At 45.4% G+C, this 143,780-nt stretch overlaps 2 protein-coding genes, 1 non-coding gene and 2 pseudogenes across 7 annotated transcripts; 4 read left to right on the top strand and 1 right to left on the bottom strand.

Moving 5' to 3' along the window:
* Positions 1–1,911: 1,911 nt before the first annotated feature.
* On the top strand, positions 1,912–5,256 carry Rabggtb-ps2 (Rab geranylgeranyltransferase subunit beta, pseudogene 2; annotated as a pseudogene).
* Positions 5,257–32,819: 27,563 nt separating this feature from the next.
* Srd5a1 (steroid 5 alpha-reductase 1) lies at positions 32,820–66,804 on the bottom strand. Of its 2 annotated transcripts, NM_017070.3 has the most exons (5): positions 66,368–66,804; positions 57,459–57,625; positions 50,795–50,896; positions 43,896–44,046; positions 32,822–34,578 (listed from the first exon to the last, which is right to left on the bottom strand). In NM_017070.3, the coding sequence occupies exons 1-5, from the start codon at positions 66,646–66,648 to the stop codon at positions 34,512–34,514; spliced, it is 768 nt and encodes a 255-aa protein (NP_058766.2). In that variant the 5' UTR covers positions 66,649–66,804; the 3' UTR covers positions 32,822–34,511. The 2 variants fall into 2 exon arrangements, with proteins under 2 accessions (XP_038957088.1, NP_058766.2); XM_039101160.2 differs by lacking the exon at positions 43,896–44,046 and having other exon boundaries at positions 32,820–34,578; positions 66,368–66,648.
* On the top strand, positions 36,443–36,572 carry LOC120100362 (small nucleolar RNA SNORA24). Its single transcript, XR_005500128.1, has one exon. It is a non-coding gene; the product is annotated as a small nucleolar RNA SNORA24 (small nucleolar RNA).
* Positions 66,805–66,878: 74 nt separating the features above from the next.
* Positions 66,879–91,135, top strand: Nsun2 (NOP2/Sun RNA methyltransferase 2). 4 transcript variants are annotated; one of them, XM_063265950.1, is made up of 20 exons: positions 66,879–67,228; positions 67,335–67,584; positions 67,692–67,849; positions 68,379–68,483; positions 71,674–71,779; positions 73,632–73,703; positions 74,357–74,441; positions 75,519–75,711; positions 77,548–77,622; positions 78,966–79,096; positions 81,897–81,970; positions 82,453–82,583; positions 83,001–83,097; positions 84,843–85,024; positions 85,291–85,383; positions 85,917–86,052; positions 86,504–86,584; positions 86,820–86,958; positions 88,242–88,281; positions 88,543–89,375. In XM_063265950.1, the coding sequence occupies exons 2-20, from the start codon at positions 67,414–67,416 to the stop codon at positions 88,820–88,822; spliced, it is 2,349 nt and encodes a 782-aa protein (XP_063122020.1). In that variant the 5' UTR covers positions 66,879–67,228; positions 67,335–67,413; the 3' UTR covers positions 88,823–89,375. The 4 variants fall into 4 exon arrangements, with proteins under 4 accessions (XP_063122020.1, XP_063122019.1, XP_006227854.1 ...); XM_063265949.1 differs by having other exon boundaries at positions 67,154–67,171; NM_001108403.1 differs by lacking the exon at positions 66,879–67,228 and having other exon boundaries at positions 67,412–67,584; positions 88,543–91,135.
* A 19,780-nt stretch (positions 91,136–110,915) lies between these two features.
* Positions 110,916–111,404, top strand: LOC108349442 (40S ribosomal protein S15a pseudogene; annotated as a pseudogene).
* Positions 111,405–143,780: the final 32,376 nt, after the last annotated feature.

Here is a 143,780-nt window from a genome sequence, read left to right as displayed (position 1 = left end):
CCCTTGCAGCAGGACTGGCATTCAGCAACATTGTACTTGTTGGTTAGCTGCTGTTTTCACCAACAAGTTACAGAATAACTTTGCCTGTGTTTTTCAAAGAGAGCTATTTCTTTTCAGGAAATGCTCTTAGCACATTTCAGAGATGCCAGTCCTGGCACACATCTTACTGAAGTCACCGGCTGTGGAAGAGAGTAGAGACCCATCCTCACCGCCTGTACCTAATTTCTAAAGAGGAGCTTATGCGCCTGGAGTGCCGGAGGGAATGTACGGACAGATGTTGTGACAAGCTAGTAGTTAATGAAGGCTTGGTGAGTGACAGTCTAAACAATGAGGGAGAAATCCTGGGGTAGCTCTCAATTTATTTCAGGAAAGAGAGAAAGCCCACTCCAAATGCATCACATCCATCGGCAAAGCTCCCAGAAGACGTACCACGCTGCCCTGGGAGAGACAGGTTCAGAATGCAAGCTTTGAAAAATACTTCCAGCAATTGTTGCCAATGCTAACACATTGTTTATATTCCACTAGCTAATGTTTTTAAAAACTGGACAGGATTAAATTTGAGCCACAAGAGCTCTTAACTCTTTTGATGTCTAAAATCCAGTATAATTCCCAGAGAGAAAAAATATTATAATCAACTTGAACCTATTTCTGGGGGAAATTATGGTTCTATCTATCTATCTATCTATCTATCTATCTATCTATCTATCTATCTATCTATTTAATGTATGTGAGTACATTGTAGCTGTTCTCAGACACACCAGAAGAGGACATCAGATTCCATTACAGATGGTTGTGAGCCACCATGTGGTTGCTGGGAATTGAACTCAGGACCTCTGGAAGAGCAGCCAGTGCTCTTAACCACTGAGCCATCTCTCCAGCTCTGTTTTTTTGTTTTATGTTTTATAATTTTGTTTGGTTTTGTCAGGGACTTGAGGATAAATGTGCATACGGTTCTCAGCCTGTGGGTCAGAAACGTAAAAGTACCCTGGGTTAGGATTGCCAGCTAAGAGAGAGTAAAGACTCATGTTCCCAAGGCGAGCTCAGTTTATTGATGAGGTCTGTTGCAATGTGACTGTGATGAGGCTTCCTGTGCGACCTGTGTGTTCAGAGGTCAAGGCAAGAGGAAGCTTTTCAAGGAAAAATGACACTTTGAAACAATCATCCTAGATCGCAAGGATCAACCACAAAGGTGATGAGGCTTCAAGCCAAAATGCAACACCCCTCTGTGGGCCAGCATCTTTGATCAAGTGTTTTCTGGGTAAGGCGTGAGGGTCTGTCTGCAATTGCCCAAAAGCCTTTTCACAAGCACCCAGCTTTATTTATTTTCTTGTTGGATTGACACAAGGGATCTATTTTGATGCTGACAGCTCTAACTTATTTTAAGAATGAGGACTGACTGAAGCAGGAGGGGGTGGGGGCAACCTGTGGAACAAACACCCTTTCGATTCTGAGTCATATTTAGTGACTCCTCACCTGTGGAGTACACAGTTCATTTCCAGTGTCAGCTTTTATGTCTTACATTTAAAACTTCAATGCTTTGGAGTTTTATTGGATGGAAAACATGTATATCTTATTTTTCTCAATATTCAGCAATTTGTCTCAACATTTTTCTTATGATTGATGGAGGCTGTGATATAACGAATCGACGAACATGGCAGTGACTCTCTAAGGTTTCTGTTCTGTGCCAGTGACTTGCTTATTCAGTTCTTGATCGAAAAAATACGTTTTAAATAAGTATCTCAGTCTGTTAATTAACTGGAAAAACCTCAAAGTTGAACATTATCTTTTAAATTATACTTCCCAGCTGATGCGTTATTTCAGATAAAGCACATAAGAATTTTATAATAATCAACATAAACATAAATATATTTATCTACATTAATATTAACTCAATTTAAATCAATATATTAATATAAATCCAAAACAAAATTCCAGTAGTTTCACAAATTAAAATATATTGAATTACATGACCTTTTAGCATCTATAACAATTTTACTTAACTGTAAGTGAATATCTAAGAATTAATGTAAGTCTACAACACAAATGAACATTATCTTCATGTATTTAAAAAATTCTGTCTTGAATTATGGTGATTGCTTCACAGTGACTGTGCACACTCTCCTTAAGTAGATTGCTAATTTTTATTATTGAAAATGTATAGGCTGTTGGCAGTCAGACATGAGCACCATGCATAAGGTTGTTACTGGAGAAATATGCCCATTTTTTTTTCTCCTATGGAGGTGAGGGGTGGGAAGATGGTCACAAATACTGCATGCTTGAGTATTTGAAAATTAATGACTTTTTTAAGTCCTGACAGTGGTGGAGCTCATGGACAGCTTCATGGCATGGACAGAGGAGAAGTACTGGGGTTAATCACACGGGTGCTGGGGAGGGAATAGTAGCATTGGATGGACCCACATCTCCTGTACACTCTCAGTGCTGCCCAGATTCTTACCCTGTGTCAAAGCATTAATGTTGATGAAGTAAAGGAGGGCCTGGCCTACATTTAAAGCACAGAAGCATTGGGAAAAATTGATACAAGATTTTTCACTTTCTATAGTCCCAACTTTGGCTCTCTTAGGTAAGCTTGATGCTAGGTGGGACAGGTGGCTGAATTTGTTTTGTCCCGTGTGAACTTTGATGATGAATTTTGGTGTAGACTGAGCTCTGAATCTCCTGCTGGGCAGATCTATTATTACACAAGATTCCTGGCAATAAGAACTAGTCAGTTGCATCAAGGGAATTCTGACTTACATGGTTGGTGGCTTTGCAAATAACGATTCCTCAGGTAGACTAATGGAAAACACGAGAAGTTACCAGCTATGTGCTATTTGTGGTAGGGCTTGGCCTGACTGTAGGTAATCGGGAGGCTTCCTCAGATTGATAGAGAAAAGCCCTGTGGCCTCGTGTCCAGATGAAGAGGTTGGGGGGTTGGCAAGAAGGCAGGAGATATGGTCCTTTTCATACTTTATTTGGCATTGCTGGATTGACACTGCTGAGAGAAGAGCAGATGAGTCTGTTAGTCCTGCCTTTTGCAGACCCGAAGAAGCACTTCAGAGGGTCAATGTCCAGCCTGCTCTAGTGAGCTAAAGTCAGAGATAGGAAAGATGCTTAGTATATAGTGTGCGATCTGAACATGGCTGCTTTTAATGCACATATCAGCATTAAAGTAGAAATGACTGCTGTTATGATCTATCCTGTTAATGGTAAGTTACATAATTACACATAGTATAAAGTAAATACCTGTGTTGTATTTAGAGCTTCAAGAAAAAAAGGGAAACAAGTGGATGGTTTTCAGCTTTATTCATTGTTGCTGGAGTTTATCACTGGCAATATAATTCGTTAGAAAGTTACTAGCTTCCCAGCATCTGGAGTCCATTACTAAGCAGATTTCCTTGTGCTTTTCTGGTGAGTAATAGACCACTCTCCCTCTTCTTCTCATCTAATGCCATCACATACAATTCTCAAGTCAGTGTTGGTAGAGTAGACATCTCCTCTCCATTTTCGTGGGAGTACTCCATTTTTTCACTGTCAAATATACTGTATTCTGATTTCTAATAATCTATTTGATTATTAAGAAAATGACATTCGGGGTTGGGGATTTAGCTCAGCGGTAGAGCGCTTGCCTACCAAGCGCAAGGCCCTGGGTTCGGTCCCCAACTCCGGAAAAAAAAAAAAAGAAAGAAAGAAAAGAAAATGACATTCTCAGCCCTGTTTTAGAAGCCTTTTTAAAATATAGTCATGAATATCAGACTGTATTTTTGTGTCTATTGACATATCCTACATCATTTAATCCTTGACCTGTTTATTGATTCAAGAATTATAGAGCAGGTCCAGCACCATGGGTGGAGTCAGCTGTTGATGTCCTCATTGTATATCTGCTTTAGAGTGACTACTAGCAACTACATGGCCAGGTCAACATTAGGCTCTTTAAATCTCCTCTCCAAATGAAACGAGTCCAACACTCTTCAATTTAGCCTCAGCCAGATTCTTAAGGTGAAGGCAAAAAGCAGCCACATTCTTTACCAAAACAACAACACATTGGTCTCCAGCCTTGCTGTGAAACCTCTTGCTTATGTCTCCATTGTACACCTTGCTCTCAGCACTGTTTCTGCCAAGCTCCTACTAGGATCGCCTATTGAGACCCACTTAGAGTATTCAACCACTTTCCAGTCCAAAGTTCCAAGATCTTCTATGTTCTTCCAGAAAACAGCATGTCCAGGCCTGTCATAGCAATGCCCTACTCCTGGTGCCAATTTCTGTCTCATTTACTTTTCTATTGCTGTGACAAAACACCATGACCAAGGCAACTTGTCAAAGAAAACATTTAAATTGGAGCTTGCAGTTGCAGAGGGATAGAGTTCATGGCTAGCATGGTGGGGAGCCTGGCAGATCCACAAACAGAAGGCAGAGAGCTAGCTGGGAGTGTCTTAAGTTTTGAACCTCAAATCACATCCCCAGAAAAACACCTCCTCCAACAAGGCCACACCTCCTAATCCTTCCCAAACAATTCTACCAACTGTGGCCCAAGCATTCGAATATATCATCCTGTGGAGGAGAGAGCATTCTCATGCAGACCACAGTTTCTGTGTACCGACAATAAAGATGGAGAAGGTGAAGTTTAAAAAGTCTAACACTAAATGGGTCATGCAGCAATACTAAAGTCATTAAAAGGGACTGGTGTGTGTGTGTGTATAAGAGGGCTGTTATAGACGTGTGGGAAATGAGATAGATGTATGGGTAAAGAGTAACCAGATGCATTATATACATATATAAAATTGTAAAAGTATGACCTTAGGAGCTGGAGAGATGGCTCAGCGGTTAAGAGCATTGACTGCGGGGCTGGGGATTTAGCTCAGTGGTAGAGTGCTTACCTAGGAAGCGCAAGGCCCTGGATTCGGTCCCCAGCTCTGAAAAAAAGAACCAAAAAAAAAAAAAAAAACAAAAAACAAACAAACAAAAAAAAAACCCATTGACTGCTCTTCCAGAGGTCCTGACATGGCGGCTCATAACCATCCATAGTGGGATCAGATACCCTCTTCTGGTGTGTCTGGTGTACACAAACACACACACACACACACACACACACACACACACACACACAATCTAGAAGTAGATTTATCAAAATGCATACCTTGAGCTAGATATATGCTCGGAGGTTGGAAGTGCATATTGCTCTTACAGAAGACCAGTGTTTGAGCCAGTGCCCATGTCAGGGCTGATGGCTGCCTGTGTTCAGGAAGATCTGACTCCTCTGGTCTCCCTGGACACTTGCACCCACTTTCACATATACATAACTAAAAACAAACCTTTAATAAATGTGTACAAGGGGCTGGAGAAATGGCTCAGTGGTTAAGAGCTCTGACTGCTCTTCCAGAGGTCCTGAGTTCAATTCCCAGCAACCACATGGTGTCTCACAACCATCTGTAATGGGATCCGATGCCCTCTTCTGGTGTGTCTGAAGACAGCTACAGTGTACTTACATATAATAAATGAATAAATAAATAAATAAATCTATCTTTTTAAAAAAATGTGTACAAGGTCTCAGTCCTACACAAAGCACTACAGGTAGCTAAGGAATACTGACATCAGAAGAAATAAGCTCCCCCAGGGAAGAGCACGCCAATTGTTACCCAATACCAGGCAGTCATCTCTGAAAACATACATACAGGTAACATTATACAGACGAAGCAGGTTGTACTCACACATTTACGATGTATATACATATATGCATATAATAACAGTGAAAAAGAGGCCATGAATCTAAAAGCAACTGTCTTAATTAGGGTTTTACTGCTGTGAATAGACACCATGTCCAAGGCAAGTCTTATAATGACAACATTTAGTTGGGGCTGGCTTACAGGCTCAGAGGTTCAGTCCATTTTCATCAGGGCAGGAGCATGGTAGTAGTGTCCAGGCAGGCATGGTGCAGAAGGAGCTGAGAGTTCTACATCTCCATCTGCTACTAGCAGAATACTGGCTTCCAGGCAGCTAGGACAAGGGTACTAGCCAATACCCACAGTGACACACCTACTCCAACAAGGCCACACCGAATTGTGCCACTCCCTGGGCCAAGCATGTACAAACCACCACAGGGAGCAAGGAGGGGTGTGTGGGAGATTCTGGAGGGAGGAAGGGAAGGGGAAATGACAGACTTCTATTAATCTCAAAGCACAAATGACAAGTAAAAGAACTAGAAGCGAGTATCTGAGTATCTTTTCTGTTACTGTCACATAACACTCGGACAAAACCAGCAGAAGAGAGAGAGTACTTACATTATCTCAAAGTCGTCTCCAGGGGAGGAACTTAAAGAAGGCAGCACATCAATCTATAGCGCAGAAACAAAAGTGATAAATTAATGAATACTAGAGCTACTTTTGCTCTCTCCCCTTTTAAAAATTCCAGGATCTCCTGCCCAAGAAGGCCTCTCTAAGCAGTCAAGATACTCCCCTATAGACATGCCCACAGGCCACCTTATCTAAACATGAAACCTTTTTGCCAGGGTGATTTTAGTTTGTGTCCAGTTGGGAGTTAAAGCTGGCCACAGCAATGTGTATGCAAAGGGCAAACCAGGAGAGGCATATCATCATCATGGATTAGAAGAAGCCACATTCTATCCAAGGGATTTGAGGGTTCAAACCATTCCTAAGTAAAAGTCCACCATGATTATTCTTGCAGAAATTGACAAACTGATTCTAAAACATACATGGAAATACAGAACCACTACATTGACAAAGACAAGCTTAGGTCACAAGAACAAGGTTGGGAAGCTTTGTTCCCTCACACCGTCAGCCTTTTAGAGGTATGTACCTTGTAGGTAGCACACATGGATTTTGCGTGCCATGGGGTGTCACACCATTTTTAAAACTCTCATTGATAAACTTCTGCTTATGTCCTAAATTCATGTTCTTTCCTCTTCCTTCCCTATATTTGGCATAGCAGGAACATTTAATATTCTCTGTCCTTTAGTCCTCAGTTAGTAGCTCGGATTTTTAATTCTAGAAACGATTTTATTGGTATTTTAATTCATTGTGAATACATGCATGCCATTCCTGGTGAGGCCAGAAGAGGGCAGAAGATCCCTGCCATAGGTGCTGGGAATGGCGTTCCAGTCCTCTGTGAGACCAAGATGCCCTCTTAACCACTAGAATTGTCTCTGCAGCCCCTATATTGATGTTTTACTGTGAACTTAAGAGCTAGTCTTGTCAAACGTGCTGGTTTCTTTTGATGCTACCGATGGCCCATCTCACCCAAGCGTGCCAAACACCTGCACACACAGCACAGATTTCGGTCCTGTCCTGTTCACGGCTAACTTGGCATCTCTTACACACCAACCTTGTTTTACTGGATCTTAATCACAGGGCTGAGAATCAAGTATATATTCTTTGTAAATTACAGATTTTTTTGCTACTAAATTCTTTGTATTTTTGTGAATATGTGAATACGTGGTGTGTGTACATGTGTGGGTGTGATGCATAACATCGCACACATAACAGAAGCTAGAGAAGGCCAGAGTGTTCTCTCACGCCCTGTGCCTTATTCCCGTGGGTCAAGGTCTCTCACTGAAGCTTGCTCTAGGTTGGTGGTCAGTGAGTACCCACGATCCTCCCGCAGTGCTGGCATCACAGACATATGCACAGCCGTCTCTGGCCTTTTAAATGGGTTCTGGGAGTTGGGTCTTCATGCTTGCTCAGTGAGTGATTTAACCCTTTGCATTTTAACATTTTTCTGCTCACTAGTCCTGTGCGTCACCTTAGTCATTTCCAAGCACCGGCTCTTGATTTACGCCTGTGCTAGTCAGAGCCATCCATACCAGTGATACAGGTTTAAAAAGAAGCCTGTGTATTTACTACTCAGGGACAAAGTGGGTGTGGGCAACGATTGCTTGGGCACTTCCAGTGAGTGAACATTGAGTACATTTAAGATGCTGCGACAACAGATGTGTGTGACAGAGCAAGTAGCCAAATAAGTGAGACAGAGAGCACCCAGGTATCTTTTAGAATAAAGCCTAAATAAAATATAAAATAAATAAATAAATAAATAAATAAATAAATAAATAAAACATAAAGAAGATGTTGAATCAATATGCAACAGGATGGAAAGGATGACCTTTTCCAACAGGGAAGAGATAGGGAACAAGGCCTCTGAATTTAGTAAGCATGAGGGAGGGAAGAATGAGGGGATGAGCTCCCCACTTTCAATAAGCATGGCGAAGGGCTCGCATTTGCTGGAATGAGAGCAGATGGCAGCTGTCAGCCGCAGAGTCCACCCTGCAGAAATGGCACAGCACTGGCATCATAGAACTGTGGCCATCTTATATGGCACCATGTCTGCCAGTGAAATGAGCAAGTGTGAAGGTGTTGAGAACTAGAAGACATGACACATTCGTCCATGCAAAGGAATTCCACAGACTCCCTCTAAGAAGGAGGTGCTGTCAAAATCGAGTCAAGCCAAATGCCAGCATAGACAGGAGAGAGGATGCTCAGGGCCCATCACCAGCTATGGGGCTCTGGGCAGTTGACAGATGCTGGGGTGATGGCTCTTTGGCCTCTGCTAAATTGCTCGTGTCCCAGTAGAAGACCTCATACCCGTTTACATATAGGCAATACAACTGAACGCAGTGTGTTATTATAAATAAAAAATAGCATGGAGCTGGGGGGGGGAGGTGTTCGGAGGGTTTGGTTACAATGGAGAATGAGAGATGGCTATAATTAAAGTGCATTATAGATATGTACAAAGTCTGCAAATAACAAGTGAAAATGCTCTCTAACGTGTTGCTAGTCTAGGGATCGATTACAACGATTTCCAAACAACACAAAACAAACAGTTTTCCATGATTCCTCTTGTCCAGAAAAAGAAATATGTGCGCAGGCATGCAAACCAAGCTATAAAAACCACTGACATTTTCATTCCTTGTGGCGGTCACAAGAAGCTGCCACGAGTTTACTGCTTTGACGTCATGGAGATTTGTCACCTGGCAGTTCTAGAGGATGGGAGCTCAAACTTGGTTTTGTTGGCTAGCGGTCGGGTGCAGGTGGGGGACGGGCTCTGGAGAGAATCCCATTCCTTGTTTCTCAGCTTCTAGTGGGTGGACATCCCAGGTGAGCGTCCCTGGCTTGCAGTCCCTCCTCTTTCCTCAGAGGGCACCATCATCTGCTGCCTCATGTCCCAGATGTGACCCTGATGCCTCCCTCTTGAAAGGACCCTGTAGGATGATGTCGTCATGCAGTGAAGGCAGGTACAGGATAGAACGAGGCCTGTCATTGGATGAGAAGGAAGGATGGGTGGGAGAAAAGTTTTAGATGAGGAGGAGACTGGAGCGAGAGGAGAGAGCAGCCGAGAGAACATGGCAGTGGATGTTAAGATTTCTCTCTGCACATTTACAGATTGTTAATGACTATTCTTTTTTTCTTTTTTTTTCTCTTTTTTTTTTTTCCGGAGCTGGGGACCGAACCCAGGGCCTTGCGCTCGCTAGGCAAGCGCTCTATCGCTGAGCTAAATCCCCAACCCCCTTAATGACTATTCTTAAGGGATGGATGTATACAGGGTTTTGTGTTGCCTAGATGGGCAAATTACATCTTATCTAGACGGGCGGTTTGTATCCTTATCAATTGGTTGTAAGTTAACTATGTGGATGTACTGTACATGGAGCATGTAACACATGAATCTGGTTGTGAGTTAACTATGTGGATGTACTGTACATGGAGCATGTAACACATAAATCTGGTTGTTGGGTTCCAGTTTGCTGAGTCATGATTTCACTGGGTAGTTCGGAGTGTGAGCAGGGCCTGTGACAGGAAGCCATGCCAGGCTATAGAATGCTTGGGGCTGGCATGGCCCACGGAATGCAAGTCTCAGGCATGGTAACAACCCACCGAGGGGACAGTGTGTGAAAGCGGTAACAGAGAAACAGCTAGAGCAGGCAGTTCCCACGCCGAGTGGGAACTCGAGGGAACCAGGACATGCGCCCTTTTTAATTTTACTGCAACAGGACCCCTGTGGTATCATTGGATCATCTGAGCACATGGGTATATTATGCCCTGCCAAGAGCCTTACTCACAGCGGCTAAGTCCCTCTGGCCATGTTTCCAGGTATCCTTGTTTTAGGACAAAAGCATCATTTACTTGACAACAGCTGGGGAGGAAAATAGGGACTAAAAGAGAAATACTACTGTGGCTGCAGTACCCTGGTGTGCCCCGCCCACACCAATACAGATAGCTTATGAGAAGCAGGAAATTGAGAAGCTAACCTCACTGTGTCTGTGCTGTGTGTGAGTGAGCATGTGAGCTTGTGAGCCTGCAAGAAGGTGTGGGCAAACGAGAGAATGTTTTAATATGAGTATACGACTGTGTTGTCACAGGTATGAGTGTGCATGTGTGTGTGTTTGTGTCCATTGGAGTTGTGGATGAAGAGAAGGAAATCGTACTCTTTAAGAAACATCTGGGGCTGGAGAGATGGCTCAGAGGTTAAAGCACTGACTGTTCTTCCAGAGGTCCTGAGTTCAATTCCCAGAAACCACATGGTGGCTCACAACCATCTGTAATGAGATCCCATGCCCTCTTCTGGTGTGTCTGAAGACAGCTACAATGTACTCACATACATAAAATAAATAAAATAATAAATAATAATAAATAAAAATAATAAAGCTTTAAGAATCATCAGAGCTTTTAAAACACTGAACCAGAAATGATGAGTGAAGTCTTTAGACTGGGTTGTGGTCATGTGACTAAGTGGGTGGTCCTACGAGTAAGCAGCTCTCCACTTACCTTCCCAGTCCATGTCCCTCATCCTTCACAGCTCACAGGATCAGCATTAAGGAGTCTTCCCACAGCGTCAGCTTTTGACAGTCTGAACCCAAAGCCAGTCTCTTGTTCCTTTGCAGCCCTGGCCCCACGTAGGCTGTTTCTCAGCTCTGGGCTTCAGCCTTGCCCTGCCACAAAAGCCTCTCCAGGGGGCGCTGGAGAGCTGGACAGGCTTACAGGAACTTCTCTGCGATGATGGGTATTTAAATTTTAACAGACACATGCTAACTCCTTCTCTAGTTTCAGGTATTAGACTATATTGTCTATTTTAAAACAAATTCACATACAGTAATAATTCTTATGGGGTTGAATGCTTCTGAACCTAGCTTGCTGAAATCCTTGGTAGAACCAAGAGTCCTGTTGCATTTGTTCTTTTACATTTGTTATTTTTATTTTTGAGACTATAATAAAATTACATTTCTCCCTCCCATTTCCTCCCACCAAGCCCTCCCATCCACCCCTCCCTGATTGCCTTCAAATTCATGGTCTCTTTTTTCCACTAATTGTTACTGCATGCATGTTTGCCTCTGTGTGTATACAATATATGTATATCCCTAAGTGCAACCTGTTTGCGTCATGTTTGTATATTTTCAGAAAGGCTTTCCTAGAGTCCTTTCTTTGACCTAGAACTGGCAAAGGCCTGGCGCTGTCCATGGTGGTAAACCCTTCCGGCAGATGGAAAAACCCTGCTTTTATGAATGATTCTGGGCAACCAAGTGCATGCAGTAATTTATAGCTTTTAATTTGGATTCTACAAAAGGATGAGGAGGAAGATGAGGAGGAAGAAGAGTAGGAGAAGGAGGAGGAGGAGGAGAAAGGAAATAAAGTAGGAAGAGGAAGAAGAGGAGGAAGGGAAGAGGGAAAGGAAGAGAAAGAGGAAGAAGAGGAGGAGGAAGAAGAAGAGGAAGAGAAAGAGAGAAGAGGAAGAGAGAGGAAGAAGAGGAAGAAGAGGAGGAAGAGGGGAGGAAGAATAAATGGCAGCTACTTCCTAGAAGAACTATGCCTCTGAGCTGGCACACATGTTGGCTGACCTTGAGTCATCTTTTTGGATACCCAAGGGACTGAGCAGGGCTGTCGGGCCCAGGACACCCTGGGGAGGTTTGGATAGCCCTGGCCCTATGCAAAAGCATTTCAGTGTCTATGTAGAGTTCGGCTGCTTGTATCAAATTATAATCACTATCTTCTTGCACACTCACATCTGAGCTGCCCTATTGTGCTGCACACTAAAGGTACTTAATTATCATCAACCCCAAATGAGCACAAGAAAGGGAAGAGAAGGAGACAACTGGGGTTTCACCTTGGTGATCTCGGCCTGTGCTCTTCCTGCTTGGGCACAACACAGCACTCTGTTTCCCAGCATGCTCCTGTGTGTCAGGAGCCACCTGACCTCTGCAGCACCCACTCAGCAATGAAGTGCTCGGTGTATGGTGTGAAAAGCACCATGCCCACTAATAGAAACTTGGGGCATCTGTGACTCTAAATAGCACACTCAGGTGCTAAGTGTTGCCTCTGAAGTCCTGGGATACCCTCAGGGTAGAGCATCACTCCAGTTGTAGGTGTAATGACACTCAGTAACTCTTCCTTTCCTTAGGAAACATTATCACACTGTGCTTCAGACTGCTCAGTACCAAAGACATAATCTTCCATACTAAGAGGGTGAGTCTGTGAGAGTGAGCTTGCAGTATTCCCTTCCACCACCTCTGCCTGTCATGAACTTGAGATGCCTGTTGTAGATGAAGCTGTATTCTCCTCTAGCCAACGTGTTAAAGCCTTAATTCTCATTTAAGACTGGAATTGGAGGTAGAAGCTTTTAGGGGTAAATAGGTTAAATGGGGTCACGGAGTCAGGGCTCATATGACGGGACAGGTGTACCTTATAACAAGAGACAGCAGAGGTCACTGTGTGTGAGTATGGAAAGGCTTCCTGTAAGCACGGCGGGAAGAAGCCTTTTTTGTTAGGCAGAGAGGCAGAGCAACAGACAGAAGAGTCCCCCTTCCATAACACAGCCCTGCTGGTGCCTAACTCATAAGATGCCATTGTTTAAGCTGCCCGGAGTGTGATATTTCATCACCGCCTCTGAGCAGCGCAGCACCGGTCTCTTCCTGATCATCAAATCCAGCCTGCAGGATTCAGGCAGAGGGAAGAGTATGCTGTTTCACAGGACATCAAAACACCGAAACATCTGCACGTTCTCACAGGCAGATTAAGGCAGAGGGAAGAAAAGGGAGCATCATTCTAAGGGAAGACTGTAGAGGGACACTGCTGGGCCTGAGAGGTCAGAGGAAACCTCTGGCATTTGCAAATTAGAAGGAAGACAACGGCATTTGTCAGAGTTTTGTGCATAGCAAATACCAGGCACTGGGCTGATGCCCAGTAATGATGCCAAATGAGGACAAATGGCTTTCTACTGGGACCACACGTACCCCATGGCTTCTGAGAAGACCCTATGAGTAAGTTAAATGTGAACGTAGATCTGTTCAAATTACAGAAAGAGAATGAGCCGGTCAAAGACCTGAGATGCTGCTGGCACCTTTCGAATCCCTGCAGACCACTCTGGACTGCACTGTTGCTTCTGCTTTCTTAATTTAGATGCAAGTAAATGTTCAAAGACACCCACTTGCCCTCTTCTGTTGAACCAGCACATGTAGCAGCGCCAGGAGCGATAGGCATGGTCTTCCAGTTGCTGCCTGTGTGTATCCCAGTTGCTATTGTTAAGGCTCTGGGCAAGAATCGCACAGCAAGCCCATGGCCAGCAGGACCCACTGTGGGATTTAGGCCAATCCTCTTTTTCCATTTGCACAACACAAGCCTCACTATGAGCACTCAAACAGTGGCACTATTATTCCCAAAGATCAGCCTCGCTTTGAAGCCATTGTCTGGTTCTCAGAAGGCTGAGCATTCTTGTCCCCTGTCCCCTGTCCATCTATCTGCCCTGCTAAATACATGCTGGCCCTGTATGAGAAAAGCCTCACAAAACGCATGTGTGGCCACTTTGCAAGACCCTTATCTGTGTAAACACTCTCCTCCGGGGCTCTGGACACACAGGCCATGTCCGCCTAGCTCCCTCTTACACTCTCTGTTTCTAGTGGTATCCCTGGCAGTGAGGAACTTTCTGAGTAAACGAGCCAGTTCAGGCAGGGTGGGTGGGAGGAAAGAAATACAGTCAGCCCTAAGCCTCATGTGGAGACCGGCAATCTATTTGGCCATACACAGTGTTCAATGCCCAAGTTTTTGCTTTCTGCCTTGGGTTCCTCGGTGGGTGGCAGTGTGGTAGGACCAGCTGCCAACCTTGGCCTCTCATAGCCTTTGCTTATCATTTCTCCTCCCCTTGCTGATCACCACCTTAAACCCAAGGGGTACCTCAGCTCTAGTGAGGAGCCTGAATCAAACACTGAAATGCTCTGCAAAGGGCCCGCACCACAGACCAGCACACTTGACATTTGCTGCACGCACAAGAGGCAGTGGAGGTGGAGGCCAGCCCTGTCTACCCAGAGAGCTCCAGTCTAGGCAGTGGCTGGCAAGACCCAATCTTTCCAAAATAAAATTTAAATTTAAAACATGTTTCTCTGGGCTCAGAGGGTGAAGGCGCTTGCCACACAAATCTGACGGTGTGAATTCAACCCCCAGATGCTCGGTGGAAGGGGAGAAATGTCATCTGACTTTGACAATTGAGATGTCCTGAAACATACATACCACACCACACAGGCATATGTATATAGTAACAACATTTAAGCAGTTTTCCCAGCTGCTTTGGAGGCTGAGATAGAAAAATTGTAAATTCTTGACCAGTCTGGACTACAGAGAAAGACTCAAGTCTCAATAAATAAATAAATAAATAAATAAATAAATAAATAAATAAATAAATAAATGAAATGCTAAGTTTTCCTTATTCTCCTTCCTGCTTTCTCTCAGTTATTTATTTATTTATTTATTTATTTATTTATTTATTTATTTATTTATTTATCATTTACTGCATCCACTATTGACTGTGAATGGGTTCTGGCTAGGCACTTGTTTGGCACTGCCTACATATGGAGATCAGAGGAAAGCTTGTAGGAATCAGTCTCTCCTTCTGTCATGTGAGGTCCTGGGGTTGGGACTCAGGTTGTCAGGCTGGTGTCAATCAAGCGCCTCTGCCTGTTGAGCCATCTCACTGGCTCCAGTGGCTGATTTTCAGTAAAGTTTCTTTAGAAATTTATGCACTGGTTGTTCTGTAAATATAAGTTCCGAAGTCCCCCTGGGTAAGTAGGAACCCAAATCTGATTCAAACTTATGCTTTTAAATATTTGTTTTCATTTTTATATTTTGTGTGTGGTGTCTTGGCTGCATGTTGTATGTGTGACAGTGTAGCATATGCATGCAGTACCTAGGGAGGCCAGAAGAGGGCGAAACACACACACACACACACACACACACACACACACACACACACACACACACACACACTCCTGGAGTTATAGATGGTTGTTAACTACCGTGTGGGTGTAGGGAGCTGAATCCCAGGTCCTCTGCAAGAGCAGCCAATGTTCGTAACTGCCGAGTCATTTCTCCATGTCCTTAGTGGAGCTTAGTGTATGTTTAGCTTCCTTGGAAATTGCCAGGTTGTCTTCCAAAGCGGTCGTACCATTTTGACTTCCTCGAAAGGTCTTTCAGCCCTGCATTCTGGCAGCATTTGGTTTGTTAATATTGTGGATTTAGTCATTTAAAAGATCATGTGTCATTATATCTCATTGCTCTGGTTTACAGTTAGTTCCCTGATGACATAGCAGATAGAGCTTTTCATGGGTGCGTGCTCAATTCTGTATGTTTATCCCATTGGGTTTATTGGAGATATTTCTGATTCAAAGCAAAAAGGATCACTTCTTATCACAGGAGAAATAGTTCTGGACCATTTAAGCCATTCTTCTAACTCATCTTTCAAAGCTGATAGGGAGGGACTCATGCCAAATATTTCCTTTTTAGATGCTTTCAAATTAGGCAGCACAGTCTGCACTAAGAACAGTCAGGAGGAATTGATGGTCTCCCAGCGTAGCTGACTGGGGAAGACTCTCCTAGCCACACGCAGCCTTTGAGAATAGAGTGTGGTTTTTTTCAATGGGGAAGCAACCAGCCACACTCTGCACTGTGAGAAACTAATTAATTCGAGTTGGTTTTTTTCAGTCCTTCCCACGTGTATATTTTAGACTGGATTGTCTGGATTTTAGGAAAGAAAATGAGGCATTCTCTCACTGATATAGTAGCTGATGTTCCATCCTGTGAAACACCGTATTTACTGAGCCAGAAGGATGCACGCACATCTTCAGGCTCCTTCCTTCAGCAAGAGTGGAAAAAAAGCCAGGCCCAGAACTCTGCTCTGCGCACGTCAGAGTCTCCATGGCAAGGCAGGACTGACATGACACCTTCAGCAGGGATGGCCACAGATGCAAGCAGCATGCATGGGCCGACACCTGCAGTGTCCAGCTTGGCCATCCAGTTCAAGATGTCCCAGTCCCTGGAGGGGCATGGGCGATTGGCATTGTCTACTTGAAGAAGCACATTGAGAAGAAGGAAGCAATCTTAGGAAGCCATTGGAACAGAGTCTGGTGGGGCAGGGGTCAGTACAAGATCTTGACTAGGAGTCTGCAATGCTCAGCCCCGAGCCCAGCTATAGACTGTTTCTCTGTGTGCCCATTCTGGCTAACCTGTGATGTATATTGTATAGGCAACAATGTGGAAGTGAGATATCTATTGTTTCTAGGTTTGTCTTTGTCCAAAGGCCACTCATCTACCCTGGTGGCTTTCCCTCCATCCCAAGCAGTACTGAAAACTTTCCCAATCGTTCCCCTGCAGTACAGGTATAACGATGTCAGCCACTCTTTCTTAAGCAGTCCACAGATACTGAAGAACCCATTCTTCCCCAAAATCTATAAAGTAAGATGATTTCAAGAAGGAACAGAACACAGAGACCCAGTTGTAGCTGTAGCTGTAGCTGTAGAGACCCAGCAAGAGACCCAGCCTCCAAGAGACAAGAGACACAAACCTGGCACCCAAGAGAGGCAGAATACAGCCCAGCTCTGCTCTGTTTTCTATTTGGAGCAAAAACAATGCCTTCCCAAGGATCCAGCTGCACGAAAGGTTCAAACACCAGGTTCTCCACTGAGCACAGCCTCCTCCTCCTTTCCTCTCACCCCATCTGGATCTGCTTGTGGAAACTTCTTCCAGAATTCAGGAGACTGGCATTGCACTCAAACCTGGCTCTGCAGACAGATACTGGTCCAGTTGCCAGGACATATGCCAGGCACCCAGACAGACTGCTAAATGCCAAAGGGTATTTATATTTCTCCGGTGACTGTGAGGTTGTTTTGTGCAACACTTTTAGGAGGAGCAGGCACTGAAGCTGTAGCAAGATTACAGTGTGTCTTGCATTCTATTCCTCAGATACCAAGCTCTTTTGAATGAACTATTGTTCTCAAATTCCACCACCAGCAGTGGTGACATTTCAGCTCTGTTTTCCTCAGAGAAAGTACAGAATGACATGAAAAAGATAGAACAGGACAGGTGGACTGCCTTCCCATTTTTAAACTGGTTTGAGGTGGGTGGATAGTGTTTTGATCAGATTGCACCACTGTAGAGAAGGGTCTAGAAGTTCAGAAAACATTTTGCTGACAATTCAATTCTTTTTTTTTCCCTTCATACAAATCAGGCTTTGAAGTTACTTCAAGCAGCTAGGACAACACTCTGGCTAGTTCCGACAAGTGCTGGGGTTAGAACAGACAAGATGTGGTCTTAGATGTATTATGACTCCTTGTGTGGCTAGCTGCACTTGACATAAGCTAGAGTCACTGGAGAAGAGGGAGCTGTAACTGGGGAAATGGGTAAGTGGGTCTCAAACCCCAAATGCTGCTGCTACCCTTTAATACAGTTTCTCACACTGTGGTGACCCCAACTATAAAATTATTTTCATTGCTACTTAATAACTCTATGAATTGCTACCGTTATGAATCCTAATGTAAATCTGTTTTCCAAAGACATTAAGGTGACCCCTGTAAAATAGCCATTCAACCCCCAAAGGGTCATGACCCACATGAGAAACACTGGGCTAGAGGCAGGCTTGCAGGACATTTTCTTTAAAGTTAGCGACTTATGAGGGAGGGCCCAGCCCATTGCAGTTGGTACCATCCCTGGAGACTGGAGGTCCTGAGTTCTATCAGAAAGCAGGTTGAGCGAGCCAGTAAGCAGCCCCCTCTATGACCTCTGCATCACCTCCTGCTTCCAGGTTCCGGCCCTTTCGGAGTTCCTGTCCGGACAGTGCAGTGGAAACATAAACTGAATAGACACTTTCCTCCCTGAGTTGTTCTGTTCAAGGTGTTTCATTTCATCAGTAGTGACTAGTCAGCACTCTAGCCTGATCAGGGATGTTTTATTGCTGAAATGTTCTCTTTGTTCAAAGATTTGCAAGCAAGATAAGACACTTACCATAGGCGTTATGAAACCTCAGTGTTGGGAAAGCCATCGTCCTGAGCACAGTTCACCTAAATCCTCTGCACAGCGTCTTTCCAGAATTCAGTCCTAGAAATCTGGACTGAGGTTTCAGTTGGTTAGTGAAAGTGCGCAGCTCCTTGATCACAGCTGTGAGGGTCTCATTCTTTTCTAGATGTCTACGGGGAACTCTAAGCTCCTCCCAGACCCTTTCCCTAGGGAAACACAGGGATCATCTTCTGGCAAGGTGACAGTAGTATAATCCTGTTCCCCTGTCACCTTCCATGAAGGCATCATATAGGCTGTACAAACAGGGTGTGGGGCTTTGGGGGCCACTGAAGGATCACCCACTTTTCACATATATGCAAATATTATCCCAAGAAGATCATCAGTCTTACACTCTGAAATACTGTCTGTGGGCTTACAACAAGGAATCAGTGACCCAGGACCACCTAGCAGGGACCACATTTGTTTTGAGTGGGTGAAATACAAAGTGTCTGAGTATTCAGAATGATGTGTGATACATTGTATAACAGTGCTAACATCCCAACCATGGGGCGTCTGCTGTTGCTGGACCTGTGAGCACATCTGAAATGACTGTTTACAACCAACGGGGGAACTGCTGCCCTCACCACCAACACTGCACAGGCATGAGGTGGCAGAGATAGGATTTGGAGCAGAGTTTATATGCATGCCCTGTCCCTCTCAGGATACATTCGGGCAGTAATTGAGCAGATGCAGGGTGGTGCCTCAGCCTCAGATGAGCACAGAGTGGATGCCTTAACATGTAATACCCATGAGTTGTGAATGAAAATTCCTGGAAGGAGGCAGTGTCTGCAAAGACTGAGTGATTACAGCTCAGAGCTGTGGGGATTTTGCAGTGCTGAAGGTCCAGAGGTTAATTACTTTATCTCGGGCTAGCTTGAGCCCCTAGAACAGCCATTCCTTCACCAACTCTGTGTCATTCAGTGCCTAATAGATAAAACTTTTTAACTTAGTAGACCACTAGCTTCCATTAACTCGAAAGCTAGGACTGTTATCAGATAGCATGTTCGGTTTATAGAAAAGCTTCCCCCATCTTGCTGAAACCACCTCTGTGATGTATTTTTAAACTTGCCTTGATTTATTGCTCTCTCTGTTATGTAAAACTATAAAACTTCATGAAACTGTTTCCACATTGGAACCACAGAATTTGGGGTAATTTGATAGCTACCTTTTTTTGTCTGCTTTCAAAGTGTTTGGTTTAAGGTATCTAGTTTGAAAGCATAGATGGCTCACTTGCTCACTCGCTCGCTTACTTGTTTGCTTGCTTACTTTCAGATCTCTAAGGGCATTTTGGTTCCTGCTTGTTCTCGAAACTTCTGAATGCTCCTTGGGTTCTCTTTTGTTTGTCTTTGAAATGCTATATTACCCCACAGCCTTTGTTTCCTCGGTACTCCTTAAACATAAAATCCTGTCCTTCCTGCTGCCTCTGCAGTGAGGTTGCCCAGCCTTAGAAGTTTTATGAGCACAGAGTGATAAGATTCTGAAGACAAAGTGCACTGTCCCCTCCCACCCAAGGGAGAGCACCCCACAAAGTGCAGTGGGTTCATAGGGAACACAGCTGTCTTGGCTCACCTGGAAAGACACATACGAGGAATTGGTCACCCAGTGATGTGAGTCCTCTGAAATTCCATTATGTGCAGGATAACCTTGAGATTCAGAGGGAGATAATCTCCAGGGTAAAAGCTGAGAAAGTGGGTCCCAAAGACACACAGAAAACAAGTTACCCCCACACATATTCCCTAGCTAGCCAGACAGGCAAGTATTCAGAAAGAGGAAGGAGGGGGCAGAATGGGGGTGGGGAGCAACAAAGTTTCCAAAAAGTGTTTGGGGATGAAAAGCCATCTGGCACACCAACCAACTTTACATATTGAAAAGGACTTTTAAGTATAGTAGTTAAAATTCTAAATTAGCTACAGAGTCTTCTCAAAGGATAACCAGATCATATCTTCGATTAAAAGGAAAAAAAGCCGGCTCCCAAACCCCGTGGGAGAGAAAGCTCACCGCCGAGACAGGTGGGCACTCCTGAGGCTGCAGAGCGGAAGAGACCACCAACACTGCCCACCCCTGCCCACATCCCTGGCCCAAAAGGAAACTGTATATGGCCTCTGGGTGCCCTTGGATAAGGGCACAGGAGCAGGAAATCTGCTGCGTCTGAGACACCATCAACGTAACCCATTATATAAACAAACTGAAAGAACAAAACCACATGATCATTTCATTAGATGCTGAGAAAGCATTTGACAAAATTCAACACCCCTTCATGATAAAAGTCCTGGAAAGAATAGGAATTCAAGGCCCATACCTAAACATAGTAAAAGCCATTTACAGCAAACCAGTTGCTAACATTAAACTAAATGGAGAGAAACTTGAAGCAATCCCACTAAAATCAGGGACTAGACAAGGCTGCCCACTCTCTCCCTACTTATTCAATATAGTCCTTGAAGTTCTAGCCAGAGCAATCAGACAACAAAAGGAAATCAAGGGGATACAGATTGGTAAAGAAGAAGTCAAAATATCACTATTTGCACATGATATGATAGTATATTTAAGTGATCCCAAAAGTTCCACCAGAGAACAACCAAGCCTGATAAACAACTTCAGCAAAGTGACTGGGTATAAATTACCTCAAACAAATCAGTAGCCTTCCTCTACTCAAAGGATAAACAGGCTGAAAAAGAAATTAGGGAAACAACACCCTTCATAATAGTCCCAAGTTATATAAAACACCTCAGTGTGACTTTAACCAAGCAAGTGAAAGATTTGTATGATAAGAACTTCAAACCTCTGAAGAAAGAAATTGAAGAAGATCTCAGAAGATGGAAAGATCTCCCATGCTCATGGATTGGCAGGATTAATATCGTAAAAATGGCCATTTTACCAAAAGCGATCTACAGATTCAATGCAATCCCCATCAAAATACCAATCCAATTCTTCATAGAATTAGAAAGAACAATTTGCAAATTCATCTGGAAAAACAAAAAACCCAGGATAGTTAAAACTATCCTCAACAATAAAAGGACTTCAGGGGGAATCACTATCCCTGAACTCAAGCAGTATTACAGAGCAATAGTGATAAAAACTGCATGGTATTGGTACAGAGACAGACAGATAGACCAATGGAACAGAATTGAAGACCCAGAAATGAACCCACACACCTATGGGCACCTGATTTTTGACAAAGGAGCCAAAACCATCCAATGGAAAAAAGATAGCATTTTCAGCAAATGGTGCTGGTTCAACTGGAGGTCAACATGTCGAATGCAAATCGATCCATGCTTATCACCCTGTACAAAGCTTAAGTCCATGTGGATCAAGGACCTCCACATCAAACCAGATACACTCAAACTAATAGAAGAAAAACTAGGGCAGCATCTGGAACACATGGGCACTGGAAAAAATTTCCTTAACAAAACACCAATGGCTTATGCTCTAAGATCAAGAATCGACAAATGGGATCTCATAAAACTGCAAAGCTTCTGTAAGGCAAAGGACACTGTGGTTAGGACAAAACGGCAACCAACAGATTGGGAAAAGATCTTTACCAATCCTACAACAGATAGAGGCCTTATATCCAAAATATACAAAGAACTCAAGAAGTTAGACCATGGGGAGACAAATAACCCTATTAAAAATGGGGTTCAGAAGTAAACAAAGAATTCACAGCTGAGGAATGCCGAATGGCTGAGAAACACCCAAAGAAATGTTCAACATCTTTAGTCATAAGGGAAATGCAAATCAAAACAACCCTGAGATTTCACCTCACACCAGTGAGAATGGCTAAGATCAAAAACTCAGGTGACAGCAGATGCTGGCGAGGATGCGGAGAAAGAGGAACACTCCTCCATTGTTGGTGGGATTGCAGACTGGTACAACCATTCTGGAAATCAGTCTGGAGGTTCCTCAGAAAATTGGACATTGAACTGCCTGAGGATCCAGCTATACCTCTCTTGGGCATATATCCACAAGATGCCCCAACATATAAAAAAGACACGTGCTCCACTATGTTCATAGCAGCCTTATTTATAATAGCCAGAAGCTAGAAAGAACCCAGATGCCCTTCAACAGAGGAATGGATACAGAAAATGTGGTACATCTACACAATGGAATATTACTCAGCTATCAAAAACAATGACTTTATGAAATTCATAGACAAATGGTTGGAACTGGAAAATATCATCCTGAGTAAGGTAGCCCAATCACAGAAAAACACACATGGTATGCACTCATTGATAAGTGGCTATTAGCCCAAATGCTTGAATTACCCTAGATGCATAGAACACATGAAACTCAAGACAGATGATCAAAATGTGAATGCTTCACTCCTTCTTTAAAAGGGGGAACAAGAATACCCTTGGCAGGGAATAGAGAGGCAAAGATTAAAACAGAGACAGAAGGAACACCCATTCAGAGCCTGCCCCACATGTGGCCCATACATATACAGCCACCCAATTAGACAAGATGGATGAAGCAAAGAAGTGCAGGCCGACAGGAGCCAGATGTAGATCTCTCCTGAGAGACACAGCCAGAATACAGCAAATACAGAGGCGAATGCCAGCAGCAAACTACTGAACTGAGAATAGGACCCCCGTTGAAGGAATCAGAGAAAGAACTGGAAGAGCTTGAAGGGGCTCGAGACCCCTTATGAACAACAATGCCAAGCAACTAGAGCTTCCAGGGACTAAGCCACTACCTAAAGACTATACATGGACTGACCCTGGACTCTGACCTCATAGGTAGCAATGAATGTCCTAGTAAGAGCACCAGTGGAAGGGGAAGCCCTGGGTCCTGCTAAGACTGAACCCCCAGTGAACGTGATTGTTGGAGGGAGGGCGGCAATGGGGGGGAAGGTGGGGAGGCGAACACCCATAAAGAAGGGGATGGGGAGGGATTAGGGGGATGTTTGCCCGGAAACTGGGAAAGGGAATAACTTTCGAAATGTAAATAAGAAATACTGAAGTTAATAAAAAAAAAATGAAATTCTGCTCCTTGTTTGAACAAGTGAAAGCCAAAAAAAAAAAAAAAAGGAAAAAAAGCCATCATATCAAAGACTGCATTCAGCCAGGGGAACTCAGGTCATCTGAGAGTCCGTTCACAAGGACTTCTAAAATGGTGGGTGGTGCCCATCTTTATCAGCACTGATAAGAGAGCATGGGATCGATTAAACCTTTCTCTCACTTTTTCTGTTTCTCTCTGTTTGCTTTTGAGATAGGGTTTCTCTGAGCAGCCCTGCCTGTCCTAGAACTTGCCCTGTAGTCCAGGGTGGCCTCAAATTCACAGAGATCCACCTACCCTTGCCTCCCAAATGCTGGAATTAAAGGAATGTGCCACCACATCTGGCACTTTATGTTTTTAAAATACTTTTATGATTAGATTTATAAAAATTGTTTGTGACATTTAATATCCCAAGAGATAAAATAAGGCTAGTCTTGGTTTTAATAAGTTTATAATTGAAGATAATATGTTCTTTATTTTTATTTTTATGTTTTTTATAACTGTTGCTTACGCTAAACCTCCATACTATATTAGTTTCATGTTTAAAGGATCCAAGAGGTTTTCTCTAGTGTATGTGTGTGTGTGTGTGTGTGTAAATATATATGTGTGTGTGTAAATATATGTGTGTGTGTATATATATACACATATATATGTATATATGGCTTATTTGTTCAGCATAATTTGGATAAAACAAAAAAAATCTCATCTTGAAATTCCACTTTAACTCCATTTACTCTAGTTAGAGATAATCAAAGATTTAATTCTTATCCAAATTATACAAAAGACTAATCTCTAATAACATTCTTGATGCTATATATTAAGTACTGATTGTTCTTGATAAACTTGAGTCTGTGATGTCCTATAATGCCTTTGGATGGGAATAAAACATTAAACAATATTTTTGTTTTGCTTGTAGACAAAAGGACAAAACTGGGGTGACTCCTTTCAGAGTCCCACTTTAACCCTTTAGGTGTCACAGGGTACATGGCATCATGGAGTACAAATGAGTGTAAATAATGCAGGGCAAGTAAACATAGAGACAATCTAGGCTCCTAAGTGTAACATAGGCTGTTTAAAATATATTTTTTCTCCATCTGTTACTTTTACTCCATTAGACTAAACTGTGTTCTTGATTATTTAATTTAAGGTCTAATAGTTCTATTGTCTCTTACATGAAATCTTATATGTCAGAAACAGAGGGCAAAAGAAAACCAGTCTGATAGTAGTCGCATTGGCTGACAGCCGCAGTTTTTCTTATGTCCTTCTTTCCTGTTTTGTTTTTGTTTTTGTTTTTGTTTTTGTTTTTGTTTTTGTTTTTGTTTTTTTGAGACAGGGTCTCTCAATGTTGGCTGTCCTGTGGTCCACTATGTAGAGTAGGCTGGCCTCAGACTCATAGAGATCCTCCTGTCTCTACTTCCTGAGTTTCTTTCCTAAAGCCTGTATCAGCTGTTCCTCTTTCCTGAGATGGCAAATCTCTCAGCCTCATCTACATCAGATCTTAGAAGTGAGCTTCCAGGATATGAAGGACCTTACAATGTTTAATCAATAATATATGACCTCTGTATACAGAAAACACTATGCTTGGACAACAGGGAAACAAGTTATAAATGAGAGAGAGGTTAACTAAATCTACAATAATGTGCAAAGGCACAATGTTGCAGGTCCAGAGGGGCTGATTATATCTGGCTAGCCTTAGCCCCCCCACCCCCAAGAACAGCCATTCCTTGTACACCTAAGTGTCAGAACTAACATCCCATAACTAATAGATAAAACCCTTTGAAATCTATTAACATTGCAGACCACTAGCTCCCACCAATTCAAAAGCTTAAGAATATCATCAGAGAGCATCTTAGGCTTAGAGAACCGCTTCCTCCATCTTGCTGGAATCACTTCTCTGATGTACCCACCAATGAAATTTAAACTTGCCTTTGTATAACTTCCCTTGTTCTGGAAGACTATAAAACTTCCCCAAGCGATTTCCACTTTTGGACCTGGAATTTGGGGTAAACTAAATCTGTGTTCCCGAGCCATAGTCACTCAAAATGGCTCCAGAATAAACTATGTCTTATAGGATAAGAGCTGTTTGGTGTTTGTTTGCTTGTTTGTGTTGACAGTCTGTGAGAGGCAGTGGCCAGTCATCAGAGACGTGGCTGAATTGGGTTCTTATATTTTTCACACTTCCACCCTTATTCCACTCTGATCCTTTTCCAACTCCCAACATTAGGTAGGAAAGAAAAACGGTGAGAGGGGAAAGGGGCACAAACCTCTTCCAGCCAATACTAGACGACTTCCCACTGACTAGGGGTGCTGAGCTTCTTGGATGTCAAGATTGGACTGCGATGTTTGGAAGTTGACAGGGTATCCAACTTCTTACCAAACTGCAACCCTAACCCTAACCCTAACCCTAACCCTAACCCTAACCCTAACCCTAACCCTAACCCTAACCCTAACCCTAACCCTAACCCTAACCCTAAGCCTAACCCTAACCCTAACCCTAAGCCTAACCCTAACCCTAAGCCTAAGCCTAACCCTAACCCTAACCCTAACCCTAACCCTAACCCTAAGCCTAACCCTAAGCCTAACCCTAACCCTAACCCTAACCCTAAGCCTAACCCTAAGCCTAACCCTAACCCTAACCCTAACCCTAACCCTAACCCTAACCCTAACCCTAACCCTAACCCTAAGCCTAACCCTAAGCCTAACCCTAACCCTAACCCTAACCCTAACCCTAACCCTAACCCTAAGCCTAACCCTAAGCCTAACCCTAAGCCTAACCCTAACCCTAACCCTAAGCCTAACCCTAACCCTAACCCTAAGCCTAACCCTAAGCCTAACCCTAAGCCTAACCCTAAGCCTAAGCCTAACCCTAACCCTAACCCTAACCCTAACCCTAAGCCTAACCCTAAGCCTAACCCTAAGCCTAACCCTAAGCCTAACCCTAACCCTAACCCTAAGCCTAAGCCTAACCCTAAGCCTAACCCTAAGCCTAACCCTAAGCCTAACCCTAACCCTAACCCTAAGCCTAAGCCTAACCCTAACCCTAACCCTAACCCTAACCCTAAGCCTAACCCTAACCCTAAGCCTAACCCTAACCCTAACCCTAACCCTAAGCCTAACCCTAACCCTAACCCTAACCCTAACCCTAAGCCTAACCCTAACCCTAACCCTAACCCTAACCCTAACCCTAACCCTAACCCTAACCCTAACCCTAACCCTAACAGCAACCAGGAACAGCAGCAGCCCCCTCCTTCTTTGGAGCATCCCCCAAACTCCCGGGAGCTCTGTCATTTAGTCCCTCCCTGGAGTCCCCTGAATTAAACTCTCTGCAACTGGCAAATATTATGCCCCTAGTGCAGGAGACAATCATAGTGAACAGCTGTGGACAAAGGAGAGCAGCCTCATACCTCACACCTGGGATTAAAACAAAGAAACATCCACCTAACATAACTGGGTGTTTTTAAGAGACCAGAATTCTCAGTGCACAATTTTTGTGTGATAAATTTCTGGGGGGACACTGAGGCTCTTCAGAATAGCACCAGACATCTCCAGGACAGTAAGTGAGTTTATCTTGTAAACTTGCAGCTGTCCCAGTTGTGTCTATGTCAGCCCCACCCCCAACCCCCTGCACTGGTCCTAGTTAGTTTGTATTACTGAAATCTTTGCTGGGTCTGATACTGTTTTAGAATTTCACTCTGTAGCACAGGATGGCCAGGAGTTTAATGGGTAGCCCAAGATAGCTTAAACTTCAGACCCCTTCTGCCTTGGGTTCCTATCTAGTGGGATTACAGGTATGAGTCACCATACCTGAGAAAGTTTTTTTCCCTCCAAGATCTTTCTTTTCCAGGGCTGAGAGTTGAGCCCAGGGCCTTGTGCTGTGCATGCCAGGGACTCTTCCTACCACTCATCTATGCCCAGACCCTTGGACTTTTGACCTATTGTGTCCCATCACTGTAGGAACAAGGGTGTTGGGAAGGTTCAATCCAGCTGAGTCTTTTAGAGACACTAGTCCTTTCTCAGACCTTTGAGCACAGTTTGCAACCAGGTGCTGGGTGGATGTGGCCAGCAGAAGAATCCTATGCCAGGCTGACCAGGGCTAAGAGGTGCCTGCTGATGACAATTTCCCCAGATGAGGTACCTATCCCACCCCCAGTCCCTGTGCCAGTTCTTTGGTCTGCTGTGTCATGCCAAAAGAGTCCTTCTAGCAGGGAAGGTCTAGAGATGAAGCTGGAGGGGTAGAGAGACCTGCTAGATGGGAAGTGTCTCCAGAAGACCCTGTACCTAGCTTGGAGACTGCTGACATTATCTTGGCTTCTTTGTGTCTTGCTTGGCATCTCATTTGGCCAGTGTCTGTCTGTAAGCACATGTGCTTGGTACATGGTGAGTGTTTACTCACTGTGAGGTGAGCAGATGCTCACACTGTGGGACAGACACATGCATGGTGAGTGCTCACACTGTGGGACAAGCAGACACATGCATGGTGAGTGCTCACACTGTGGGACAAGCAGACACATGCATGGTGAGGGCTCACACTGTAGGACAAGCAGATAGATACATGAAGGTTGTCACATTGGCTTTGACTGTTGAGCAGGGTACCTGATGACTATGGTATTCCTGCACAGGGTGGCAGATGCAGTCTTCGTGGTAGAGAGAGATGGGCAGCTCTTTATGAGCTTTTCAGGGAAGGGGTTGAGGTCTGTACTGACTCTCTGAGGACTGGCCTGGATAGGAGGTAGTTTCAGTGAGCTGTAGGAAGTTAGCATCTGATGTATCTGTCAGGAAGCTGGTCAGCCACAACCAGGTCAAGTTTCGGGGCCTTAGCACTGGTCCCTGGTATCATAGGCAAGGCAAGAAATGAAAGTATTCTAAAGAGACATTTTGGATCTGTCAATCTGACGATTCAACTATTCAAACAAAGAAGAACCCCAAAGGGAAGAGGAATTTCTCCAAGAAATCGCATTCTGGGGGAAGAAAAAGGTGTCAACCAGTGGAAGGACTTGTCTTCTGAAAAAGAATTTTGTAGGATTGGAAAAAGTACATTTATTTATCATGGTAGATGTTTTGGTGAAGTTGTCCATGTGTGCCACATGCATGTGGCGCCAACAGGGGGAGCTGGATCTCCTGGAATGGGAGCTACAGAGTGTTGTAGGTGCAGTGCGGGAGCCAGGAACTGAACCCAGGTCCCCTGGAAGCAACATAGTCACCTCTTCAGCTCCTCACGGTTCTTGAGGGTGTAATAGCTTGTCACAGTGCCTTACAAGATGAGTGAAAACTCAGACAGTGGTGGGTCAGTGGAGGGCAGGGCCAGCCCTCGACGGGACTGCCTACATGTGCAGAAACCTAACTCCTTGGTTTTACCTCAGGACTCCTAAGATGAACTTGACAGGGTTGGTTAACTGGACCTTTGTCTCTCTTCCCAATGTGGTCATATTAAATGAATCCTTTTCCGATTTTCACTTTTTATTTGACCTTTGATTGGCTTATTGAAGACTGGTGGATGGGCCAGACCTGGGGCACCAGAAGCTTTGGACCAAGCTGGGAAAAGCAACAAAGAGACCCAGTTTCAAGCCATGAAGTGAGGACTGGCTCCTGCCGTTGTCCTGATCCCTGTATGTATAGCGAAGCATGTGTGTGCCAGCATCCCCCCATCTCCCATAGGTGCTCACAACTGACAACATAGAAACACAATGAAAATAAACAATTTCTATTATTACTGAAATTTGGTTAATTTTTTGCACAAGATCTTTCTTAGTCAGCTCATTTGAAACATCTGCTCATTGTCTGTTCTGTTACAAGTGTCTCATAGTACCTGTCCCACACAGATGACCAATGGCTGGTGCTCACTCAGTCTCTGCAGCCACATCTGTAAAGTAACATTCCTCCAGGAGCCTCCTCTTTCATGGTGACTGTGTCATGGCTCACTTAAGAAAGAATGCAAAACAGAGCAGGAGTGGATTTCGGGGACCCTCATCCAGGCCGTCCTGCAGTGAGGTAGAAGGTACCTAACTATTATAGAATGACCACTAAAAAAACCAGTATGTCAATTTTTTTCCAGACAGGGCTTCATGCTGTAGGCCAGGCCAGTATAAAACACACCATGTAGCTCAGGATAGCTTTGAATTCAAAATCCTTCTTCCTCAGCTCTCCTCACACCAGCCTGAGAGGTTGTGCCTCTCTTGGGTGGGTGCCTAGTTGCTCTCTCTGCTTTTTCCCTGAGAACTAATGTACAGTTGATTTCTGGGCTTCGAGTTTCTTTGCCAGAGGCAGGAATGCACGTGACATGATGATGTTCTATATGTAAATCCTTTTACAGGATTTTAACACGGCAAGGCATGGCAAGTGCGTCTGCCGGGCTGATCTCTGTGTGTGGATAGTCTGAGGCATTTCTCAAAAGGAAAAGCCAGTGTCAATTGTTTAAAGACTCTTCAAAATTATAGATAGTAAGAGAAAGAATTTGTAAAACATAATAAAGGGAGGGCTGGAGAGAAGCTCAGCAGTTAAGAACACTGGCTGTTTTTCCAGAGGATCCTGGGTTGTTTTGCGGCATCAACATGGCAGCTCACAACCATCGGTAACTCCAAGTCCAGGGACTGAAGCCATTTCCAGCCTCCCTGGGCACTGCTCACACATGGTACACAGACACACATTTTGACAATACACTCATACACACAAAATACAAAGAAATCTTTTTTTTTAAAGTAAAAAGAAACATTTAATATTTCAGTGTGGTGATTAGTAAAAAAAATATGAACTGCTTATTGTCTGTGAAATCCATTTATTTGTTTTTTTTTTTTAAGATTTATTTATTATGTATACAGTGTTGCACCTGCATGTACACGTGCAGGCCAGAGGAAGGCACCAGATCTCATTATAGATGGTTGTGAGCCATCATGTGGTTGCTGGGAATTGAACTCATGACCTCTGGATGAGCAGACAGTGCTCTTAACCTCTGAGCCATCTCTCCAGCCCGAAATCCATTTATTTGTTAAAGACGACTAAAATGAGTGCCATTTAAAAGTTCAAAGGCAAGTATAAAAATGATTCGTTAATTTCAGATGTGTGTCTATCAAAAAAAAAAAAAAAAAAAAACAACAACCCACCATAGAATGTTCTTACCAAAGCAGAAGTCATGAAGTGGCCAACTGGAGGTATGGACTCATAAGAGGAGGGGTTTACAAAGCACAGCCTGAAGGGTTGTAGGGCTATCATCAAAAATACAGGAGCGTTAGACACAGGAGATACATCAAGTTAGAAAGGAAAATTAAAATATATTTGAAGTAACGACAACAGAACCAACCACGACGAACTTTAAGATGTGGCCCTGTCACTTTTATAAACTGTGAACTTTCTTCAGGTTAGCAAGAAAACAAAAATACACACACACACACACACACACACACACACACACACACACACACACCATTCATTGTGAGCACTACGCTGGACTCGGCTTCTCACCGTGTGGTCTCACAAGACTTTCAGAATCAAGCAATTCCTGGCCAAGAAATTGTCCTACTGCTCAGTGGATTCGTATAAACACTGGTAACAAAATCAGGTACAGCTTTAAGAGAAGGCATTTGAGGAAAACGAATCTGGGTCTGTAATGATTCACACAATGGCAAGACTGAACTGTGGTAATCAATTAGTCCAAAAGCTAGATTTCAACACTTTTAACCTGGAGACTTGCTCATGTCTAAACTAGGGTGTTTGTCCAGTAATAAACTTTAGAAACTTTCAAGCTGAAAAAAAATCTACAAAGAAAATTTGCAGAAAATAATCTATATCCACACGTGATAAAGGACAAAAGAAAAAACCTTTCATATAAAAACCTAAATGAGCTGAGTATGGTGGCACATGCCTGTAATTTCAACACTTAAGGCGCTGAGGCAGGAGGATGGAGTTTAAGGGCAGCTTGGGATACTTGTCTCAATTCAAAATAAAAACTCCAAATCGATGAGAGGTAAAAAGTATCCTCAGTATATTATCCTAAATAACTAATCTAAAAGCTAAAATTGGAGGGTATTTAACATAAATATATAAATGTTTGTAAATACTAAGTTTGTGTTATTGTTTGTGTGTGTACACGGACAGTTGTCTGTGGAGACTGGAATACAGCATTGGACCCCTGCAGGCAGTTATAGGTGGTCATGAGGTGGGAACTGAACTGGAGTCCTTTCCTGCCCCATAGGAACAGTGTTATGATGAGGAAAAGAGGGTCTCATTTATAGGAAACACACATCCCCAAACCTTAAACCATTCTACTTAAGTAAACCCATACAGAGCAGTGCAGTCCTCCGGCAGTTGCGAGTGTAACAAAATACCCACCCAAAGTCAAAAAACCAAGGTAAAGTTAAACTCAACAGTAGCTTAGGTTAAAATATAAAAAGGTAAACATTGGACCTGGAGGAATGGCTCAGTGGGTGAAAGAGCTGACTGCTCTTCCGGAGCACTGGCTTCCGGAGCACTGGCTGCTCTTCCTGAGAACCAGTATTTGATTCCCAGCATCCACATGATAGCTCAGATCATCTGTGACTCCAGTACCAGGGATCTGATGGTCTCCCGTCCTCTATAGGTACTACATGTATGTGGTATACAGATATACATGTAGGCAAAACTCACATGTTCACATTTTTTTTAAAAAGGTAATTTAGTGTCAATGAAGGTGTATTCTAACCACCCATATTCTCCCACCCACTGTAGAATCCTTTCTTGTTTCCTTTCTGTATTAAGTAGATCTGAAAAAAATCTCAAATTAAGTAAGTGGTACTTGACTCATTACTGTAGGGGTAGCACACACATGCCATGGCGTGCATGGTGAGTTAGGCTAAGAGGACAGCTTTGGAGTTGATGCTCCCCTTACATCTCTGTATGGTATTGAACTCAGGCGGCCGAGTCTGTGCAGCAAATGCATTTACTGGTTGAGCCATCTTGCTTGCCCACGAAGTAAATGATTTTTACCCATGAAGTAAATAATTTTTAAAAAGGGGAAATAAAATATCCAAAGGGCTAAGGTAGAAAAGACATCAGTAACCAGGCAAGGAAAGACATCAGTAACCAGGCAAGGAAATAAAAGAATACTCATATTGCCATATGCCCAAATCACATGGGAATCCAGAGAATCCCCAATGTTTTTCCGCCACATTCTTGCTGACATAAGCAGCAAATGGCAACAATGTAACCACTTTGACAGACATGGAACAGTTTTGAAAGCTGCTCGGCTAGAAATCCGAGGGTGGTGTCAGGAAAAGCTGGCCTGCATGAGATAATTTAGCAGTGTAGTTTGACAAGGTGAAGCCAGAAACATTCATAGCTTCATTTCGTTCCACTTAAAAACCTGTTGAGACAGATTTTCATTTGAATATCTAACAACCTTAATTAAAACCATGAAAGGGTCTCTAACTATGCACCCTCACCTAGGGTATTAAAGGGGGTTGGACCACCCACCACTGGGAAAGAAGTGAGCTTCCAGGGCTGAATACTAAAAAGGTGATGGTGCCAACCAGTCATGAAGACAAATAATACATCTGTACTTATAAATGTAGTTTATTAATTTCCTTAACAATCATGGTTCATACAAGTAAGTTGAGTTGTAGGGAATGAAGTATACAGTGTTAGGACAGGGTTCCTCTTAAATTAATCTCACTTAGTATGTGGGCAGCTTGGTCCTTCATAAAGAAAGAGGCATCACAGAGCTAATGTGTGATGTGGCTTAGTGTCAGGGCATCTGCCTAGCAACCTGGAGTCCTAGGTTCCAAGTTTATCTAGCACCATGCCCTCCAAGGGAGGTCAAGTTCACAGCAAACATTCCCAGGGTCTCAGCTGAATATCTCCTTCCACACAAACGTTTCAGAACACACCAGACAGGCCTGAGGTTTTGAGAGGAGACCTACAATGTTTAGTGCTTTAGGTTTTCAAGCAGTTACTTGGCCAGAAAAGGGGAGGGTAAAGGATTGAAGGGTAGTTCCCCATTAAACACTGCTCTTTGTTAAAATGAAGTAGCTGTGTCATGAAGTTTTCTGGGTCAAATCTAGACATTCTGCGAACCAGAGGAACAGAGAATAGTTTCTGTCTGAGAGCAGAAGAGCTGAGGAAGCCCTGATGGGAAAGCCAGCTGGAAAGGGCACACAGAGGTGGCAACGGGCACACAGAGATGGTCCGAGTCAGGCGAGTGGTGGGCACCGTGCACGCCATCAGGTGTGCCTGCAGGTCTTCATGCGGCATCTTCACTGGGTTCAGAGCACACAGTTCTATCCGTTCTGTTCTTTAGCTGTGGTGGCAGCGGGTGAGAGGTGAGTGCAGACGCTGCCCCGAGGCAGTGTGCATGGGTCGGGTGGGAATGGCTCTTCACCAGTGGGCCTCAGCCTGCCCAGAGCAACAGTGGGTTTACAATCCCAGGCGCACATCTTTCTCCCAAGCTGGTGCCTGTGTGGGCGGCGTCTTTTATTACTGCGGTCACTTCTTTGGACAGTTAGCTGGTTGTTATCTTCATTTTTTTTTTCCCAAACAGGGTCTCCCTACACAGCCCAGGCTAGCCCTGAGCTTTCTTTGTGTGACATGATTGGTCCTTGGGTGCATTCAAAATAACAAATTTTGTTTTGATATTTTGTTTTGTACTATTAAGAAAAAGTTTTGTTTTGTTTTTAAGGACCTTAATGAATTCTAGCCCAAAGGAAGAGCAAAAATGGGGTCATCGAGTGAATGGAAGCACTCTGCTGTCTCACCTCCTGAGGACAGGACATGTTGCAGGAAGGCTTCTCTTACCAGTGTCTGGAGGGAGTGGGGGTGGGTCCAAGAGGTCTGCGGTCAAGGATGGCAGACTGTGCTTAGGCCACACTCCCACACCTCCAGGCCTCTGTGGCAGGGGCTGAGCAGGCAGAACACACATCAGTGAAGGAGGCCCGTGACTGCTGCTGACTTGGGTGGAATCCTTGCAGGATTGTAAGGGCTGCTGATTGCTGAAGTCAGAGAGCGCCATAATGACTCAGGGCTACCTGCTTCGGATCCAGCAGGCAGTGTAGCCCCTAACTGCATGTGGTGGATTAGTTTATCATTGGCTTTGTCCTTTACCAGGGGACGACACCCCCCCACCCCCAGCCTTTCCTGAGAAAGGGGCTGCAGGAGAATTAAGGAAAACAATTCATTCGTAAGTGCTCAGAGCAAAGTCACCAGGGAGACAGACAGACTCAGCTCATGGGAGGCAACAGCGCTAACAGAGCACTAAAGCACAAATGGAATCAGTATTTTTCTTGACTTGGGGTAATCTTCAAACTTCTCATGGTACCACCTGAAACGAGAGAGAAAAGATTTCGGAGCCGATTCATTTCAAGGCTTAAGCATTTGTGAAGAAGTTGACAAAGGTGACTGCAAGACATACCACGGGCTTCTTTTTTTTACATTTTAGAAGTGTGTGTGTGTGTCTGTGTGTCTGTGTGTACATGCACACACTGTGGTGAGTGTGTAGAGGTCAGAAGACAACTTTCTGAGAACTGACTCTTTTTCCACTGCATACACACCAGGCACTGAACTCAGATTCTCAGGCTTGGCAGGAAATGCCTTAGGCTACGGAGACAGCTTGTCAGCCCTAAGTTTCTTGTTTTGTTTTCTTAACAACAGGGATGTTTAAAGTGTAGTTTTGTCCCTATTTGAACAATTTCAAGTATCTGGAGTGTGCCTCAGAAGCGGCCTGGGTAAATTCACCTTTCCTTTTGGAAGGAACGTTGTTGATGTATACTAAAGACTGAAGTATGTTGGTCTGGTGCTGCTTGTATTGTAATGCTAAACACTGGATTCCGAGGACAAGGTTGCTCCTTCCAAACCCTCAGATCCTCACGTACACCAAGGGATGCTCTGAACCTTGCTCCCCAATGTAACTGGTCAATAAAAGGCTACAGCCTGAAAAGGTGAAAGGTGAGACTTGAGGGTCGAGGGAGGGGGTCGCAGGTAGAAGAAGAAGAGGGAGAAAGAAGATGGAGGTGGAGGTGGAGGAGGCCGCCATGACCAGGAGGAACCGCAAATAACAAGGGATTTCATAGCTGGGGAATAGGTTAGTATGGTTCCAAACACGCCCAAGCTAGGCTTACGGTGTGTAAATAGAAGACCTGGGTTGCACGTGCTTTATATCGGCTAGCTAGGATTATACATTCACTCAAAAACAACAATAACAAAAAAAAAATACAGTTGGTAATAGCCAAAATTCAGCTTTCCACTCCAAACAAATGATATCTTTAGTTTTGATATAATTACATCAACATGGGCTGCCAGCTCGGGAGGTTGATAGCCAAACAGGCAGAGAGAAAGGGTGGGAACGAAGGAGCCGTAGCCACTTGAGAGGCTTGGTTGGAGGCCTGAGTCTGGGAGCTGGAAGACAGACTGAGCAAAGGCGCATGAAGCCTCATCTACGGAAATTCACTTTTTCCTTTATAAGATTTAGAAATGGTATATAAAAAGAAGCTTCCATAGGCACGGAAGATGCTAAGCAGAGTGAAGATGATAAAGGAATGATTATTTGCTAGTGTAGCAGAAATATGAGACAAGGACTGGGAAGAGAAGCAGAGGCGTTATTTGCTGTCTTTGGGTCGATCTAACTGTGGTCCACAAACACAGAAATGATAACCTATGGGTTCGGCCACCACAGTCGCTGTCACATGCTATCTAGACAATAGGAAAAAACGACAAAAAGATGGCCAGGGCCTCTGCATCTCCTGTCACCTCCTTGGCATGAAACTCGGGGATGGGACCCTTTTCCAGAGGTTATGAATGGCTGCCAGTGCAGTCAAGGGACCCATTTCCCAGTGTGACTGTGGACACTCACAGGTGCTGAAGGCCTGCCAGGGGCTCGGCTGCCTCACACAGCTCCTTCTTACGATGCCCTGGGGAGCTCTTTTGCTGCTCTTTGGACAGCTGTATGTAGTTGTATTGTGCGAATGATTTGGGGGCCCTATTTGCCAGCGACCAAGATGCGGGAGCCATAGGGCGGTTATGGCGCTGGCCGCAGGCCGTCAACTCTGCAGAAATGTAGTAAAGGCTAGCTGCCGGCCACCATGTAAAACCGATATGATGTGAGGCTGCGCCACGCCTAGTTGGCCACCGCTGGGTCAAATGGTGAGTGACACCTCTGGGATTTAACTTGGATTTTGGGTTGTGAAACTATCCATGTATCTTTGGGACCTGCCTCCTGTGGCAGTCTCCCTTCCTAGCCATGGAAGAGCATGTTCTTGTTATTGGCAAAGCTGTCACCATTTCATTGGTTCCAGGTTCTGACTTGAGCAAGTAACATTCTAAAAAAAAAAAAGATGCCCTGGGGATATCTGAACAGGGTGCCCGTGTGGATGAAGGACATTGGTTCTTCTAGAAGCTGCCTACTGAAAATGACCCAGAGGGGCAAGGGCAAAATAACCAGGAGAGCACAAGCCAGCAAAGATGACGGTGAACGCTGGTAGGGTGACCTGGCACACGTCTGAGGGATGCTGTACACCTCTGGCTACTATGTGGTCGAAGGTCATTAGCCTAAAGGTGGTGTAAAACTTGTTGAAAAATCATTAGCTAGTCAGGAATGAGATGCGTTGATTGCACAATTAAAGCCTTTCCACTTAAATTACTGAAATCACAGTCCGCCTCAAAATGCCGTCTCTTATGACTTCCACGTCTGCCTCCCTCCATCTTGTATGGTTCATGCCAATCAGTCCTGAAATTGTGTTGCAGTGAGCTAGTGTGTGTATGACTTCCGAATATCCCTGTGCTCCTAGCCCCTCCACAGCAGGCCCTACTCAGGGACTTATTATCTTTCTGTCTCGAGGGCTGGAGTAACGCTGGACTTCACAGACTACGCTTCTGAGTCTTGGGCTGGAGAGGTGGTGGGAACGGCCAGCGATCCACAACACACTCTGTTGTCTTCCTTTTTCTAAATCCCTATTGCAAAAAAAATCCCATCACTGTATCCCGAGGACACGCTGAGGTGGTTTCTTTTTTTTTTTTTTTTTTTTTTCTTTTTCTATTTTTTTCAGAGCTGGGGACCGAACCCAGGGCCTTGTGCTTGTTAGGCAAGCACTCTACCACTGAGCTAAATCCCCAACCCCACTGAGGTGGTTTCTAAAGGGCCATTAAACTGGTAAGTAGGCAGCATTACGGTAGTTAAATCTCGCTCTCAGATTTCAGTGTTTTGTCTACGGCTGACCTTTAGGTGCAAGCATTTACTATGAACAAACAAGAGTGTGTCTGTATCTGCTCTGCCACGTTCTGGAGAACTGCGACCTATCAGTGTGACCTGTCAAACACTCAATGCTGTGCTAATTAAGTATGGCTGCTTGGCCTCCTGAAAAAGGCAGCCTCCCCTTACACTTCTTTAAGTTTTATTCTCACCAGAGTACATGTATTAGCAAGCTACAACAGCTAATGTCCTAGGAGTCGGCTGTCCGTGCAAGCATTTATATGATGTATGTTTTTTAAAGATTTTATTCATTTATTATATGTAAGTACACTGTAGCTGTCTTCAGACACACCAGAGGAGGGCATCAGATCTCATTACAGATGGTTGTGAGCCACCATGTGGTTGCTGGGAATTGAACTCAGGACCTCTGGAAGAGCAGTCGGTGCTCTTAACCACTGAGCCATCTCTCCAGCCCCGTGCAAGCATTTATAAACTGGAATTGCACTGTTTCTACAGTTTCACTGCCAGGCAACAGCATTCTGCCACACTGCAATGAGTAAGTACACAGCTGGGACTGTCTCTTTCAGGTGTTTTCTTCTCAGTAACTTATCAGATGGTTTGACTGTTGGGTTTATTGAGCGCTCTCTCTCTACATATATGTCAGCCTAGAATTTGTTCAAAAGTATTGGCCTTGAAAGCTAAGGACAAAGTAATTATTCCTTTGGGGGTGGGGTGTAGGATGTTGTTATGTTACCTTGGCAGGTCTGGAATTAGAAATCCCTCTGCTGAGTCTCTCAAGGAGCCCGTCTCCTAAGTGATTTTAAGGCTCCTTATTCTTATGGGGGAAATGTGACCATAGCTTTAGAGTCCACTGTGAGGTATCAGGGTTCTGTCCAGGTCCATTAAGAAAGTGATTTGCTCCTAGTCAAAGGAATGTAATCTACCTCTAGCCTTGGGTGGGGACCTTACATTCTGATCTACTCCAGTGAGTACACCATTCATTAAAAGTTCATCCAGTTGGGACTGTTAGTCACCTGGCCAAGGGACCCTCGGGAAGTCACATTCATTTAAAGACACGGTAAAGAGACAGGAGGAACAACTGCCCCTTGACGAGATAGCACACTATCCCTTTGAGAACCCTGCCCTCAGTGCAGTTGCTTATGCCACTAACAGGCAGTCTGCTGAGCCTGCTCACTTTATTGAGTTTAAAAGTCTTTCTTTTCCTTCTTTTCTTTCTTTTAGACATCAGGTCAAAGCATAAGCCCATTTTCCTGGGCATTGCCTTAGTTTGGGTTTTACTGTTGTGAACAGACACCATGACCACAGCAACCCTTACAAAGGAAAATTGTGCCAGCTGGCTTACAGTTCAGAGGTTTAGCCCATTATTGTCAGGGCCACACCTCCTGATCTATGGGCGCCATTTTTATTCAAAGCCCCCTTTTTAGAATCACAGCCACTTAGGGATCAGGATCCCTGGCTTGGCAGGAGTTTCTGGCTCCTTTCTCCTTTTACAAACTCTTCCATCTGTACGAAGAAATAAATTTTGATTCTTAGAGCCAGCCCTGTTAATAATTGTTCTGAAGAGTTAAATCCACTGATTTAAGCAGTTTGACGACAGTGTATTAAGCTGTGACCGTGTGCATATCCCATTGCCTTAGGGTCACTATTGCTGTTATGAAACAACCATGGCCAACTTGGTAAGGAAAGGATTTGTCTTCCACATCATTGTTCATCACCCAGTCCAGCTGGAACCTGCAGGCAGGAGCTGATGCAGAGGTCATGGAGGGTGCTGCTCACTGACTTGCTTCTCATGGTTAGCTCAGCTTGCTTTCTTATAGAATCCAGGACCACCAGCCCGGGGATGGTACCACCCACAATGGGCTGGGCCCTCCCTTCTTGATCACTAATTAAGAAAATGCCTTACAGGCTTGCCAATGGAAGTCTTTTCTCAACTAAGGTTCTCTCTTCTCAGATGACTTTAGCTTATATCTAGTCAGCATAAAAGCTTTTAGCAGGCTGGACAGGTGGCTCAACGGTTAAGAGCACTGACTGCTCTTCCAGAGGTCCTGAGTTCAAATCCCAGCAACCACACGTTGGCTCTTAGCCATCTGTAATGAGATCTGATGCCCTCTTCTGGTGTGTCTGAAGACAGCAACAGTATTCTTATATATAATAGATACATCTTTTTAAAAAAAAGTTTTTTTTGCATAGTCATAAAACTCTCTCAGACCCGTGTAACATGATTAACTTTCCAGATTTCTTTTTTCACTCTGGAAAGGCATCCAGCCATGTTGCGATATATAAACCAAGAGCACAGGATAGTCAGTCAGCCTAGCCGTATGCTCTTCTGTGAAGTTTTCACGGCTCAGACCATGCCGTTGTTTGGCATGGAAGACAGTGGTAGGTAACACCACTGCACAGTAAGATGATACCACCTATGTACAGTTACTCCGTGTGGCTTCATAAACTGCTAAATAAACCTTACGGAAAATACAAGGCGGTCTTAGTGATCTCTACAGTTGTGGCCTTCGCTTTGAATGAGTGGGAGTGGCAGATACATGAAAGCCAGTGATTTACACTGAACAGAATCCTGCTGAATCCCGCACAACTCGCTGCGCCTGGAGCACCGGTCCGTCCTCCTTGTAAGGGATATGAATTTGTCCAGGTTACTCCATCTTTGGGCCATTCTTTGGGAATAGGAATTGACAGGTCTTTAAATTTCATGTGTCATAGGTGAGTTGCAGCAAATGGCCTTGCTCAAGGAGAAGCAGACAAATGTACCCCCACCTTCACCACTGTCCAACCCAGAATTCCTGTTAGATTTGGGGTCATCGACCGTTTGCAAGTCTAGAATACCTTCTGCTGTCTTTAGACTCCACTAAGGAGAAGGCTGTGTGAATATAGGCTAATCCAAATTTTCCCACTAATCCAAATTCTCCTGCAAGGGAATCATCCCAGGGGACACTTGGGTTTTTTCGTTTGTCTAACTTGGCCCAGTGTTTGAGAAAGCAGCCAAGTAGTGACCCTGGAGGATTCTTAGAAGTTTTCCCATCTAATGTGAAACAGAACAGCAGAGATAGGGAAAATCTCAGGTCAGAGTTGCCTTTTGCCGACTTGAATTCCCTAGTCTATCTGAACAGGGATGGCTAGTCTGTCAGCAGGGAACAGCCACTAGTCTAGTCTGTCCCCAGGAGAGGTCAGAATAAACAATGGGATCTCCATATCTTACTCATGGCTCAGTGTCTCATCACCCCCCAGTTTTCTCCTTTAGTAAACCACACCAACTCTGAGATAAGCCAGGAGCCACATCTGCTGAGTCTATCTGGGGCAGTTTCTATTCAATCCAGCCTCATTCACCTATGTTCACCTATGTTCACAGAGCTAGACAGAGCCAGCATCAGGGAGGAGGCAGGGAGGCTCCTACTCATTAGCCTATTGGTGCACTAGGGGAGCCAAGGAACCAAGATTTAGCTCCATTTTCAGCCACTGCTTATCGTGCACAGGGACCATGGCCTCTAGCGGCTGCTGTCTTGTCCAGGCAAGCTGCTGTTCTTTATATCTGCAGCACTTGAGAGGAAATACGAAATGGTGGCTCATCCCTGATTGGACGAATGAGCTGTCAATCATACTTCTGAAACTGGATGGGAGGGCAGGACTGAACATGAGGTGGCCAACTCCATTGTGAAGCAGTTTTCTTTAACAAAACAGGACCAAGAAGTTCCCTCTTGGCATTTGGATATGAAGCATCCAGAAATGGGAAATAAATAATTCAGTTTTCCACAGGAAATCTCTACTAGCAAAAACTCACAAGGCATTCTTGGCATTGCCAGGGAAATCAGGGTCTCTAGATTCTCAATCTTACCAAGAGAGAGTTAAACAGTGCATCAGGCGGAGGCTGGAAGACAGTAGACAGTTTCATTGGAGTTTGAGAGAAAAAACAAGGAAGACAAGCTGCAAGCTGTCTTTGGCAGCTGTTTTTGGGGCTGGGGAGGACACGAAGGAGACAGAGACGGCATGCTCGGCAGTAGACGCCGTCAAGTAGCTGCACAGCAGCAGGAAGTTACAAGATAGAAGGAGGGAGAAAGGGTGGCCGAAAGCAAGGTGCCTATGGTGGTTTGAAAGAAAATGGCCCCCAGAGGCCCATAGGGAGCGGCATTATCAGGAGATGTGGCCTTGTTGGAAGTGTGTCACTGGGGATGAGGTCTTCTAAGCTCCAGCTATGCCCAGTGTGACACAGTTTCCTTCTACTGTCTGCGGATCAAGATGTAGAACTATTAGTTCCTTCTCCAGCACCATGCCTGCCTGCACACTGCCATGCTTCCTGCCACAATAACAGACTGAACCTCTGAAACTGTAAGCCAGCCCCAATTAAATATTTTCTTTCTTATGAGTTGCTATGGTCATGGTGTCTTTTCGTAGCAGTAAAACCCAATATAAGTTACTAAAAGATAAATGATTGATCCTAGCCCCGTTTAAACCTAAACACCCAGCAGGAAAGGTTAGTGCAGGGGTGTAATGAGTAGCATACTTTTCTAAGAGGTTAAAGGGATCATATTCTTTGGACACTGGGTTCAATTCAACAGCAGCACCTACGTGAAGCCAAGAGACCGGTCCACTGTTTTAACCTAATAGTCAAGTGGTGGTTAAAACTTTTTCTCCTCTCCTCTCCCCTCCCCCTCCCTCTCTCTCTCTCTCTCTGGAAGGTCCCTCTCACTGTGAAACTAGCCACTCTAACAGCCATAAAATGCCAGTGTTCATCACTCTCTGGGATACACTAAAATGGCCACTAGCATTCTTGTCTCCAGTCCTTCTACCCCTTGGCTTCTACAGATGGTCCTGCAGAGAGAGCTCAAGATGCACTGCCTGACCAATCTCTACCGAAGCCACCTGGAGCAGCCCCAGAAGGCCACCTAAGAGTTCTTTCTTTTTTTAAGACCCATGTCCCTGTCAGCACCAAATGTTGTGTTTTATAAAAAGATAAGGAGAAAGGGAATATGTTTGATGGAGGTGTAGTTAGGTGTGGGGGAAGGGAGTGCCTCCGCAGGCCCATGCTGAGGCATCCCCTACCCCTGAGGGACCAGCCACAAGATGGAATAGTATAGAATAGAGTTTATTCAGGGCATGGGGAGGGGAGCTGAGGGGGTAGTAGAGACAGAGAAAGGCAGAGAGAGAGAGAGAGAGAGAGAGAGAGAGAGAGAGAGAGAGAGAGAGAGAGAAGAGAAGAGAAGAGAAGAGAAGAGAAGAGAAGAGAAGAGAAGAGAAGAGAAGAGAAGAGAAGTAGAGGCAGGCCATAAGCAGGTAGAGAGGGGGGAAGGGAGTTGGCAGAGAAGGGAGAGGGGTGAGAGGATGACAGCAAGAAGAGGGGGCAAGCAGCCCCTTTTGTAGTGTCAGGCACACCTGGCTGTTGCCAGGCAACTGTGGGGCAGAGCTTAGATATACCGCTAACACCTGTAGACTCCGCCCCTTCTTAGCATGAAGCAGCTACAGCAGTCACTGCCCTATTCCCTGACAGGAGTCAGTGTTCTTATCTAAGAAGGGGCTGCAGGGGAACCAGAGTAGCAGTTTTAGTGGACCAGGAGAGCAAATGCATTCTTCCTGTGATGACTGTTTGCTTCCTTCAAGGTCAGGCAGCCGCAAGGCACGGGGTGAGGGTGGGGCTCTGAACTATCACTAGGAGAAAGGGAAAGCCCTATAAAATAGCCAAGCTGGAATGCACACAACAGATTCCCAGCCCAGGCTCTTCCCATCCTGATGGACAAAGCTGCTACTTTTTCCCTCTCTACAGTTAGGTCAATGCCACAGACAAGCAGCAGTTCTCTGCACTGCACTTCTAGGACATTGCATCTGATAGTGCACGTTCCTTTTCATGACCTTCCTTGCAGGTGTGCGCAGTGTTTTTTTACACCTGTCTTTCTCTGGAGGTTGCTCAGGAGGTCTTGAGTTCTTAATCACCAGGAAGTGGAGCTATCAAAGGATTAGGGGCTGTGGCCTTGTTAGAGGAAGTGTGAAAAGCCCTTGCCTAGTCCGGTGTCTGTTTGTCTATCTGTCTCTCTCTTTCTCTCTGCCTACAGATGGAGATGTAGCTCTCAATTACTTCTCCAGCATCATGCCTGCTGCCATGCTCCCCACAGTGATGATAATGGATGGACCTCATCTTTGAAACTGTGCACAAGTTACCAGTTAAATGCTTGCATTCATAAGTGCCACCTTGGTCATGGTGTCCCAGCAACTGAATAGTGACTAAGGCCCCCCTCCCTGGCTCTTGTGATTGATGTCTGACCTTCCCTCTTCACCTGAGGATCCTCAAAGCTGCAAGTCCTGCTTCTGGGTTCTCGGTTTTTATGCAGTGGGATTAGCAATTCGAGTTAATGTTAGCATTCCCAAAGTGTAGCCCAGAAATTGTTATGCTGACGTCTAATAATGAACTTAGAGTGCAGAGATGTGTTAAAACTTACTGATGGTGCTGCTTCGCTCTGGTGAGCAGTGTGCTGAGTGTGAACAGTGCAAACACTACACCCTGGAGGGACCAGCTGGCCAGTGCAAAGCCACACCACTCCACGAGCTCCCCAAAATAGTTGGCTGCAGATACGTATTCAAACAGGCCTCCTAGATGAAAGGAGAGAAAAGGGAAACATCACTATAAATGGTACCTAGCAGGATTCTGGGAATTGTGTGCAGAACATAAATTCCAGTGGGAAAAAAAGTTCCTGGCAGGATATGGACTGGAAGGTTTTATGAGGTGGAATGACAGGACTTAGGACAGTAGCCCTTATGGGGGGAGGGAGGCTCTGCAAAATGTTACCTCCTACACAAGGCTACAGGAGAGGAGTGGTTGGTTTTCCGTGAATACCCCTGGTTCTGAGCCAGACAACTCAGGTGTTAGGTTGGCCAGGGAGGAGGGGAGAGGTGACTCAGGTGTTAAATTGTGGTTGGGATCTGGGGTGGGAGGGTTTGGCACAGAGGCTGTCAGAGGAGACATGGGCAGCGGCCACAAGCTGTTCTGTGTGTCTGAGGAGAAGGAGGCAGAGGTCAGGTAAAGATTGCAGGATTAGATCATTGCTGGGAGTCAGGTTGAGAAACGAGCTTTGCTAAGACAGATGGATAGCCAGTCAAGGTAGCTGCTGTCCTCTGTCTGCAGGATTTGGAAACAGCTCTTTTCTGTAGTAAATTTTAGTGGCAGATTTTGGAAAGCGGTGTACAGGAAGGAGAAGTGGCAGTTTCTAGAGAAGGGGGTCAGGTCTGGGAGACTGACAGGAGGGTTTATTTGGAGGAGGACCAGAGAGAGAGAGAGAGAGAGAGAGAGAGAGAGAGAGAGAGAGAGAGACAGAGAGAGAGACAGAGAGAGACAGAGAGAGAGACAGAGAGAGAGACAGAGAGATACAGAGAGAGAGAGAGAGAGAGCACTGAAGAAGGACACCTCAGATGTGAGGACTGCTTCCATGTGCGAGTTAAGCATAGTACCCTCTGGCAAACAGCAGCCATGCACTGCCTCAGCCAGCCTATGCCTTAGTAGAAAGGTTAGGACACATGTCAAAAAATGTCTAGACAGTTAGACGGTTGCTGGGCCATGCCTGAAAGGAGGGATGAGAGTCTTCCTAACAGAAAAGGAGGACAGGTCCCCCAACCAACAGCTCTGTTTAGCCAGAGGACAGAGGCCGCTTTACTGCCCCACAGTTCTGTTTGGGGAGCTGTGCACCATGGTTTTTGAGGTGTCCACGTGTAGGATGATTAGAAAAGAAGCTTCTGGAGAAAGGAAGGAAATTCAAAGCTCAGCCAGAGCTAAGTCCGATGGTGGGGATGCCAGGAGTTCAAAGGGAAGAGGCAGGCAGAGAGCGCTCAAGAGAATGGAGTCTGGGGGTTGGGAACAGGAACCAGAGAGGAAGAAGGTGAGAAGAGAGACAGACACGGCAGGAAAACTTACAGTATGGTACTAACGACTTATTTGGGAGGAAAACCTAGAGAAGAGTCAGTAGGGATCAGAGCTCATTTGCACACTGAGGTTTGTAATACAGGGCACTCGAGAGTTGAGAGCTTCCCTGTTTGGCCTGGGGTTGGCCACTGCTAGGTGTAACCCAGGAGTAGAGAGTAGTGATCAATAAACAGTGAACAACAAACAACCCTCTGTCAATTGGCCATTACTGCATCCTGGGAAGTTCATGGGGCAGGGCAGCCAAAGTCGAAAGACACAGGTTAATCAACTTCTAGGAACCAAAGTATTGTAGTTACTGGAATTGTCTCAGCTCAAACAAAACGGAGAAGTTTACAGAATTAGGAGCCCTTTGTTAACTGTCATCCATTGAGACAGACACCTTGCTACAGTCGGACTCCTTCAACCACAACTTTGGAAGGGTCAGTATCCCTGTATCCATGCCTGTCTGCTTCTCCGACAAGTCTACAATTATAGAGATGACATACGCGGCCACAGGGAGTGCAGAATAATAGCCAAGCAGTAGCTGGCTTAGTGGTGGGCTGATATGGACCTCCAACAGTGAGGACAAAGCTCAGTCTCATGTACAGACCCACTCCTTTGAAACACATAGAGCCCTGTCCCAGGCCTGGCTCTGCTACAAACACAGTGGGAATCTGTGGCTCTTACAGAGTTTCAGGGGTGGTGAGGAAGTTCCATATCGTCTGGGTGAGGCAAGTCTAGACGCAAGGTCCTGGGTAGGACTATACACATGTATACATATATACATGGCTGCTGGTTGCCAGAGGGTACTAAGCACAGTACAGTAGGGCTTCTTAACTCTGTGTCCAAGGCGTACAGAGCCTAGGAAGCCCGGAGTCTTGAGTGAATGTGTTGTCACGGGCATGGTCAAGTCAATGGGTCTTGGTCTTATGGGAGTGGCAACGCCTTCCCTGGCTGAGGCTCAGAGGATTGGGAAGGCCATTCTCTGGTCCCTGTGTGGTCATTGACAGTGTGTGTAGAAAATGTCTACCATAGCTTTCTCCCCACAGATATTTACAGCCTAGACTGCTCCCTTACAGAGCCTTCTGTCAAGGCCAGCTAAACCTCCCTCCTGGGTCTGGTTGTACTTCATACAGTCCACCTCTGAACCAGCTCTGTGCGATGACCTCAGCTCTCCATTCAATGTCATGAGCTTCTGGAGGCTGTGCTTTCACCGTCAGGTAGTCCTGTCTCGATCCTAGATCTTCTGTGTGACTATCTATGCCTGTGTTTCCTCCATTCCCTCACTGCCTCAGTCAGGTCCAAGTCCCAAAGAGGGTCTGTGACCTAACGTACAATTAAAGGGCATGATTTCAAATTCTAGGGGTTAAATTGTAGCGCGTGTGCGTGTGCACATCTCAAGTTCTGCACTTTTAGAATTCCTGTCCTCGTGCATCTGTGGTCAGAGCCCAGCAGGTTGTGGGGATCATGTGTTGCTTTAGATGCTTCTTGGGATGACACTGTCTCACTTGCCACCACAGAAAATAAGCCAGGCATGGTGGCACGGGACTGTTACCTCAGCACCAGATATGTAAGATCCTGCAGGAAAACCAAAGTGTCTTAGGGATATGACTCAGGACTTAGGGTATAGGCAGTGCTGCGGGAGGGGCTAGTATGCAAAGGAGGACTAGAGTCTGGGCGTGTGGTCAAAGGCAGCTGAGGGTTCTTGTCACCAAGTTTGATGACCTAAGTCCAACCCTCTGACCCCACAGGTTGGCAGGAAGAACTGAATCCATGAGTTGTCCTCTGACCTCCACACTTGTGAGGTGACATGTGTCTGCCCTGCACACATACGAATACACATACCCACATGATGATGATGATGATGATGATGATGATGATGATGAAAAATGGAAAAACAAAACAAAACAAAACCCTGACTCCTCGAACTAGGCACCTCTGCAGTCTCCCTTCAAATGCCACCCCAACATGGAGTGAGGCTGCAACAGGACACTAAGTGATCTTTCTCTTTGGTGTCCAGTGTGGAGAAGTGACTTTCTGGGGGAAACATGTGGGGGTGGGAACGGGGGTGGGTGAGCGCACAGCTGACTAACATCCCAGACACTCTGCTAGGTACTGCCCCTTTAAGACACAGGATGCATGTGACAAGAGTGCGTGACAAGTGTGTATAACATGCCACAAATGAATGCACTGCCAAGACATTAATATATGCTAATTTTATAAAGCTTACGATCAGGTCAGATGGCTCAGTCACCTGCCTTGTAAGCACAAGGGCTTGATTTTGATCCCCATCCCACAATCTCCGATCTCGGGAGATGGAGGCAGGCAGATCCCAGGGCCTTCTGACCAGCCAATCAAGCTTTTATGTGCTCTTTACAACGTTTTGAACAAAACAAACCCAGTGAATTGTTGCTGTCACCTATAACCTACAGTGCTTGCCCTTTGTCCAAGTTGCATGCTGCGAGTGTGGACTCGCTGGGATCCTATCTCCATATCTCCTCCAGATTCTGCCACCAACCTGCCAAACCACCTCGTTTGGCCTTGGCCGGTGGCACAGTTCACAGTAACTGCTGGCTCTGGTAAATGACTCCGCAGGGCGTGGCTCAGTCACTGAGCACAGACCTAGCATAGGAGAAAATGTGGTTGTGCTGAAGGTAGCGGCCAAAGAGTCTCTTGAAATCCATAGCGTTTGGCGAGGGGGTGAGTTCAAGACTCAGCTGTCACACCTCGTCCCGCGTGTCCTGGGTCTTCAAAACCACCAACAGAGTGCATGCAAGGGATGCTAGGGCAAAAAGCCTTTGTTTCCTCCTGGGTGGGGGTTGGGGGTGGGGGCACTCAAGGATCTGAACAGCCACCAAGCAGAGGAATGTCCGGGTGTAGCCAATGGTTTTCTGTCTGTTTCCTGCAATGTGTGCGGAGCTCCTCTGAATGGCAGGCGTGAGGCTCGGGCTTCCTCACCAATGCTCTCTTGACTTCAGTTTTGAGGGCATCCAGGGGCTTCCCCCTGCTTGTGGGGGTATCATGGAACTGAGTCTCAGACTTCATTTGATTCTGTTTTCCTTTCCATCTTTGACGTCGTCCTTCGGCGGGACCTGCTGGTTGTTCGGCTGTTGTTCTTGGTGTCCCTCCCCAAAAAGATTAGAAATGACGATCTGTATACGAGATGGCCTGACCTTTCCTGCGTGGCCGTGGCATCTCTTGTTGTCTGGGAGACATTAGCCTTTGCATCTCTGCTGAGCTTGTTCTAAGGGCTGTGTTGGCCTCTGGGGATGGTGCTGCTGCAGACAAGGGGGCGGTTAGTCCTCACTGTGGGGTGAAAGCAGATCCGCAGGCAGCACTCTGCTCCAGTCAATAGGCACCGAGGCTGCAGCCTCTTCATTCTGACCCCCAAGACAAACCGCACTGGGTGGGGTGTCAGCTGCAGCTTCCTCTCCTCCCTGAGAGGCATTCCTGTTCAGACAGGTTTCACTGCTGTTTCCTCAACAGTATGTCAGTGAGGGTCTCTTTACTTTCTCTTTCTTGATCTTCAGGTTTTTTGTTAATATGTTGGGACAGGTTTAGGACATAAATCTGCAACTGACATCAAGAAATGAGAGAGTCTTGGCATGATGGCACATGCCTTTGATACTAATCCTTGGGAAACGGAAGCAGGGATCCTGCCATCTCTGGACTCTATGAGTATCAGTGACTATGAAGTGTCCCCCATAGACTCATGTGTTTGAGCACTTTGTCCCCAGTTCCTGGCACCATCCAGGCAGCTCACAGAATTTTTAGGAGAAAATGGCTGTCAAGGTGGGTAGACTTTCAGAGTATTTCTAGCCCACTCCCGATTTTACCCTAGATCTTTCGGCTTCCAGATTCCTACTGTGAAGTATTCTGGCCATTTCTGCTGCCATGCTTCTCGGCACCCTCTCAACTGCAAGCCAAAACAAATCCTTCCCCAAGTTACTTTCTGTTCAGTAACTAGCTCTAGAGATGAGAGAGGTGTGCTGAGTCTCTTAGATGTGGTGTTTCTTGAACCTGTCACTTCTGTGATGGCTTGGGCACTTTGTGCATCCTTCTATTTGTTCCCTGTATCTGGCTCCCATGGCTGGAATCAGGTGCTTATCATGCAGATGTTGGTGGGAGCCAGGAGATAGGGACAGGGGCAGTCCCTGTCACTCTCCTTTAGAAAGTCACACTGGACTCTCCTGTGGAGTTCACAAGCACTCACAACTTCAACGGCCCTCTCCCATCCCTCACCTCTTGCCCCTCTTCCCATTACACCCGGGTTGTGCTGCTGTCTCCTTCACAGTGAAACCTTCGCACACAGAGGAGGGCATGTGACTGAGAAATCACTCTATACGCTTACACAGCTCAGGAAACTCCTGAAAGCAACAGGGTTGACAGGGTGTACCTCTCACGCTAGAAAGGCAATAGTTACCACTGGGGAGGAGAGACTCTCTGGCCCGTCAAGCTGCCAGTGGGCAAGTCAGGCAGGGTAAGTCCAGCAATGTGGCTTTCATGAGTCACTACCCTGGCTGGGGTGGGCTGTGGGGGGCCCAGCTGCCTCTGAGTCACCCCTGCTCCTGTAAACCACACCAACCAACCCACCTGCTCATGACTCTAGACTGGAGTAGAATCCTTTCTTCCAGCAGTCATTGGTGCCCTGCCTTGGGGGGTGGGAGGAGTCACACAGCAGCCTGTCACACAACTGGACATCTTATTTTTGGTATTAGTCGACCTCACGTGCTTTCTTTATCAATATTTCAGGTTCATCCACAAAACTCTCCTAGTTTACCCATCAGTGACACCTCCATCCAGTTCTCTGTGTCAGCGTAACTCTTAAACATGGTGCTCTAGTTCCTCGTGGGACCCATGACTTTAGAATATCCCTTCCTTTGGGCATGATACTGCAGTGAGGGCTGTATAGATGTGGTGAAGGCAGGTGCCTCTGGGGCTTTACAGCCAGGTCAGTGAATGTACCACACCTAGACCACAGGGAACATAACCCACAGCTCCGAGCTTCTCAGATGAAGCAAGGGCCATGGATCTGGGCTGTAAATGAGCAAGAGGAGGTAGCAGTTATACACGGTCACAGCGGATTCTTAGAACTCCACCACACACTCAGATGCTGTTGGCACGTGACTGCTTTTCCAGGCAATGTATTTTTAAAAGTTTTTCTAAACAAAAAGTCTCATCCAATATTTTATATAGCTTTTAAAGAGGGAGATTTGATAGAAGAAGCTGGACACAGTGCTGGACAGGAAGTACCAGAGTGGCCTGTAAGTCCTACTTATTGGGCCTCCAAACACTGACAGATGCTTAATCACCTGCCCAGAAGCCAGACCTAACTGTGGTTCGTGATGAAAACTTTCAGTTGGTAAATACGGCGCTGATTTCGCAGAGCTGAGAAAGGAAGGCAGGCAGGCAGCGTGCAGAGCAAAGAGATCCCCCGGTACATACCCCTGGGTATCTTGTATCCAGTTTCCCCTGGTTTTCTCAGATTCCTCAGGATGTGGTCTGAGTGGATATTTATCACCATGCCCACTAACCACAGGGCAAAGCCTGAAGAATAAACAAGATGATTATAGTTAATAACTGGCAGGACTTAAGAAAGCCATGCTCAACTGAACAGCATACCACAATCCTTTGTACCAGCATCAGCCTGAGTGTGAGCCATGGCTGGCGGCAATGCCCGTGCTTCAGTGCTGGCTGTTTCCTTGAGCAAGCTTACGGACACCCATTCTCCCCAAAACACTCTGACCTCATTCGTGATCTCAATCTGTGTTTTTACCATGACAGGAACAGAAAACAGGACTTATGACCTGGACAGGGGAAGTAGACTGCATGTATGACCTGGACAGGGAAAGTAGCCTGCACGTATGACCTAGATAGGGGAAGTAGCCTGCACGTATGACCTGGATAGGGGAAGTAGCCTGCACGTATGACCTGGACAGGGGCACTAGCCTGCATGTGTGACCTGGACAGGGGAGCTAGCCCGCACGTATGACCTGGACAGGGAAAGTAGCCTGCACGTATGACCTGGATAGGGGAAGTAGCCTGCACGTATGACCTGGACAGGGGAGCTTGCCCACACGTATGTTTATCTCCCCTTTTCCTCAGGAAGCTGCATGAGGAAATACTCATAGTCTTCCTTCCATATAAAAAGAGGCAAATACTGGCTATACATCCTATCCCTAAGGAGTAGGTCTAGATCCTAGGATCATGACTGCTCCTCTTTCCTTTCCTTCTTGCTCAGTAGTGCACATCTCTGGCTTTCATTCCATTAACCTCTGCCCAGTCCCCCCCAGTCAGCTCTCCTCAGACACTTGGCCATTCATCCCTTAGCTTCCGTCCCCAGGAGCTACAAACAGGGACTCTCACAGCCCTCCACCCAGCACCTATGAGGCCTCTCTCCCTGGGGTGTTTCTTAGCGTGCTCAGGAGTGTTCTTGTTTTTAGGATGAGGCACTCGAGACTTTGTTAAAGATACATTCATGTCTGCATCTGCATGGAGGTGAGGAAAGAGGCTCTCTGAAGAGATCATCATGAAAAGCATATGTATCATATCAGCTGTTTTCAACCAGGAAAGGCAAGATGCCAAAACTCTGCTTTATAACAACAATAAAAAAATTATTCTGATATCAAAAGGCAAATCTGATTTTTCTGAGATATTAAAAATGTGAAGGCCAAATGGTGTTGCAACTGTTATCAGTGCTGTGTGCACTCAAGAAACTGTTGAATTTGCCGGGCCCTAGGATGCCCTCTCATAGTAAACAAACTCTTTGGAACAGGGTCCTGGGTCTCCTCATCCTGATGCTACCACTGAAATTTTATGCTTTTCAAACATGTCAAATACTGTGGTAAGGCTTTTAAATAGTCACAAAGGAAAGCAGACAGTCTGGATTCCATGTTTACCCCATTTCCCTTCTAAAAGACTAGCTTTACTCAGTGCTGAGGCAGGAAGAAAACTAGCATTTGTGTGTGCATCCAAGACATGCACTGAGTTTAACTCATGGGAAGTAGCCTGCACGTATGACCTGGACAGGGGAAGTAGCCTGCACGTATGACCTGGACAGGGGAGCTTGCCCACACGTATGTTTATCTCCCCTTTTCCTCAGGAAGCTGCATGAGGAAATACTCATAGTCTTCCTTCCATATAAAAAGAGGCAAATACTGGCTATACATCCTATCCCTAAGGAGTAGGTCTAGATCCTAGGATCATGACTGCTCCTCTTTCCTTTCCTTCTTGCTTAGTAGTGCACATCTCTGGCTTTCATTCCATTAACCTCTGCCCAGTCCCCCCAGTCAGCTCTCCTCAGACACTTGGCCATTCATCCCTTAGCTTCCGTCCCCAGGAGCTACAAACAGGGACTCTCACAGCCCTCCACCCAGCACCTATGAGGCCTCTCTCCCTGGGGTGTTTCTTAGCGTGCTCAGGAGTGTTCTTGTTTTTAGGATGTGGCACTCAAGACTTTATTAAAGATACATTCATGTCTGCTTCTGCATGGAGGTGAGGAAAGAGGCTCTCTGAAGAGATCATCATGAAAAGCATATGTATCATATCAGCTGTTTTCAACCAGGAAAGGCAAGATGCCAAAATTCTGCTTTATAACAACAATAAAAAAATTATTCTGATATCAAAAGGCAAATCTGATTTTTCTGAGATATTAAAAAATGTGAAGGCCAAATGGTGTTGCAACTGTTATCAGTGCTGTGTGCACTCAAGAAACCGTTGAATTTGCCGGGCCCTGGGATGCCCTCTCATAGTAAACAAACTCTTTGGAACAGGGTCCTGGGTCTCCTCATCCTGATGCTACCACTGAAATTTTATGCTTTTCCAAACATGTCAAATACTGTGGTAAGGCTTTTAAATAGTCACAAAGGAAAGCAGACAGTCTGGATTCCATGTTTACCCCATTTCCCTTCTAAAAGACTAGCTTTACTCAGTGCTGAGGCAGGAAGAAAACTAGCATTTGTGTGTGCATCCAAGACATGCACTGAGTTTAACTCATGGAATTTTAAAAGCCTTTTAAAAATGTATCTGAGATGGTTAAAAACTGATTGGCAACTTGATAGGATCCAGAAACAGAGGAAACAAATACCTGGACAAGTCTGCACGGGTTAACTGGAGTGAGACGATGCCCAGGGTCCTCAGTTAAATAAAAGAAAGCCAGTCAGAGAGCAGAGTTCACCTCCCTTTGCCTCCCAACTGCTGACACAGCATGATGAGTGACTCCCATGCCTTCCCAAGCAGGATGCCATGTCCTCCAGACACACACACACACACACACACACACACACACACACACACACACACACACTCCTATATATGTTTAGTGGAAGGAATTTTAAGACAAGAGAGTATCTAAGCTGTGGCTTGACTACTGCTTGCTGCTCAGGACGTAGAGTAAGAAGTGTAGCACTGGGATGAAAATGTAGCATTTCCTGGGGGAGAAGCAAACCTCAGGATGCTTCTGAGAGGGTTCCCAGGAACACATGGGCTCTGGGGGCTGGAGCAGGTCCTTGGAGCTCAATTCTGATCCTCTCCTTCCTTAACTAAGGTGGAAAGATCCCCCCCACCCTGAATATGGTGACTCCTTCCACAGGCTAAGGTCCCCAGGCTGAATAAAGAGAAAGCAGGCTGAGCACTCATCTCTCTCTGCTTCCTGACTGTGGATTCAACGTGACCAGCCACCTTGCTCTCCTGCAATCTTGCCTCCCCTACCATGATACACTGTACCCTTAAACTGTGAGCCCCAATAAACCCTTCATTCCTTAAGTTACTATCATTTTTATAGTTAGAGTAGGGAGAGTAGTAACTGATTACCACAGCTAAAATGGATCCACTTATGCCAAACCTAACTGATATAAGTAAGCAGAGCCGGGTGAGGGGATGCACATGTACATGTAGGACAATAGAGTGTGGGGCATGCATGTATACATGTAGGACAACAGAGTGTGGGACATGAATGTATACATGTAGGACAATAGAGTGGGGGTATGCATGTGTACATGTAGGGACAATAGAGTGTACCACATGCATGTATACATGTAGGACAATAGAGTGTGGGGCATGCATGTATACATATAGGAAAACAGAGTGTGGGGCATGCATGTGTACATGTAAGACAATAGAGTGTGGGGCATGCACATGTACATGTAGGGACAATAGAGCAGGGAACATACATGTATACATGTAGGGAAAATAAAGTGTGGGAACATGCATGTATACATGTAGGGACAATAGAGTGTGGGGCATGCATGTATATATGTAGGGACAATAGAGTGGGGCATGCATGTATACATGTAGGACAACAGAGTGTGGGGCATGCATGTGTACATGTAAGACAATAGAGTGTGGGGCATGCACATGTACATGTAGGGACAATAGAGCAGGGAACATACATGTATACCTGTAGGGAAAATAAAGTGTGGGAACATGCATGTATACATGTAGGGACAATAGAGTGTGGGGCATGCATGTATATATGTAGGGACAATAGAGTGGGGCATGCATGTATACATGTAGGGACAATAGAGTGTGGGCATGTATGTATACATGTAGGACAATAGAGCAGGGAACATGCATGTATACATGTAGGACAATAGAGCAGGGAACATGCATGTATACATGGAGGGACAATAGAGTGTGGGGCATGCACATGTACATGTACGGACAATAGAGCAGGGAACATACATGTATACCTGTAGGGAAAATAAAGTGTGGGAACATGCATGTATATATGTAGGGACAATAGAGTGTGGGGCATGCATGTATATATGTAGGGACAATAGAGTGTGGGGCATGCATGTATACATGTAGGGACAATAGAGTGTGGGCATGTATGTATACATGTAGGACAATAGAGCAGGGAACATGTATGTATACATGTAGGGACAATAGAGTGTGGGGCATGCATGTATACAGGTAGGACAACAGAGTGTGGGGCATGCATATGTACATGTAGGACAATAGAGTATGGGGCATGCATGTATACATGTAGGGACAAAAGAGTGTGGGGCATGCATGTAAACATGTAGGAACAATGGGTGTGGGGGTCATGCATGTAAACATGTAGGAGAATAGAGTATGGGGACATGCATGTATACATGTAGGAAGAATAGGGTATGGGGGGCATGCACATGTACATGTAGGAAAATAGGGTGTGGGGGCATCCATCTATACATATAGGAAGAGAAGAGCAGGAGGGTGCAAGCATGTACATACATGTAGGAACAGTAGAACAGGGAATATGCATGTATACATGTAGGAAGAACAGAACAGAGGGGATGCATATGTACGTGTAAGAAGTGTACATCAGGTGGCATGCATGTATATAGGAACTACTACCACACAGGTTCTGCCAGACCCTTACTCAGCCCTACCCACCAGCCACTGCACCTTTTAGGAGAGGTATCTGTAAGGGGTCTGCCTTGGAAATAGTTAAGGCTAACTCGATCCACCCTTGTTATCTTTGTAAATGCCTTCTACACTCCCCTTCATTTTGCTATTACAACCTTCTCTCTGCCTCAGCATCCTTGAACACACTGACAGTTTGCAACAGGCTGCGCATTTTTGTGGTAAAGCCCTTTTACCAGAATCGCACATCACTGAGGTTCAGAGAATCTTCCTCGTCTATAACTTGCAGTGGCAAATCTTTCAGACTGAGCACATTTATGGCTAGGGGAAATAATGTTGCTTCTGGCAGTAACTAGCTAAAGGGCAACTACCTATCCGTGCAGCTTCCTGTGTCCTCACAGAGGATGCAGTGTATGAAATCCACCCAGGAGAGGGATATGGCTCCCTTCCTGCTGGGCGTGTCACTGCTATTTCCAGATCATTCTGATTAATGGTGAGGAAGCCAAGAGTTCTTTAAACAGTTAACAGACAGCTCAGGTTGCAGACCAGCTGCAAAGGTGCCTCTGGGTGACGTGATATGTCCCAGGAGCTGCTTCAGATGGTGACTACACCCACAGGCTGAAAGAATGTTATCAGAATGATTCGAACAATTTACACAAAAATGACTCATTTGATTTATCTGAGACCCAGACCTAGCTAGGATCACGTAGCCTGTGCTCCAACCCAGCCTGCTAAGTGTGGCTCTCATCCTTCCTCAAAGAAGTTCCTTGCTGCAGCAGATGCTGTCACAGGAACCTACGGCTCTCGCCATGCAGAGACCAAGTGAAGGCGCAGCACCCAGTTTGAACTGATCCATCCATAACCCAACCACTGGAGTCAAGTCAGAGAACATCAAGAAAGAGGGGGTAGAGATTGTAAGAGCCAAAGGACCAGGACATCTGCTGTGGCACAGTACCTTCTAGACATGACAGGGAAGGTGCACCCATGAGATCTCAACAGTATGGCTACCTAAGCAAAGACTTATGTGATGACAACACCAGTTGGCACGCCAATGTGGCTGGGGGAAATTTCACAAGATGAGGAGCTGCAGGCAACCAATGGCTGCTGAAAGAGGAAGAACATGCACACGTGCATGTGTCACAATAATTAAAGGAAAGGGGTTCATGAGTCGGAGAGGAAGTTGGGGAGATAGGGGAGAGTTGGAGGAGGGGGAAAGAGAGGAGTGGAAAGATAATAAAGAAAATACTGATGTATAAAATCCTCAAAAAAAATAAAATAAGCATTTGAGAGAGCAAGTGAGAGAGCGAGAGAAGCAACTCCTCTTTTTTTTTTTTTTTTTTTTTTTTTTTTCTTTTTTTTCGGAGCTGGGGACCGAACTCAGGGCCTTGCGCTTGCTAGGCAAGCGCTCTACCACTGAGCTAAATCCCCAACCCCAGCAACTCCTCTTCTTATTCTTGAGTTCTAGCTCTGGGCCCACAGACAGCTGAGTCAGGAGCACCCATTGTGCCTCCAGGCACCCTCACCCTGCTGTACATAGCTTGCCCATGATTCCAAGTTCTCTATATCACACCATCTGCTAAAGGACCAAGAACAGCAAGGTACTTGGCTGAGGCCTCCTGTCCTATTCTGAGCAATCAAGGACAGCCTCAGCCTTTGGACCCCCTGAGGAGGAGGAAGTCACACGCCAGACTTTGTGGTTCTAATGTGGGTTTTCTGATAGAAACCTATAGGACAGGAGTGGAGGGGCCGACCTGTGTGCACTCACCTGTCAGGAAACAGGGATGGGTCACCCAGTCTTCAGCATAAACCGCAAACTGGCTCAAGTATCTGCTCTGTACATAGCCGTTGAAGGTGCAGAACAGGAAGGCCAAGACAAAGGTGACCAGGAGGGTGGGCTTCCCTCCCCTGATCAGAACCGGGAAAACCAGCGTCCTTAGGAAATACAAGGAAGAAACAAACTTAAGACTTGGAGGGTGTCCTGTATCGTAGGTTTACATGACTTGGGCTTGTCTTATATAGATGGCACCCTTGGCTCACACTCATGTTGATTAACTCTATGCTAAAACCAGGGTTTGGGGCTAGAGAGATGGCTCGGCAGTTAAGAGCACTGACTGCTCTTCCAGAGGTCCTGAGTTCAATTCCCAGCAACCACATGGTGGCTCACAACCATCTGTAATGAGATCTGATGCCCTTTTCTGGTGTCTAAAGACAGCAACAGTGTACTCATACACATAAAATAAATAAATAATTCTTTAAAACCAGGGTTTTTAGATGAAGGACTAATTATGCTTCAGTCATATTCGCCAGCCACAGATAGTATTCAGGATTCTAATCAAACAGAACACGAAACAGATACACCAACTCAGAGAAAACTGGACAGATCCCCGCATCCTAAAACTACCTCCGAAGGAGTCTGACACCCTGGCCTCTGTCTGCCTGTGCACACCCCACACAGACAGACACACATACACAGCATTTAATGTCATGGAAAGAAATTTAAAATATAAAAACTTTAAAAGAAAATATGCCTGTTAGAATCCAGTGTACTGGTGGCCAGAAGGGTATCTAGGTTGGTAAAGTGTTTGTCTTATGAACATAAGAATTTGAGTTTAATCCCCAGGATTAAGGGTTCAAAAAGAGGAAAGAAAAACTAAGATTAAAACACACAGAACAGATGTGAAAACAAACAGTCTGACCACTCTGGGCTAAGGCCACAGAGTTTCCAAGGGATGAATCACACACTGTGGGTGGCAACTTCTCCAGGATATTGGAATCGTAGGCAGCAATTTGGTTTTAAGTTCAGTGCTAATTTCTGAACCTGTCACAAGTACTGGCTGGGACAGTTTTAGTGTGAAGTGCTATTCTGTCTGTGTGTTCCTCTTGCTTTGCTGCATCTGATGTTCCTAATCTGTTGGACTGGGAAGGGCATCACCCAATGGCAGACCCAGTATACCATGGCTTCGAACACCACCATTTGCTCTGAGCATGAGGAATGGGCTGCCCTTACTGCTAGGTTATGGCCCAGTAGTCTGGTGGCTTAGAAAGGGGTCTGTGCACTTTTCTGAGTTCAGAGCAAGAACACTCAGGCTCCTGGTGATCTCTGCAGGGGCTTCTGAGAACAGCTTCTCTGCTGACTTGATAACTATCTCCATGATTCATCATCCACTTCAAAGGCAATGTTCTGCACCGATGTGCAAGCACACCACAGTTTAATGTCAAGGTTTTTGGAATCTGAAGTCATGTCAACTGCTCTACCAGATTTTCCACGGTGCCCAAATTCAACACGAAATCTACATTATCACGTAAACTTGCAATAGACGTTAAGTCCTGCGCCTCTGCCCATGTTTCCTGAGCTGGAATCTTTGGCTTTCAAAATCCCTCTGGTACTCAGGAGCTGCTATCCAGTATTCAATGGGAAGAAATGCATCTGCAAGGTTACAATATTACGGAGCGTGCCTACTAAGGATTGGACCAAACTGAATTACACGAACTTTTCAAGTGAACCATTGGAACTGCATTCCATAGACTGCTCTCAGTAGTTGCATGGTTTGGTTGCCTCTAGAGCCACCGACTATGTAATACAGTCCCCAGTGCCAAGCATGGCTTCCCATGCTTGGTTGTGGTCAAGGGAGTCCAAGAGACTCTCCAAAGTGTACAGGGCTATGCAGTTGATTCTGGCTCTTCCCCCAGCACCACAGCAAGTTTCTATTCCCAAGGCGATGGTGCAGTCACACAGGAGCCAGGCTGGACTCGTTAGCGCCACTTCTGGGCCTTGCCCACGGGACCCTGTTCTCTATTGCTCTCTCATTCAGTCTTGTATCACCCACAACAACCTGTACCAACGAGGGAGAGTTTGCCAGACTGGCTGCAGTGACCTCTTAGCAGCATCAAGTGCTGTTTCCGCCCTGGCTTACCTCCAGGACTTGCCGATACAGCTCGGATGGCCGTTTAATAAATAAGTGAGATGTTTAGGGCGAATGGAAACTGCTTATCTTTTCTGCTGGGAGAACGTCAATGTTGCCTAACTGCTTGGACTATGTGTCTAGTGGCATGTGCCCCTCCCTCCACCACACATACACGTATCTCCCAGTGGTTTTAAAAACCGCACCATGCAAAAAAAGGGCTTTGGAGCGGTTTTCCACTCAGCCACAAAGAAACCACGTCACATGGCTTTTGCAGGGAAGTCGACTGAACTGGAGATCCTTATGCTAAGCAAGACAAGCAAGAGTTAGTGAGACAAATAGTGCATATTTTTTCTATGGATGGATCATATATATACACATATATATATATATACAAAATATGTATAATATATATATAGTACTGGTACAGGTCCCAAAACCAGAGTGGGGACTTTGAGGAGGGGGAAAGATATTGGTGGGGCATATGACATAAAAAGACAGATGGGGCTTGGAAGAAGGAGACATTGGGAAGAGGAAAGGGGGTAGAGAGATGGGAGAGGCAGGTGGGGGTAGAGGATAGGGGGTAGTGGGATGGAAAAGACAAGTGGAGAAGATGACCAACAGATAGTCATGCAACTGCTTATTATTTGGATGCCAAATTAATTTAAATTAATTAAGGTTAATTAATTAATTTTCATTTAAAACAAATAAAAACAAATAAGTGAATGAAGTCACTGATACCAGGACTCTAGTGCCATCAGTCCCCAGACGAGTAGCCCAAGGTGGCCACTTGGCAGAGGCGCTCAGGCTCTCCTCGTTACTGAAGGGTCTGCTTAGCCCCTGCCACTCTGGAGGTGGCCTTTGCATCTGTGGGGCTGCCTCTGTTCCCTCACTTGCCTATGATTAACCCTGGCATTTCAAATCCAAAGGCTTAGACTCAGAACGCCAAAGGAAATTTTAGGAAGCATTGCCTTTGTTTCTAATCTCTTGTTTCCAGAAGCTCATCAGTGGCATTGAGCCTGGAAGAATATACACATGGACAGGCCAGCATGTATGAAAGGGGAAACAAAGCCTCTTGGCATTTATCAAGCCCTTGGATCTGCCGGTACTGTGTGTGCTTCAGACAGTAGACTATTTATCATGAGTGCCAATCCTTCATTCATGGTAAGGCACCAGGAAGAAACAGCTCATGTTATCGATGGGAAATCCTCTACAGTGTAGGCATTTACCCCATGAAAGGGTGGTGTTGGATGGCCCTGTGATAGCAGGCAGACTCACAATGCACTATTTGTCAAAACTCTATTACAGAACAACAAAAACCAAACAAACAGATAAAGCCAAGTGTGGCGGCACATGCCTTATTCTCAGCACTCTGCAGGCAGAGGTAGGAGGATTTCTTGAGTTCCAGGCCAGACTGTTGGGCCTCTTATGCATATCAAGTTCCAGACAGGCCAGGGCCATTCAGTGGGACAAACACAAACAACAGTGAAAGCACAGATAATTAATTGTGGAAGGTAATGAGGGAGAACAGGTCTGTTGCAGTGCGCCTGATAATGAGCACGTTTGCAAGCATGGCTTGCACAACAGCCACCTTACAAAACAAACAAACAAACAGATGGAACTGGCCATTTCTACAAGGCGTTCTCACAACTTAACTTGGCTGTGGTGGTTCGAATGACAAAATATCTCCTGTAGTTCAGCATGTGAAGGTTTGGATCCCTGTTTGGAGAGACTTAGTATGAGATAGGGCCTTGCTGGAGGAAATGTCTCACTGGGGACAGTTTGGAGAGCTTAGAGATGTGCCGCTTGAGGCCAATCTGCTGCTTTTGATCTGGGATGTGAGCTCTCAGCTGTCAGTCTGCCCTGCCAAGCACTTCCTTCTATCAGTTTCCTTGCTTTGTCCTGGGCAGAACACCTTTATTACTGATCCTCTGAGGCAAGAATTGCTGCGTCAAATGCTTTCTGTGATTCTCTTCTCATGTGCCTTTGCAAAGCCTGCCTGACCTCAACTCTCTTGAATATGCAAACCCTGTGGTTGTGTTGGTATTTTCTTGCTGCCCTCTACTACCCCCAAAGATGTGTGTCTTCCTCTTCCGGCTCTCTCTGCTTGTTATTTATTTCCAGGAGGGGAAATAAGTGTATTCATCTGTCTGGCTTCACTACCCATAGCTTAGAGTGGTGAAATAGGTGTGCCATTTTCTTCACCCACCTTCCTGTTTGGGTCAAATCCCTGTACTCAAACAATAATAAGAGATCCCTTTGTCTGGTACAAACCTACCTGTCTGCTGCCAAGAGCCATGGGAACCCCAAGCTCTGCAAACAACACTTTAAGATTCTCCCATCACCAGCACTGACTGGTTCATGGGAAACTGAGAAATTCTGTCCCTCAATTCCAAGGGATCGTGTGCGGATTTTTCCAACAGGCCTACCTAAAATGTGAACAAGTAAGTGTTCATCCCTAAACTCAGAAAGCATTGAAAGAAGGTGAAATAGTAATGTAAAGAGAGAACAGGCAAGCAGGAAGCAGGCAGGAGGACCCTAAGTGTAAGGCCAGCCTGGTCTTCACAATGAGATCCTGTGTCAAAGAACCAAACAAAGACCTGCTTTAGCCTAAATGGCTTGTTTTGGCTGAATACTTATTAAGGGAAAAGAAAATGTCCAAAGCTGAACCTTGTTTCATTCTGTCAGAAACATAAGTTGGATTCGGTCCTTTTAATGAACATCAGTGTTTTTCTGGTGCACAATTAATAAATATTCTAAAACAAGAGCCCTCCCATTTTTGTAAGTTACATAGCCACACTTGTTGCAAATTGTGTTTTTAGGCCAAAAATGCCTTACGCACCTCAACTAAGGCTGACTTACAAACTATGGCTCAACTAAACCAACACAGTTAACAGTAATGGAGGGCCTGGAGACCATGCACATGGAAGCTCCCAATCCTGTCATTTGTTTTGGGGTGTCTGATGTCTTTATTGCACCCCTGTGGTGCAGACAAGACATACATGTAGGCAAAAACATTCAGACACATAACATTCTTTGAAAAGTATTTAACCCAAATACTTTTATGCCACGTTTTAAGCAAACCTGAGGAGTGAAGTGTTTTGAAGTTTGCTAGCAAACTGAGAGACGTGCGCAGGACTGTCAGCTTGCTTCCCCTTGCCTGGCTGGCCAGGAGGAGCTCTCAGTATTTGTGAGGGGTTTAAGATCTCCCTTAAACAATGTGCAGCTGGGAGCACAAGGCAGCGTCTATTCCCAAGGGCTTTAGTTTTTCATATATTTTTAAAAAGAAAACATTTTGGAAGCATTTCTTTATAAAAGCTTAAAAACAAACAATTGTCAGAATCCCAGATCAAGCTTGGTGGTGTTGGCAGGGGAGCATACCTTTAGTCACAGCACTTAGGAGGCAGAGGCAGGCAGATCTCTGAGTTCAAGGCCAGTCTGGTCTACAGAGTGAGTTCCAGGACAGCTGGGGCTACACAGAGAGAAACCCTTTCCAGAGAAGAAAAAAAGAATGCCAGACCAGAGTAACCGCTGCCTTCCCTGTGTCCAACCTCATAGTTGATTCTGGGCTCCTCACTTGTTACACAGAGAGACAGACTTGTCACCTAAGGTCTCCTAGTGTGTCTGGACTCCAAGGAAGTGAGGTGCCACTCTTGCTTCTCTAGGGCTGGGCACAAGGGAGCTAAGATGCATGCATGTCCACCTGTAAGTCAGGGACACTTCAGCAGACGTGAGCTCCCAGCCCCCGAGTTCTGCTTTTCTTCCTCTTGACAATCTCTTAGCCTGTCACTGGCGAGTCAGGGACAACCTGACTGCAGGCCTGTGTCCTCAGGTCTCTCTTCTCTCTGAGACAAGTAAGAAAGGATTCCCACTCTGCCTTAACTCCTCTGGGCTGCTCTCTGCTTGTCAGTGTGTCAAAAGGACAGTCCTTCTCAGTGACTTCCTTGCTCCTAGGCAGGAGACTTTTCACTAATACGCTCAATTTTACAAATAATGTTTCGTTTTTTAAAAGGACCATCCATCATAGTATCATATGTTCCTTGTTTTCTTGAGATAGGGTCCCATATGTAGCCCAGGTTGACTTTGAACTGAGACAGTGACTGTTTGATAGCTCATTCTTCACAGGTGATCTAGGTATGGCACTTAATGAAGTTAGGTAATTACAAATGTAAATCGCAGTTTGAATAGTGAATGAGTTTATGGCCCCCAGAGTCTCATGTGTTTGAATACTTGTCCATAGGGAATGGCACTATAAGAGGTGTGGGCTTGTTGGAGGAAGTGTCACTGTAGGGGCAGGTTTTGAGATCTCCTATACTCAAGCTATGTCCGGTGACACAGTCTCCTTCTGCTGCCTGTGGATCAACTTTCAGCTCCTTCTCCAGCGCCATGTCTGCCTGCATCCTGTCATGACCATAATAAACTAAAACTCTGAAACTGTAAGGCAGCCTTGGAGAAAAACGTTTTCCTTTATTAGAGCTGCCCTGTTCATGGTATGTCTTCACAGCAGTGGAAACCCTAAGACAGAAGAAAGAACTTTGTAGCTGGGCATGGTGGAACCCACCTTTAATCCCAGCACACAGGAGGTAGAGGCAGGTGGGTCTCTTGAGTTCAAGACCTGGACTACAGAGTGAGTTCCAGGACAACTAGGGCTTACACAGAGAAACCCTGTCTCAGAAAACCAAAATTAGGGTACCAGAGAGATGGCTCAGTGGTTAAGAGCACTGACTGCTCTTCCAGAGGTCCTGAGTTCAATTCCCAGCACTCACATGGTGGCTCACAACTATCTGTAATGGGATCTGATGCCCTCTTCTGGTGTGTCTGAAGATAGCGACAATATATATATATATATATATATATGTATATGTGTATATATATGTATATGAAATTTCCATGTAAGTTGAGAAAAAAAATTCAGGATCTCTGGTTTGGAAGTCAGAGAGCTTTGGTTAAAGAAATAAGTACATTATCACACCCATATAAGTTGAAAATGTAAAGTTATACTAAATTATATATACATGGCACAAGGAAAATCAAACTGAAGAGTTTGGGGTGTAGGGAAACTAGAAGAAGAACATAAGGCAAGCTCTTTTAGTGAGAAGTAGACTAATTTTGTCTACTTCTTGGAGGGTTAAATAAATAAGATTATTTACAAGATATAAAAGTAAAGAGGGGGGCTGGGGATTTAGCTCAGTGGTAGAGCGCTTACCTAGGAAGCGCAAGGCCCTGGGTTCGGTCCCCAGCTCAAAAAAAAAAAAAAAAAAAAAAGTAAAGAGGGAAATATAAGTGAAGTTGAAAGGAACCATGAAATAGAAGAGATAGCCCTGAAGAGGGTGATAGAAGTCTGAATTCTGGGTGAGAAAAATTAAACAGAACAATGGGTTACTTTTTTATGAGAAAGAATTCTGTGTGGTAGAATGATTTTTTTTCCTGAGTTGAGTAACAGGATTCTGAACTCTGTACCTACTGCATGTCAAGCCTCTGCAAATGCACAGACTTTAACAAGATGGTGTAAGAACCAGCACTTTAGAATGATACTGTCTACAAAACAGCGAAGAGCCTTGCAGTGGGCTCGGGAGAACTGCCCCTTCTACGCTTCCCCTGTTCACGGCCCGAGATAAGGGCACTTGTGAACACCAGTCTCCAGTTACCATCCCTTGTTCATAGGACCAGATCAGAGTTCAGAGGAAGTACTCCATCAAAAGGGGAAAAGGTGACAGCTGTTCAAATAAGAATCACTTTCGCCAAGTACTAATGACAGATAAAGCCAATAAGTATTAAAATAGGGGACTTGCACACATGTGTTCCTGACAAGACTTATCTATCCTAAGACTCTGCCAGCACTAGAACCTTGGGCAATGGTCACCACAACCTTACACCAAAAATAACTTCTGCAAGGATGTCTTTTAAACCTTAGACTGTTGACCCCTTCCCCACCCCTTAACTCTTTAAGCCAAGTATTAGTTTCAAAATGCTGTATGTAATCCTCAGGCTACTTTTGGTAATCTTTTTGGCTGTACAATCTAAATATGGCACATATATTCTCATTCCAATAGTCTGTGAGTCCCCTCTCTTTTCTCCGTTCCAGGGACCCAGCTCCTCCCTTCTCCGAGGCTTCATTGCACATCTTAAGGGACTGGTCTGCAACCGAGCTCCGTTCTCAGTCTGAAGGGAATCTCCGGAATTCGTGATTTATTTTGACACACCTCTAGCGCTCTGCCTGCTTTCATCCATTGGAGATGCACACAGACACAAATTTTGGTGTTCTTATGGAGGTACTCCCACGAACGAGAGTTCAATGGATATTCAAAAAGAACTAGAGACAGTCCAGCCTCGTTTATTAGAAAACCCAAAGACTTGAGGTGGTCACTGAAACATTTTTCACACAATACTTCTTGGGAAAGATCTCTGAAATTGCTCAAGTCCACATTCGAGGTCCAGAGTGATTCCAGAGTAGGATGTTAGCAAGCTGAAGCTAGGTCACCTGGCTATGAGACAGGCTACCAGGGATAGATTCCCCAAGGGGGAAACAGTAGAAATGCAATAACATCACCCTCCTTGGGTGACATCGCAGATACTCCTTAGGGCGGAGTCTGCTGATGGCCAGAGATTAAATCGGGACCACTGTGCCACTATCCCTGACCAGACACGGACTTCCACCACTTCTGTGCGGTTCTGTCTACCCCACATTGTAGACAATCCTATGTACTTTGGAATTAAGTCTCTGAGCCGCGGGACCTAGGCAGCAAGCGCAGGAGGGAACACCATTCATTACCTTTGCACGTAGTGGATCAGAAACATAGCCAGCAGGACGCGGTTAGGCAGGTTGCCCAGTCGCGCGGCTGCAGGACGAATGTACTCGTACAGCGGCCAGGCCATCGAGGGCAGCTCCTGTATGAACCAGGCAGGTCGCGCGGGCACTCGGATGCCGGGCCACTGCGGCGAGTAGCGGCCGTACGGAGAGCCAACCGACCGGAGCCCCACAATGGACACGAAGGCCATGAAACCTTCCAAGTAGACCAGCATGTCGAGCAGGCACAGCTCATCCAACTCCATAGCTGAGGTCGAGCAGTGTACTCCATGCCCGGGTGTCCGAGTGGAGCCTCATATAAGGCCAGGAGGAGGGCGCAGACGGGCCACCTCTCCAGCAGTGTGTACCTGCCCAGGGGAGGGGCGAGCCACCTGCTCGGGCGGGGACAGGACCACAGGCTAGCACCACCAGACGATACCCTCCCGCCCGGAATCCAAACGCGAGCCGGATTGGGCAAAACCCCGCCCACACAGGAGCCCCGCCCCTTGGGGGGAATGGCGCCTTAGTTGAGCCCCGCCCACACAGAGAGCCCCGCCCCCTCCCGATCTTTGAGAATTACACATTGGCCCAGAGCTTCTTGGGCCCGGGAGGAGTGCAACCGGAGCTCCGCCCCCTCAGCACCACAGCAGAGTCCCAGAGCCTCGCAGCACCCACAAAGCCCCGCCTACCCAGCAAAGACCCCGCCTCTTTGCTCGAAACCGAATCTCGCTCTGCCCAGCTCTGCAAACACGCCCCTCCACGGTCTGTACCGCCTCCGGAGAGCGACAGGTCGGTCAACACTCCATGACTCTCTGCGCACGCACCATGATCAGGTCGTCCATACAGGTGCCTGAGTCTACGTGTAAGACGGAGAGATTCACGCTTAGTGGCGTTTGGGGTTGTTTTGAGGAAATACGTTCTCGGTATGAATACCACTCTTTTCTCGCTCAAGCTTTCGGCGAGAGCATGTTGTATCTTTCAGGCATATTTCTTGACTGCCCCGGCTAGGACCCAGCAGCGGGGTCCTGGGGATGCAGCCGGAAGTACGGCGTGTGTGCTGTGCGGTGGGTAGCTGTGTGCGCTCCGCGTGTGCTGCCGCGTGGGCCATGGGGCGGCGGGCGCGGGGCCGGCGGTTCCAGCAGCCGCCGCAGCCTGAGGGCGAGGAAGACGGCAGCGACGGCAGCAGAAAGCGCGGCCAGGAGGTAGGTGCCAGGAGAGAGGGGTGCCCCGTGGGCTCGCGCGTTGGGAGCTTGCTCGTGGGCTGGGTTAGCGGGTGTTGGAGCTTGCTCACCTGTCGCTTTCCTGTCAGGGCTGGGAAGGTGGATATCCCGAGATCATAAAGGAGAACAAGCTCTTTGAGCACTACTATCAGGAACTCAAGATCGTGCCGGAGGGAGAATGGGACCAATTCATGGGCTCACTTCGAGAGCCCCTCCCAGCCACATTGAGAATCACTGGTTACAAAAGGTAAGTTTGGTGTGTCTTTTCTAAGATGTGGACTTGGGGGCTTTGGAGAGGGAGCTATAGAGCAGCCAGGGTTGCTTTGGCACTTGCATGTGGGAGATTAGAACAAGAATAGAAAAGGCAACCTGGGAAAGACCTGGGTGGGGTGGGGGATGGGTGAACTGATCGGTTCATCTGAGCAGCACGAAACTTTGCCTCTCCCTGACTGTCAGTATACACCATCCCCAAGACCTGTTGCAAATAAGAAATGAAGCTGGGCTGAAATGCAGTATTCCATTTACCTTATTTGTAAGGTGTGTGCAATCTGTGGTCCAACACAACAGTAAACTGGAGGGAAATAGAAAATCATTGTGCTGCTTTCTTAGATGTTAACAGGATCGCAGTGCTAAAAATGAAGTCTGCACACCCCAGGGCGATTATGGGATGTCTTATCAGAACTGGCTTTACATTTAAAACGCTTGCAATCTTAAAGTTATTAAATCTTACAACTCTCCTCTTTCGATTACTGTGAAATTTGCTTATTTTTTCATAGCCATGCAAAAGAGATTCTCCATTGCTTGAAGAACAAGTATTTTAAGGAATTGGAGGACCTGGAGGTAGATGGACAGAAAGTTGAAGTTCCTCAGCCACTAAGCTGGTGGGTACAGAATGCTTCCTTGTGTTGTGTATTCTTAGGTACCCAGCCCCCTTGAATGCGATTTCTTAATTCTTCAGTCACTGTTGGCATAAAAAGCTCGGATGTACTTTTCAAGCATTTGTTTGTATGTTTTCCAAGACAGGATTTCTATGTGCAGCTCTGGATGTCCTGGAACTTGTTCTGTAGACAAGGTTAGCCTCAAGCTCCGATCTAACTGCTCTGCTTGGGTGGACTAAATCCATGTACCAGCATCATTTTCCTCTGTTAAAACCTCTAAATGTTCTTCTTTGTAGTGCTTTTATCAACATGAGATTGGTGTATACATGTTCATAAATGACTTGCAGTTAATTGAGTTAATGAGTGTGGTTAATTGGTTTTGGGCCCAGCCTCCTCCTCTTTGATGTTGCTGGGTAGCTTTATTTTTCTTCTGTTTTCTCTATCACTTTTTTCTTTCTTTTTGGATATTTTATTTATTTACACTTCGAATATTATCCCCTTTCCCGGTTTCCCCTTTGGAAACCCTTATCTCACCCCTCAGCCCCCTACTTCTATGAAGGTGCTCACCCACCCACTCCCACCTCACCACCCTGGCATTCCCCTACCTATACTGGGTCATCAAGCCTTCACAGGACCAAGGGCCTCCCCTCCCACTGATGCCAGATAAGGCCATCCTCTGCTACATGCAGCTGGAGTCATGGGTCCCTCTATGTGTACTCTTTGGATGATGGTTTAGTCCCTGGGAGGTCTGGGGGTTGTGGTTGGTTGGTATTATTGTTTTTCCTATGGGGTTCCAAACCCCTTCAGCTCCTACAATCCTTCCCTTAACTCCTACTCTAATTGGGGTCCCTGTGCTCAGTCCAATGGTTGACTGCAAGCATCTCCATCTGTATTGGTAAGGCACTAGCGAAGCCTCTCTGGAGACATTCATATCAGGCTCCTATCAGCAAACAGTTCTTGCCATCTACAATAGTGTCTGGGTTTGTTGTCTGTATGTGGGATGGATCCCTAGGTGGGGCACTCTCTGGGTCATCTTTCCTTAAGTCTCTACTCCATATTTTGTCCTTGTGTTTCCTTTAGACAGGAGCAATTCTAGGTTAAAATTTTGGACATGAGTGGGTGGCCCCATCCCCCAACCAGGGACCATGCCAAACCTCTGGATATGGTCTCAACAAATTCTCTCTCTTTGTTGGGTATTTCAGCTAATGTCATCCCCATTGGGCCCTGGAAGCCTCTTGCTTTCCTGGCATCTGGGGCTTTTAGGTGGCTATCCCCAGTTCCCCATCCCCCACTGCTACACACTTCTGTTCAATTACCTGACCCTCTGTACATCTACCCTGTCTCTTCCCATACCTGCTCTCCATCCCCTTTTTCTCCCTCCCCTTCTCTCTTCCTCCCAAGTCCCTCCCACCTTCTACTTCCTGTGAGTATTTTGTTCCCCTTCTAAGAAGGACTGATCCACACTTAGGTCTTCCTTCTTGAGCTTCATATGGTCTGTGAATTGTATTGTGGGTATTCCGAGCCTTTTCCTAATACCCACTTACCAGTGAATACATACCATGTGTGTTTTTTTGTGACTGGGTTACCTCATCTGAGTGGATTCTTGAACTTCTGTTAACAGTCCCCACTTTTCCACGTCATGGTTTCAGAGTAGATGTCCTCCCTTCATCTCTGGAAGACAAGCTCTACTTGTTAGAGTCTCACCACAGGTTGCTATGGCTTATATACCAGTGTTTCCCAGCACAGCCTGCCTGTAGGCTCAGAGTCAGTCATCTACTGCTCCTGTGACAACCCTTTTATTACTTGTCATCCCTGGCGCCAAGAGTGTAGAATTCCTCGTTCAGTACATGAAATGCTCAGTAGTAGCTAAGATGTTCTATATCCTGAGTGAGCTTACATATAAAATATTTCATATTTCAGATTTTGAGATAGAATTTTCACAAAAGAAAATATATAAGGGTGAATTTAGTAAGCCTTTTCTGATAACTATAGGTTTTGAATTTTATTGCTTTTTGATTTTGAGGTAGGGTCTCATGTAACTCTGGCTAGTCTGGGAGTTTCTATGTAGACCAGGCTAGCTTCGAAGTCAGAGAGATTGTTCCCTCTTCTGTTGGGAACCAAGGCCTATGCTACCATGTCTGCATTTTGGCTATTTATATATTGATGTTGTCTTTTGTTTTTAGGTAATCTTTTGTGGGTTTTTTTTTTTTATCATGGAATATGGCTTGCCAATTTTCCCTGGCTATTTGATTTTCAGTATCCTTAGCATAGTTAAGCACAACACATTTATTTAAATGAGTACTAAATGTCTGACACTAATCAGTGTACAGAAGATTTCCCAAATAACCACACTGGACTTCATACTGGTGGCATCCATGTGCTGCCTCTTATGAAACAGAATGCATACTTCAGTTGTTTTTAATTGCCTGATAAGTCAAAGATAGGTTCAGAATGAGTGGAAAGATGCTGTGTGTAACATCCATAGAAAATTTCATTTTCATAATTTAGACAGAAATTATCAGAAGTATCTTAATGCACAATGGTTGAGCACGTCTTAAGATACTCAGAGCTGTTTCTCTGTGTCGCTCCCAGGTTTCAAATTTGTTACTTGGGTCTGTTTTCCAATCAGCCTGATTTCATTTCCCATTTGTTACCATGGCTGCAGAGATACATAGAACCTTTTTGACCTGCATTGTTCTAGGAGTTCATTGTCCTGTCTCAGGTGTAACAATCAGCACTGACAGAGATTGATCACTGTCTGACCTGCTTAGTTTGATGTTGGGTTGAGTAGCCTTGGTAAGCAGGATGCTGTGAGTCATACCAAGTCCCTCATTCCTGCCTTTGCATGTAAGTGAATACGTACAGGCCAGGTGTAGATAACACCTGTCCCGATCACTGACTTCATAAAGAAGGAATGTCCTCAGAGTGACACAGATGGCAGGAGGCTTCCTTCTTTACTGCATAGCTGATAACAGACTCCGTTAAACCTGAGTGCATTTGTGGCTTCCAAGAATGGGAGGGGATGTAGGGTTGGGTTTTGTACGTAAGCTCTTTTGTTGTTGCCTCATAGAATTGCTTTGTACAGAAATGGAAAATAGATTAACAATCATAATCACAAATTTGTCAAACATGTAAATGCCTGCTACTCATGTCTTATTGTATGAAAATAGTGAATATCTTTTGTCTTATTTAGGTACCCTGAAGAACTTGCCTGGCACACAAATTTAAGTCGGAAAATCTTGAGAAAGTCCCCATTGTTGGCAAAGTTTCATCAGTTCCTGGTCAGCGAGACGGAGTCTGTAAGTGGGTTCTGCGGAGACTGAGTGCTGCTGATAACACTGGCACTGTGGCCCTGGTCAGGAGACACTAGTTTTAGTATTCTGTAACTGACTAAGTTCACCTGTCTCTGTTGTCAGTTTGTCTTACTGTCTCTTCTTGGTGGATTCACATGCTGTAGAATTTGAGTGTAGGGCCAGGCTGTCACTCACAGTGCTTCTGTGTGGTCTGTTTCTTTTTCTTCTTAGATGTGTTCCCTTGACTGTCACACATACAAAGTACAAGATTACTTGGCCTATAGAAGTTGTCTAGTTTACTTATAATGGCACTGTTAATATCACACTTTATTGTATCTTGCCTATTGAATTTTTCCTATATTGAATCGTTACCAGTGCAACCAAATGCATGTAGCCAAGTGCAGCTGTAATTCTCACAGGTGCAGACCTTCTGGGTTGGTTTGAGCAACTTTAGTCACTGGACTCTAGCCTAGAGGTGTCCCAGGGCAGCACCCATCCTTTCACGTGGAGCTGGATAAGTGTACCCTCTGTAGCTTTCCTTTTCTTTCTTTTGGAGTCTTTGATTTCATATTTTACTTGGGGGTTTCCCCTCCTCTTCTTGTTCACCAAGCTTTAGAAGTACTGTGCTTCCCTGTTTACTGATGCCATTACCAATTCGAAAGTTGGATCTGGCTCAGTTCAATTACTAGCTGTTTTACCACTGTGGCTTTCTGTCCAAATAGATAAAGGGCATAACTTTGCTTGACTTTCCCTCCTTGGATAGTAAGAATTGAAAGCTGCCACATCCTTGTCTGTACTGTGCTCTGCCCAGTTCCTTATCTGGGTTGGTGGTTGAGTAAAAGGTTAGCAAACCATTAGGGAGCATCCAATTTGTGCTTTGAGTAGAGCTCAGGCTGGGTGTTGACCAGTGACATAGGCAGCTGGGTGGTAATGGAGATCCAAGTTGTGAGGGAAGGTGGCTGGTTGGAAGGAAGGTTTCGAGGTCTTCCTGGGAACTAGGTAGTGAGAACTGTGCAGCTAAGCAGGGCTGGCTTCGTAACTTCTGCAGAGTTTTGGAAGCAAGTCACATTGATAAACTAGAAGCTTAAGTCAGTGTGCCTAGGTGAGTGAATCAAAGTTTAAGTAGGTGCCATAGAATGACTGCTGATCAGAAACTCAAGACAGGTAAAAATGTCAAGTCTAGATGTCAGTTCTGATGGTCATATGCCTGACTTGTCATGCGTCAAATGCTTGGCAAGTGTTCCTCGTGCTGAGAAGCGGGTAGCTTACGTGGCCCACGTGTTCCTGGTTTTGGTAGGGTAATAACTGAGGCAGTACTGCCCTGCCTCTCCCTGTTGGGTTTGAATGGGTTTTATCTGCCAGTTCTCAGGCCCTGGCTCTTGGGAAAACAACAGGAGGGCGTTGATTAGTTGCTCAAAAGATGAAGATAGGATCAGTAACTGATGTCTGGTTTTTGCAAGGAGTTGCTTGGCTCTAGAAAGTGGATATGGAGGGTTCCTGATAGAGGTGACGTGGGAAGAAGGATTATCACTCAATGCGCTTTCCTGTGCTGTTTTGTTTGGCTCTTGGCTGCCTGCTGCTCTGATAGCTGACCACCCTTGAGGATACTCACCCAACCCTGGTGCTTAGAGGAATGAGACTGTGGTCTTAACCTCCATTGTTATACCTGACACCCTAACTTGATGGTTGTTTTAGTCTTTAAATAGCAAGCAACTATTGATTGATATAAAAGTCTCTCACTGAATTATTTTGTGGTAGTAGAGATTTGCCTACTCCTTGTAAGATTACATGGGCTTTTCATATTACACTTGAAACAGTCCTGATTTGAAATGCTGGGTTGTTTTTTTTTCTCCTCAAGGGAAACATCAGCCGCCAGGAGGCTGTCAGCATGATTCCCCCACTGCTGCTCAACGTTGAGCCCCATCATAAGGTAGTGTACCAGATAGAAGATGGGAGGGTAGGTAGGTACTGGCAGTGTGTGTCCACTCTGCTGAAACCTTTAGTAGTATGAGTGTGTCTCCTTAGGGTTTTGTTTTTGTAGTTTTGTCTTGTGTCTTACAATACACATAGTCACATATAACTTTCTCTACTCTTCAAGTTTTCTTAACATAACAAATTAACTATATAGATAGATAACCTTGAGTAAGTCTTTTGTCTAAATCACATTGGTTCCATGGCACTCTTTAGAGCTAAGCACTGTTGTATGATTATCAGTAACCTGATGGCTTGCCCGTGACCACATGGTTCTCTGAGTACACATTCTATCACTGCATTTTCCCGATGAGGAAAAGGAAGAAGAAATGCAGTGGACCCACACTGTGGTGCTGACACTGTCACGCTGGGCCACTCCTGTTCACTTCTAACTCCACAGTTCCCAGCAGCACTCTGTCCTCAGCCCTGTGCCTCTGTTGTTTCATGACTCCTTGGTTTTATGAGTAGGGAACATTCTTCATCGAGGAGAAGTTTAGTTTGTTGGAATGCAAGTCAGTGTATTAGAATGACTCACAAAATGGTTTGAGATCTAATGCAGAGTGTTACAGCTTTTCATAAGTGACATGTTTGTTTGCTTGCTTGTCTTTATAGATCTTAGACATGTGTGCAGCCCCTGGATCCAAGACCACACAGTTAATTGAAATGTTGCATGCAGACATGAGTGTGCCCTTTCCAGGTAATCACTGTGGGGCAGGGGGCTATTTTGGGTTGTGGTCGATGAAAGGTCCTTTCCTTTCCTGCTTCCTGGGCAGTGACTGCTCCTGTCACTATGAACTTTGATGAGTCCTCAAACCAGCACAGTCAGACTGATAGATTCCTCTGTCTGTCTGTAATAGGAAACGGGCCTGCACATAGTACAGACAGACTTCTTTTTGAACTTGAGTAGGAACACCCCCGTTTGAACTTGAGTAGGTGAGAAGCAGTTGCATGATGTTCTTGGTTATTGCTGTTAGCCTCTTCCATTCAGATCCCCCACCTTCAAGAGAGGGATGTGGTAGCATTAGACGCCATATGTGAAGTGGGATGTGATGGGCAGTGGTGTGGGGAGGCTGCCGGACGCTCATAAGGCAGCAGCCATTTCTGCAGTCCTGGGAGTGGGGAGCAGGATTTCTAGTGTTGGTCAGGTCGCTTTGGTCTTGGTCTGTCCTGTTTGCTGGCTTTCAGCAGCTGCCCAAGTCCCAGTTTGGACAGGACCAGTTTCTTCTCTGTATTCCTGCTGTCTTTTGTCCCTCGCTTTTGTGAAGCATAGTTCTGGTTGTAAATGTTGTTAAGCATATTATGTTTTCTGTGATGGAGTATGGGAGAAGCCGGAAATGAGCCGGAGCACACGCCTGAGCTTGGGTATCATGTCCCAGAAGGAGATGATGGGCTTGGGTTGACAAGACCCCACCCCAGGCCAGATTTTTATTCTAGAGCAGATCCCCTGGCACATAGGCAGGGTCTTAACTCTGCCAGGTTTCATGTGCCTTTCTGTTTATGCCTTCCTTATAACTAGTGATATTCGTAGGAAAGCCATTGGCACAAAGTAAACAGCAGCTAACAGATGAGCCTTGAGGTTTTGAGTGTTTAGTGCCTTTAAAATGCACACGTCGGCAGTCGGCGCCTTTTCCCTTGTCTATAAAGTCTTGTTCTGAGGTCTTACGTTTCACGGAGCTTTCCTCCTCACCTGCCGACCCAGAGGTTCTGGTTGTGTGTTTCAGGGGATGAGTCTGTTCCTGCTGCATCTCTCCTGACTACAATTTTATGTTCCTAGAGGGATTTGTAATCGCAAATGACGTGGACAACAAGCGCTGCTATCTGCTCGTCCATCAGGCCAAACGGTTGAGCAGTCCCTGCATCATGGTGGTGAACCATGACGCATCCAGCATTCCTAGACTCACAGTAGATGTGGATGGAAGGAAAGAGATTCTCTTCTATGATCGGATTTTGTGTGATGTCCCTTGCAGGTATTTATTATTAAAAGGCCAGAATGCCCAAAATCAGGAAATCCAAGCACATGCAGATTAGATGAAGTGAGGAAGCACATGAACACAGTGATGCACACGGTTACTGCAGCCGTGGAATGGAGGAGGATGTGAGCTGGAATAAAAGGACAGACTTGAGGTAGTTGTGAAACAGTTTAGCATGGTGCTGGGTATAGAACAGTCATGACAGCTCCAGAAGAGATGGAACATCCTTGAGGAATGTAAATTTTACACACGCGTATCTTAAGTCTTCTCTTCTTGGAGCATGTATATAAAAAAGGTCAGTTTTCTATTCAAGTTTGTTACTTAGTTCAGTGAAAGAAATTTCAGAGTTGAAACCCTTGTAAAACTCATTTTAACTGTGTACTGATGCTTCAATTTTAATGGCATAAATGTGAGAGAATTAGACTTTGTGTCTGTGAAGTGACTGAATTGCTGTCTTAGAAGGAAAGACCCTGTCCTGTTATAGACATCAGTTGAGAGGTAGGTGAAACCCAAGCATTAATACCTGAACAGAATGGATTGGTGGAAATTAGAGCTCTGAATCTGCTGGAGAGAACCTATCAAAGTGCTTAGGGCAACTCAAGGATGCCATTTCTTAAACATTTACTGCTTGTAGTAGCACTAGTTTGACTTGTAGCTGGTAGCACTGAGTGTGCTTGAGTTAAAATACATGGAGATTTTATACTTCAGAATAGCATGAAATGTAAAAGCAGGGATTACCTTAACTAACTTTCAGTGTGGTAAGTAAAACTTTTAATGTTCTGTATGAACATTAAATACATGAGTCATGAATGCTCTCTTATTTCCTTAATTAAAATATTAAAATATTCTGATTAACCTCGAGGGTCCTATGTTTTCTTCCCATATGGTCTTTTCAAGCTCTTGATTGTAGGCTGAAGAAACTCCTGAAATTATGGTAGGTTTTCTACCATGAGGCCTGTCGTCCAGCCAGGGTCATTTTAAAGTGTATGCTGTCTTGTGGAACTACTCCTGAAGCTTATGGACATGAAGCTGAGGAATTATAAGCCAGAGCAGGAACAGACCCCGGAGGGTGGGCTGGGTTGATGAAATAGGACAACACAAGTCTATCCTGTAAAGTGTATATCGGATAATTTTTATCAAATCACAGGAAAAAGTGAGGAATATTTAACTGCATAGAAAAAAGGTGTAGAAGGATTAAGTTAGCCTGAGTGAATTGATCGCTGTGGCAAAACCTTTGCTAGTATAATACTGATTTTTAAATGTCTTTTAGTAACCAGATTTCTAAGAAGCATTTATGCAAGGGCCTAATTCCTAGGTATACTGATTAATTTTGCTGATATAGGCTGAGTATCCCTAATTTGAAATGTAAAGTTCTCCTAAAGTCAAAAGTATTTTGAGTCCTTGGCAGATCTAAGTGAACAATTCCACACCCTAACTGGTGACAAGTCACAACCAAAACACTGCCTATTCAAAGTGCCACTTCGTCATCTTCAGACTGGGCATGTAAGGTAGCTACAGAGCAGATATGTTTGTTTAGAATTGGCTCTCATCCTCACATTGCGAAGACACCTAGCACTTCTTTGCAGCAGAGCATTGTGGATCTGGTCACATGTAGCTGTCACTTGTCCATGGAAGCAATCTCTTGAGAGTCAACTGAGGTTTTCTGTTCCTGTTGCTTGCTTTTAGATTTGAATGTAAAATACAGTTTCCTGAAAGCTAAAGTGGAAAGTTTGTGAGGATGGAGTTGCCTTAGTCAGTATTTATCATGCCTGCTTTGTGGTTCAGCTTGGTATGACCTGGGCACGGTTCACTTGTTACATATCTTCTTTCCAGTGGCGATGGCACAATGAGAAAAAACATTGATGTCTGGAAGAAATGGACTACCTTAAACAGCTTGCAGCTCCATGGGTAAGTGAATTGCTTAGCCTGAGACAGGCAGACTGAAAGACGCATTGCTCCCTGGCAAACCATCCCGATCGCACTGGGAGTCACAGTTAATAGTTGCCTCATGAGAATGAATGGCCAATAGAAGTTACTTTAAAGCACTAGTTCTCAACCTGTGGGTTGTGACACTGTTAGGACACATATCAGATGTTTACACTTTGATTCATAATTGTAACAAAATTAGACTTATTAAGTAATAACAAAACAATTTTATGGCTGGGCTCACCAAACACAAGGAACTATATTAGAGGGTTGTAACATTAGGAAGGTTGAGAACAGTTTCTTTAATGTCTTATTTAAGTAATAGTAGTAGCTGCTAGCTGCCATGGTGGCACATCCCTTCAGTCCCAGCACTTAGGCAGAGGAGGTAGGCAGACCTCTTTGAGTTTAAGGCCAGCCTAGTCTACAAAGTGAGTTCTAAGACAGCCAGAGCTGTTACACAGAAATTCTGTCTTGACAAACCAAACCAAGTAAATAAACAAACAAACAAATAAATAAGGTATGGTAACAGCTACTTTTTATGCTGTCTTGGTGGATGCATATTTGCCTTCTGTGCCCATTTCACCTTGTGGTTCTCATGGTAGCATCTGTCCATGCTTAGGGCATTGCAGTATTGCAAGAGTGTGGCACTCTTCCTGTTTATGTTTCATCTGAACATGTCTGCCTAGTGCCTGTGGAGGTCAGAAGACTGGAGTTAGGGATGTTCATGAGCCACCATATGGATGGTGGGAGCCAAACCCAGGTCCTCAATACATGCCCTTAACTGCCGAGTTACCTTTCCAGACCCTCCCTCCCTCCCTCCCTCCCTCCCGGCACGGATTCTAAATGGCTCTTTCTATAGAGCTTGGTATTTTTATCTCTTTTAACATGAAAAGCACATGTTCTCCAGTGTGTAATGGGTGGTCTAGTATATTAGTATAGACTGACTACAAATAATTTAAAAGTACTTTGTTTATTAAATCTTACTGGTTTTGTAAAATGGAGAAAAGGATTTATATTTTTCATAGAAAAACTACATATTTCAATAAATTTGGAGATTTTAGTAGAGAAATTCTCCAAATATGCTCTACTTTTGTTGTTAAACTGTTGGGAAACTTGTAACAGAGCAGAAAAAATATAAAAATAGATGTTAGAATGTACATACAAGCTTATCTAAGATTACGTTAAAATCACTTGCAACCTGGAGAAGTGTTTGCCTTGTTTTTATTGTAAAAGTGTCATCAAAGTCATGTCTGTGGCGGAGTGAGTAGGTGCTCTGTAGGCTGTTCTGGGACTGTTTGTTGTGTTAACCTGAGATCTACCCTTAGCCTACAGCTTCGGATTGCAACCCGAGGTGCTGAGCAGCTGGCCGAGGGTGGCAGAATGGTGTATTCCACCTGTTCCTTGAACCCTGTGGAAGATGAAGCCGTCATAGCAGCTCTGCTGGAGAAGAGTGAAGGTGAGCATGTGTGCAGCCAGACCCTAAAAGCGCACAGTGAGCAGGCCGCAGGGGAGAAGGCAGGGCGGGTGTTCACCATTTGCATGTAGGCTTAACCCATTGCCTGTAACTTTTTTTTTTTTTTTTTTTTTTGATTCTTTTTTTCAGAGCTGGGGATTGAACCCAGGGCCTTGCGCTTCCTAGACAAGCGCTCTACTACTGAGCTAAATCCCCAACCCCACCTGTAACTTTTTAAAGTGAGAGATATAGTACTTAAAAAATACTCTCTTGTGACGTGTTTGACATGTTTTGTGAATTGCTTGGAACCTGAAAGCTTAAGGACAAAGCTGTGTTCATTTTTCTCTAATGACAAGATAATTGTCACTATGCTAGGCCCTTATACATTGGTTAATGTAGAAGAGTTTGATGGGGTAGAATAATTCCCACTGAACATCTTGTCTGCAAGTGTGTAGTGTATCAGGCTGATTGCCGCTGTGCAGCTTTTACCACTGTCCTCAGTTCCTCATCCTGCAAAACTGAACTTGAAGCCGTGTGTCCCTTCTGCTACCACTACCCGGCTCTTGTCTCTGGAATTGTGACTCCAGGGTCCTCTTGTAGGTGAGCCATAATATAGCTGTCTCCCTTGGTTGCCTTGTTTGCCTCAGTGCAAGGTTCTGTCAGGGTTTTATTCCATGTGTAAGCTGAGCTGGACCCAGTTGTCTCGTTTACCAGATCATCAGTGGGTGGGCCCTTGAATTTCTACTTTGAACTGTGAACTTGGGGCTGTGAACATGGTGTTAGTCTCCCAGCCTGCTTTCCATGCTTTGGGATGTGATCTGGAAGGGGATGGCTGAGTGCTCTAGTATCTTCCTGTGTTGAGGATTTACCAGGCTGCTCTTTGTAGTGATGTCATTGTACATCCGAACATAAGGTTCCAGCTTTGTCGTGTGCTTGGCCATTCCCACTGCCGTAAAGTCTTAGACCCTGAGTTACACTGAGTTACTTCTAACTATTCCAAAGCTGCGTTTCCATGATGGTTTCAGAAGAGCTTTACGTTCAGCCTTTTGCTGAGGTGTCAGCTTTACACCAGCCTGTGCTGGAGTTTTTACAAAGCAATTAGTAGACTTTTTCCACGTGTTGATAATCACAGTCCACCAGGGTGCCATCTTCACAAGCATGGAGGAAGTTCAACATAATGTGGAAAGTGCACTCACATTCCCTGTGGCTCAGCACCCACCCCTGCCATCCCGTGTATGAGGTGTGCTCAGCTCTGCTGGTCTGGCCTGTGCAGTCAGCCCTCAGCTGGGTCCTTTGGATTAACATTTGATATGTTGGATTGAATTCTTACACTTTATTTAGCCTTAGTAAAGATGGGATTTTGGAACAATCATTTTGCACATGGAGAAGGAAATGATGATGTCATACCCACAGGCACTTTGGGTCAAGTGATAAGAATTGAACCTGATCAGATTTATGCCTATGTTAGCTAACGTTCGAACGGCCCAGGTTGGGGATGTAGCTCAGTGACAGTCCTTAACTGGCATGAACAGTTCCTGGGACTGATTCTCAACAGAACCCTCTGAAGGTAGTTGTGGGATTTGAGGGATTCACACTCTAGTGGTGCTTTTTATTGATATAAAAAATGACTGGTTTCTTGGTGAGCAGTTCGTTGACTAGAGTAGGTACTAAATGCACCTAATCTCACCTGAAGCACGGGCTTGATGGTGACAGGAGCCTTCCTTCTGTCATCAGGCCTGGCATTTAGTCCCAGTCACAAGCTTTAAACAGAAAAACGGAGCAACAGGAAGAGCGTAGAGTAGTTCGGTGTGGGGAAACCAGGGACTGTCAGATGCTCAGAGCTGACACGCTTCAGTTGAGGACTGGAAGAAAGATGGCTTGCAGCAGGAATCTGCAGGGTGGATGAGTTCCTATCTGACTGGGGGTGAGCATTGCTCTTCGATGTGGCCAGTGGCCTGTGCTGAAGAGAACTGGTGCCCACACGAGTGTTTTCTTTGAAGGAGGGAGATTCTTAAGAGCAGACTGCTTCTTTGGAAATTTCTCCTAGCAAGTGTCCCCTTGGGAGCCTTTAGACTTGTTTACAGTTCCTCGGTTTCTCTTCACTTCTCCAAGGGGCTCTGTTTTCCTTGAGTCTGTGTTGGTGGCTGGTTAAATGTTGACTGAAGCCTCGCTGTGCCGCTTCCAAGTCACTGTTGTAGACACAGAACTAGAGCATGTTCACAGCTGCCCTGATGCCCCCATGGTACCCAGTGGGCAGTTTTAGAAAACTTTTATGATTGAACATAATTTCTGGGGTGTTTGTTAGACAGAAAGGTATGGAGACACACAGATGACCCAACCAGTGTCTCTGTGGAGTATGCCTGCGTCTGAGCCCCCGCTGTGGGGCAAACAGGCAGCGACTGTAATTACACTTGCAGCTTTGTTATTAACTGTTAATCTGCATTTCCAGAATGCAGTTAAATGACTTTTAGTGAACTCACTCAGCTGAGTCTGTCACCACAATCCAGTTTGAGGCCATTTTTGTACCTCAAGAAGGTTCTTTATGCCCACTGGTTTTCACTCCCTGTCGTACTCTAAGCTGTTTTTTGTCTATGGCCTGGCCTTCTCAGAACATTCTTAAGAGTGGAGTTGCAGTGTGTCCACTTTGATGTATGCACTTTACTGGGATTTCTTTGAATGGGCACAGTGTATGCCTTTGTGGGGATGCGCGCGCGCGCACGCGCGTGTGTGTGTTCGATCTTAGGGTCTCTGGAGCTTGCTGATAGATCTGCTGAGTTGTCTGTCTGTCTGTCTGTGTTCCCAGGTGCCCTGGAGCTTGCTGATGTATCTGCTGAGTTGCCAGGACTAAAGTGGATGCCTGGAGTCTCACAGTGGAAGGTAATCTTGTGATGGAGACTTTATTTCTGAGGACCAGGGACACCTTGAGAGAGCCACAAGCGTTGGAAAACATTTGCGTTTTGGCATTGTGAATCAGGCCGTCACATGGTTGTACAGTATAGATTCCACTTGCAGATTCTGTTTAATGACAAATGTTATAATTGCATGTGGTGGTTTTTTTCTGTTTTTGTTCCTTTTATGGAACCTGGCTTTGCTCTTATGCCCATAAATATGACCTTTTTTTTTTCCTTAATGTGTGTGATGTGCAGATCAACTTTGGTTTATAAATCAAAATAGTTCCCCCTTGACCTCCCTCCACAAAACATTCTGAGATTTGTTTTAAAAACAAAAAGGAGCTTAGTCAGTGGTGTGATAATGTTCTTCTGGACTTTGGGGTGAAGGTTATTTATGTGCGACCGTCGCCTTGCTCTGGGAACCAGTGTGCTCTTGACTGTGGCAGTGCTGCGTGTCTGTTTCAACAGGTCATGACTAGAGATGGGCAGTGGTTTGCAGACTGGCAGGAGGTTCCCCAGGGCAGGCACACGCAAATACGGCCCACCATGTTCCCCCCAAAGGACCTGGACAAACTACAGGCAATGCATTTAGAGCGATGGTAAGTGCACACTGTGGGCTGTAGGGTAGGGATGCAGTCTGTCAGGTCCACGAAGTTGGTGTCCATTGCTTGCTAGCACCAGTGTTTACAAATACTGGGATTGGTTCCAATTGCAGAGCTAACACTTTGGAGACTGCGTGCCTTTGTCGTTTCCTCATTTATGTGTAGTAACTGTACAGCACAGTTGCTTCATTATGACAGCTCCATAAATGCATGTAGTGTGCCCTGATCATCACTGTCATCTCCCCATCTCTGTGTGTGCCCCTTACCTTCCCCTCTGTGGATTTTTCAGTGATATGTGGCTCTGTGAGTAGGGCTAAGTGTCTGCAGTAAAGCCAGATCAGACCCGGGCAGACTCTGTAAAACCAAAGGAACAGTGGATCGTTTGCATGACTTTGTGCATTTCTACTGTTGTAGCCTTCGAATACTGCCCCATCATCAGAATACTGGAGGGTTCTTTGTGGCAGTATTGGTCAAGAAAGCACCAATGCCATGGAACAAACGTCAGCCCAAGGTAAGCTTTACCAGAAGACAAAACCTGTTAAGAGTTCATTCATTTCAAATGCAGAGCACAGTGGAGGTTGTGAGGGCCTAGGGTGTTAGAAAAGTTGGGAACTTAAAAGCAGGGGGGATTCACTTGAATCTCAGATTCCTCACAGAGAGACAGTGAGAAAGGGTGTATTTGGAAGCACGTCCTCTCTGTGTCTTATTCCCAGCTACCTAATAGCACTTGAAAGGACATGAGATTGATGGTGGACAGGACTATGGACCCTGAGCCTGGAGTCCTCTAGCATTTACTGCCCTGTACAATCAGGTTCATTCTGCCCTAGAATAAGACATTTTCCTCCCATCTGTGAGCTATCATGGGAGGCTATGATGCGCAGACTTCCCTACCTCGATGCCACCGGCTGTAAGAACCAAATCCAAGTCACAGCAATAGCCTCAAGAGACTGTCAACAGTGCCTGCTGCCTCTGAAAGGACACAGCACAGCTATGTCTGTGGCTTTAATTATGAGTGGTGTCCACCTCTACATGACTGACAAGTAAAATACTACCTCATAGGAGGGTGTCTCCAGCAGGGCACACTATTCACTTTTACACAGGCCAGGCCAGATGAGTATGAGACCAAGTGAGAGAGGCATGCTAACATGGAACCCAGCAAATGACACAAGTACTTTAAAAAGCAAGACAAAATATCAACAGTAAAAGGGAAGAGAGGCCAAAACCCTGTTAAAGCATGGAGCTGGAAGGCACCTCAGGTGTGGGTCAGTCTGTAGAATACTCACAGTACTCAGAGCCATCAGCTGTAGGCACAGAGCACAGGGAACGCCACTATTACACACAAAGATGCATCACGCCCAGAGCACACAACTACTGAGGCTGGAGGCCGAGCTGGGTAGAGCAGAAATGAACACAGCCATAGGACCGCCATCCTACTGTCAGAAAAGCATACAGCTCTAAGCTTTGAATCCCGAGGGGTTGGGGCTCTCCAGAGTTAGGACGATAGCTTCAGCTAGGTCAGTAGACACTGACCAACAGTTACCCCGAGCCACCGGTTCCAGAGAAGGATGAGGTCCTTGGAGAGAACAGTTCCTTTCTGTTTTTTCAAAGCTGAGCAGCCTCAGTCCTAATCCAAGATGACTTGGAGGAGACAGAAGTTTGCAGGACAGTTGATAACCACAGAATGCTTTGTGCTGCAGGCAAGTGTGCTAGAATGCCAGACTACACCCCAGGGTAAGAGCGTCAGCATGTAAACGAACGGCTTGCTTCTGCTCTAAGCCACTTAATTGTATATTATAATTGCCCTGTTTTTCACCCCACTTCTTGAAGCCCTGGGTGCGTGTTCCTCCTAATTACACCCTGGAACAGTTTCCACAGCCCTCTCGTTAAAGTGTCCTTAGTTATGTGCCTGAGCCGAACCCTGCAGGACCCTTGGTTAGCACAGTCTCACACTCATGTGAGCTCAGGCCTTCCCCAGAGTGGACACAGGGTTACTGAGGAAGAGCAGGCCGGCTCTCTAGGTGTCTGGGTTGTTCTTTGTGAAGCTGTTGGAAAGTCAGCTCTGAATTGAACAATGACTGTCTGCAGATTCCATTTAAAGAGCACATTTTAAAAGCAATGTTTTAATAAAAAGAATATTTGTCTTCCAGTGCTGTAAAAACATTGAAGTGGTTGACAGGAGCATAGTAGTCTTAATTTCCTTACAGTGATGTGAAGTGTGTTGCTTTTGTGTGAAAATGAATTTGTTCTCTTCAACAGGTACAGAGTAAATCTGCACAGGCCAGAGACCCCAAAGCATCCAACACTGTGGCTGCCACAAAGGGAAATCCCAGTGACCAGTCTGAGCTGGAAAGCCAGATGATCACTGGAGCTGGTGACTCAGAAGCAGCTCAGACGACTGAGAACACAGAGAGTAATGAGAAGAAAGATGGCGTATGTGGGTGAGGAAGAGGATGGCCTCTGAGCAGGACTGTCTGTTGTCTTCATAGCCCTCCTTGTTAAACTAAATGGGGTCTCAGAGCCTTAGCCATGGTGACTTTGAGAGAAATGGGGATACTGCACAACTGTGTGCTATGTTCTACCATTGACATAGCACCCACAGACGCTTCCAGCACTGCAGACGGTTAAGCGCTGGGCAGGGCAGGATGAGTGCTGCTGGTGTGGAACGCTCCCACGCACTACCTTACACTTTCTATTCCCTCCTCAGCCCTCCTCCATCAAAGAAAATGAAGTTGTTTGGATTCAAAGAAGATCCGTTCGTGTTCATTCCTGAGGATGATCCTTTATTTCCACCTATTGAGTAAGGATCTTGCCATTTGAATCCCGCTTTTGAAAGTTCATTGCAGCAAAACAAATGCATTACCAATCACATACGACGGATATTTGGTACTTAGCTCTTCCTCCCGATCATGTGTTAGAGTGGGTAGAGTTGAGAGACAGCAGTCTTCTTCATGAAGCTGAAAAAAAGAACTACCTGGAGGTAAAGGTGACAGGAAGCACTGTCAGCTGGGACCCAGTATAGTTTTAGCTCACTCAGAGCTAATATAGCAGGCAGTGGCCAAGGCTCTTGGTCTGCTCTTATTTAGGAACTTGAGGAGCCAGTAGGTTTGAGTGGGAGTGGAATTGCCCTGCATGGAGAACACAGAAAAGCATCCATTGTCAAAGCTTTAAGGTTTGGCCCAGATTAGGAGTCTGGGCTTCTGGTCATTGAAATAGCAGAAGAGCAGCTCTTGTAACAGCCCTTTAGCTGTCTGTCCTCTGGCACATCTACCTGCGCTTCAAGGTGAAGCCAGGTGGCCTGCTGGGTCGTAAGCAGTGCTACTTTGTTGACAGGAAGTTCTATGCCTTGGATCCTTCATTCCCGAGGATGAATTTGCTAACCCGAACCACAGAAGGAAAGAAGCGGCAGCTTTATATGGTCTCCAAGGAGTTGAGGAATGTACTGCTCAACAACAGCGAGAAGATGAAGGTGTCGGGGCGTGGGCGTGGCTGAGCACAAGCAGGACCACACCCTGCTGTTCACCTGGGAGGGCAGGCCCCAGGGTTTCCTCTCTGTTCTCCCCCTGGACAGTTCTAGGTTTGCCAGCCTAGTGTCTGTGCCTCCTAACAGTGCTGTCAGGAACTGCCTTTCAGCTCCTTGGGTCTTCTGGGCTGTGGGAGCAGTAACATGAGGCATGCATACTTAGATGTGTCCAACTTACTCTTGTGTTTAACTGGTCAGCTTTTAATTGTTTCCATGAGCTGTGGGCATAGAAGTGATTGGAACTATGATTTGATTCTTGAAAACCAGTTCCAGGAAGGGCCCATTTTTCTGTCCATCCCTTTCTAAAGCTGCTCACAGGCAGCCATACTGCTTGTAGTGGAAGGTGTAGCAGTGAATGATTATCCTTAATTCCTGTTGAATCTCATTTAACTTACAGGTCATTAACACTGGGATAAAAGTCTGGTGTCGAAATAACAGTGGTGAAGAGTTTGACTGTGCGTTCCGTTTGGCACAGGAGGTAATTTAGAAAAGGGTTTCAAAGTACTAGCCATGGTTAATAATTAGCAGCCAGAGAGGGCCTTCTGGTATGCCACTCGAGTTCCATATCTCAGAGGTCCTTGGGATTCTCCAGGGCCTAGGTTTCTTTGGGGCCTTGACCCAAGGGAGGGACTTCAGTTGAGTCATGAACCATACAAGAAAGCCCCTCAGTAAGGAATCATGGATAACCATGCTCTTTCTTGACTCTCTTACAGGGAATATATACATTGTATCCATTTATCAATTCAAGAATCATTACTGTATCAATGGAAGATGTGAAGACACTGTTGACCCAGGAGAACCCATTCTTTAGAAAACTGAGCAGTGAGGCCTACAGTCAAGTTAAGGACCTCAGTGAGTAAAGGGATCCAAGACGCTAAGTAGCTTGTGTCACTTCCATGGGGACTACAAACGAGGCTGCACATTCCTCAGTCAGTCCTCTGTATGCTCCACACTCTCAGATTTGACCAGTCGTGGATTGAGGATAACTGAGAGGAAAGCAGTCCTGCCTGGCAGGGGATCTGCTCGTTGGCACAGAGTTTGATCTCGGGAGAGTGATGAACTGCACGTGCCTATAGTTCCAGCACTTAGCAAGATCAGAACCATTCCCACCCAGATGGCATGCAGGATAACAACTGCTGACAGGACAGTCACAGAGAGACAGCCTTACAGAGATTGTAGTGGGTTTAGTGATGTGCTGTGCCGTTTCTAGGAAAGACCTGAGCCCTTTTGAGGATTCTTTGCCTTGTCTCTCATGGAACCCCTACTTGTACTCATTATAAAGCACTTGGGCCTGGCACCACTTGACTCCCGTACAATCCTGGTAGGACTTGAGTCCAGGTTCTCTATATAGACCCACGAGACCAGCAGTCTCAGTTGCACTGTCCTCTTACAGCTCCCAGACTCCGGCATTAGGTCACCATGGCGACATCTTCACCAAGTGTGTTTTGTTGTGCTTTTCTTTCGTTTGCACCTTTCTCACGTCTGTTGGTGTAGCTCAGTCTGGGCACCACACTACCTTGGCCTTCTACACCCTCTTCTTGCCTTGGTGTGAGTCACAGGCCTGCAGAATGCAGGACATTCAGCAGGGAAGGAAGGGACAGGAGCTTTCCATCTCTGTCTCTTAAATCTTCTGGGAAGATTTACTTCACTTTGTACCTTTGATTGGGTATGGGACATACCTGTGCCTGAAGTGTACATACAGAGGTCAGAGGACAGCCCACGGGGATTACTTCTGCCCACTGAGTTCTGGATATGACTTCTTCCTCCAGTCTTCAGGCTTAGATAGAAAGCATTTTGACCAGCTGAGCTGTCTGCTGGCCCTTATGTGTATTGAGGTGATAGAGCATAGGACTTGGTAATTTTCATGGTATTTTGTGCTGTGTCTAGAAGTTGGGATTTTAGTTAAATTTCAACTTCATGTTTCTTCCCCAGAGTGTGCTAAATACTATACACTTGCATATGTATTCCCCCCTCCACACACACCCTGCTTCAGTCTGTTGATTGAGTGGATTTTCTTCCGCCTGTATCCCTGAGACAAGAGCTCACTGACCCTTCTTGGAAATAGCACACACATCTGCTCAGTAGTTGTGGTCAGGTGAAACCTTGTCACATGTGTCTGTTTCTCTTTCTTCCAGCAAAGGGAAGTGTTGTGCTGAAGTACGAACCAGATTCTGCGTAAGTACAAGTGCCTAGCTGTTGGATAAGCGGCTGGGCATAGCGGCTTCTGGTGTAAGGCTAGGGCGGGGGGCCTGGCCTACAGGAATTCTGGGGAGTTCCCAGCAGCACTGAGGGCGGTGGGAGCACAACTTCGACTGCACACGTGGCAGGAACGGGGCAGTGGGCACAGCACGTCCTTGAGAGGTTGTGTGTCACTATCACAAGATGGTGTAGTGAACAGCATGCTTAATTCTTACACAGGACCTTCTTTTTTGGCAGGAATCCAGACACCCTCCGGTGCCCCATTGTGCTATGTGGGTGGCGGGGAAAGGCCTCTATTAGAACTTTTGTGCCCAAAAATGAGCGGCTGCATTATCTCAGGATGATGGGTCTAGAGGTATTGGGAGAAAAGAAAAAAGAGGGTGTCATTCTTACCAATGAGAGTGTTGCCAGCCCAGAACAGCCTGAAGAAGAGGATGCCAAGCAGACAGCACAAGACCCCTGTAACCCAGACTCTGTTCCTGGATGTGACCCAGGTGCAGCTGAGCCATCCCGGTGAAGATGTCCCACACACTGAATTGGTACCATCCTTTTGTTGGAGATCAAACCTAGAATGTCCTTAGCTGGGACCTGGAGATGAGTGGGTGGCTAGTCTAGGGAGAGCTATATTTTCTAGCATTTGGAAGTCGCTTTTGCAGAATGGATTCATGTTCCTGCTTTAAAGGCTAATATGACACAGCCTTTGCAGAAGTCGCTTTTGCAGAGTGGATACATGTTTCTGCTTTAAAGGCTAATATGACACAGCCTTTGCAGAAGTTCGGATCCCTTGTCGGGCCAATATTGGCCTAGTCTAAAATTATAGCAAAAATCTACAAGTCTTGGGAAGCAACTCTATGCTTTTAATATTTTTTGGGCTGCACATCAGTGTGCTGTGCAGTCACGCTGACACTGAGGTCTCAGGTGACTTCTGTGCCTTTGTGATAAAGGGTGAGGGTAAGCCTGGTGAATCATGACAGCAGTTTTGGGGACCGTTTGTGCTTATCCTGGAAGTGCTTTAAGTGGGGTGGAGATTGCTGGGTCATGAAATAAAGAGCTATTATAATGTGTCTTGACATATGACTTGGATTTGCTTTTAGTTGGCTAATGGGAGAGAGAGAACCAAGCCCTCTTGTGTCTCATATAGGAATTGAAGCTGGGCTGCTGCAGTGTTGTCAGCCACTGTGTCCTGAGCAGCTTCCTGCTACAGTGAGGTGAGGCAGATGGACCTGGGCTGTGCTGGATCCTAGACTGGCTGTAGCACAGACCCAAGCTCATGCCCACTGAGCCATTGATGTCTCAGCATTTAAGGGTGAAGAAGTAGAGCTGGGTGGACCTGCACTTGTGTCCCCTGCCTGGCTTCCAGGAGTGCTAGCCTGGCCGGCCACGTTTATCCTCCTCAGCAGTGTCCCCCATCAGCCTCATGCTCAGAGTTTGGTTATCATTGAACACAAATGTAGGGCAGACGTATCCAGTGACGTCTCTGTATTCGTGTCCTCTTGAAACATTTTCCTGTCAGCTGCTGTGTTCCCCCTCACCCAGATTTTCCGGGCAGAGTTCTTGCAGGTGCTCTTTCTTCCCTGTGTATGTAATATGTTTTGCCTGCACTGTTGAGCATTAATTACATGCATGTTCTCCAGGCCTTCCTATATATGCTCTGAGCCAAACACCAGCTATCTCTGGGATAGCTGTGCCTTGCTCATAAAAGTTCAATCCAGTTGGATCTGTTGACTGTTTATCCCCTGAGGAGAGACATAGGATCCTCACCTGAATGTCCAGCTGCGCCATACCACAAGTATGTAACTCTGCCTTGGGGAGGGCCAGAGGATAAAGAAGACCAGGGTGGGAATCCCATCTATGTGGCTATGGGGAAGCCATCTTCTGGTTGAAGACTTGGGCTACAAAAGACTGTCTTGCAGGGGAAGGAAACCCAAGTCCCTGTAAGTAGCCCTCACCTGTCCTACAAGTAAGCCCTGTAATTCACCGGTTCCCCAGAATGAATTCTGGTAGAAGTGTGGGGTTTAGAGAAAGCATGGTGTTGGGCTCTAAGGAGGAGGGGCACACTTTGCTTACTTCCCTGTCCAGGGGAGGGAGACATTTTAGCAGTAGTGGGTCTCTCCTAACATAGGTGAGCCTGACCTTGAGAAGACCACTTAGTGAGAAGACCTCTAAGCTGTAGCCATTGGAAGTACCTCACTGCCGAGTAGCCTGGTGACAACCTCAGCCAGTGCTGCCCTGGATGCCTCCATCTTGTGAGTCCTTCTCTTACAGGATGTGGGTTCGTTACTTTGTAGAGTGTTCTCGGGCTCTTCCTTCTTACTAGAGCAGGTAGGCAGTGCAGCTAGGGCCGTGGCACTGTTGGTTGTCTGTCACCTTGTGGCAGCTTTGCTTGTTGGCAGACAGCTACCTGCCATTGTGCCCATCCCGTGTTTGTGTATTATAGGGAAGTCCCTTCAAGACTTTGTTCTTTTTCCTCAGACTTCAACAGTCAGCATAGTTTCTGAGACGTCATTTTGTTAAATAAGTTATGAACCTGAGAACCTCCTGCTTCAGCCTCCCAAGTACTGTTTTCCCCTTGTTTCCTCTGAATTTAGGAGTGGATGGCCATGAGTTACTATGTCCAGCTTTGGATGCCGTCTTGTAGAGACCATCTAAGCAGATGAAACTGTCTGATTCTTGGTCAAATCCTACTGGACGTGCAGGTCAGGTGGCAGTCCTGGGGCCACATAGACGTGGAACCATTCAGGCTGTGTGCATTAACCTTGGGTCCTAGGATAGTTAAAGTGCTTATAGTGTAGTATGTTTTCTTGTCAATTTCAGTAAGGGTTGTCTGATTTCTATCAGATATACACACACATGCATGCAAGTTAAATAATAACAAAGGCTGAGGGGCGGGGGATCTTGTTTCCTCTGAATTCAGGAGTGAATGGCCATGATGACTAAGGTCTGGGTGAGATGCTGCTTTCCTCTAACCATGCCACAGACCAGCAGGGGTGTTAAAGTGTGCTTGCACAGTCATTTCACACATTTTAAGCAGCAACAGAAAGTTCCGTGTCAGCACAGAACCTGGGCAGGAAAGTGGAAATCTGCTGTTGATGGAGAAGCAAGCACATGTGTGAGCATGTGACTTACAAGTTCACAAAACGGGAATACAGAAACTTTTGGGCTCTGGGTAGAGCTGGTCACTGAGTGAGGACAAATAAATATTTAAATATTGAACTATGGAGATCTAAGGCTACTCTGAACCAGAGATAAGTAAATATGGAGTATAGGAGACAGTCATACAACTGGAGAGTCCAAAGGTTAGAGCTCTTGCCATCCATAACCTTTGGGATACTCAACATGGCCACACTAGTGGCTGCAGTGCCCCTCAACACTGAGAAAGTGGACCATTGCCTATCAACCCTCTTAAGGGAAGGCTTAGCCACATGCAGTTGGTGGCTTGTGCTGATTCTGTGGCCATCACCAGGCCTTTACAGTGATGACTTCCAACTTGAGAATCCATGCCCTCATGGATTCCTGTGTCTTTTCTTTAGGGGGTTGTCTTAGGGTTTCTACTCCTGCACAAATCAGGACCAAGAAGCAAGTTGGGGAGGAAAGGGTTTATTCAGCTTACACTTCCACATTGCTGTTCATCACCAAAGGAAGTCAGGACAGGAACTCAAGCAGGTCAGGAAGCAGGAGCTGATGCAGAGGCCATGGAGGGATGTTACTTACTGGCTTGCTTCCCCTGGCTTGCTCAGCTTGCTTTCTTATAGAACTCAGGACTACCAGCTCAGGGATGGCACCACCCACAATGCTTGGGCCCTTCCCTCTTGTTCACTAATTGAGAAAATGCCTTACAGATGGATCTCATGGAGGCATTTCCTCAAGGGAGCCTCCTCTGTCTGAAAACTCCAGTTTGTGTCAAGTTGGCACACAAAACCACGGCCCATCTTCAGCCATGATCTATGGACAGCCCTGTGGTGGGTGACTCAGAAACTCAGCAGGGTAAGAACATTGACCCACACTCAACACAACTGTCACATTCCTCCTCCTCCAATGTTCACCTGTGGGCTAATGGTTAGAGAACTAGATGGAAGCATGGCAAACAACTAAAAATAAAGTGGGAGGAAGGACATAGCCATACACATGGACGGACGGACGGGAGCATGCTTCTGGAAGCCCATACACATGGACGGACGGACGGGAGCATGCTTCTGGAAGCCCATACACATGGACGGACGGACGGGAGCATGCTTCTGGAAGCCCATACACATGGACAGATGGACGGGAGCATGCTTCTGGAAGCCCATATACATGGACGGACGGACGGGAGCATGCTTCTGGAAGTGATCTTGGTCAGGAAGTATGTACATTTCAAGTAATAGCTGGTATTATTAGGCTTGTCAATTATCAGCATAGATTCAATGGCAAGACATAGTGTGGAGGGTTGGGTAGGTACGGCCCCCATAGACTCATGAGTGAATGCCCGGCTCACTGGGAGTGGCACTATTAGGTATGTAGCCTTGTTGGAGTAGGTATGGCATTGGGAGAAGTGTGCCAACTGTGGGGACAGGCTTTGAGATCTATGAACACAGTCCCCTTCTGTTGCCTATAGATCAAGATGTGGAACTTCTGGCTTCTCCAGCCCCATGTCTGCCTGTAGGCCGCCATACCTCCCAACACGACTTGTTTTTAAAACAACATCCGATTAACCACATGAAGACACAGGACCCAGACACTGATGAAAGCCTGCTAGCTCAGAGAGGCAGAGAGAGAGAGCACCCAGCTGGACCGTCCTCCTCCACTTACACCCCAGAAGGAAAAAGCCCCTCCTTGTTCTCCTCACTGTCTTAAATACCCTTCAACTCAAAGACCCTCCTTCCTCCTTCCTGGGTTTCCTTATGTTCACTCCCTGTCAACTGATTGCTTGCTGTGCTCTTGACCTATCGTTGACTTCATTTAGCTCTTGTTTACAGAAAGCTCTTGGGTTAAAGGTGTGTGCCAGGGCTGAGCCACACCACGTACTTGTTTATAGCAAACAGAAAGCTCTTGAGTAAAAAGTCCACAGCAAGGTTTTTCCTGTTCACAATCCTGGGGTTCACAACGTGATTGAGATGCCAAATCTTTTAAGTTCAGACTTCATTTTAAAGAACCTGACCTAAGTTTGAACTCAGGTAAACTAACTAGAACTCAGGCTGGTGCCTAGCATTAGTTTTTAAGTTACCTCCCAACAAACTCAAGCCTAGCTCCAGTCTCTAGGCTAATCCCCAACAGGACCAGCATTTCCAGGTTATACCCTCAACAAGAGCAGCGCTCCAGGTTATTCCCCCAATAAATTTGCACCCCCAGGTTACAAGCCTACCCCCAGCCTAACAACCACCAGTACAGAGTGGAGCAGAAGTTAAGTTTATAATATGACTCCCAGCACCAGCCAATTATATTAAGGGGCCATAGTAGTGTTCCAATTACATGCCTGCACACACACTTCCTACTTGCTGCTTACTATAAAGCCCTGCCCCGTATACATTTGGGGTTCTCCCACCATTAAAACCATCCTGCATGAGAGGTGTGTTGGGGGGTGGGGGCTGAGCTAGCTTGAATAGACTAAAGACCGTGCTGTGAGTTGCATCAGATCGGCTCCTGTGTTTTTCGGGGATCATTAACATTTCCCTGGCACTCCATGATCAAATAACCTGTAACAGACTGAATCTCTGTAAGCCAGCCCCAATGAAATGTTTTTCTTACAATAGTTGATTTGCTCATGGTATCTCTGTCTTCACAGCAATGAACCCTTAACTAAGACAAAAATTGGTACCAGGGACTGGGGTATTGCAGTGATAGGCCTAACCATGCTTTTGTTTGGAGGAATGTGCATTTGGGGACTGTCTTAGGGTTTTACTGCTGTGGACAGACACCATAACCAAGGCAAATCTTATAAAGGACAGCATTTAATTGAGGCTGGCTTACACGTTCAGAGGTTCAGTCCATTACCATTATGGCAAGAGGATGGCAGCATCCAGGTAGGCACAGTGCAGGCAGAGCTGAGAGTTCTACATCTTCATCAGAAGGCTGCTAGTGGAATACTAACTTCCAGGCAGCTAGGGTGAAGGTCTTAAGCCCATGCCCACAGTGACACACCTTCTCCAACAAGGCCACACCTCCCATCAGTGCCACTTCCTAGACTAAGCATATACAAACTATAACAGATTTTGGATTTTGAAAGCAGTGGAATGCTTTAAATGGGACTTAATAAACCATACTATTAGAAGCATGGGGGCTGGAGAGATGGCTCAGTGGCGAAGAGCACCGACTGCTCTTCCAGAGGTCCCAAGTTCAATTCCCAGCAACCACATGGTGGCTCACAACCATTCTAGCGGAATCTGACGCCCTCTTCCCGTGTGTCTTAAGACAATGACAGTGTACACTATACTTACATGAAACAAATAAATATTAAAAAGAATTGTTTAGAAGCACGGAAAACCGTGGGGATGATTTGAACTGTGGGGACTTGGCTTACAGTGGAGAAGAATTTTAATATGTTGCCTAGAGATTGTTCTCAGTGATATTCTGGTGATGAAGAACGTGACTGCTTTTGGCCCTTGTCCAAAGAGTCTGCTTGGAGCTAAGGTGAGGAGATTTAGATTAATTGCATTAGGAAAGAAAATCTCAAAATGGCCTAAGACAGAACCCATTCTGTGGTTCACTTTTATGAAGAGTGTTTTGATCAAAGGTAGCAAGCTGAGAAAGGAAAAATACAAAATGTATGGTTCAGGGATTAAAAAGACACCAGGAAATAGAAAGGCCCTAAATCCTGTGCTCAAAAGAGATAAATACATTAAAGTTATTAAATGGAATTAAGGCACACAGTGACCTCCAGGCAAGATTCCATCCAGCTATCCTCCCATTTATGAAAAGGAATTAAAGAAAAACTTGAGTCCAAGCATAGTGGTACACACCTTTAATCCCCAAACTCAGAAGACCCATGCTGAGGTCAAGGCCAGCCTGGTCTGCAGAACAAATTCCATGACAGCCAAGCTTAGGCAGTGATGGAAACCATTGAAAACAGAAAGTTGGTAATGATGTAATTGAACATGGGGGTCATGTTCCAGCCCTAGCAAGCAGCAGACCTTGTCAGGTTTGGCCATGTGGTTCTGGCTTTATGGTCAAAGATAATAAGAAAGAGGTTATAGATTTTCCCTCTGCAACTAAAGAAAGTTGCTGAAGTCAGATGTGTGGCAGGGATGTCCTTGTACAGAAGCTCAGTGAATACTGGAAGAGGTTAGAGATGCCAGACCCTTGGGATACCTGCTGAGGAAAGCTGCTGACAAGTGGAGCCAGCGCCTTTGACATCAGACATGGAGTGCAGAGTTTGGAGTTTGCCCAGCTGGTTTTGATCCAGTATTTCCTCACTATGCCCCTTTCCCTATGTTTTGAACTGGTAATGTATATCCTGTGGCATGATATGTAGGAAGTATGTGACCTGGTTTTTTTTAACTTTAATTTTATAGGGGATTACAGTTAAAAGATTGCATGAATCTCAGAAGAGACTTTAAACTTGCAATTTTTTAAAACATTTTTGAGACTGTGATAGACCATGGGGACTTTTGAAGTTGAACTAAATGCATTTTTTTTTTTACATTATGGCTACAAACCCATGGGGGCCATGGAATGGAATTTGGTGGTTTTAATAGGTATGGTCCCATATGATGCTTGGCCCATATTGGGAGGGGCATTATTAGGAGGTGTGGCCTTGTAGGAGGGATTGTATCCACAAACTTAATAAACAGTCATGAAATAGAATATATGCTGGGTATGACTGATCAATAATTCAAATAACGGATGATAAAGTAAATAAATCTTTGGGCACTGCACTGCAGAAGATATAAGCCTGCAAGAGCCTACATACCCAGTCTTATTTCACACCAATATAGAGGGAGCAAAGGAAGCAGTATGGGTGACACACCAGGGTGATACAAGGAGAACAGCCCATAGGAGTAACGGCTGCAGTCCAGTGCAGCAACGCTCTCTTGGATTCCTTCTCTGCCGGGAAGCCCCTGTCCATCCACTAAAGGCCCAATATCTCATTTTGACACGGGGATATACACTGAGGTGGTGCTCTGTTCTGGGCCATTCTGGTTTAGAATGAAAGGACTTAAGCTAATGTCTATAAATAGCAAACATTTCTTCACTGTTCTGTGAGTAGAATCGTGCTGTTAAGGCTCTGACAGTTTATATGCCTGTGAACATCATTTCCACGTTCACAAGCCTCTGTCAGGCCCTTCTATAAGTGCACTAATTCCATTCACAAGAGCCACACCCTTCTGACCTAACCTCCCCGCAAACAGCCCATCCCTCAGCACCGCTAATCTGAGGCTAGGTTTCAGCAAACCCATAGCAACACCACGAGGGGCTTGGCAAGGTGTGAGGCCAGCCTGCCTCACAGGGACCGGTCACACAAGGTGAGACACTTGTTTGTTTGGATGCAGTGTGACTTTGCACAGGAAGTTTAGATGAAGCCCAGAGGAAGGCAACCACCAAACTAATGTAAAGATTGTTAATCCAGAGGCTGGGGGACAAAGACTGAGATGGTTGGACTGAAACATCCCTGTCCTCTTAAGTCCAGGAGCCTGCACTTACAAAGGCCCATGAAGAGAGCCTGTGCAACACACTGGACAAAGCCAGCTCCTAGTCCTGACTTCCTAAGTGACCACTGGCCCCAAAGTCACTAAGACTGTAACCACAGTACCCCACTATCACACCACCACTTCCCCCTCTCCTTTAAGAATTTCCTACTCTATCCTGGATGCTGGACTTCCCTGAGCTCCTCCGGTGAGATCAGGAAACCCACCAGAGAGTTGCTCCCAATAAACTCATCTCTCTACTACTAATTTGGCTCATTGTGTAAGTACAGAAGCCACTCAAAGACTGTATGAAAGGAGAAAACCAACGGAACACAAGCCACGCACGCTTTTGAAGGAGGATGTGAGCAGCTGCCTCAGGGTCCTGCCTGACCTCTCCACAGTGATGGTCTATAACCCATAACCTGGGATTGTAAGCTGAAATCAAAAGATAAGTTGCCCCCTTTAGGGTATTTTATCATAGTAGCAAAGCCAGGTCAGAATTGGTACTGAGAGTAGGACCATGCATTCATGGTTAACCTTACCCTGTGGCTTCTGAGTCTCTGGAACTATTGTGCGGGTAGAATGTGGCAGCATTTGGTACACTGACTATATGGAATGCTGGAAGCGGAACCTAACAGGCTACTAAATCTTGCAAGTCAGTAATGCTGAGAAACATGAACAATGGAGACCCAGTTCATGAGGATTCAAAGGGGAACAAGGACTCTATGAGTAACTGCTCACCAAGGAAAGTCGCAGGTACAGACTAGACTTGGACTATCAGAAGAGAGAAGCTGTGTGCTATAAGCGGGAGAGCTGGGATAGAGGCTCGTGTGTGTGTGCGTGCGCGTGTGTGTGGTAGGGCAAGGCTCAGGGGGATCTACATCCTTTGAACTCCAGTTGATTACAAGTCACAGACAAGGAGCAGCAAACTTCTGGTCTTTTCTCTGTTGGATTTTGTTTGTTTTTATCCCATTGATTTTATGCCCTGATTCTTCCCTTTTGAAAAATAAAGTTTGCTTTGTGCCTTCAGTGTTTGAAGTTTGCAACTTGATTTTTATGTTAAAGGTGCTCACAGTAAAGAGATTTTAGACTTCTTGAAACTGTAAATTAAGTCTGTGGGGGCTAACTTTGACTGTATTTTACATTACAGATAGACATGAGACTTTGGGACAAGGGATGGAAACTTATGGTTTATAAGTGTTATTTCAAGACCATTTACACTACACATGCCAGGAAGAGATTGGCAAGATGTTTTCCCTTTCCTCTCTGGAGCTTTAATTGTATCCAGTTTCTGCCACTCAGAATTGTTGAGATGATCTCTTTGTGCACTGTGCGTAAAAGTTATCTTTGTATTATTCAGATGACAATTTCTGTGCTCACAGAGCTGAATACAGGCCGGACTTGTTATTTTTAGGAAGAAGCACCTGTCTCAGTGTTTTGTAAACATTCTTCTCCATCTCCTTCTGATAGATTTAATAAAGAGCCTATAGCCCACCAGGAAAGGAAAGGCAGAACATCCTGGCAGAGAATGGAACTCTGGGAAAAAATGGGGATGGGGCAGAGGCAAGGTGGGAGTAAAGGATTTGTCAGCCAGACAGAGGAAGAAGCAGGTGCCCTGCTGGGACTGAGAAGTCACGGGACCGTGGCAGAGTGTAGATTAGTATAAATGGGTTAATTTAAGTTGTATGAGTTAGTTGGAAACAAGCCTAGGCTAAAGCCTAAGCGTTCATATTAATGAAAAGCCTCCGTGTCATTACTTGGGTGGCTGGCGGGTCGAGACAGTCGGGTGGGCAATAGAGAATTCATCTGATAACAGAATACGAGGTTTATGAAGAAGCTGCAAGGGCAGGAAGTGAGGCTGTGCAGAGTTAGGAGGAGCAAAATGTCAACAACCATTGTACATTATAGCTATACGATTGGCTCAGGGGCTTGTTATCTCCGCCCGCCTCTGCCTGTAACCCAGAGGCTGGGATTGAACATGTGCCACCATGCCCACCATAGACCTACTGTTCTTCATTCCTCGAGTTTAGAAGGGTGGACATTCTGTGGCTAGGTACTGTCTTGGTTATGTCTGTTGCTGTGATAAAACACCCTGACAAAAGCAACGTAAGAGAAATGGCTTTTTGTGACTCGCAACACCAGGGCCCGGTCCAGCATGGCAGAACAGTCATGGTGGCAGCTTCACCCACTGGCCATATGGCACCAACCATCAGGAAGCAGAACGAAACAAACATTTGTGCTCAGTTCACTTGCTCAAGTTTATGCAACCCAGGATCTCATTCCAGGGAATAGCACCACCCATAGTGGGCTTGTCTCCCCATCTCAACCTAAGCAAGATAATATCCCCCTCAGGCATGCCCAGAGGACCATATCCCAGGTATGATGGTTTGTATATGCTCTACCCAGGGAGTGGCACTATTAAGAGGTGTGGCCTTGCTGGAGTAGGTGTGTCACTGTGTGTGTAGCTGCCTGGAAGTGAGTATTTTGCTAGCATCCTTCAGAGGAAGATGCAGAACTCTCAGCTTCTGCACTGTGCCTGCCTGGACGCTGCCATGTTCCCGCCTTGACAATAGTGGATTGAACCTATGAATCTTAAGCCAACCCCAATTAAATGTCGTTCTTATGAGAGCTGCCTTGGTAGTGGTGTCTGCTCACAGCAGTAAAACCCTAACCAAGACACCAGGTGATCCCAGATCTCACAAGTTGTTGGGTGCTAAGCAGGTTAGTGGCTTCAATTGTTTCAGATGTGTCTCAGGAGGAACGTGGATTAACGTCTACTGAAGTTACAGTATTGGAGTGGGGAAGATAGGACCCAAACCCAAGAGACATGAGAAAAGATATATACAAGCTCAAGAACATAAGCATTTCCCTCATGCCAATCAGCATAAAACACACCATGCTCTGTCAGCAGCCCAGAGTCTGGAGTTTCAGTGCTCTCCAATCTTTCCATCTTTGTTTACTGCAACACATTTCTTTCTCTTGGGTTGACTCCACTCCCTGTTAGCATCTTTGGGGACAGAAGCCATATGCAGTAAGACAGTACTGTAGTGACCTCACTAAATAAACCAATCTGTAACTGCTCAACAAGTTGGAGCCCCTGTGGGCCTGGGGAGCACAGGTGTTGAGGAGTAAGAGCCCTTAGGTCTCTTTCCCAGGATTCCAGGGTAGTCATACTGGCTTCTCAGAGGATGGCTTTTCACACCAGAGTTAAACACACACACACACACACACACACACACACACACACACACACACACACACACACACACAGACACACACACACACACACACACACACACACACACACACACACACACACACACTTAGCTTGGATTTGAAAGCCAAAGAAATGGGGTAAATGACAGCTATGGCCGATCTAGCTGGTGCTCCGTGCTAACATGTGAGGCCTATGCTATGCCTCATGTCTTTTCCATTACTCAAAAGAGGATGTCCTTCAACTGCCCACATTAGGAGACCACATGGGAAAGGGAACTTTGGGAAATGTAGTCCAGTTCCCTCCACAGTCTGGTGCTACTGTCCTGTCCCAGAATGGTGGTAGGACTGTTTTATGATATGGGCTCTAATGGCCCCTCGTTGAGAGACCGGATGAACATTGAGACTTGCCCTGGGGAGTCAGGAAGCTGACTGACCACACGACACACCTATACTGGCTTGTTGTGTATCAACTTGACACCATCTGAGTTATCACAGAGAAAGGAGCCTCCCTTGAGGAAATGCCTCCATGAGACCCAGCTATAAGGCATTTTCTCAATTAGTGATCAGGGTGGTTGGACCCATTGTGAGTGGTGCCATCCCTGGGCTGGTAGTCCTGGGTTCTATAAGAAAGCAAGCTGAGCAAGCCAGAGGATGCAAGCCAGTAAGTAACATCCCTCCATGGCCTTTGCATCAGCTCCTGCTTCCTGACCTGCTTGAGTTCCAGTCCTGACTTCCTTTGGTGATGAACAGCAGTGTGGAAGTGTAATCTGAATAAACCCTTTCCTTCCCAACTTGCTGGTTGGTCCTGATGTTTGTGCAGGAATAGAAACCCTGACTAAGACAGCAACCTTGATACCATTTGAGGCATGAGCATCAAATGTGTTCTGCGTCTTTTCTGCCTTTTAGACCCAGTTCTCTCTCTAAGACTGACTTGGGCCTTGTGTGTTCACATCCCAAATGTTTTCTGTCCTCTCCTGAGGGTCTGTAGAGAACATGCAGCGCCCTTCCGTCCGCAGCACACCTCCCACCTGAAAGGAGAGAAGAGACAGTTTGTTCCGGAGCCAAACATGAGTGCCAGTGTCCCAAGAACACAGATTCAGAATAACTAGCATGGCACATTTCGTGACATTTTACTTTTTTAACTTTCGTTATGGTTGTGCATGTGTGTGGGTTTGTGCAGGAGACAGCAGTGCCTGCAAGGACAGAAGTGTCAGCTCTCTGGACATGGACTTGGGCAGTTGTGAGCCTCCTGAAGCGGTTGCTGGTAAGTATAGAGAGACGATCCAGGGACTTGCGTTCTTCCCCCACCCTTCCTGACTTTCCCCCTCCCTCCTTCTCTCCCTTTCTCCCTCTGGCACATATGTCTACGTGCCCAGCACTGTGTTGTATGCTCAGGAAGACTAGGAAACAGATTCCCTTTCCACCTGTGGCAATACCACTCAACCTAGTTCTTTCTGGCCCCACCCCTCTTTTGCCACTGTGGTCGTAATCCCTATCTCTTCTATTGGCTCTCTTCAGAGTTGACACTCCATCTACAGCCACCAGCGCCTGGGCTCCCTTGGTGTCCGGCTCTTGCTGTGGCTAAGGGCTTTCTTTTTAGATTTACAATATGCTTTTATGTCCTCTCTGGGTGTGGGCAATCACACTTCTGGAAATGCTTTCACTTTTCCAGAACAGAGGAACGTGTGTTCCCCTTGGTCCATTTCAGTTCTGTAAATGTGCAGAGTTCTCACGCCGCCCCCAGTTAAGTTCCACTGAGAACTGCACATGTGTCTTGGCTTAGCGCTGCTGGCTTTGCTCTGTGAATGCCTCATCTGCAGGAAGGCAGGGCTTCAGCGCCACCTCGGTTTCACAATTGTCTCTGCGCTTGTCTGTAAATATTCACAGATACACTGGTTAACTGAAGGCCTCAGTGCCTTGCAGCTGCTTTCACTCCATTCCCCCCTCTCCCTCCCCCTCCCCTCCCCTTCCCTCTCCTCCTCCCCCTCCCCCCTTCCTCTACCTCTCCCCTTCTCTTATTCTCTCTCTCTCTCTCTCTCTCTCTCTCTCTCTCTCTCTCTCTCTCTCTCTCACACACACACACACACACACATTCTCTCTTCCATTCTCTCTTTCTCACACACGAGAGAGAGAGAGAGAGAAAGAGAGAGAGAGAGAGAGAGAGAGAGAGAATTCTACAATTTCATTCCATAAATTTCTAGGAGGAAAGAATGTCAAGAAACACTCTGCCTTAACACAACCATGATATAATTTTCCTACAATTAATACAAAATAGTAAAGTTATTGCTCCACAAAAAATTCCAGGCCCTTAGCACTCTAAGGACCAACCAGCTAGCACAATACATTTCTAGGGACTGCAGCCTGCTGGAGGCAAGGTCCCTGTCCATCGTGTGTGCAATTGACTGTACCTCTAGCATCTGGTCTTCGGGGCACACTCTATAAGTGTTCACCAGATGAGCCTGGATGTCCTGAAATGAGCCGTTTCCACCCCAGCTGTACCCAGCCAGTTTCCTCCCATGATGCACTTGTCCTCCCTGAAGGGCTGTACTTCTTGCTCTAATAAGCTGACTGCTCCTTCAGTGAAATCAACGTATATGATTTTTATCTGAGTAGAAGTTATTCCCCAAATGATTATCTGGCTCTCCACCTTGACTGTCTGTTAGGATAGCCTGAGTCACTTTGAGAAGACCTGGTCTACTCTGCAGATTCTGCTGTGACAAGGCTGGGCACCTGGGATTCAGCTCCCTCACAGGGAGGGAGCCATTGTAGGGAACTGTTACTTGGCCCATCCTCAAAGCACTGACAGCTTCTAGAAAACGAACTGATTGGCAGGAGTTACTGCTCTGGAGGCCTGAAATCATTTGCTTGACCTAGTTTTATGGCTTTCAAGTCTAGGAACAGTTGGAGCCTGACGATTAAGCTGAGAAGTGTTGCCTCATTGAGAGCCACAAGAGGCTCCTTTGCCAGAGAGATGTAGGGATTCGTGCTGGCCTTTCCTTTGTGTGTGTCTTATCAAGGGGGCTCACAGGTCTTTAGAGCAGATGCGGGTCCCCAGAACAGACGTGTGTTACTCCCTCTGCATCTTGCTGTGCACTCTTCTTTCTCCTGGGGTCCCATCAGCCAACGGGGATGTCAGCCCACCCACTCTCACCTGATTTGTGGTCATTTCGATTCATTGAGGCTGGTCCTGCAGAGGCAAAGGATGGACAGACAGGTGAAAGTCTGGCATGGATCCCATGACTCTCTACCAGGCACACCCTGTACCACACCCTTCCTGGAACATCGGCAGAACTAGGAAAGTGAAGGGATTTCGTGCCCTTGCTTACTTTAGTAACCAGCTGACTTTGAGCAGATCTAGTTAGAGCTAATACTAATGAGTCAGATCTCATCAGGTGAGTGACTTCAAGGTCCTTGGGCTCAGGGACTTAGAATTGGTCAGGGTAGGGCCTGTAGGACAAAGACCTGACAGGCTTCTGGATGACAGTTAACACGACACCTAGAGTTTCTAGAGTTTCAGACCTAGCGATTGACTAAGTAACCTGGAGTATATGAGAGCTGGATCTTGCCCTGTGAAGCATCCCGGAAGGAGACAGACAGGTCTCTGACTTCACGACAGCAGCCTGCTGAGTCTGTGCCCCAAAGCCCACGAAGCAATGAGATGGCAGACAGTGGGTCTTGGGGATTATTTTCCAGTAAAATATGCATAGTGTGAATATTATTCGTCACATTAATTAGATTGAACTGAATTTCCAGCATCCTGGAACCATATGCCCATTAAGCAGAAGTTTCCTATTCTTCCTCCCTGCTGGTTCTCCACATTCTTCCATTCCCCAACCTCACCACACCTCTCCAGGCCTGTGCCTTCCTCTGTCCAAGGTCCTCTCACTGAGGCTTCCCCACCTTCTGAATTCAGCCCCTGCTTCCCTGGCCCTCTCTTCTTCCTCAGTCCTCAGCATTGTGTCTTCCCTGGACAGCTCCTCCTCCTCCCCAAGTGGAAGCCACTGTCTCCCCTCAATGCTGTCTCGTGTAAGTGGAATCATGTGGCACCATTTGTCTTCTGAGTGGCTTTCCTCGCTTTGAGGTAATGTTCTCAGGGCTCGCTCAAGTTTCCACCTGTCAGAATTTGTTACCCACTGCTACTTCAGTGGGTTTCTCCATCCCTTCCCTGCCTGGAGTACGCGGGTTGTGTGCGCGACTCTTCAGTAAACCTAAGCTGGTATGGTCTTTGTAATTGGTCTTGCAGTTCCAAACAAAGAACCTAGGAGGAAACCAGGCTCAATGGAAATGGTCATTAACTGTGTCGATCCTGGCTTACACCATCAGTTTATTCTCATCTCACTCCATGCACACGATAGTTGTGAGTGTGTAAGGGATGAAAATAACCAATGCAGCTGTGACATGCACTGGACTTCCAAACGAGACCCTGCATTGAATGTCTTTGTTTGACTCCTCTTCCCCCGGATGCCCACAATCGGCCATGCCCGGCTGCCTGAGGTCCGGGGCTGAGGGCAGCCTGGTTCAGGGTGTCCTCCTGCCCTGGTTAGGACCTGCTGTAAAAGAGGGAGTACAGTGGCCTGTGGGGTGGCTGGTGGTGACTCTGAGTAGAGAACCCCTCTCAGGAACGTGAACAAAAAAGCAGATACCATAACTCTCTAGAGTGATGAGATGAAGCCTTTGAAATCGTTTCTTTTGGGCACTTGGGAACATTCCAGAAGTACACAGCATGTTTTAAATTAAACGGAGATAATTCCCGCAGTGCAGTCATGTTCTGGAGGGTCGCTCATGTGGTCATGTTCCGGAAGATGGGTCTGAGAGCAGTACGAGGCAGAGGGGGAGGGGGAGGGTGGCATTTTACCAGTCTGGACTGAGATCTACAAATATGCAAACGTTTTCACTATGATGCTTTGTTTATGGTGTCACTGCCCAGCTCCAGGGGAGGCCAATAAATGCTGGTTTCTGACCTAAGGAAAGTCATTTTTTTTCTGTTTTAATTGAAAATAGATTCTTCTCTTGTACATTTCAGCTAGTTTCCCCTCCCTCCACTCCTCCCAGTTCCCCTCAACCTCCCCTTTACCCCAGACCCACTCCTCCTTCGTTTCCTCTTCAGAAAAGAGCAGGCCTCCAAGAGACAACGGTCAGACAGGACAAAACAAGGTGAAATCAGTTATATCAAGACTTGACAAGACAACCCAGTAGGAGGAAGAGCCTTGAGCAGGCAAGGTCAGAGACAGTCCTGCTTGTACTGTTAGGAGTCCCACAAGAGCACCGAGCTAGCAGCCATACCATACATACAGAGGACCTGAGGCAGACCTCTGCAACGCTGTGCTTGTCGGTTCACTGTCTGGGAGCCCGTGTGAGCCCTGCTTAGGTGATTCAGTGGGCCATGATCTCCTGCTGTCCTCTATCCCCCCTGACTTTTACAGTCTTCCCTCCCCCTCTTCCACAGGATTCCTTCAGTCTCTGAGGGGAGGACCCGGTGGAGACCCCTAATTTAGACTCTGCATAATGTCTGGTTGTGGGTCTTTGCAGCCTGCTCCCCTCTCCTGCCAGAGGAAGCCTCTCTGATGGCAACTGGACAAGACACAGATCTAGCAGAATATCATTAGGAATCATTTCCTGATTATTTTTTTCCACTTGTGTTTGGTTCTACTCTAGATCTCTGGACTATGTAGTTTTGAGTGCCTGGCCATCCAGGCAATGTAGAGCAAGGGCTCCCTCTAGTGGTATAGGTCCCAAGTTAAATCAAACATTGGCTACTCCCACAAGTTCTGTGCCACAGTTACCCCAGCACGGGTTTCAAGCAGCTGAGGGTTTTGTGGCCAGGCTGGTGTACAGGTTTCCCTTTTCACAGCCTGCAGTAGAGGTGAAGGCTCCAACCTCATACCAGCTCGACCTCCATAAGTTCAATGAGCTGACTTGCGATTGTCCCTGGCAATGGGGCCCACAGTCAGCTTTCAGAGGATGACCTTCTGTTCTAGCCTGGGTTATTTAGGGATCTCCTGGGCTAATAATTCAATCGAATGTAACCCAGTTCCACTGCTGGAAGCCTTGCTTGGCTATAAAAGACGGCTGGCTCAAACTCTGTGTCCTTCATTGCCACTCCCTAAATGCCCCCCAATTCCAGCTGTCTCTCCCCGAACTCTCTCCCTCCATCCCTTCCCCATAACCTGGTCCCTCCCATGCTGGTCCTCACCTGCCCCAGCCTACCTGGGGAACTCATTCTATTTTTCCTTCCCAGGGAGATTTATTCTTCCGTTATCTTACCTCCCCAGAGAGGAAGCCATTCTGAAGTTCCACGGAATCGGAATAGGTGGTGGGGGTCTACCCTGGCTCAGTACTGGGTGCACAGGAAAAACGGAGCCCATGCATTTAGTGAGTGCATCAGAGTGGCCTGGACTGGAGGTAGGAATGTGGAAGTAGACGAAGATGACACATGGGAACAACGTCATCTGTATTATCACTTTTCCTGTGATAAAACACCCTGGCAAAAGCAGCTTGTGGGAGGAAGGGTTTAGTGTGGCTGGCAGTTGTCTGGTATGGCCTATCACAGCAGGGGAGCGAGGGCAGCAGGTGGCTGAGGGGACTGGTTACATGTTGTCAGGAAGCAGGAAAAGGTAGAGGCTAGTGCTCAGCCAGGTTCCTCTAGCTCAGGAGGGTGGCTGACTCAGAGCTAAACCGTGGTGTGTGAGGGGTTGTATCACGCTCTATTTTCGTTCTGAGAAACGCCCCCCCAAACCTAAAAAAAAAGAGCCAAGCACATTGAAAGAAATGGCCTCAGTGGGACCCATTGATCAAGAAAGGGCCTTGGTCTCAGTGCCACAGGGAGGCCTCTGGCCCTGGGATAAAGCCTGGCTACTCTCTGTGTCTCAGGCCCACACCAGGTGGCAAGCTGAAACTGAAGGCGGGATTCTGCAAGCCTCTTTTCTTGGGAGGCGTGGTCTGTCTGTGTCTTGCATCCCACCCAGGAACCCAGGCCTCCACTCTGATGACATGCTGAGATTTGATCAAAGATCTTCAAAAAGAAATGTTGTAAATGTTTTATAATGAATATGTGTATATGTGGTGTGTGTGTGGGTATGTATGTGTGTTTGTGTGTGCATATGCGTGCATATGTGTGGTGTGTGTGTGCTGTGCTTGTATACTGGGAATTGAACCACTGACCTATGCCCCAATCCTAAGCTTACCTTCTTTCTTCCCTCCCTCTTACCCTTCCTATCTTTCTTTTTATCCAAGCTGACCTGAAACCTGAGCTCTTCTTCCTCACTTTAACCTTCTGAGTCGAACAGTTGCTGCAATTCTACATATCACTAGCCCTGTCTACTGAATGTGTTTTGTTTTGACACTGGGTCTTATGTAGCCCAGCCTGGACTTGAGCTCACTCTATAGTCAAAGCTGGCTTCTAGCTCCTACATGTGGGCTACACAAGCATCACCACACACAACCAACTGAATATTCTATTTTGCAATGGGTACTTTGCTAGGAATTTCATTCTTTTTTTTTTTTTTTAAGATTTATTCATTTATTATATATACAGTACACTGTAGCTGTCTTCAAATACACCAGAAGAGGGCATCGGATCTCTTTACAGATGGTTGTGAGCCACCATGTGGTTGCTGGGAATTGAACTCAGGACCTCTGGAAGAGTAGTCGGGTGCTCTTAACCGCTGAGCCATCTCTCCAGCCCAGGAATTTCATTCTTAAATATGTGTTTGAGGTCACTCTGTTTGCTCCTGCTAATTCAAGGGGCACCTGGCAAGATTAAGGAAATTGCCTGAAGGGTTGGGTACCAGGCTCAAACAGTTCTGTTATAATTGTTGAAGTCTGGGACACCACACAGAAAAATATAGCCGTTGTGAGCTAACAACTTATGGGGAGACTGAGGAAGGGGTAGGTCTTAGAGAAGGGGTAGAGTTTCTTAGAGAAAAGCCACACTGGATTTTGTCCTGGCTCTACGCGTTGTCCTTATTAATCTCATTGTTATTATTTTGGTGGAGAAGGCTGGGCATGAACCCACATCTGACACAACCTAAGCAAGCTCTCTACCACTAGTTGTCTAGCTCTCTGTTCACTTGTTTTGAGGAAAGGTCTCATAATTGCCCAGGCTATGCATGGCCTCACCTACAGCCCAAGTAAACCTTGAACTTGAATCCTCATTCCTCAGTCTCTAGAGCAACTGGGACTATGACTAAACCCAGGTTTGGTCGTAAAGGACCATACAGAATCCTTGCTTCCTATCCTGGAGTTAAAGTGTACACAAATTTTCTGGCAAAAATTCTTTAAATAGAATAAGCCACCACCCATTATATTATGGGTTAATTTTTTTCCTTATCATATGAGAAATACCAATGCATTAAAACTTTAAAAGCAAGTAAAAATAGAACTTGTTTTCCTTTATTTGACTAATAATTGTATGTATCTGTACGGTACCATGTGTAGTCAGGACACCTCTGTACACTGTGGAATGCTGAAATGATAATAATTAAACCATCTGCAACCTCAGTGCTTATTGTTCCTTCCTGATGAGAACCTTTGAAGTCTCTGGCGAACTTGAAATGCACAGTGGATTGTTATTAACTAGTGCTGTCACGTCTTGCAACAAATCAGTACAATCTATTTCTCCTGTCTGACTCTTGCTACCCTCTAACAATTCTTCTCAGCACAAAAGCAATTAACATAGTTATTTGTCGCCTGTCCATTCAACTTTTCTTCCTGTGTAAAAATGTTACAAAATGCCACCATCAGCACCTGTAGTTCTGGAATCTGCAAGGACATTGGGTCATTTACATCTCTGTGTCATTTTGCTTCTTGTACTAGATGACCTTCATTATCAAAATGAGCCTTGCTTCATTCTAGTAAGTCGTGGCTTGTGCGTGGTGCTGCTGGAGTCAGCATCACTGCTACCATGTAGGTCTTCACACACTGTTCACTAACTAGAAAAGAGGCGTGCCAAGTTGACAACCTTACTCCATCAATCCCATCAGGCCTGTTATGTTCTTATAAGAGGTCGAGCAGTGAGCAGATGCTGTCAATCAACTGCACTTGTTTATCATAACATGACAGTCAGGAGGATTTCTGTATGGAAATAACTGGATTATTGGAGAGAAAAATTGGCTTCTTATGAGGCAGTGTTGTGAGTCCAGGGTGCATCATTCACCCACTCAGGACGCTTTGAATAACAACAGTGGTTGAGCTAAAAGCTGATATTAGACTCACCGGCCTGGGTAATTCCCTCACCAGCGTGCTTGCTTGGTTCTTCATTGTTCTCCCGTGATGCTGAGGACAGATCCAGGACTTCATGAACTCTAGGTAAGAGCTTTCTTCCTAAGCAACATCCTTACCCTTACAAGCATTAAAAAAAGCCGTACCCCAAGACATTATGTTTTTTTTTATCTAGTGGCCCACCTTCCAGCAGCTAGTACTACAGGTAGGGCTTAAGACATTGAAAACTTAGCAACCGATGTTATAGTTCTGACTGTGGGACCCTAACCCCCAAGCGGAATCCATTAATTCATCTTGGCTTTCCAGAACTCCTACAGCATCCAAGGCACTTCCATGCCCCCAGCTCTCCACAATTTCCGGTGTTTATTTGCATCTTTGGCTCTTTGTGGCACTCCACCTTCTGTACTGTGCTTGCCACTGTCTCTTGTCATCTTTTTCGGTCTACTGTCTTTCATGGACTCCCCTCTCTACCGTTCCTACACCTGGATGCTCTCTGCTATACATCTTCTATCTCCTGGGCTCTGAGAAGGCTGGCTATGCTGGGAGCCCAGTTCTTTCTGCAGTGAGCACACCACACTCTGCTCGTGACAAAAGCTCAGGAGCCAGTACATAAACCGCTTGGAGGAGGCTTTGTTGGAGCTTAAGCTGTATCATGAGCAACTACTGCTTGGAAGAACAGAGTGTCCCTGCTAGTGACCCATGTACCTCAGCTGTTGTGTGTGGGAGAAGTTCTCCTCCTCAATAATGTTGAAGACTGTCCACTGTGATCAGCAGTGATTTCGAGTGGGGTTTCCTGGAGTGGGTGGGTCTAGGGTCATCTGAACTGGTCATGGCCAAAGCAGAACCTCCTTGAGACAAAGCCTGGTTAGGAAGGTGGTCCTGTCAGTTGGTGATTTCCACCACCAGGAAGAAGTCTCCTTGGGGAGTAGCTGTTTTTAAATCTTCTTGGGCAGCCTAGAGGTTTGCCTTTTGTTGTTGTTAAACAGTCTGCAGCTGCACTGTCCTGATGGCAGCTTGTAGGACAGCTGACGGAGTGGCTGCTTGACTGACAACTCTGAGAACGGTGGTGCTGATGCTGAGACAGCATCCTCTGCGAATCCTCCAGAGTGGCAGGATGTTGGTCACGGTCTTGGTGGACTCAAGAACCACAGACAATGACAGCAGCTTCATCAGCTTTTGTCTCTTATCTGCTCTGAGGTAATTACAAAGTTTCATCCCTGGAAACTGTCCCGAGGTAGTTACAAAGTTTCATCTCTGGCAACTGCTGCTGTGGCCAGCCGAGCAGGAAGGGTTCATAGTTGCCAACCAAGGAGCCACACAGCCCCAAGCAGACAGTTTAAAAAAAAACCGCATTAAGAGATGTTTACAATAAAGATTTAAGATGCAGCGAACTTTTTCTAAGAATGTTTAACCTCTAGACAAATAGCTTTATGGAGGCTCAAATTTTTGTGTTTGGCACGTTGAGGAGGTTGAGCCGGGTGAAAGGAAATGAGATCACTGGGACATACTCAGCCCCTTCTCTCCCTTTTTGCCTGCCACCATGAGCTGCCTCCCGTGAGCTCTAAAAGCAGAGGGTGGACTAGAGCACAGACATAAACATCTGGAAAAGTTTAGAAAGCTACTTTCCCTCTTTCCACCATCTTTGCACACCGCCACCATGGTGCACATGAATGTCCTGGAAGATGCTGTCAAGAAGACCAGCAATGCTGAGAAGAGAGGTAAATGCCAGGTCCTCATCAGGCCATTGCCAAAGTCATCATTCGGTTCCTAACTGTGGTGATGAAGAACAGTTTCATGGGTGAGTTTGAAATTATGGATGATCACAGAGCTGGGAAAATTGTACACCTCACAGGAAGGCTGAGTAAATGGGGAGCCATCAGCCCTATAGTTGATGTGCAGCTCAAAGATCTAAAAAGATAGCAGGGCAACTTGCTGCCACCCTGCCAGCTTGGTTCATTGCACTGGCAACCTCAGTTCTGGCGGTCTCAGCTTCATGGCATCATGGACCATGAAGAAGCAAGACAAAAGCACACAGGAGGGAAAATCCTGGGGTTCTTTTTCTAGAGATGTAAGACACATACACAGAAAGCCTCAATGGACTACCAGAAGTGGGGGTGGGGGGAGCTAGCTACCTTGAGCATTTTGTTACAGTGAATAAAAGTTGGGTAACACATCTGGGTAACAGGTAAGACTGTGTGCCAGCATACCAGTAAGGCATTTCTAGTCAGGAAATGTTTGAAGCATTTGCTTTAAAATAGGCAACAAGGTAAGATGACCCATTTTATTCTTGCCATTTTCCCAAACCAGGATAATCTCTAACTGCATTCTAAATGTTTATCTGCATACCCACAGATAAATGTAGCTCTCACACCTCCCCAAAGAAGCTTCTTTTTGCAGCAGAGACCATCACCAAAATCCACAACCAGTCAGAAAGCAGAGAACACTGAATGTGAGGTAATCACCCCCAACTGATATACATACAATGCAATCCCTATCCCTATGGCTCAGAAACGTTGAAAAAGAGCGGGCAGAGAGTGTAAGAGCTGGAGGACCAGGATGTCTGCTATGAGATAGTGTCTCCTATACATGACAACGAAGATGTACCCGTAAAATATGATCAACAGGCACGAGTAAATGAGACAGTGTAAGTTGACATGCCAATGTGGGTGAGGGAAACCTCACAAGATCTCCACCCCTAGAAGAAGACCAATTAATGACTGCTGAGCAGGAACGTCCGTCTGTTTCAGGAACGAGCTTCCAATAGGTTATTAAATTCCAAGTGGTCAACCCTAAAGAGGTCACACACATAGGAACAGCACTAAATGGATCAGTAGGTTGTGGGCTCTCTCTCTCTCTCTCTCTCTCTCTCTCTCTCTCTCTCTCAATAATAAAGAAGAGATTCTGGATTTGAAAGATGCAGAAGGCTTTAGAGGGAGAGAAGGCAATAAAATGATGTAAATACAGTACTCATGTATGAAATTCTTTTAAAAAATTTTAAAGAGAAATTAGTAGAATGTAATTTAAAAGAGAATTCACTTGTATGTAATGATAATGATAACATTAACTTATATAAATTTTAGAAACATGTTTAGTAAGATGTTGTATATAAAGTTAAATATAAAGTTAAATGACAAAAATGATAATATAAAAAAATCCCATTTAAATGATCTTAGAATATATCGAAAAGATCATTTTTTGAAACCCATAGATACAAAACCTATACACATAAGGAGATTTTAAGAAAGCCCCAAAGCATGAAAAAGTGGCACAACAGAGTTGCAGTGATTTTATGAGCTTGGTGCCTGGATTATAATACATAAAAAAGAGACAATTCTAGGAATAGCTAGACAACTTCTAACACACACGCACGCACGCACGCACGCACGCACACACGCACGCACGCACGGACAGTCTTACTATATAATAAGATGCAGTGTTGGTGTAATCTCATAGAACAAGGCAGAGGAACAGTCTACCCTGCACACTACAGCTGTGGCCTTGTGGGGAAGGACAGGAGGCGAGACAGTTTGCCAAAGGGAGTTGGAAAGATGGTTTGCCAGTGTCCACAGAGCAATTATGAAACTGGATCTGGACCTCTCAGCATGCACAAAAGTTAACTTTATTTTAAATGAAAACAGAATCACCCAAAACAAAGCGTAATGTTCTAAGAAGAGTTTCCAGGTGATGAGTTATCTAGTTCTGTAATCAGAAAAAGGCTTCCTTACCAAGACACCATAGCTTAAGTTGTTTTGTTTTGTTTTAAGATAAAGATTCCTCGTTTTTTTATTCCTGGTGCCACTACCACCATTTACAAGGTAATTTCCCTGATGTAATGAAAACAGAAAGAAAAGGCCACAACAGACAAAAGACCTCAGGAATCTAAAGGATACCACATAGTGTTTCTCAGTAGCTACACGTTTTTACAAACGGCACCCATGACAGTCCTGAACAAGAAGTGTTTCCTGTTTAAGCTGCAGTAACGGTCTACAGTTTCTCTGATGCATTTAGGCTGGCTGTCTTCAATAGCTTTCCCAAGGATCTCCCCTCTTCCCCTTCTGCTCTTTCTTTTTTTTTTTTTTGATTTATTTATTTATTATATGTAAGTACACTGTAGCTGTCTTCAGACACACCAGAAGAGGGCATCGGATCTCTTTACAGATGGTTGTGAGCCACCATGTGGTTGCTGGGAATTGAACTCATGACCTCTGGAAGAGCAGTCGGGGGCTCTTAACCACTGAGCCATCTCTCCAGCCCCCCCTTCTGCTCTTTCTTAACCCTTCTGCGACCTACCTGATCCACCACTTCCACCACCAGACCCAAAGCCACCTCCATAGAGACCCTCTGAGCTGCTTCTGCCAACACTACCACTCTCGTGGGTCTGAAATTAGATTGCTGTTGTCCCCTGTATTTTCCCAAAGTCATTATAGTTCCCACCACCACTATAATTAACGGTCTCCAAATGTCCTCCTTTATTGAACAATTATATCCTTCTCACACACCACTGTGGTTTCTAAATCTTGGTCAAACACCACCATAACCTCTTCTGTTACTAAAGCCAGGGGCACTGTTATAGCTGCTAACATCAGCTCTAAATCCATTATCCACTGCCTCTGAAGATTACGTTTATCTTATTTTATTTTATATGAATACACCATAGCTGTCCTCAGACACACCAGAAAAGGGCATCAAATCTCTTTACAGATGGTTGTGAGCCACCATGTGGTTGCTGGGAATTGAACTCAGTATCTCTGGAAAAGCAGTTGGAGCTCTTACCCATGGAGCCATTTCTCTAGCCCATATCCACTGCCTCTACCATTATTTCCATCATCGCTACTTCTGTAGCTACCTCAGCTGCTGCCAACTCCATACCACAGCCTTCCATTCCACCATGACTGAAACTACCTTTACCAAATCCAATGTTTCCCCCTAAAGTTGACATATCCACCTCCATGAGCTCTTTGTGATCCAGCAGGCTGCACTTCTTATTTAGAAAGGGCCTGTCTTAGGGTATCCATTGCTGTAAACAGACACCATGACCAAGGCAACTCAGATAAGGACACCATTTAATTGGGGCTGGCTTACAGGTTCAGAGGTTCAGTCCAGTATCATCAAGGTGGGAGCATCTAGGCAGGCATGGTGCAGGAGGAGCTGGAAGTTCTACATCTTTATCTGGAGGCTGCTAGAAGACTGGTCTCTAGGCAACTGGGGAGAGGGTCTTAAAACCCACCCCCACAGTGACACACTTCCTCCAAGGCCACATATCCTAATAGTGTCATTCCCTGGGCCAAGCATCTCTTTCACTTCATAACCTTGCCCACTAATGGTGTGGTATTTCTGAGCAATTCACTCAACTATGCCAGGGTTACCAAATCCTTTCTACTCTGCCTGTCTTCCATACTTGGATGGTTTCATTCTTGCCACACTTTCCAAAGTTTTCCCTCAGATCACATTCTTCTGGGTCTTCTTTAACAAAAGCTTTCATCATCATTGAAAGGGAGCCAAGACTTACAGAGTCCTCTCTAGGAATGGTTCTGTTTGGTATCACTGCATGACATCAACAGTGAACACACATTGCAATGTCCACTCTTCAGCACAAGAGTAGGTCACAAAAGCTCAGGAACATTCTGTCCGGGGGGTCTCTCATCACCACACAGCTTCTCAGCTTTCTTCAGTTCTCAGAATGTGTTCTTAAACTATCACTTGTGGTTTCAAAGCTCCAACCACTTCATTTCTCTACATCCTCACCCATATTTTGCTTTCATAACATTGGTAGTGTGAGAGCTCTTCCAGCCAGCGTGAGCTGACAGCTTATCATGGTGTTAGTTACATTTGTCTGCTGAGACACTGGCCAGCTTTACATTCTTTTAGCCATTTATATACTTCTTTGTGTGAAGGGATCTATCTGTCCTCAGAAATCTCATCGTTGGTGCATAACACCACTGACTTTGTATGGTGTTCATTGTACCCCGAAAGTTAATTGAATTGTTTTGAGAGTTCTAACCACATGTGTGTGTGTGTGTGTGTGTGTGTGTGTGTGTTGTTTTAAAAGATTTTTTTAAACTTAAGAAAACATATCATCTGTAAAGAGAAACTCTGTTGTTTCTTTCTGATTCAGATGCCCTTGTTTCTATCTTGCCAGCTCTTCTCCTTAGGCTACAAATTGTTTAAAATGCACAACCACTTTGCTTAGAACTTATGTGTCATAAGATTTTTTTAAGAGAACATACAAATTAATTATAATTCTGTCTTTAACATATAAAATACAAATAAATTATAAATTGTACAGTGGTATTTATATAAAACATATTTTCATTCTTCTTGTGTAAAGTTAAATGACAGTAAAACCAAGCAATGCCTTATGCATATAGAAATATCCTTTTTTGTTACTGCACTAAGTTACACAAAATCAGAAATAAAATATGAATTCCTTGAACACGGGAAACAGAGGGATTAACCATAATTCTGTTGACAACTGACAGCTGTAATTTCAGTCTGGTCATCTGATTTTATGAATAGGCATTAGACATGGTGTTATATTATATTCTCTTCATTTATTAACCCACTTTTGCCAAGATTGCCCTGTCAGGCATCATAACCACAATCCTACATTATGTTTCTTATGTGTGAAGGAGTGGTTCTGATGCTTTGATTTAATTGGGAATCTGTGTTTACTGATGCTGAAGGTCCTTGCCCCCAGTTGGTTTTTGATCTATCAGTGAAGATGCCAGCAGCCAATGGCTGAGCATGAGGCGGGACACTGAGAGCTGTACATGTAGGACTCGGAGAATCAGGACTGAGAGAGAGAAAGGGATACAATAGGGGCAGGAACAAAGGCCAATCAGTCATGTGAGTTTTTGGGTAAGTGGCCAATGGTCACTTCCCCGATTGGGCCTAGGGTAGCAGGGGAAGGTTTAGGAGTGACCAGTCATTGTGTTAGCTAAGGCATTTTAAGAATATCTGGGGGTTGGGGATTTAGCTCAGTGGTAGAGCGCTTGCCTAGGAAGCGCAAGGCCCTGGGTTCAGTCCCCAGCTCCGAAAAAAAGAACCAAAAAAAAAAAAAAAGAATATCTGGCGCGCGCATGCATGTGCGTGCGTGCGTGCGTGCGTGCGTGCGTGTGTGTGCGTGCGTGTGTGTGCGTGCGTGTGTGTGTGTGTTATATTAGTGGATCCAAGATAGCTCCTGGGTGGGTGCGTGCAACTGTCTGGAAACTCAAAGCGGTATAGAAAAACTACATGCTTCAACTCTATTCCAAGAGAGTCAGGCCACAGTTATGATTAGGGAAATGTATACATTTCCTTCTTTCGAAGCATCGAACTGAACCACATTGCCTTCGGTGAGCATGGTTGTTGAATCTGGTACAGTGTTCTGGTCTGACTTGGCAGCTCCATGTCATGACAAGCCCTGCTGAGTTTGAGAAGCTGCAGGTGCTTCCTTCTGGGATTCTTTAGTCGGAGCTTGAAGCACCTTTCAGTATTCTCACAGTCCAGTGGGACTGCTTGATGACATCTGCCCTCTGGTGAAGTGTCCCCTCTACTCTTAGGTCTATCACAGCTTATTCAATCAGCTCCTTTGTTTCCACAATCTCCAACTTGGTTTGAACTTTGGTCTTTGTGATGTCTCCTGGCTTTAGAGTTCAGGTGTCTTTGAGCTGGTTCAGATCCATCCTTATCTCCTCAGGGGACAGACTCTGAGGAAATAAGTTCCATGTTCTTCTGTGACTTGGATGTCGGGCTTTTAATACGTGAATATGAGTTCCTGAAGTAATTTTACAGTTCATGGTCAAGTCAACTCCTAGGTGGACATTTCCCTGTTTTGCTTTGGGACTTCCAGGATGTTTCTCATGATCTGAACATCCAAAAACTTATTTCTGAGAATGTTTTTTTCATTGTGTTTTGTTCTTTTGGTCTTTACCAATGTTAGTAGATTTGGGGGTGAAGGGGGGGCTCTGCTTAGCAATCTTCCAGAAGAAGTCCACACAATGTCCCTCTGTCAATGTCATCTGGAGGTACACTCCCAGCCCTTCTCACTTTTAAACACCTGCAGGCTCACAGGACTACATTGTCCAACTGGGTTTTGATGCATCTGCTGGTTATGATTGCACAGCAGTCTACATTGTAAATGCCAGTAGGTATTAGTCTCTGCAGTCTTTTATGTTTATATTTAGTCCGTTCTCCATATCTTGACAAGATGATGGGGGGGCATTCTTTGCTGTCAGTTGAAGACATGCACTATTTTTCTTTTATGTCTATAGAGCAATCAGAACAATGACATGAATGAAAAGAAGAAAAGTTTAGATAACATGCTTGGGACCATATCATCTTTCTGTACATAAACTGTAGAAGTTTCCTATAATCTGTTATTTATGGAAAGACACTGGCACTGATTGCGCTGCACCAGTAAGTACATCCAGACCAGAAACAACTCAGTATCCCTTTGGGTAGTTCTGAGTCAGAAAAGTTGCCTGTGAAGAAAGAGCTACATTGTATCAAGCAGGTAACAGACTCCCTCTGGGATTTGCACATGGAGAGTGGAGGATTGAGAGCTTGTCTTTGTCATCTCCTGAAGACATCTGGTTGCTGGCTGCATAGGGTTTTCTTTCTTTTAGGTGAGTGTCATTTCCATTAGACAAGCACCTGAGGTAAACTTAAAGGTATTTCCTTCTCACTGGAGTCTGCACCTTCACTTTTCAGAGGGAGGGGTTCCCTTCCTTGCAGATCCTATAGTTGCTTTGTCCACTAGAGCCATGACTTCGATGTACTCTCTCTGGGTGCCAGAGCCATGTTTTATCTTCTGCTTCAGTGACCTTAGCATATCTTGTGATTTTTTTCAGACATGACCTTTCTTCTTGTAGCTCCATCCAGAATATCTTTGCATCAATCAATCACCACCCTTTCTCCCATCTTTTGGTGGTGTTTATACAAATTTCTTTAAAATTAAGTTAATTATAAAATGTATCCTGAACCACTTTGAATGAATGAATATAACTGCAGTATAATTTTAGGCTCTAGAAAACCTGTAGTCGGGTTGGGGATTTAGCTCAGTGGTAGAGCGCTTGCTTAGCAAGCGCAAGGCCCTGGGTTCGGTCCCCAGCTCCGAAAAAAAAAAAAAAAAAAAAAAAAGAAAGAAAACCTGTAGTCCTCAAAGAGGATATGCCATTATGAATTATTGTCTTAGTCTGGGTTTCCATTGCTGTGAAGAGACACCATGGCCATGCCAACTCTTATAGAGAAAAAGATTTACTTGGGGCTGGCTTACAGTTCAGATGTTTAGTCCATTATAGTAATGGCAGGAAGCATGACAGACATGGTGCTGGAGAAAGAGCTGAGAGTTCTACATCCAGACTCACAGGGAGCAAAAAGAGAGAAACAGGGGCCTGGCTTGAGCTTCTAAAATCTCAAAGCCCATCTCTAGTAACATACTTCCTGCAATAAGGCCACGCCTACTCAAACAAGGCCACATGCCCTAATTGTTTCAAATAGTGCCATGCCCTCATGAATCTATGGGACCATTTTCATTCGAACTGCCACAGTTACCTAATATTCCTTGATGACAGAGTTTTCAAATAGAAATTGTGCTTGCAGAGACTTTGAGAATGATTACTAGTCCGAGTGAAACAGGCGAACATATCTTCATTGATACATAGCTATACTAGTAGCTGCATCAGGACCACTGACAATGTCTTTTTAAATATAAAAGTTATTTTGGTGCTTTGGTCCACAAATGCACAAAGCATTCTGTGGAATGGGACAGTGGTTCAGCCTGCAGTGTTCTGCTTCAGCATCACTCTGTCGTAGATTGCTGTGAAGTTGCTCAGGTGCTGGGCAATCCCTTCAGTATCCATTGCCTGCATTGCCTGCATTGCCTCATTCAATCTTTCATCATCCCTTAGACTTCGCCTTTCTTGTTCTCTTGCTTCATGTTATACTGTACTCACATGTGCATGTTATATAGACATGTGTTACACTGTGTCCACATGTGTACCTGCTTGTATATACACATATTACACTGTGTCCACATGTGCACTAGTTTATATAGACATACATTACACTGTGTCCACGTGTGTACTTTTTATATATACATAAATTACACTGTGTCCATGTGTATACCTGCTTATATATACATACATTACACTGTGTCCACGTGTATACCTGTTTATATATACATACATTACACTGTGTCCACGTGTGCACTAGTTTATATATATATATACATTACACTGTGTTCACGTGTGTACTTGTTTATATATACATACATTATACTGTGTCCATGTGTATACCTGTTTATATAAACATACATTACACTGTGTCCAGGTGTATACCTGTTTATATATACATACATTACACTGTGTCTATGTGTGCTCCTATTTATATATACATGCATTACACTGTGTCCACGTGTACACCTGTTTATATATACATACATTACTGGCTAGATCCTGCATATGGTAGAGAACATATGGGGTCTTCTGAGACCATTGTGTAAGGTGCGGAGGTAGAATGCTCTGAGCTCTTCAGACCGTTTTGATTACTCCTCCCCACAGTGGGGGTATCTTTGTTTCCCACCACTACTAAACTCCCAGTCTAGCTAGGCCTTAATGTAGCTGTGAAACCTTCCTCAGAAAAGGCTGCTGCTGTTTAATGTTCTCCTGGGAGCAGGAATGATCCTAGCTTTCCCAAGATCAGAGTCTACACTCCATCAACACTCCCTTGGAGAAAGACATTGTTGTCCAGCAAAGAGCTTTCCTCCTACATAGTCAAACAGATTCTTGCTTATTCTCAAGTCTTGGCTAGGACATTCTGACCCTTTATGGCTTGGGCAGTCTAGGCTGGCATTGAATACTAAATTCTCTTGAGTCCTCCTTCACATGTCTGCTTCTATATAGTCTGTGAACCGGTATTACCAATGCTTGTCACCACATTCTATGCATATTCTGACTCTAGCAAGTTTTGAGGTGACTGGAATTCTTGTCACACAGTCTGTTTGACATCAGGGGTTTACCAGAGTGATACTATCGACCCAGTTATATTTATTCATATGATAATCTTGGGTTTTCCTTGGACTCATAGTCTATATTGAAGCTATTTAATGATCAATTATTTAAAACCTTGTTCATGCTCAAATATTGGGTCTTTGGGCAAACAGTTTTACATCTACAGAGAAAAGCCTGGGAGGAAACATTATGGGAATGAGTGTACTGCATGAGTTCAGGCTGCAGTGTGAGTGGCTTTGGGGACTCTCTTAGTTCCTTTGCTGTTTCTGTGATAAAATTCCCTAGTGATCAGCCCAGGGGTGAAGGTTGATTTCCTCACAGCTATCCATCATACAGTGGAAGTGACAACACAGGAGCTCTGGGCAGCTGCCCACACCACACCACGTTCACAATCAAGAGGCAAGGAGAGGTGACTGGTTTTTTTGTTTGTTTGTTTTACAATTCAGGATCTCAGTCTGGGAAGTGGTGCCATCCACAGTGGACAGATCTTAGTTAGCCTAATCAAGATAATCTACCACAGGCATGCCCATCTTCCAGATGCTTCTAGATCTCACCAAGTGGACAGTACAAATGACTTTGCCGCAAGTGGATATTTTAAAGACCCTCTAAACGACACATCCTCTTCTTTCTCTGGTGTATGATGCTGATGATGCCTAGAGACAGCTGACTTTCAAAGGACTCTAGTGATGTTTAGAGTGGTACAGCCAAGTGGAGGTTCGTTTGTACTAAAGTAGAACGGGAGACTTGTTGGCAGGGGCACAGCTGTTATCTCTGTTTTAACAACGACTTTGTCTGTCCCTTTATTTTGTTGAGTATCTATTCATCCCAACTTAGTGACTTAAGGCAAAAATAATAATTTAGAAAAATTGCATTGTCTCTCACTATCCATTTTCCCTTACTTCCTTAGATGTTTTTTGGGCTCAGTTGGGTGGTTTGAGCTCCTGCACCTTTTGTGACTCAATGGTGAGGATGGTGTCCTCATAGACCTCCACAGTGATGCCACTGCCTGGAAGAACGTTATCTAGGATTTGGGCAGGACCCTACCCATGTGGTTTATGGGTCTTTGATGCATGGCAGCTGAGTGAGAGCAAGCCTCCAGAGACTGGAAGTGAAACTTCTTTCTTTTCCTAGGCCTGTTGTGCTCCAGGGACCACAACATAAACTCAGAGGGAAGGAAGCAGGCACACCCAAGGGAAAGAGACATTTTCACTGGGTCTGGGTTTGGAAGTGAAGATAGGAATTGAAGAAAATTCTGCTTCTGTTAGCTGAGCAACTTCAGGCTTGGGCTGGTGCTTGGGCTGAGGGAGACATGAGCAGCAGAGCAGTTGGTAATGCCTTAGCGCCCCAGAGACCTGAAGACTTCATTCACTTACCCATTCCTTCACTCATTCAGCAAGTTTGTCATGGATTCATGCTCTGCTGGATGATTTTTATATCAACTTGACTTAAGCTTGGATTATCTGGGAAGAAGAAGTCTTTTTTTTTAATATTTTTTTTATTAACTTGAGCATTTCTTATATACATTTCAAGTGTTATTCCCTTTCCCGGTTTCCGGGCAAACATCCCCCTCCCCCCTCCCCTTCCTTATGGGTGTTCCCCTCCCAACCCTCCCCCCATTGCCGCCCTCCCCCCACCAGTCTAGTTCACTGGGGGTTCAGTCTTAGCAGGACCCAGGGCTTCCCCTTCCACTGGTGCTCTTACTAGGATATTCATTGCTACCTATGAGGTCAGAGTCCAGGGTCAGTCCATGTATAGTCTTTAGTTAGTGGCCTAGTCCCTGGAAGCTCTGGTTGCTTGGCATTGTTGTACATATGGGGTATCGAGCCCCTTCAAGCTCTTCCAGTTCTTTCTCTGATTCCTTCAACGGGGGTTCTATTCTCAGTTCAGTGGTATGCTGCTGGTATTCGCCTCTGTATTTGCTGTATTCCGGCTGTGTCTCTCAGGAGCGATCTACATCCGGCTCCTGTCGGTCTGCACTTCTTTGCTTCATCCATCTTGTCTAATTGGGTGGCTGTATATGTATGGGCCACATGTGGGGCAGGCTCTGAATGGGTGTTCCTTCAGTCTCTGTTTTAATCTTTGCCTCTCTCTTCCCTGCCAAGGGTATTCTTGTTCCCCTTTTAAAGAAGGAGTGAAGCATTCACGTTTTGATCATCCGTCTTGAGTTTCATTTGTTCTAGGCATCTAGGGTAATTCAAGCATTTGGGCTAATAGCCACTTATCAATGAGTGCATACCATGTATGTCTTTCTGTGATTGGGTTAGCTCACTCAGGATGATGTTTTCCAGTTCCAACCATTTGCCTACGAATTTCATAAAGTCGTTGTTTTTGATAGCTGAGTAATATTCCATTGTGTAGATGTACCACATTTTCTGTATCCATTCTTCTGTTGAAGGGCATCTGGGTTCTTTCCAGCTTCTGGCTATTATAAATAAGGCTGCAATGAACATAGTGGAGCACGTGTCTTTTTTATATGTTGGGGCATCTTTTGGGTATATGCCCAAGAGAGGTATAGCTGGATCCTCAGGCAGTTCAATGTCCAATTTTCTGAGGATCCTCCAGACTGATTTCCAGAATGGTTGTACCAGTTTGCAATCCCACCAACAATGGAGGAGTGTTCCTCTTTCTCCACATCCTTGCCAGCATCTGTTGTCCCCTGAGTTTTTGATCTTAGCCATTCTCACTGGTGTGAGGTGAAATCTCAGGGTTGTTTTGATTTGCATTTCCCTTATGACTAAAGATGTTGAACATTTCTTTAGGTGTTTCTCAGCCATTCGGCATTCCTCAGCTGTGAATTCTTTGTTTAGCTCTGAGCCCCATTTTTTAATAGGGTTATTTGTTTCCCTGCGGTCTAACTTCTTGAGTTCTTTGTATATTTTGGATATAAGGCCTCTATCTGTTGTAGGATTGGTAAAGATCTTTTCCCAATCTGTTGGTTGCCGTTTTGTCCTAACCACAGTGTCCTTTGCCTTACAGAAGCTTTGCAGTTTTATGAGATCCCATTTGTTGATTCTTGATCTTAGAGCGTAAGCCATTGGTGTTTTGTTCAGGAAATTTTTTCCAGTGCCCATGTGTTCCAGATGCTTCCCTAGTTTTTCTTCTATTAGTTTGAGTGTGTCTGGTTTGATGTGGAGGTCCTTGATCCACTTGGACTTAAGCTTTGTACAGGGTGATAAGCATGGATCGATCTGCATTCTTCTACATGTTGACCTCCAGTTGAACCAGCACCATTTGCTGAAAATGCTATCTTTTTTCCATTGGATGGTTTTGGCTCCTTTGTCAAAAATCAAGTGACCATAGGTATGTGGGTTCATTTCTGGGTCTTCAATTCTATTCCATTGGTCTATCTGTCTGTCTCTGTACCAATACCATGCAGTTTTTATCACTATTGCTCTGTAATACTGCTTGAGTTCAGGGATAGTGATTCCCCCTGAAGTCCTTTTATTGTTGAGGATAGCTTTAGCTATCCTGGGTTTTTTGTTATTCCAGATGAATTTGCAAATTGTTCTGTCTAACTCTTTGAAGAATTGGATTGGTATTTTGATGGGGATTGCATTGAATCTGTAGATCGCTTTTGGTAACATGGCCATTTTTACTATATTAATCCTGCCAATCCATGAGCATGGGAGATCTTTCCATCTTCTGAGGTCTTCTTCAATTTCCTTCTTTAGTGTCTTGAAGTTCTTATTGTACAGATCTTTTACTTGCTTGGTTAAAGTCACACCGAGGTACTTTATATTATTTGGGTCTATTATGAAGGGTGTCGTTTCCCTAATTTCTTTCTCGGCTTGTTTCTCTTTTGTATAGAGGAAGGCAACTGATTTATTTGAGTTAATTTTATACCCAGTCACTTTGCTGAAGTTGTTTATCAGCTTTAGTAGTTCTCTGGTGGAACTTTTGGGATCACTTAAATATACTATCATATCATCTGCAAATAGTGATATTTTGACCTCTTCTTTTCCGATCTGTATCCCCTTGACCTCCTTTTGTTGTCTGATTGCTCTGGCTAGAACTTCAAGAACTATATTGAATAAGTAGGGAGAGAGTGGGCAGCCTTGTCTAGTCCATGATTTTAGTGGGATTGCTTCAAGTTTCTCTCCATTTAGTTTAATGTTAGCAACTGGTTTGCTGTATATGGCTTTTACTATGTTCAGGTATGGGCCTTGAATTCCTATTCTTTCCAGGACTTTTATCATGAAGGGGTGTTGAATTTTGTCAAATGCTTTCTCAGCATCTAATGAAATGATCATGTGGTTTTGTTCTTTCAGTTTGTTTATATAATGGATCAGGTTGATGGTTTTCCGTATATTAAACCATCCCTGCATGCCTGGGATGAAGCCTACCTGGTCATGGTGGATGATTGTTTTGATGTGCTCTTGGATTCGGTTTGCCAGAATTTTGTTGAGTATTTTTGCGTCGATATTCATAAGGGAAATTGGTCTGAAGTTCTCTTTCTTTGTTGTGTCTTTGTGTGGTTTAGGTATAAGAGTAATTGTGGCTTCGTAGAAGGTATTCGGTAGTGATCCATCTGTTTCAATTTTGTGGAATAGTTTGGATAATATTGGTATGAGGTCTTCTATGAAGGTTTGATAGAATTCTGCACTAAACCCGTCTGGACCTGGGCTCTTTTTGGTTGGGAGACCTTTACTGACTGCTTCTATTTCCTTAGGAGTTATGGGGTTGTTTAACTGGTTTATCTGTTCCTGATTTAACTTTGGTACCTGGTATCTGTCTAGGAAATTGTCCATTTCCTGAAGATTTTCAAGTTTTGTTGAATATAGGTTTTTATAGTAAGATCTGATGATTTTTTGAATTTCCTCTGAATCTGTTGTTATGTCTCCCTTTTCATTTCTGATTTTGTTAATTTGAACGCACTCTCTGTGTCCTCTCGTTAGTCTGGCTAAGGGTTTATCTATCTTGTTGATTTTCTCAAAGAACCAACTTTTGGTTCTGTTGATTCTTTCTATGGTCCTTTTTGTTTCTACTTGGTTGATTTCAGCTCTGAGTTTGATTATTTCCTGCCTTCTACTCCTCCTGGGTGTATTTGCTTCTTTTTGTTCTAGAGCTTTTAGGTGTGCTGTCAAGCTGCTGACATATACTCTTTCCTGTTTCTTTCTGCAGGCACTCAGCGCTATGAGTTTTCCTCTTAGCACAGCTTTCATTGTGTCCCATAAGTTTGGGTATGTTGTACCTTCATTTTCATTAAATTCTAAAAAGTTTTTAATTTCTTTCTTTATTTCTTCCTTGACCAGGTTATCATTGAGTAGAGCATTGTTCAATTTCCAAGTATATGTGGGCATTCTTCCCTTATTGTTATTGAAGACCAGTTTTAGGCCGTGGTGGTCCGATAGCACGCATGGGATTATTTCTATCTTTCTGTACCTGTTGAGGCCCGTTTTTTGACCAATTATATGGTCAATTTTGGAGAAAGTACCATGAGGAGCTGAGAAGAAGGTATATCCTTTTGCTTTAGGATAGAATGTTCTATAAATATCCGTTAAGTCCATTTGGCTCATGACTTCTCTTAGTCTGTCTACATCTCTGTTTAATTTCTGTTTCCATGATCTGTCCATTGATGAGAGTGGGGTGTTGAAATCTCCCACTATTATTGTGTGAGGTGCAATGCGTGTTTTGAGCTTTAGTAAGGTTTCTTTTACATATGTAGGTGCCCTTGTATTTGGGGCATAGATATTTAGGATTGAGAGTTCATCTTGGTGGATTTTTCCTTTGATGCATATGAAGTGTCCTTCCTTATCTTTTTTGATGACTTTTAGTTGAAAATTGATTTTATTTGATATTAGAATGGCTACTCCAGCTTGCTTCTTCTGACCATTTGCTTGGAAAATTGTTTTCCAGCCTTTCACTCTGAGGTAATGTCTGTCTTTGTCTCTGAGGTGTGTTTCCTGTAGGCAGCAGAATGCAGGGTCCTCGTTGCGTATCCAGTTTGTTAATCTATGTCTTTTTATTGGGGAGTTGAGGCCATTGATGTTGAGAGATATTAAGGAATAGTGATTATTGCTTCCCGTTATATTCATATTTGGATGTGAGGTTATGTTTGTGTGCTTTCATTCTCTTTCTTTTGTTGCCAAGACGATTAGTTTCTTGCTTTTTCTAGGGTATAGCTTGCCTCCTTATGTTGGGCTTTACCATTTATTATCCTTTGTAATGCTGGATTTGTAGAAAGATATTGTGTAAATTTGGTTTTGTCATGGAATATCTTGGTTTCTCCATCTATGTTAATTGAGAGTTTTGCAGGATACAGTAACCTGGGCTGGCATTTGTGTTCTCTTAGGGTCTGTATGACATCAGTCCAGGATCTTCTGGCCTTCATAGTTTCTGGCGAGAAGTCTGGTGTGATTCTGATAGGTCTGCCTTTATATGTTACTTGACCTTTTTCCCTTACTGCTTTTAATATTCTTTCTTTATTTTGTGCGTTTGGTGTTTTGACTATTATGTGATGGGAGGTGTTTCTTTTCTGGTCCAATTTATTTGGAGTTCTGTAGGCTTCTTGTATGCCTATGGGTATCTCTTTTTTTAGGTTAGGGAAGTTTTCTTCTATGATTTTGTTGAAGATATTTACTGGTCCTTTGAGCTGGGAGTCTTCACTCTCTTCTATACCTATTATCCTTAGGTTTGATCTTCTCATTGAGTCCTGGATTACCTGTATGTTTTGGACCAGTAGCTTTTTCCGCTTTACATTATCTTTGACAGTTGAGTCAATGATTTCTATGGAATCTTCTGCTCCTGAGATTCTCTCTTCCATCTCTTGTATTCTGTTGGTGAGGCTTGTATCTACAGCTCCTTGTCTCTTCTTTTGGTTTTCTATATCCAGGGTTGTTTCCATGTGTTCTTTCTTGATTGCTTCTATTTCCATTTTTAGTTCCTTCAACTGTTTGATTGTGTTTTCCTGGAATTCTTTCAGGGATTTTTGCGATTCTTTCAGGGATTTTTGCGATTCCTCTCTGCAGGCTTCTACTTGTTTATTAATGTTTTCCTGTGTTTCCCTAAGGGAGTTCTTCATGTCTTTCTTGAAGTCCTCCAGCATCATGATCAAATATGATTTTGAAACTAGATATTGCTTTTCTGGTGTGTTTGGATATTCCATGTTTGTTTTGGTGGGAGAATTGGGCTCCAATGATGCCATGTAGTCTTGGTTTCTGTTGCTTGGGTTCCTGCGTTTGCCTCTCGCCATCAGATTATCTCTAGTGTTACTTTGTTCTGCTATTTCTGACAGTGGCTAGACTGTCCTATAAGCCTGTGTGTCAGGAGTGCTGTAGACCTGTTTTCCTCTCTTTCAGTCAGTTATGGGGACAGAGTGTTCTGCTTTCGGGCGTGTAGTTTTTCCTCTCTACAGGTCTTCAGCTGTTCCTGTGGGCCTGTGTCTTGAGTTCACCAGGCAGCTTTCTTGCAGCAGAAAGGTTGGTCTTACCTGTGGTCCCGAGGCTCAAGTTCGCTCTCGGGGTGCTGCCCACGGGCTCTCTGCGGCGGCAGCAACCAGGAAGACCTGTGCCGCCCCTTCTGGGAGCTTCAGTGCACCAGGGTTCCAGATGGCCTTTGGTGTTTTCCTCTGTCGTCCGAGATGTGTATGCAGAGTGCAGTCTCTTCTGGTTTCCCAGGCGTGTCTGCCTCTCTGAGGGTTTAGCTCTCCCTCCCACGGGATTTGGGTGCAGAGAACTGTTTATCCGGTCTGTTTCCTTCAGGTTCCGGCGGTGTCTCAGGCAGGGGTCCTGGCGCTCCTGGGCCCTCCCCCACGGGAGCCCAGAGGCCTTATACAGTTTCCTCTTGGGCCAGGGATGTGGGCAGTGGTGGGCAGTGTTGGTGGTCTAGAAGAAGTCTTAATTGAGAAAATGCCTCCATAGAACTGGTCTGTGGAAAAGTAGGCGGTGGCATTTTCTTGACTGATGTGGGAGCACCCAGTTCACTGTGGGCAGCGTCACCCCTAGACTGGTGATCCTTGGGACCGTTAGATGAACAAGCAAACCAGTGAGCCGTACTCTGTTGTGGCACCAGCTTCCGTTCCTGGCCCCATGTGCCTGCCCCGCTTGAGTTCCTTCTCTGTCTTCTTTCGGTGATGGACTGTGATGTGGAACTGTAAGCTGAGAGACCCCTTTCTTCCCTGGGGTTGCTTTTGGTCATGATATTTTATCACAGCAACAGATGCTGCAACTAAGACACAGGTGCTGGGCTTACACGTGCATGATTTAATATAAAGCTGATCCGTGTGATCTCAGCAGCTCAGAGTGTTGTGTGGGAAGAAAGACACACTGGCTGCCAGCAGGCATGAAAAGCTGTGCCCATGAGACATGAGCCACACAGTGAGGCTAGCGGCAACCATTCTCAAAGCCACAGCCTGGCCTTTAGTGGGGTTCCAAGGCTTCGCTGGGACCCTTCCTGGAGGAGAGTTGCTGTGGTATGCTTACCTCTTTGGGAGCCGGCTGCTAGTGAATTCTTTCCAGCTCTCTCTCCCCCTCTCCCAGAGGAGTTTACAGTCCTCCAGACAATAGTTATGTGTTGCAGTAAAAATGAAAAGGGAACGTTTTCTATCAGTTCCCGTGAGCTGGATCCATTTGCTTCAGCTTAGCTGCTACTCTGCCACAAGGTCCTCAAGCTGCCCACCCCGGGCTGTCTCCCTTTTATCTGTGCTCTCCGCGCCATCCCCTAGGTGGTAGTTACCATGCTTGGCACACACACATCTTGTTCTGCAGGCCCTGAGCATTCTCACTCTGCGTGGGCAACAGAACCAGATCCACACGCTCCAACTGCCTCTCAGCCACTTCTTTCACACACTGTCCTCTTTAGCCCAGTAAGTCAAAGTTCCAGAAACTTGTAATTTAGCAATTAGATGTACATGTTAAATTCTCAGTCCACAATTCATCCACATAATAAATTCATTACCAATTTATAAAGATATAAACTGCCCCTCTAGACAAGATAAAATCGATCTAGTTACCTAAATCCATCCTCCATAGACTCCATCTCCATCTCTTTTGCTCCTCTTCCTCCCTCCTTCCTAGACTTTTCCCTGCCTACTCTTCCTTCTCATCCAATGACCCTGCCTACCCTTCCTTCTGATCCAATGATAGGCTTTGCCTTATCCTGAGCCCACCTTGCTACATAATGACATCATCCTTCAGTTGCCGACAAGGGCACTAGACCGATCAGGGTGGAGGTGATTTTGGGGCATGTGCCAACTGAGAGTAGCTGTCAGTCCTTCAGTCACTTATTTTTGCAGGCATGGGCTCCCTGTGTGACATTTCCTTCTCATGGAGCAGCACCAGGCAAGGGCAGATGGAGTATCATCTCAGAGCTCAGGAGAACCACAGACTCTTAGTGACTCCTGCCTCACAGAGAGGAGGAGGAGTGGGCAAGTACAGTCAGTGCAGAGGAAGGACTTCAGTCATGTCCACAATGAAGGTGCCAGGTGCCAGAGCTGGGAGAGCAAGTACGTAGATGACCTCATGCCAGGGTGAGGCTGGGAAATCAGGTACACAGATGGGCACATCTGCCTAGCCCCTTTCACTGAAGTTCCTTCCAGAGATAGCAGTGCAGCAGACAAGGCCAGAATGCATTTGGGGGAATCTCGTATCAGGCAGTTGCTTACGGTTGGGCCTGAGAGATCATATGTAAGGTTTTGGGTCAAAACTAAACTTCTCGGGACTAAAACATTAACTGTAGAGGACAGAACTGGAGTGGGGCCCGGCTTCAGGGGAGGCACCACACACATGCCCTGAGCCTAGGCAGAAATTGCAGGCTGACAGTCCAGTTGCTCTTCATCAAGAGGTTCACCATTTTCCCTTCCCTTGGGTGTGGCTTCCACAGATTCCTGGTCCTGGGTATGTAGTCATCTACCTCAAGCCTCTCGGTCTTCTGCTATCCTTGCTGTCCCCGAGTCTGACTCTTGGTCATCCTCCAGGACAACTGTCCAGGACAACTGTCCTGTATCTGACCCATCTGCTCCTCCTCCATCTCCCTGGGTCAGGGAGCCACAGTGCCCTACTGGGTCACCTGCTCATGGAAGCTTGGCTGCCCCACCCCTCTGCTGTGTGGTCCCTGACCACTGCTCACTTCCTATGGGCCTGTAGAGAATTTGGAAAGACCTTGTTGCTAGTCAACTCCTCTGTCCTAACCAATAGACACCGTTTCTTCTAAGGCAAAACCATGTCTTGTGAGATACAGGTGCGTCCAGTTCCCCTCGTGGCTAAGGCTCCATCAGCATCCTGGGGAAAAGCAGGAGGTGCTGGGTTCCTGATAAGTACCAGTGGAAGCTGGCTGAGTTCTGGCTGATTAGGAACTTCACTCCATAGAGCCCAATGCAGCAACCCCTGCTCCCTGGGAAGGTACCCACCACCCACCTGGCACATCACAGTGGCCTACTAAGGCTTCCTTCATTTGTGGCCACTAAGGACTGTGTGAACTAAGGCACAGTTTCCAAGTTTTGGGTACTTAGTTGGAGAAGGCCCTGGCAGTGAAATCCTAATTTCAGTTGCTCTAAGACATTGTAGGCATATCCTCTCTCACTGAGGCTAGATAAGGCAGCCCAGCTAGAAGAGCATATCCCACAGACAGGCAACAGCTTTTGGGGTAGCCCCTGCTTTAGTTGTTTGGGACCCACATGAAGACCAAGCTGCATATCTGCTAGCCCCGCAGAGACTGGACATGCCAGGGTCGGGGGATACCCACGGGAACCCCTATCTGCTCACAGGAGGACGGGAAGGGGGATGGGAGGGAAGGATTGTGGGAGGAGGTGATTGGGAGGGGGGCCTTGAGTGGGATGTAAAGTAAATAAGTTAAAAGTAAAAGCAAACATCATAGGCCAGGCTGCAGAAAGTCTGTTCTTTTCCACTCCACCGAGAAAACCACCATCTCACTTGAAAAAAGTTTCCTAAACACGGGTGTTGGCCAGAGCTTGAATGTCTAGACTAGATCCAGAGCCCATTTTAAGAGAGAGGAGGGTGCGCTTGGGCTGCGGGCTCTTGGAGCTGGCCTAGGTACTGACTTCTGGAGCTGGCCTAGGTACTGACTCTGTCCTGCTGTTCACATGCTGCAAAGAGTTCTCCATCCCAGAGAATCGTCACCTTCCATCGTCTGCCCTAGACACTAGCTCAGAGCTGAGGAGTCAGAATCCTGAATGGCTCCATGTGTGTTCAGGTGTAGCAGAGGCAATCTGGCAGTTTTTACCACTGCTGCTGAATACTGGCTTCTCAAATAGACAGGAGGCTAGTCCGGCTTTCCCAGGTACCATCTTCTTTCCATCTGAAACCTGGTCCATGCTCACACTTGGTGTCCGAGAGCCTTCCCAGCAGGATGTGCTGTTCCTCCACGATGCTTTTCCCAGGCGTTTTAACCCCTCAACGCTTCTCAGGCCTTCATCTTCCTCAGGACCGATTCATGCAAACTCCTGTTAGGACACTAATTGCAAGTGGATTAAAAATACCAATTTCGCGAAGGTGATATGATGCCTTTCCATCAGAAACTACAGAATGCCTTTTATTCTTTCTTAACTTGCTTTATGTTTTTAATAAGATTTTATAATTTTCTTCACTATCTATGGTTCTCATTTTTATTTCTAGAAACATCGTGGATGAGGAGGAATGCTCTTGGTAATTGCATTTTACTTTGTATGCATGTGTTCATATTAATTCTAAAGCCTCTTGGACTTTCTAATACTGAATAATCTTAGCAAATAAAATGTGATTATGTCCTCCTTTTCTCAGGATTTTACTGTGCTTTAGAATCAACCAGACTATGTTAAACACAAATTACAAAGCAGGCCATTCTGTATATAATTCCTGGCCTTAATTAACTTAGTGGTGATATTTTGCCATTTTATAGTGATTTTTACTATGAAACTTGTGGCTAAAGTTTTTTTTTATTTTTAAATTTTAATCCCTACTTGGCTAAAAGATCTCATTAGGAACGACAGGTAAGCATGTCAGATGTGCTGAGTATCTTTTGATTTAAATTAAAATTTCCTCTGTAATGTATTGAAACAAAATTATACATTTAGCAGGCATCTAGGTCCTCAAACACTCCTGCTTGAAATTAGATGATATATAGATAATAAGTAGATAGATGATAGACAGATAAGATTGTTAGAGAGCAAATAGGTAGATGGTAAGATGGATAAAGACAGATGATAGATGGATAGATGGTAGATAGATACATGCTAGCTGAAAGTTTCAAAAAAATCTAAAGATTTATAAAAAAATAACCTTACCTAATGTTTTAAACAGCAAAGATGGAGCTGTCAAAATGAAACCCAAATAAACAACAATTGTCTAAAACATGGTCTAAATCTGTAACCGTAAGGAGACTTTAAATGAGAAGGATAATGGATGTGAGACAGCACAATGTCCCCTTGCAGGACGAGGTGTGCTGCCAAGGGAAAGGTAAATTTTTACCACTTTATTGACTACAAAATTGAAAAATATTGTAGATTTTAAAATGTGAAGAATTCTATTTGATGACTATAATTCACTGAAACAACAATCATTTAAAGGTAATCTCAGAATATCACTCTTAAAGCCTTGCAGTAGTGAGTGTTGTGAGATTCACAGGACTTAGAATTACCTAGGAGACAAACCTCTGACTGTATCTGTGAGGGAATTTGTATCGCTTTCCAGGACCAAGTCAACTTCCAGAAGAAATGGTTTAAGTGGGCCTACCAATGATCTCATTTCCCTTTCTGCTGTTGTAACAAGACACCATGGCCACTTACAGGAGGAAGCTCTTACTTTAGGGTTCGGGTTCCAGGGGGGTTGCAGTCCATCAGCATCACGGAGGGACAGTGGCATGGTGGTGGGAACAGTTGAGAGCACACATCCTCAACCACAAGCATCAGGCAGACATGTTGGAATGGTGCATAGCTTTTCAAGCCTCAAAACCTGTCCACAGTGACATGCTTCTTCCTAGGCCTCCCCAGACAGCACCATGAGCTGGGGACAGATGCCAGAGATTATGGAGAGCATTTCTCATTCAAATCATCACAGAATTTGTAGATTAAGTTACTGACGTGAGAAGACCCGCCTTACATGTGAACAACACTATCCCATAGGCTGGGGTTCTGGGCTGAGAGGAAAGAGGGGAAGAGGAGCCAAGCAGCAGCATTCATCTCTCTGCTTCCTGCCTGCAGCTGTTGATGTGCTTGGCTGCTTTTAGCTCCTGCCACCATGCTCTTGGCACCACTCTGGACAGCCCTTTCAAACTGCAAGCCAAAACAAGCCCGCCCCTAAGTGGCTTTGTCAAGGGTTTGGTCTTTGTATTGAGATAAGTAGCTAGCAAAGGCATACATGTGAATAGCAAAGGCATACACGTGAATCAACTGTGTGGGGATAGACAGCGGAATACACAGGCAGAAGATTACATGGTGGGGAAGATTGTCTAACCAAAAAGCTGGAATCCACATGAGGTGTCACATTCCAGTTATACCAGCACTTGGAAGGCTAAGGAAGGATGACCGAGAGTTCAAGACCAACCTGGAGTATATAGGAGACTGTGTCTCCAACAAACTACAGTAAGAGAAAATATAGATGCAGACAGGTTTAGAAGTAACCGATGATAACTACCTTATATATACACTCACACACATATTACATATATGAATAAATACAACAAACACATGTATTCTAAAACACACAAATACACATAGTAGTACACATATGAGTCCATGTATTCTAACACACATAAATACACATAGTAGTACACATATATACATGTATATATATAGGGTCTGTGCAGTTTAAATGGTGAAGGATTGTGGGATGATGTCACAGGTGAGGCAGGTACAAGATAGAATGAGGCCTGTCATTGGACAAGAAGGAAGGATGGGCGGGAGAAAAGTTTGAGGGAAGGGAAGGAGACAGGAACGGAAAGGAGGAAGAGACGAGGGACAGGGAGAAGCCACGGTCGAGAGAACATGGAGGCTGACATTAAGATTCTGCTCTGTGCATTTACAGGTTGTTATGAATGTTCTTGAGGGATGGATGTGTACTGGGCTTTGTGTGTTTAGGTGGGCAATTATAACTTATCAATTGGATCAGAGGTTATTGGGTTGTGTGTTCTTTCTTGTGGCGATTTGAATTGGGAGAGTGTGTGGCGGTAGAGACACTGGGCTGCCATGGATTTGCCATGTGTTTCTACCAAGATATCTAGCAGATATCTTGGGACACTGCGGTGCGGGACCTAGTGGGGGATAAAGTCAGCCATTTATTTTTTATAATTTTACAACAACAAAGGATGAAAGAAAGTGTGAACAGAAATGGTTCTAGGAATGCAGCAGGGTCTTGTGGGAGTGAGAGGAAATTGCTGTGGGCATCAACTGATGGAGGAGTGAAGGCTGAATGGTGATATCTGGGGGTATCAGTCCATTCATGAGAATCCCCATCCATGTCCACCTGGATGTGTGAATGGTGCCTGTGAGCTATGCAGCTCATTCATAAGAATTCCTACCCAGGGGACTGATGGCTCAAGGATTGAAAACATTTGCTGTTATTGCAAAAGACCCAGGTACAGTTTCCAGTATCTACATGGTGGCTCAGAACTATTCATGCATTCATACCTACATATATGTAGGCAAACCACTCATTTAAATAAAATAAATCGTCAAAAGTTAAAAAAAAATCTCTATCGAGCTTCCCTGTGGATGTGTGGATGAAACCTCTGAGTCATGCAACCTATTCATGAGAATCCCTACCTGTGGCTGTCCGTGGTGCTGTATAATCCCTTCAGCAAGGGCTAGCCAATGTGCTAATGACTGCTGTCCACGGAAATCAGGCTCTAGAATGAGGGCTAATTGTTGGGATAACCTTTTTTTTTTTTTTTTTTTTTTTTTTTTTTTTACGTTGTGTGAAGGTGTGTCTCTGTATTCTCAGTTGTTCGTTCTGTACCAGCCCAAGCTGGCAGGATATTGGTATTGTCATTCCTGTGGCCCATCACTGGCCTTATTATATTTGTAAATACTTGTCCTTCCCCATCTGCTCAGACACTTGAAGGTCAGCATCTCTCTACGCCTCGAGGCAATCAAGAATTGTTTTAGGGCTTGTCTCGTTGCTGATTGGTTGTAATAAAGTTTGGATGGCCAATAGCTGTGCAGGAAGTAGGAGGTGGGACTTCTGGGGATGGGGTAGGGTTGGGGAGAGATGATGCGGAGGAAGAAAGCAGAAGATTTGGGAGGTTTGGGAGCAGTCGGGCTAAAGTTGAACAGAGCGGTCTAGAACTAGCCACGTGGTGAGTCCTAGGCTAGGAAAGTCAGGTCAAGTTAGATGAGCTGGCTAGGAGATTGTCTAAGCAAAAGTCCTAAGCTTTAAACTATACAGAAGTCATTATTTATATTATTATATTATATATGTCATTATTTATATCGCTGGTGGGTCTGAGAAAGTCCTGCTGTTCGGTGACTGTGTCCCGTCAGGTGCGGAGTCTGCAGCAGAGCCTAGAGGGTTCTCTGACCCTGACCTCCTTTCTGCCCCACTTCTCACAGTCCTGGACTGCTTACAGTCAACAGATGGGTGTTGTTCCTTCTAAACCCCGAAACTCTAAAACTGCTGACCTTGGGAGAGAGTGAAAACCTCACCTCTCTCCTAGTGTGCTGTGTGGGCATGTACACACGCCTGTGTGAGCACACACTCATTTGTGCATGCAAACATGCATGCTCACCTTACTCTCCCAGGTGCACGCTGCTCGTGCACGTCTACGTGTGGGATGATGTCTCAGACGAGGCAGGTACAAGATAGAATGAGGCCTGTCATTGGATGAGAAGGAAGGATGGGTGGGAGAAAAGTTTGCGGGAAGGGGAGGAGACTGGACCGGAAAGGAGGAAGAGAAGAGAAGACTTCCGGTAGCCGGGGAGAGAACATGTGGGCTGAGGTTAAGATTCCACACCATACCTTTACAGGTTGTTATGAATGTTCTTAAGGGATGGATGTGTACAGGGCTTTGTATGTTTAGGTGGGCAATTATATATTATCAGTTATTGTGGATCACAGGTTATTGTGTTGTGTGTTCTTTCTTGTGGTGATTTAAGTTTAAGAGAGTATGTGGCGGCTGGGACATTGAGTGCCATGGAATTAGGATATATATATTTCTGCCATGGTGGCAGCCTGCCTTGGGAACTGGAAGGGTAGAGAGATTGTTGCCAGGCTCAGAGAAAGGCCTTTGGCAGTGTGAAATGAGATGGAGCAAATCAGGTGAGAGACTTTGCTGACTGAGATTAGGATATCTATCAGGTATCTTGAAGCACTATGGTGCCGAACCTAGCGGGGTAAAGGAAAGCCACTTTTTATAATTTTACAACAACATCTACACCCTTACAGAGTTCACACACAGATGTGTGCACAGTGGCGTGATGACCTTCCAGCCTCTTGATCCCCCTTTCCCCATCCCTCCAAAGTCATCTCTGTAAAGCCCTCTCTGGCCTCCCTGGAAGGATAAGGTCTACTTTCTGGTGGCACACAGACCTTAGGTCACACCACTGTCATATTACTTGCCCATAGCTACATGTGTGATGGGAGGACCTCTGCAGCAAGCCCTGTTACTTCTATACCAGGCAACCAGCCCATCAATGTCCATAGTCTGGGTTTCTATTCCTGCACAAACATCATGACCAAGAAGCAAGTTGGGGAGAAAAGGGTTTATTCAGCTTACACTTCCACATTGCTGTCCATCACCAAAGGAAGTCAGGACTGGAACTCAAGCAGGTCAGGAAGCAGGAGCTGATGCAGAGGCCATGGAGGGATGTTACTTCCTGTCTTGCTTCCCCTGGCTTGCTCAGCTTGCTTTCTTATAGAACCCAAGTGTACCAGCCCAGGGATGGCACGACCCACAATGGTCTGGGTCCTACACCCTTGATCACTAGTTGAGAAAATGCCTTACAGCTGTGTCTCATGAAGGCATTTCCACAGAAGGCGTTTCCATGATAACTCCAACTTGTGTCAAGTTGACACACAAAACCAACCAGTACAATTGACTCCTTATCAACTTGACACACAAACACATCACTATTAATCCTCAACCCTTACATTTTTATTCATCCCCAAGATCTAAATAACTTTTAAGAATCACACAGTCTTTACATATTAAAAGTTCAATCCATTTAAAATACCCAGTATCTTTTAAAATTCAAAGTGTCTTAACTGTGAACTCCACTAAAATATACTTTCTTACTTCAAGAGAGAAAAATATCAGGGCACAGTCACAATCAAGCAAACTCAAACTCCAGCCATCCAACATCTGGGATTCACTCACAACCTTCTAGGCTCATCCAAGGGCTTGGGTCACTTCTCCAGCTCTGCCCTCTGTAGCACATGCCTTATCTTCTAGGCTACAGATGCCTGTTCTTCACTGCTGCTGTTGCTCTTGGTGGTCATCTCATGGTACTGGCGCCTCCAAAACACTGCTGTCTTCTGCTGCAGCTGGGCTTCACCAATAGCTTCTCACAGACTCTCTTCATAGTGCCAAGCCTCAACTCTTTTGCATGACCCCTTCAGTCCTGGGCCATCAATTGCAACTGAGGGTGCACCTTCACCAGTGGCCTTCCATGGCCTCTCACAGTGCCCAGCCTCAGCTGCTCTTCATGATCCTTCATGCCTTCAAAACCAATACCACCTGGCTGACTCTTACACATACTACCAAAGTCCAGCCACAGTACAAGGTACAACCTTGGCTATCTCTGGAACATAGCCTCTTGAGCCCTCAGGAAACATTTCCCAGAAGATTTCATATCAATGAGGCTTGTCTTTTCTTTTTTTCTTTTTTTTTTTTGGTTCTTTTTTTTCGGAGCTGGGGACCGAACCCAGGGCCTTGCGCTTCCTAGGTAAGCGCTCTACCACTGAGCTAAATCCCCAGCCCCGAGGCTGGTCTTTTCTTAATCACCACTAATTTCTTAGCTCCAGCTAACCAGCATCAATAGTCCCAGTAATGCAAAGGTTTCGCTTTAGTAGTTCTGGTATCTTGTTAATCACAGCTGATATTCAGTTCCAGCTAACCAAAACCATAGAATTATCACAATCAAAATGGCAACATCCCTGACAAGAGTCTTTATTCCTCCCTCTGAAATTTCATAAGCCAGGCCTCTTATCTTCTGCACTGTTCTCAATGTTATTTTCTAAGCTCCTACAGAACATCCCACAGAGCTCTTAACATCCCAATGGCTCTTCTAGCCCAATGTTCCAAAGTCCTTTCACAGTCCTCCCAAAACATGGCCAGGCTGTCACAGGAATGCCCCACTTCTGGTATCAATTTGTCTTAGTCAAGGGTTTCTATTCCTGCACAAACATCATAACCAAGAAGCAAGCTGTGGAGGAAAGGGTTTATTCAGCTTACACTTCCACATTGCTGTTCATCACCAAAGGAAGTCAGGACTGGAACTCAAGCAGGTCAGGAAGCAGGAGCTGATGCAGAGGCCATGAAGGGATGTTACTTACTGGTTTGCTTCCCCTGGCTTGCTCAGCTTGCTTTCTTATAGAACCCAAGTGTACCAGCCCAGGGATGGCACGACCCACAATGGTCTGGGTCCTCCCCAGTTGATCACTAGTTGGGAAAATGCCTTACAGCAGGGTCTCATGAAGGCATTTCCATAACTGAGGCTCCTTTTCCTGTGATAACTCCAGCTTGTGTCAAGTTGACACACAAAACTAGCCAGTACAGTTTGTGAGTCTTTGAAAAGAAAACTTTGTATGCCTTCACTCAATTTTACAAGGAAGAGGGTGATGCTGGATTAGCAGAGAGAGAGGGGACATGTCCTGGGTGGAGGGAAAGGGATTAAGAGAATAAACAGACAACATAATCCATTGATGAGAGCCTGGAGGTAGAGGGCCTGCCTGGCTGGTGGGCGGTAACCAGCTGAGTTTCAGAGGACTCTCTGAAAAGGTGGCCCTGGTCACTCTGAAAGGGCAATGGTCACTCTGAAGCCCCAGAGAGCACACTCAGGCAGAGCACAGCCCATGCTGTGTGACTGTGTGGCACATTAGTGACTCACCAGGAGGTGAGCTGCCTGAAACAAGGAGGTAATTGAGACTTTGAGCTAGGTAAAAGCCAGGCTAGGACTGGGAATAACATTGTCTTCCAAGAGGCCTGCAGGAGAGTGGGCCATGAGTTACCAATGCAGTGACCATGCCAAGCCTATGTCCATGCAGATATCCCCACGATGTGAGAAGGTAAAGGCCTTTTCCCAGCATTTTGCAATTATCCCCACTCCAAGGCTTTTGTGTTTTTCTCAGACCTGCTTGATAAGTTTCTGTGCTTGAGATGGAGTCTTCCCCAATGCCGGAGTGTGTCCCAACCTGCAGATGATCAGTGCTCACTCTCTGTACCATGGGAGGAGAGAAGCTTCTATTAGTGGCAGCTGTTTACTTTTGAGATGTAGTCTCATGCATCTCATACTCATCTGGAGCTGGCTCGATAGAGGATGAGCTCATCTTCTTGTTCTACCTTTCCAAGCTACTTTACAGGTGGGATGGTTTGTATGTGCTCTACCCAGGGAGTGGTGGTATTAGAAGAAGTGGCCCTTTTGGAGAAGGTATGGCCCTGTTGGAGTAGGTGTGACCTTTTTGGAGTAGGTGTGGCCTTATTGGAGTAAGTGTGGCCCTTTTGGAGTAGGTGTGGCCTTATTGGAGTAAGTGTGGCCCTTTTGGAGTAGGTGTGGCCTTATTGGAGTAAGTGTGGCCCTTTTGGAGTAGGTGTGGCCTTTTTGGAGTAGGTGTGGTCCTTTTGGACTAGGTGTGGCCTTTCTGGAGTAGGTGTGACCTTATTGGATTAAGTGTGGTCCTGTTGGAGTAGATGTGGCCCTATTGGAGTAGGTGTGTCCTTGTGGGTATGGGTTTTAAGACCCTCATCCTAGTTGCCTGGAAGCCAGTCTTCTCCTAGCAGCCTTCAGATGAAGATGTAGAACTCTCAGCTCCTCCTGCACCATGCCTGCCTGGATGCTGCCATGTTCCTGCCTTGATGATAATGAACTGAACCTCTGAACCTGTAAGCCAGCCCCAATTAAATTATGTCTTTTATAAGAGTTGCCTTGGTCATGGTGTCTGTTCACAGCAGTAAAACCCTAACTAAGACAAGAGGTGTACACTCATGCACAGTTTATGCAGTGCTGGGGACTGAACCTGCCACTTCCTGCATGGTAGGTAAGCGCTCTGCTGACTGAGTTACATCTGCAGTAAGACACAGTATTTACCATCATGGCATTTGCCATAGTATAAGAGAGACTGTGAGACTTTGGGGGCACTATCTGCAGGCCCTCACTTAAAGGCCAATAGTTCACTGGGGAGATGGTCTTTGTTATATGAAGGTTGTATAAAGCCTCATGAATGAAGTGTGAAGCCTCAGGGATGAGAGAAGGTGAGAGTGGGGACATAGAAGAGAATTACCTTTAATAGGCAGAGAGGGTATCTGTCTCCTGAGGCACTTTAAGGGCTTAGCAGAGGAGGGGGCAAGAGACCTGAAGAGCTCCTCCGTCAACACTGTGGCGGCATCAGAGAAGCCCAGTTCTTGCTCTGGGGAGCAGGGATGTTGTGGCAATGAGGCACAGCAGAACCTATTTGGGTGCTGAATCTGAGAACAGAATGGGGTGGGAGGGTGGGCAGGTGTTATCTGTAGGTAGAAATGCATGCTGGGACAGAAGGACATTAAGAAGGGGAGGTGTGGAGGCTCTTGCTGAGTCCTATTTGGGTCATGGTGGCTATGATTGGTAGGCCACTCCTGGTTGTTAATTTAACTTTAATCTGGAATGAACTACAATCCAGAATTGGAGGACTAGCTTGTGATGCAGCTCTTGAGGCTGGAAGACAAGTTTTTGACCCGGATCTTGGTGTGGAGATTGAGAGGCAAAGTGTCCATGAAAGCTTAGGCCCAGGCAAGGTGGTACACACCTTTAATCCCAGGAGACAAAGGTAAGGAGATCTGGGAGTTCAAGGTCAGCCTGGGACAAAGCAATCTGGGCCACACCTGGAGATCTACATGAGGACATTTAGAAGGAAGATTCACTCTTCTTCAGTAGCTTGCATTTACTTGCCAGCACATCTGTTTGAATCTACTGCCGCAGAAGACCAGCTGAGTCAACTAGCCTCATGGGACGCAACTACTAGCTTCTTGGATTTCCCATTCACAGCTCACCATTGTTGGGGAGCTGGACTACAGACTGTAAGCCATCACAATACATTACCTCAATCTAGAGAGACATTCCATAAGTTCATTGACTCTACAGAACCCTGACTAATATAGGGTGTGACGGGCTGTTGGGAAGTGATTCAGGAAGCAGAGCCTCACAGGGTGCATGGCACTGGATGACCTGGCCCTCACCATTGGCAATGGGAAACATCACATGTTGGGCAGTCCAAACCTCTCCCTGCTGGTGGGAATATAGCAAGGTGCCAACAACTTAGAAAGCCCTTTCCTAACTGCACAGACAGCTATTTATAGCTTATCACCTCACCCGACTGTACCATTCGTAGATGTTGGCTCAGGAGAAATGGAAACTGTTCACGAATGTTCACAGAGGCATTCTTCACTGTCACCAAATGTGGGGACACTCTAGATGGTCATCCACTACTGGGTGATGTATAAACCAAAGTAGAAAGTCTATGCAGGGAATGTTCCAGCCGTGGAAAGGAATGTTTGGTTCATGCCTGCTCTAGCACGGGTGAACAGGAATGGGATGCTCCTTGGAAAAAGCATTCACAAAGGGGCAGAGGCTATGATTCATTTACAGGGAATGAATTCCCAAAGAGGGCTCTCTGTAGAAACGAAAGTAGATTCCAGAACACCAGGGGCCTGGGGTGATGTCGTTCATGGACTAAGGGACTTGAGGGAAATGGCTGAAGGCAAGGAGTTTCCTTTTGGAAGTGGTGAAGTGTTCTGAAACTGTCTGCGGGAGCACATTATCTGAACAAACAAAAACAACCCCAGAATTATACACTTTCAAAGGGCAGAGAGTTAACTGCTCAAAGCAGTTTTCGAAAAGCCCTTTCAAAAGCACAAGCCTGGGTGTGGGGGATGGAAAGGGAAGAGAAAGCCACTGGGGTGTTGCTGCAGCATTGTGGGTGCAGGAGCCCACAGTTCTGCTCCAGGGTGGGGCACAGCAGGAGGGACAGCCTGAGGGCACAGCCAAGGAAAGGGAGGGGGAGGGGCATCTGTGCTTCACTTGAAGACCAGGAGCAGATTCCTTCTCACCCGGTGCCTTCTCCTAGGGTCAGAGGATGCTGCTCTCTGTAACTAGTCAGGTTTGTGCTTTGAAAGCTGCAGTAGCACACTGAAGAGCTGAAAGAAAACAGCTCAGCCCAGCATGTCTGCCTCGGGACAGAAACTCCATCTTTCCCTCGCTGCTCTCAGCTGCACATCTGAGATCACAGCACCATGGATTTCTTTAAAAAACATTTGTGCTTCGAAAGCAGCAACAACAAAAACAGTTACTATAAAAACCATTGTGCCTGTCAAGCCTTTGGCAGATGCTGAATGCTAATGAATTGGCCATGCTAAGGTCACAGAGGTTCGTGTCTCATGAGACACTTTATAGGAGAAGAAAATGTTAACAGAAAGCCAACCCCATAAAGAAGACACTTGAAGGAGCGGGCAGGGACTCCCCTGGTGTTTCCTACTTGGCAAGCATTCCTGTGGAGACATGGCTCTGTCAGTGACGTGAGGAGCTTTCCTCCGGTCAAAGCTGAGCTGGCTTCAGATCTGAGCTGCTTTCTCTCCCTGAGGTAGTGATCAATAGGTGTGTCAGATGCCCATGGTACCAGGAGAGTGTGGAAAACAGCAAAGCTGACTCTCTAGGAGCAGAAGATGTGCCCCAGCCTTGCTGCGGGGCTCCCCCCATATCGATTTCCAGCATGACAAGTGACAGTAAAAACAGAACTGAGGTGTAAAATTCTCTAATGTTAAGTCCAGCAAGGGCATTCAGGTTTGCTAACCTGCTAACATCTGGATGAGCCTAGTTGCTAACATCTGGATGAGTCTAGCTGTAAAGCACACCACAAATACGGACGGGATGAGGCAGCACTCTGCTGACTGCTCCATGTCATGCTCTCCTGCCACCTCTGCTGGGCTCTTCTGCTTTCCCAGGGCACCTTGTCCGTTTCCTTGGGATGTCTACACATCATCAGCATAGCCCAGGAGTGGAAGCCACGCATTCATCAGAATGAGAACATCAGATATATGAATGGGAATTTGTAGGGAGCCTGGGAATGAGGATGCGGAATGAAGGAAGCATCAGGACACACAGGTTAACTCCCCATCAAGGCTGGATGGAGGTACCAAGGTTGTATGCACGCAGGCTTCCATAGCTGAGAAATGGGCCTCAGTCTCCTGGGGCAGGTGGAAGCCTTGGAACCCTTCTTGGGGCTCAGGAGTTGAGGGCACAGAGAAGGAACTGAACTTTGGCTGCCTAGGCAGAATGAGGGAATGCCCTTGTAAAATGGGCAGGAGAAAACCAATATCCTTGGGGCCTAACCTGTGC

Source organism: Rattus norvegicus, chromosome 1 (genome assembly GCF_036323735.1).
Source record: "Rattus norvegicus strain BN/NHsdMcwi chromosome 1, GRCr8, whole genome shotgun sequence".
NCBI lineage: Eukaryota > Metazoa > Chordata > Mammalia > Rodentia > Muridae > Rattus > Rattus norvegicus.
The sequence above is the reverse complement of the archived record's forward strand: the minus strand, read 5'-3'. Positions and strand labels throughout refer to the sequence as shown.

Bases quoted from the DNA above. Each gene is read 5' to 3' on its own strand.
- Srd5a1 (NM_017070.3), bottom strand. From the start codon at position 66,648: ATGGAGTTGGATGAGCTGTGCCTGCTCGACATGCTGGTCTACTTGGAA. The intron at 57,626-66,367 runs GTAATGAATGGT...GTATTTCCTAAG, and splicing joins CTGATCCACTACGTGCAAAG to GACGCTGGTTTTCCCGGTTC. The intron at 50,897-57,458 runs GTGAGTGCACAC...TTTATTCTTCAG, and splicing joins CCATCCCTGTTTCCTGACAG to GCTTTGCCCTGTGGTTAGTG.
- Nsun2 (NM_001108403.1), top strand. From the start codon at position 67,414: ATGCAGCCGGAAGTACGGCGTGTGTGCTGTGCGGTGGGTAGCTGTGTG. The intron at 68,484-71,673 runs GTGGGTACAGAA...TGTCTTATTTAG, and splicing joins GTTCCTCAGCCACTAAGCTG to GTACCCTGAAGAACTTGCCT. The intron at 75,712-77,547 runs GTATTTATTATT...TCTTCTTTCCAG, and splicing joins TTGTGTGATGTCCCTTGCAG to TGGCGATGGCACAATGAGAA.